Here is a 135,351-nt window from a genome sequence, read left to right on the forward strand (position 1 = left end):
ATTTTTTTTGAACTGGAGTGAGGCTCTTCAGGAAAAGAACTGAATGCAGAGAGAAGAGCAGGGAGGGCTACTTGAGTGGGGTGATGTGGGGTGAGTTAAGGAATGCCTCCCTGGAAAGGTGAGACAGGAAGTACACAAAGGAGCTAAGGAGGTCAACATTAGAAAGAATGCAAAGGAAGGACTGTGGGAAGGCGCACCTGAGGGAACAAAAGGACAGAGGTACCCAAGAGAAGATGAAAGAAATAGATAGGAATGCGTTTTTCCAAGTCTTGTAGTCCTGAGATAGGTGTTGCGATTTTATGCTAAGTGCAGTAGAAAGCTTGGAAGCATTTTGGAAAGAAAATGACATGATCTAATTTACACTCTGAAAGAGTAGTTCTGGCCGCTATATAATAGAGGGAACAAGAACAGATGCAGGGAGAACATTCTGGAGATTACAAAGTGCCCTTGTAAGTGCTATTTGAATGACTGTAACTATTCCCACAGCATTCTATAAATAATTGCTGTCCCACATGAACCATTTTTTGAAACCCAGAACTGTATCAGTAGGTTAAGAGAGTGGGTGCTGAAATTTCCTCACAAATCAGCTTAAATCCTCAGACTGATGCCCGGGATTCACAAAACTGAGAGACTACAATAGCGTGGTCAGGCATAAGTGATGAGAACTCTGAAAATGAGAAGAAAGAACAATCCAGAGACAGATGAAATTACAGCACTTTCTCATGACAGGAGACAAGAAGTTATTATGAAATCTAATTTTTTTTAAAGATTTTATTTGACAGAGAGAGACACACAGCAAGAGAGGGAACCCAGGCAAAGGGAGTAGAAGAGGGATAAGCAGGCTTCCCACTGAGAAGGGACCCCAGAGCAGGGAGCACTGAGCAGGGAGCCCAATGTGGGGCTCAATCCCAGGACCCGGGGATCATGACCTGAGTCGAGGCAGACACCTAAAGACTGAGCCACCCAGCTGCCCCCATGAAATCCAATTCTCAAAGGGGGATGTGACTCAGACCCAAGAGCACACAGCTGCTCAACAGCATGTGTCCATTTGGAGTTCTGTATCATACTTTCCTCGTCTAAAAGATAGACTTGGGACACCTGGGTAGCTCAGTGGGTTAAAGCCTCTGCCTTCAACTCAGGTCATGATCTCAGGATCCTGGGACGGAGCTCACATCCAGCTCTCTGCTCAGCAGGAAGCCTGCTCCCCATCCCCCCTGCCCCTGCCTACTTGTGATCTCTGTCAAATAAATAAATAAAATCTTAAAAAAAAAAATGGGCATAAACTAGGGTTTCCTGATCATGGTGGAAAGGTGAGGATTCAACAGCTTAGCAAATATGAGTACTTGGAACAGTGCCTCAAAAACCGTAACTGGTTCATAACCCATACAAATTTTAAGTACATTTAAATAAAGTCTCAGATATCCCCCATGTTTTGTTCTGACTTCAAATAATAGCAATTCCATATGGCCATCTGGGAAAATTTAAGATTTGCAAGGTCATTTTAATATAAATTTTATTGACTTACATGATTTAACTGCCCCATTTTATTAACTTTTTTTTTTTTCTTAGTTATTTTACATACACCCAGTACCTCCTTTAGAAATCTTGCTTATCCATTATGTGTCTCCCTCTTGAGTTTAATAAGATATTTACTCTTAATAATGTAATAATTCTAGGTAAAACAGTATTGCATGGTTTGAAATTTATTTTCTGACTCAATAAAATATTTAAGTCTCTAGATAGATCAAGGCTCTATCTTACAAGGCTAGCTAGGATCAACCTAGAAAATAATCACCTTCAAGATGATGAGTAAAGGTCTTAAGACATTAGACAAAACAGAGAGGCATGCTTTTACTTCGAAACATTTTTGGGAAAGGTTAAAAAAGCAAGTATTTTTATTTGAAGGATGATTCATATTGCTCTTTCAGTGATTACAGATCAGTAGAAAGTGTTTCATTACATTTCAATACCTAACTTGTAAATCAAATAGCTGTTGGGGTCATAAGTATTTACAATGTATAATAAATTTTTCAGTTACAAGTGCTAATATGAATCAACATTAACATTTTATTCTTTTCCTTCACAAAGGGATTAAGGAATTGAAATCCCTTTAATTGTGACTAAATCCTATTCCGAATTTGAATGTGCTCTTATGGAAATTTTAAAGCCCTAGAAGTTTGAACCCAGTCTCCTTTTAAAATAAATGTCACTTATTTCTTGCAACTTTCTTTTAATAATTGTTTAAGTTATTTAAATGCATGACTTCTTACTGAGTGCTGAAAGTAGGTACCAGCACTAAGGGTAAAATTAAATGACTCATTTCCTTTACGATCAAGGCAGCAAACCTTTTCTTGTTATTATGTTGTGAATTCCAGCAAGTAACTCCACAGCCATATATTGAATTTTTTCTTCTTTCAGACATTCACATTCCAAGCTCTTGTATAATAAGTGAACTGGTAACATTTTTCAATAAACCTCAAAATTTCATTTGGAATGCCCTGCAGCAAAGACAATACTAGCTATTTCCTAACAGAGGGGTGAGCCAGTTTAGCCTTTCTAAAGTTTGACATTTAAAAGAAGTCCAGAAACATAAATTAAGAACATCTTAAATTAATGCTGTAGGTTAAGACTGGGCCAAGAACACATTTGCCATTAACTATTTTTTTAAAAACTCTCCTGCTTGAAAGAATTTACCTTCTTTCCCAAAAAAGGTACCCTCTTGTGAGTAAGCTGGAAATGTAATTTCCAAAACCACAAAGCACATTTGCTCTTTTTCTACAAATACAACAACTCTGATACCTCTACTTATATCATGACCCATCATTCTATTGAAAAAGGAAAAGATAGGGCACCTGCATGGTTCAGTCCATTAAGCATCTGCCTTCAGCTCAGGTAGTAGTCCTGAGATTGAGCCCCAAATCAGGCTTCCTGCTAGGGGAGCCTGCTTCTCTTCCCTCTCCCCATCCTCTGCTGGTGCTCTCTCTGACTCTCTCTCTCTCTTTCTCAAATAAATGAATAAAATCTTAAAAACAAACAAACAGAAGCTCTACAATGGTAAAATCTGGCAGCTAAATGGTGATTTTCAGAGTCAGGAACTGAACATCACTAATGAGCTCTACGAGTCCTGGTAATCATTCAAGAATTTTTTGAAAGCTTAATAGGACGACATGATGGTCATTCATTACAGTGAACTTTTGCATCTCCTTTAAAATCAACTTCCTTGCTCCTTTAAAATCCTACCCAAGATCAGTTTGGTTTTAGATGGAAAAATATTTTAACCCATTGATCACTAATAAAAACACGATCTTTATATGTTTGGTGCGTTGCATTTCTGGTTTCTGGTGCAGATAAAGAAGACAGCAAGATATCAATCTGTTGATAGGACATCCCAAAGGATGTCATATTTAAGTGTCATATTTATGAGATGAATTAAGGCAATGCTATGTGTAATACCAACTATTAAAAATGATACCCAGTCGCAGTATAATTTTTGAAGGTATCTTTCACTCTCTCCCTTTATCTTCTACATTCAATCTGTCACCAGGCACCACCATTCTTCTTCATCATCTACCTGCCTTCACTGTTCTTTCTTCTCCTTCCCCAGATTCTCATCATCGTACTCCTGAATAATGATAATATTCTCTTAGCTCAGTGAATCTCAGACATCAGTCTGAGGAGACAGGCAGGCCAGGGACAAAGTTTTAGAGGTACAAGAGAAAATGAGAAAATAAGAACAATGCAGTAAGTCTTTAATAATACCAAGTGGATTCATTTTAAAGTTCTGTCCTTGGCTCTGGGCAAGTGTCCTTTCTACTAATTTAATGTTAAAATTTGATTCCTTTATGAAATTTTGGAGATAGCATGTGGCCATTTACTTTTTATTCTTTTAGTTTTGTTTTTGTTTTTTCAGTTTTTTTCCTTAACATCGCTCCTTAGCAAAACAAATATTTGACAACTACACATTAGTTCTCAAGAATAATTTTTGGAAAAAAAAAAGAATTTTTTAAGGAACTTTACTAAAGGATGAAATTCAAAATTCTGTAAACAGTAGTAGCTGATCACCCTGAGTCAGGTTACCTCCTTCAACATCCACACCCCAGGATCAGGCCAAACAGATGTAAAGAATAGCATGATGATGATAGTTAATTTGAAAGTTGTTAAGAGAGTAGATCTTAAAAGTTCTCCTTGCAAGGAAAAAGTATGTAACTATGTGAGATGATGGATATTAACTTATTTTATTGTAGTGATCATTTTATATTTACATATATAAATGCATCAACATATATCAAATACCAGGATATCCATCATACCATAGTACCATTATGTGGTAGGATGACCTTACACTTACACAATGTTGTGTGTCAGTTACACCTAAATAAAATTGGGGGGAAAAAGAAACTTCAACAGCAATTTGCTGCATTCAACATGCATTTCCACACCCACAGCAGCCTCTGTAACTGGCCTTACTGTACCTACCCACACACTAGTGAGCCAGGCAGCCTCACCATCTCACACACACACTAGTTTCCCAGCTCCAGATTTGATTATGCGCTTAATTTCTGGGAAAACAAACAGAACAAAACAAACCACCTCATTCTTTCCCCAGTTTGGATATGCCTGACACTAAAAAATTCTTTTTATTTCTATAAGGGGTTGCTCATCCTGGTTACCTGTTCTAGTTCCCTTCTAGAACCAAATTCTCTGAATTCCTATTCTTCCTATTCTACCAATTAATCTTAATCTTATTGTCTCGACCATTTCCAGGAGTCTGTGCCTATTCTCAAGGAGGCTGACTTTGAGAAGGATTTTACTAATATAAATTTGAACTGGGAAAGGCAAAGCCAGACTTCTGAATCCAACTGTTCACGTATCTGGTACTTTAACGTTTACAAGTATCCAGAAAGCCTACATTTTCATTTATCGGCTATATATCAGCCTTACAGATGGTGTCCCGTAGACTCACAGACACAGATAAATGAGCCAGGGTGCCCCCAAATTTTGTTATGAATATTTCAGGATGCACTGAAACTTAAATCAACAGCCTGGGACTTAAGATAACAATCGTATCCAATTGCTCTTCTCACCATTTCTACGCAAACTTCTTTAACCTCCTCTCATTGCCAAAGACAATTAAACAGTCATCTCTATGTTAGGGATAACGTAAACGTATCTTTTCGGAACAGAGAGGTGAAAGGGTATCTATTAGAGTGTAGGATGGTTCCTAATTGCCAGCCTATGCCCATTTAATATCTGAACGCATTCAATAACAGTTTGATAAGGCATCCACATAACTCTAAGTTGTGGAAAATGCGTGGTCCTGTAATGTTTTAACAAAAATGTTAGTTTAAGAAATAGATTTACTTTGAAGAGTCACTGTACCTCTGTTGTTCCATGTGTACATGTGCTGCACTCATTGTAGAAACACCTCTAAATCATGATCAGAAAGGCTAGAGTTGAGCAAACACATACTCACAACCTGTGGCAATGTGAATGTGGCCATTTATCTTTTACTCTGAGTTTCAGTTTCTTCATTTGTAAATGGGGGGGGGGGGGTAAATACCTTTCAAAAAGTTGTTTGAGGATTAAATGAGGAGATGTCTGTGAAAAATCTCTGTCATATTATTGCATCAATATAGGGAAGTCTCAAATTGAACAAGCCTTCATTATATTTGTGTTCAAATATTTGTGTAAGTCAAAAGGGAAAAAAAAATAAATAAAAGGTACGTTGCCTGCCATCAAAGTCCCCACCAAAATAAACAAGGACAGGAAAACACTTTGCCCACCTTCCTAACTTGCAACCAATGGTAATACTTCAAGTGACACAAAACATTTTTATTGTACAACTTTCTGTTTACTGCTAACAAAAATATATTATTTCTTATTCAGTGCAGTTTGACTGACAGGTTCAATTTTCTCTTTGGCTAATACAAAATGAACTACTCAGCAAATAATCGTGCATTGTGTCAAAATATAAAATTAAAGAGATTCATGCAGGAAGTAAAACAGAAAAAACTAATTATATGTGGTTTTCATGAAAAATCTCCTTGGCATGAGCCATTTCAGTAGACTTATGAGGTCAAACATCAGTTTGCTGTGGGCTGAAGAGGTAAAGAAGTGCAAATTGAAATTACCTGCCTCTGTTTTAAGAAGTCCCACTGAGAGGGGTGCCTGGGTGGCTCAGTGGGTTAAGCCTCTGCCTTCAGCTCAGGTCATGATCTCAGGGTCCTGGGATCGAGCCCCACATTGGGCTCTCTGCTCAGCGGGGAGCCTGCTTCTTCCTCTCTCTCTCCCTGCCTGCCTCTTGGCCTACTTTGATCTCTGTCTGTCAAATAAATAAATAAAATCTTCAAAAAAAAAAGAAGAAGAAGAAGAAGAAGTTCCACTGAGAAAGGATGGAGGAAGCTGTGATCAAATCTCAAGGAAGCCTTACGGAGGCCGCAAGGAGGGGACGAAGGAAAGAGTACGGAGGTACAGAAGTTCAAAATGAGCAGGGAAAGGGGAAGGGACAAAAACTGATGGGATCAATGCCAGTTGCTGATGTTTGTGAATTAAATGAGAAGCAAGGAAATGTGAGAGCAAAAGCCTCCCTTACTTCTACTACAGCCCAGACCTGTCATTTTTCTTCAACTGCTAACCATGCCAAAGGGACTGTTTTCTTCATATCGTGTAACTTACTAAAATTACAACTGACCTCCTAAATGCCAAATGAACACTTTTCAGTCTCTGTCTTGCAATGAATACTTGCTGTCTTTGTCCTCTTGAAACCTCCATCCATTCTCTTTTCATCTCCCTGAAAGTCTCCTTCCCTTAAAGCCCTCGAGGTATCAGCAGGATCCAGGAGGTTATTGTGCGGTACAAGGAGTTGGGTGGCGTATCCCCAAAAGAGTGTATTCCTTACTTACGTGGCAAGTCTCGGGCAGGTCGTGAGAGCCTTGGCTATTGATAATCACTCAGGGAGACAGGGGGACAGAGGCTGCATCTCAACACATTTCATAATCATCACGGCAAGAAGAAGGGAGCCAGCTGACTCATACGTTGCCTCCTAAAGCTTCTGCAGGCCAGTGACATGCATCACTTCTGCTCATATTCCAGTAACCTGAGCTAGTCGCATGGCCATAATCTCACAAAGGCCAGAGACGTGAAATACTTCTCTATGCCCAGAAAGAAAAGAATGGGAATATTTGCCAACAGTCCCTATAGCTACACCCTCTCCCTCCCTCTGTAAATAGTGCACAAAATTAGATTAACTTCCTTTTTCCACTGTGTACATTCTTCCTGAGTGACCTCATTCACTTACTTATGAGAGTAACACCAAATTTACATATATTGCCCAGAAATCTCTTATAAACTCAAGACCCATTTATCTCTCCGTGGATATCCCAAAAGAACCTTTAATTTAACGTGTAATTGTAAACTAATCACTGCTCTCACTACCCTAGCCTGTCTCCTATTAACCATTTGCTGACTTTCCCTCCTATTAAACTATGATTTCCTTTAAACTGTGTTTTAGTTATGCTTGCATACCCAGAGCAACACATGAGTTCTGGGAGGATACAAACATTCAGTCCACACCTGCTATTAAAGAATTTGGATTTTACCCTGAGGGAAATGGGGAGCCATTGAACTGCTGTGGCTTGCTATTTTAAGAGCAATTTAAAGGAGGATATATTAGTTATCTATTTCTACATGAATTTCCAAAACACATAGCAACTTAAAACAACAAGCATTTACAGTTTCTCAGTCTCTATAGGTCAATAATTTAGAAGCAGCTAAGTTAAGTCATCCTAGCTCAGGGTCTCTCATGAAGTTATCGTCATGAGATGTCAGTAGAGGCTATAGCTCCAAGCTCAAATGAGGTCAGATGATTCATTTCCAAGATGGCTGACCCATATAGTTGCTGCCAAAAGGTGTCAGTTCCCTGTTGGCTGTTGGTAAGATATTTTTTTCAGTTCCCTGCCATGGGGATTCTTCGTAGGGTTGCTTAAGTGTACTCATGGCATGCCCACTGATTTTCCGCAGAGTACGTGATCCAGGAGAAAGAGGATAACACCACAATGTCTTCAATGACCCTGCTCTCAGAAGATGCACACTGTCCCTCATGCCTTATTCTATTCATTAGAAGCAAGACTTTAAATCCAGCCCATACTGAAGGAGAAGGGAATTAGGCTCTACCTTTTGAAGACTCAGAGTTGGAGAATATACTTTAAACCTCCACAGAGGGCAAGGGTAGAAACAGGGGATAAGGCAGGAGGCTAGAACAGGGAAAGGTAATATAAGGTAGAACAGAGTTGTAGCAACAGAGATATTAAGAACTGACTGGATAGTTGCCAGAGGCAAGGGGTGAGAAGCTGGGCAAAAAGGGTGAAGGGGAGAGGGAGATACAGACCTCCAGTTATGGAATGAGTAAGTCTGGGAATAAAAGGCACAGCATGAGGAATACAGTCAATGACATTGTAATAGCGATATCATGGAACAGATGGTAGCTATACTTGTGGTGAACATAATGTAACCAAATCACTAAGTGGTACCACTGAAACTAATGTAACATTTTGCATCGACTGTACTCAAAAAGAAGAAGAAAAACAACAACAACTTATTGGATTCTTGATACATTCTGAAAATAGAGCTAGCAGGATTTACTGAGGGATAAGCAAGATGAGGAGTATAAGAGAATGAGAGAAGTCAAGAAGCGGCTACAAGTTGCTTGGCCTGAACAACCACAAGGATAGAGTTATCACAAAGTGAGATAAAACCAACGAAGTAGCAACTTCTGGGGTTAGTATCAGCATTCCATTTTGGACATTTGAAGTGAGACCAAGAGGGAGTAACTGATAAGACTGGAAGAAAACAAAGTCTGCTGTCCTAGTAGAAACACATATGTGTATCAAGGGGAAGGCAGCAATTGAGGGTCAAGGAAGACAGGACTAGAACTGACCAGGGAATTAGGAAAGTGCAGGACAAGGAACCTCATCTGATGCCATTTCAGTGGAGAGAGAAGCTGAAAGGAGTGAGCTCAGAGAAAATGGAAAAGGAAGAACAATCTACCATTAACAGTTAAAGAGCCTAGGCACAAGTGCAAATGGAGGCTAACATACATTCTCATCTTTTAACCAGTAATTACATCTTTATTTAGTGAAGAATATGATGTTTCAGGAATTTCATGTGACCTATCCAAGCTGAGGGTTTGATGAGAAAAATTTTCTTGCTCGTTTTCCTTATTTTGATCAATAGTTAAGTCATCATTAGTTTATTAAATTTATTAATTCATCATGTCCTATTCATGATTTTTATGTGAGTCATACTCAAAAGAATGTTTCCTTTGTTTCTAGCTTTTAAAAATGTAAGCAGACTGCCTCTTTGTAAGTTTTCTATTCCTTTTCTTTTTCTTTTTCTTTTTTTGCCCCTCTAATTTTCTTCTTTCTTGGGCCTCACTTTTGAGGGAAGTGCTTTAAAAAGTAAGACTCTATTTTTTCCTATTTTTATTCTATTTTTATCACCATGTTGACATATTCATCCCCAATAACTTAAAGAATTAAAAAGTAAATAGGGGTGCCTAGGTGGCTCAGTAAGTTAAGTGTCTATCTTCAGCTCAGGTCATGACTTCAGGGTCCTGGGATGAAGCCGGCATTTGGCTCTCTGCTCAGTAGGGAGCCTGCTTCTCCCTCTCCCTCTGCCAGCTGCTCCCCCTGCTTGTGCACTCTTTCTCTCAGATAAATAAGTAAATTTTTTTAAAAATTAAGAAGTAATTGTAATATTTTTCAAAGTGTTCAAATGTATATATATTTGTATCAAAAACATGAGTTAAAGTGAATGTTAAAAACTGAAATATTATTACTGACATATTTTCAAATAGTTTTTCTCTTAAAATACTCAAAACTGTCTCTTAAAATTAAGTGAAAACTACTAATAGAGTCAATTTTAAAATCAGAACTATTTAAAGTCAGTAGTTTATTTTTAAATTTAATTAATAACCATAATTAATTACAGTTATTGATATTAATCAATATTATTCAGTACTTTGGAAAAGTAAAACCATTCCCAGTTCTAACCCTAAATAGCCATCTAGTTGTCAGTGTGGTGTCATAATTAATGTATAGTATATCTAAATGTAAATACCCAGTAATTGTGTTTACGAATAAAACAAATTGTTTATCACTCTAGACATTCCGCAGCAACCATGTGTAACCATCAAGAATACTTCACTAGCTCATGCATGCCTCCAAACCACACATGAAGGGAGACAAGAAAATGACACCAGGCACTATGGGACCCAGCATTCACGTGGACAGGAAGGCTTTGGTAAGTTCACTTGTCTTTCCTCTCACTCACTGTTTCCTCTGGTCACATTCTCCCCATTCCCTGAAGCTGTGGTCTTTCCAATGTGAACACCACAACACACCACTGTCACAGCATCTAGCGTTAAAGACTTTGGGACAAGAGAAGTAGGGAATTTTTCCCTGTGCCTGAACAGTGGGAGTCCTGAGCATAAATGCTTTGTAACTGCATCTTGACCACAGGTATTCTCTCTCTCTCTCTCTCTCTTTCCCTCTTACTCACCCCCAGACCCGAGAGAAGAGAAAGGGTCATAAATGCCCCATTTTGTTTCAGTAGTAACCCAGTACCCTCTACAAACTGTTAGATGAAAATGACACAGTCAATACTGAGTGAACTAAGAGGTTGGGCATGCACAACTTTTTGGAGAGTTGAAGACTCTCACCTTCATTCAGGTAGAGGACTGAGAGCAGTGTGATTAAAATCTGAATATTATTGGGACACTTGCATTCATTAGAGAACAAGGGGCAGGAAGAAGTCTTTGAATGATCTTTCTTAGCCTCCTAAAATTTCCATTTTATTGCTATTTCAAAAATCAAAGTAAAGTCTAGCCTAAAATGGAAAGTCATCTCTACTTTTGACAGACAACTGTTTTCTAGTTAAAGGTCTTTAAAGAAATAAAAATAAAGAGGAAGATGTGGCAGAGAGAGAATCCCAGGCAGGCTCCACACCCAGTGTATAACCTGACTTGGGGCTTAACCTCATGACCCTAAGATCATGACCTGATCTGAAATCAAGAGCCAGATGCTTAATCCACTGAGCCACTCAGGCACCCATACTTAAATAAGATCTCTTCATTTTATTTTCAAACTGTCTGTCCTATCTCCTTTAGTCTTAATTTCCTTCAGTTCCTATAGACAGGTTAAGTTATATAATTACAACATATCTTCCATAAGTAGCTGTTCATAGGGAGAAATTCTATAGTTTTGCATATATTCTAATTTTTGGATTAAATCATACAGAATTTTTTAAACAGTTGAGATTCAAAATTTAGCTTTTCTGGGAAAAAAAAATCTCTTCTGAGAAGGTGGTATACTTTTTTTTTTTAATAGCCACTGTGTTCCATACTTAATTTTATGAAAGGTTTAGTCCTCCATTGAGCACATGATAAAACTGATCCCAGATGCAGTTTTTATTTCACTAAATGCAATCTGAAAATGAACATGCTCTTTCATTTGGGAACAAAATTCAATTATAAAGAAACAGAAAAATGCGATCTGAGATCAATAGCCTATTACAGTGCCAGCATGAAGGATAATTTCAGTTCAGTTTAATCTACTGAAATATGTGGCTATATACTGTTTATTGTTTGTGCATTCCTACATGAGAAGTGACATACATTTAGTTTAGTTTTATGGGAATACAAAGGATATATGTAGAATTGAATAGTGTTCACAAACGTAATAGAAAATTCAAAACCAACAAGCTAACAACCAATAGCAAAAAAAAAAGCCTCAGCAAAATATATAGATCCTATTTTTAAAAAACAATAGAATTTTTATATCCAATAGCCTCATTTTAATGAAATTTATAGATTTTAGAAGTTGATTGTCAATGGAAATGCTCTGTCTCTGAACTGAAAATTAATTTTAAAGATGCATATTTCAATTTCATAGATTTGTTTTAAAGGTATGAGATTTAAACAGATTATATAATCCACTTCTGTGCTTTCTTGGATGAACAAACAGAGGTCCAGAGAGGACACTGAGTGACTTGTTAGGGTCAATCAGTTAGTTGGTTAGGGTAAGAAGTATGCTTTCTTGGCTGGTTAGATGGGATAGGAAGCCTCCATATTAAAAATGTCTCTGACAGGGCTCAGGACATGCTACCCCATGTACAGAAACTTGGCATGTTAAATATTTTTAAGCTGAAGAAATCTGAGGAACGGTGTGTTAAAATAAATGTCCAGGCACAGGACTTAGATAATCGCCAAAACTTAGATAATTTTCAGGTATCCAAAAATGATCAGCTTGACCAGATATGTAGCCAGTGCCCATTTTCTGAGTTATCCATGTATTTGTTTAAATGTTTTACTTATGAAAGTAATGCATGTTTGTTATAAATAATTCAGACCAAAGAAAAGGCCTAATGCTTTGTTTCACAAATACTCTCCATTATACGGCTATTAAATGGCATAATTCTCTTAAACTACATCATGTCCAACTTCATGGTCTTCTTTAGAAATTTCTCCCTCCATCACAAATATTGATTCTCATCAAGGGCTAATCTTTAGTCAAACACATTCTCTTGGTGTTTGTGAAAAACTTCGTCTCTTGCTAGGATTTAATCACAGTGATTTTATAAACACTAATACAGGAAGTGAAGTCCAGGTACCTGACATTGCTAATGTCCTCAGCTATTAAGTTTCCTCATCTCCTTAAAAAAAAAAAAAATTTTTTTTAAATAATCACCATGCAACATGGGGGCTTAAGTGGGTAGGAGAAGAATCAATGAAACAAGATGGGATTGGGAAGGAGACAAACCATAAGTGACTCTTAATCTCACAAAACAAACTGAGGGTTGCTGGGGGGAGGGGGGTTAGGAGAAGGGGGTGGGATTATGGACATTGGGGAGGGTATGTGCTTTGGGGAGTGCTGTGAAGTGTGTAAACCTGGCGATTCACAGACCTGTACCCCTGGGGATAAAAAATATATTATATGTTTATAAAAAATTAAAAATTAAAAAAAAATCACCAACATAAAGAAGAAATAAGAATGTCATCTGGATCCCTAAATCCTCCTGTGTTCTACAAAAACATAAAATTCTCTACATATTCCTTTCTGATTTCTTCTGTCAATGTAAGGTACTATTACACTAATAATCAATGGGGTGATGCTTCACAAAGGAAGCCAGATGGACCACCTATGTCAGAATCACCTCAGCAGCTGGTTAAAACTGCAGATCACAAACCTCACCCTCAAACTTTTTGATTCAGAGTGCTTGATGGTAGAGCCAGGAAATGTGCATTTTTTTTAAATAAATAGGGATTTTTTTTTGGAAATTTTTAACAAGCTTCTCCAACCCTACAGCTGGTTTCAGGTGATTCTTATCCACAATAATTTTCAAGAACCATTTGGTAAGTCTTAGCATCAGTCCTCACTGTCTCACAAAACCTGGTCTAGATAGAGTATAGTATCACTAATAAAATGGAACATAGGCTTCTTTGGGACTCTCCTCTCTCTCCTAGAAGAGCACAATAAACTAAAATTTGTAGTAAATACAAATTTAATTAACCTAGAAAGAATGAAGACAACATAAGTTTCTGCATAAGGTCTCTCACTTTTTGTCTTACCTCTATAAAAACCAACGGTATTCCTTAGATGCCCTGGAGATTCTCCTCTAAAAACTGCCCACAAAAGAAATTTTATATGTCTTCATACTGTCCCAGATAACAGAGTTCCTTTTAAATGTACTCAATCCTAGGGGCGCCTGGGTGGCTCAGTGGGTTAAATGTACTCAATCCTGCCCTTGTTTAGCTGTGAACTGAATATTCTATCTTTAGCAAATTACAGTCAACCTCTACTTCTTAGATACATTCACACAACATTAAAGTACACTGCATTAAAAATAAAATAAATAGGGATGCCTGGGTGGCTCGGTGGGTTGAGCATCTAGGTCATGATCTTAAGGTCAAGAGATTGAGCCCTAAGTGGGGCTCCACACTCAACATAGAGTCAGCTTGTTTTGTTCCTCTCATCCTGCTTCTCCCCCCACCCATGCTCTCTTTCTCTCTCTCAAATAAATAAATTTTAAAAATAAAAATAAAATTTTAAAAATAAAAATAAGATAAAAAACTTTCTTAAGATACTAGAAAGTCACAAAACCTATGGAGAGTAACAAAGCCAGAGAAAGGCTAAAGAATGCCAGATTAGGGAGTAGAGACTATAATTTTAAATAAGGTAGTTAGAGAAGGCCCCACTGAGAATGTAACATTTGAAAAATGAAAACAAATATGGTAAGAGACTGGGGCATGCAGATATTAAAGGTAGAGCTTTCCATACAGGAGGAACAGAAGATGCAAAATCCCTGAGTTCAGAATGTACCTAGTATTTTGGAGAAACAGGAGACCAGTGTAGCTAAACAGGGTAAGCAAGGAAGACAATAGTAGGTGAGGTAAAGAGGTCAGGAGGAAAAGACAGGAATACAAGATAGGAGCTTGTGAACCAGAGTTAGAACTTTAACTTTTGCTCTGAGGGACACAGGGAACCACCGACTGTTTTGAGCAGAAGAGCATCATGACCTCACATTCAAAAGCATCACTCGGGTTGAGAATAGATTCTAGGGGGACGCCTGGGTGGCTCAGTGGGTTAAGCAGCTGCCTTCAGCTCAGGTCATGATCCCAGGGTCCTGGGATCGAGTCCCGCATGGGCTCCTTGCTCGGCAGGGAGCCTGCTTCTCTCTTTGCCTCTGCCTGCCTCTCTGACTGCTTGTGTACACTCTCTCTCTCTCTCTCTCTCCTTCTGTCTAACAAATAAATAAATGAAATATTAAAAAAAAAAAAAAAAAAAGAATAGACTCTAGGGGCACCTGGGAAGCTCAGTAGGTTAAGCATCTGACTCTTGATTTCAGTTCAGGTCATAATCTGAGTCATGAGATTGAGCTCTGTGTTGAGCTCCATGCTCAGCAAAGAGTCTGCTGGAGATGCTCTCTCTTTCTCTCTCTAAAATGAATAAATACATAAATATTTTTAAAAAATAGACTCTAGGGACACAATGGTGGAACTAGTGACGGCAGTGGTGGTAGTAGTGAGAAAGAGCAGGATTCTCAGATTTGCTGGTGGGGTTGGTCTAGATTGTGAGAAAAAAGGAGAAGTCAAGGACGACTCTATGGCTCTTCAGCCTGAACAACCACAGGATGGAGTTATCATCAACTGAGGAGGAGGCTTCATTTGAACATGTTAAGTCTACGTGTAAATTAGACATTCCGGTGGAGTTGATGAATAGGCAATTTAGTATAGGAGTTAGGACTTCAGAAGATAGCTTCATACTGGATAAAAGGATTCGGAAATGTCAGCATAGGAATGATATTAAAAATCATGAGTCTGGCCATGATCACAAGAAGAGTAAGTATAGCTAGAAAAGAGAATGCAAGGCTGAGCCTTTACCACGCACCACATTGGGAAGTTGGAAAGATGAGGAGGTGCCAACAGAAGAGACTGAGAAAGGGCAGCCAGTGAAGTAAGAAAAAGAGGAGAGGCGATCAGTAGTGCTGAATGCTGTTGACGAGTCAAAGAGGACGAAGATGGAGAATTAGCTACTGCATTTAGCAACATGGAGGTTGTTGGTTACCTTCAGAAGAACAGTTTCAGCAGAAGATTCTGGGTGAAAACACATGGCAGTGGGTTTAAGAAGAATGGGAAGAAAGAAACTGGAGGCATTTGAGAAGTTTTGCTAGAAACTACTCTGAGAGCTCGCTCTGTCTCCCGCTGGTCTCTGTCATGTGAAGACCAAGCAAGAAGATGGCCTTCTGCAAGCCAGGAAGTGGGCTCTCATCAGACACCATATCTGCCAGCACCTAAACCTTGGACTTCCCAGCCTCCAGAACTGTGAGAAATAAATGTTTGCTTTATAAGCCATCCAGACTCTGGTAATTTTCTATAATCTGAGGCAGGACAGAAAGAACACCTTGTTATTTTATGATGGAATAATTCACAGCAGGGGCAGAACCGATGACTCAAAAGAGAAGTGAGAAATGCTGTAGTAGGCCTGAAGAGACAGGATCTAGTGCCCTAGCAGGAGTGTTTGCCTTTGGATGGAAGATCAGACAATTCCTCTATAGGTACAGAAGTGAAAATAGAGCAGAGAGTCACAGAAGTTTGTAGGTGAGAAAACGTGGTGATGGAAACATGTGAAAGTTTCCTTCAGAGTCCTTACATTTTCTTAGTGGGAAAGAAAGCCAGGATAGCAGGTGAAGAGTGGGGTTAGGGGGCAGGCAGTAGGGAGGGTTACAGCAGATTCACCAGCAAATTCTCAAACGTCTACTACTCCCGAAATGAGCAAAGAAAAGAATATCTCCTTAATTTTCTATAACTCATTTAATGTTTTTTTATAACTTATTTACTATTTCCTCCCATTTGGAGGAAATTGAGAGGACAGAGATTTATCTCAAAACTGCCAATAAACAGTTTCAATTTATAGAGACTCTATGATATATAAAAAAAAAAAAAATTCAATCAACTCAAAGTTTAACTCCCTATCAAAGCTGTTCTTCTCATCCTCCTTTTCCCAAGCTGGCACTGGAGTATAGGAAAGCTTACCGAATTCAGGGGATTATCCTGTATAAGTAGCCTGCCATCCTTGTGCTGATCTCTACTGCAGGATGGTTGGTGTGACCCTCGAGGATACCAAATTGTGTGACTGAGGAATACAAGGTCTGTTTTCTTTGCTCAGTCATAGCCTGATGAGACTCCACCCTCCACCTCACTCAACTGGCAGTGACTGAACCCACAATCCGGCCTTGCTTGCTGAGCACATGTCCTCATAGGGTCTGGGGATAGGTCCCATAAGTGTCTAACCTCACCCACCACTGCAGCAAGTTCCCAGCAAGATCCCTTCCAGACAACAGCTGGACTGTGGGCGGCCAAGAATGCTGCCTCAGACTCCTCTCTCTAGCCACCTCCATCACCCATTCCCACACTACTACCTCCCATGGGGACACACAAGCCACCCTAAATGGCAGCCTCATACCAACATTCCAAAAGAGAAAGGGAAAAAAAGCTAGTCTATTTTTGGCTGTCTTGTGAACTTATCAGCCAGAAGAAGGACACCTGTGTCTGACTACCTCTTTCCTTCATATTCTGAGACCATTAAAAACAGACTTTCTCCCTTCCTTCAGGCAGAGTCTTCCAGAGCACAAATTCCTCCTTTTGCTTTCAGTCTGAACTTTCAGTCAGAACTTTACTTCTCAGTCTGAATGGTAGAAGAACTGTTATAGGAGAAAATATGTGATCAGAGTCCTCTTGGCATGGTTCTAAATAATGGAAGCCCCAGGTGAACTTAGACCTGGGGATTACTAAGATGGAAAATGTATTGGTTGAGTAGCCTTGCAGTATTACCCTGTCATCCCAACAACTGCTTTCTACTTGCTCTGTGTAATTTGGAACCATTAAAAATCCCTGACTCTCCTCAATAGTTGTCATTAAAAGGGTGATTTTTTCAAAGCATTTTTCATTCCATGATTGTTTTAGTTGTTCATGTTTGTTGTCATCACTGTAAATTTTGCCTTATTTCTACACTGAGGTGATTTCTCAAAAGGCACAATTTTTAAAAACCAAATCAATAAATAAATATGCTTTATTGCCATCTAAACTGTAAACCCAAAATATTATAGCAAGTGATTATGTTGAGATTATTTATGCATTCCCCTTTAAAGGTCACTCCTCTAAATTGAAGGCTTTCTATCAAACTGACATTGCCTGTGTTTTGCTCATCATTGTTTAACCTGTAACAACCTATTTTTCCTCTTGGGAGAAGAAAACCTCATTAATTCACATTAATACACACAGGTTTGACAGCCAGTGCTGCTGGGAATTCAGTGCTTATTAATACTTATGTACCACAACCTCACTGAGAACTTATCTTTTTCCAAACACACTGAAAATATGGAAGCATCTCTTCACCAAAGAGGCTTTCTTGAAAGTTAACACTGTACCTAATGGATCAAAAATATTTAATCCATTGATTGTTCCTCTTCAGTTCAACATTTAATAGGCGAATTCATTAATCATATAGAGTTGTTTTGTGAAGAAGGAAATCAATTTATTTGCGCTGAATGTATTTTTGTGATGTGAGAATATGGGCTCTTTGGGGCTCATCTACAAATATACTGGAGGTTAGGTAGAATGGTAAGGTGGTTGTGTAGAAGTCTTATAACAGAAAAGCAAATATAAATTTTTTAAGTTTTAAATTTTATAGTAGGAGAAATTTAATCATGTTGTGTCTATAACATCCCAAAATCTTATATTTTATTATAGTTTTTATGTTATATTTTATTAGGAGAATGTTTCTATTAAGATTTTGTGCTTTTTAAAAAATATTTTTATTGATTTATTTTTGAGAGAGAGAGTGAGAGTGAGAGCATGAGCAGGGGGGAGAGGCAGAAGGAGAGAGAGAAGTAGACTTAGGTTGAGCAGGAAGCCTGATATGGGGTTCAATCCCAGGACCATGAGACCAGAGCTGAAGGCAGATGCTTAATCCACTAAGCCACCCAGGTGCCCCTCTGCTTTTTTATTTCACATTGAGCAAAGAAAGATTTTAGAAAATATTTTCTAATCTAATGACAAAACTATTTATATTTATGAAGTTTACACCTTCTTACAAATGCCCTAATGAACTTTAAAAATAACCGATGGGGGGCATCTGGGTGGCTCAGTGGGTTAAAGCCTCTGCCTTCAGCTCGGGTCATGATCCCAGGGTCCTGGGATCGAGCCCAGCATCTGGCTCTCTGCACAGCAGGGAGCCTGCTTCCTCCTCTCTCTCTCTGCCTGCTTCTCTGCCTACTTGTGATCGCCCTCTGTCAAATAAATAAATAAAATCTTTTAAAAAAAAATAATAAAATAAATAAATAAAATAAAAATAACCGATGGTTCTTGCCCTAAGATAATCTCCATTTCTAACTTTCTGGGATGAGGGGCTCCTACTCAATGAAAGCACACTTTTCAATATCCTGTGTTCTATTTAACTGAGCAGACATTTAGTGAACACCTACTAAATAAATGCAAATGTTTTTATATTAGTTAATGAATGGGAAACGTTTTTTAAAAATTGTTTTCAGGGCATCTGGGTGGTTCAGTCAGTTAAGGAACTGCCTTCAGCTCAGGTCATGGTCCTAGAGTCCCAGGATTGAACCTCACATTGGGCTCCCTGCTCAGAAGGGAGTCTGCTTCTCCCTCTGACCCTATCCCTCTCATGTTCTCTCTCAAATAAATAAAAAAATAAATATTGCTTTCAGTTCTCTAGGGGCTTATAATCTAGCTTCTAAGAAGCCAACACATGTTTAACAATTAAATAATGACCTCATGTGCTCCATTTGAGGACCCTAACTGTCCTTGTGGAGATTGTACAGTGGACTTCCAAAACGTGTAAGCTAAGCCCCTGCATGTCCCTGCAGGCAAATGTGAGTGTATAAACACATAAAAACAGATATGTTGCATTTCAGCTGCTACATCAGAGCATCCTGCCCAGTCAACACAAAAACCACTGCTGGGAGAAGTATGGGCTTTAGAGTGAGTCCTGCGTGTGAATCAAACCACTCCTACTACTCCTGTGGCCTAGGCAAGCTGTTTCACTGTACTCAGTTCTCAATGCCCTTGCCTGGAAAATGGGAACAATTATAGCTATGTTACTTTATGGATAGTGACAGAATTTTATGAAGTGCCAGACAGATGGCAGGTGCTCAGTAAAACGTAGTTTTAAAAGATTCCATTAAAAAGGAGGGCTTGGGACACCTGAGTGGCTCAGTTAGTTAAGCGACTGCCTTGGGCTCAGGTCATGATCCTGGAGTCCTGGGATGGAGTCCCCCATTGGGCTCCCTGCTCAGTGGGGAGTCTGCTTCTCCATCTGACCCTCCCACTTCTCATGCTATCTCTCTCATTCTCTCTCTCTCAAATAAACAAATAAAATTTAAAAACAATAAAAAAAATAAAAAGGAGGGCTTGAGGGAGGCCTGGGTGACTTAGTGGGTTAAGCTCTGCCCTCCCCTTCGGCCATGATATCAGGGTGTTGGGATGAGTCCCACATTGGGCTCTCTGCTCAGCAGAGAGCTGCTTCCCCCTTTCTCTCTGCCTGCCTCGCTGCCTATTTGTGATCTCGCTGTCTGTTAAATAAATAAATAAATAAAATCTGGATGCAGAGGAAACACAAGGCGTTCCGAAGGAATGAGGCATTCTGAGACTGAAGTCTCAGAGGCGAACTGAGCATGGTGCATCCAGAGTGTTGTAAACAGAAAGCTTTATTAGGACTCGTGGGAAATAAGCTACAGCACGCAAGGTTGGGCCATATTCAAAAGGGGTTTAAAGATTTATTTCTTTATTTCAGAGAGTGAGAGAGAGCACAAGCCAGAGGAGGAGAGGGAGAACAAGAGAAAGAATCTCAAGCAGATCCCGAGCTGAATGGAGAGCCCTCAGCTGGGTTTGGTCTCATGACCCTGAGATCAGGACCTGAGTGGAAACCAAAAGGTGGACTTTCAACCAACTGCACCGTCAGGTGCCCCTTTAACTGAAAGGGTTTTGAATATCTGAAAGGCTGAATATTATCCTTTCCGATAGTTCTCAAATATTAGCGCACAGCAGAATGATCTGCATTGCTTTCTAAAAATGCCGATTCCCAGGACCCACGTCCAGAGATTTGATTCCATGGAGGTAGGATGTGCACAGCAAACTGTACCTTTAGCAAACACCGCAGGGAACTCTGGAGCTGAAGGCCAGGCATCATGCAACTACCCTTTGAAAAGCAAAGAGCTTTTCAAAGTTTTATTTCTTGGGTGAGTAGCATAAGGGAAAAAAAAAAGAAGTCCCAATTTAAGATCAGTGTTCCAGCATTCAGTCTAGAATGAATGGAAAATACATATAAAAAATTAAAACATATTAATCTATTAATGAAATTATCAAGGACTAGCTAAGAGCAGTCGAAGTGAGACCAGACTATAATTGGTGGATATTAAGGGAATTTCTAGACAAGAGTCAAAAGGACCCTGATTAACTGAATTTTGAAAATAAAGGCACTGGAATAATACCAAAAATAACATCAAAGTGTCAGACCTAGAAGAATGGGGGAATGGAAGGAAAGAAATTGGTAAGACTCACTGATTTGCAAATAAAGATGATACAGCTGCATTTCCAATGTGTAGTTTAGGGTAACGGTGGGGACTCCTGGTAGAAATAAATGTTCAGCAGGAGGACTGGAATTTGAGTGAGTACTAAACCAAAAATACAGGAATTAAAATCAACCGTGGGGAGGAAGTGTTTGAATCCCTAAGAATGGGTCATTTCTTCATGGAGAAAAGTTCAAAGTGAGGAAAAGCAGAGGGTCAAGGAACAGGAAAATCAGGTAAGGAGACAATCAAGCAATTTAAAGACTATACATGAAATGTACTGTTCAAATTGACTAGTTTTATATTTATTCTCTCCAAAACCCTGAGAAGAATATTAAATAATTTCAGAGAACAAATTTTGTTATGTGTTGAAATACTAAGAGGCAAGTGATTCTCTGATGATCTCTCTGAAATCAGAAATAACTCCCATTCATTCATTCATTCATTCAACACCTACTCTATGCTATGTACTCTATGTGGAACTGAAGATACTGAGTTAAATAAAAGTCCCTGACCCAAAAAACGCTAATTTGAATGCTGTTAAGAAGGCTACATTAACCTAAATACAGGTGGCCTTCCAGAAATCTTATTTCAGCTTATCAACCAAAAAAATAAAAAATAAATAAAAAAGAAAAAAACAAAAAAGAAAAAAAGCATTGCCAGATGCCTTGAAAAACCGCATATTTACCACTGCTTTCCTGAAAGGGGTAGTACAGGTGAGTGTTAAGTAGCGTATCACACAGAAAGTTGCCTAAAATTCCTCTTGACAGTTCTCTCTCCTCCCAGTGCATGGCCATTAGTAAACTTACTCCACAGCCCCTGTACATTTTCAAATTACAAACCTTCTTTCCAACCCCTTAGGATAAGGGTTTATGCTCCAAGATGATCACTTTTCGTGAGAGACCCGTCCACCAAGATTTCTGCCAAATAAAATTCTTTGCCTATCTCCAAATGAAGGTTAATTAATCCAACATCCCAGTTGGTATAAGGCTTCAGCTCTGTGCTTTGCCTCTGTCCTCAAGACGGACTCACTCAGGTGCCCTGGGCCCTTCTGCACCTCATTAGTCTGTAATGCTTACATCCTTGCAAATCATGAGTTAGAGTAGATGTTCCTAAATCAGAGATACTGTATGATATCTGAGCCATTACAGTTACCACTGGAGTCTGTTTGTGTATGTTTTCCTAGGCTTGATTTCTTCAAGTGTACTCCTATGAACCCTAGACTGAATTTCACCATCTACAAAATCCTTCCTTCCAAGATGGACTTTCACTTCTTCAGAAACTAACATTAAACAGATTAGGAAGCAACCACTTCAAAATCTCCTTTCCTATGAATTTGTCATTTACTTTTGATGTCTTAGCTGTGAGCCCATTTAGATACTCACTTTTAAATTTTCTAAGATAGTGTTTACTGTGGAAAATTTTATACTTTTTATTGAAAGAAAAAAATAAAATCTTTTTGAGACTCAACTCTCATTAAGTAAATGCCTTTTTTGCCTCTGTTACTAAGCAGTATGAGATTAATCATAGTTTCTGTCCAGCATCGCCCCAAGGAAGCTTTGTATTTGGAAGACATGACCAAGCACTGTAACTAGCAATATGCATCCTTCTGTAAGAGATCACAGAATTCCCCCAACCCTTTGCCCTGATTTAATTCACTCCCAAAGACTAATAAGTGGATTGAAGCTAACTGGAAATTACATAAGTAAATAGATGGATACATAGATAATATAATATCTATATTGATATCTATAGATCCATATGACTTTTTAGTCCTGAAAATTCTGCTTTCTTAAATAGTTCAACCTCCAAATGGGTCAGCTGCCACTTACCACCATTAGTATCTAGTGTCCTTATTATGAAACGGATGATACTAGCTTTCACATAACACCTGACTTTCTACTCTATGCAACTAATTCTCAGGCAGAAAAAAACAAAAAAAGGGGACACATAAAGGAAGAAATGATTTCCTGTCTATGTTCCTCAAATGATGTTCCCTTTAAATGATTTTCATCCTATTATACTGCATATATTTTTAGAAGCTACTTCAAATGCTTTTTGAAAACGCAGAGTACAAATATAGACACACACTTACATAATATAGTTCTATTTTCTTCTGACGCTTCCCATTCTAATCCCTGTTAGAATATTTTTCCCCATTCTGGAAAAATATCTCCATTACCCAGATTTTTTTTTTCTTAAAGGTTAACACAGTATCTGTCAAACTTAACATAAATATAACTATTTTAAGAGCCTCAAAAATCACTATCTGTAGCAAGATATAAAGGACCTTACAGCTGATTGGTAAGATAATTAGCATTATGCCCAGCAAAGAGCCAAAGGTAAAATTTTAAGGATTGTTTTTATTTTTTGATCATTTAATTTCATTCTATTTTATTTCATCATGATAAGTGTACAAGAATGTTTTTAAAGCTGTATGGGTTCATATTTCTTGTGTACAGTCACAGAATTGCCAACTTCAGACTTCTCTAGTTCTAAAACCACTAAAGGAAGTTGTTTTAGGTCATTTAACAGAACGTACATTTGCTCCTTGAACAGATCTATGAGAGCTATTCCTTATCTCCTGCCTGCTCGCCACTCTCTACCAGCAAGTCTAAGCAGCATTTTGAGTGCAGAGATTAGAAAAGGAATAAAATATTTCAAGAAATTAAGATTTCTCCAACTCACTAATGAAATTATTTCCTTTTTTCTTTTTTAAGATTTTATTTATTTATTTGACAGAAAGAGATCACAAGTAGGCAGAGAGAGAGAGGAGGAAGAAGGCTCCCTACCAAGCAGAGAGCCCGATGCGGGGCTCGATCCCAGGACCCTGAGATCATGACCTGAGCTGAAGGCAGAGGCTTTAACCCACTGAGCCACCCAGGTGCCCTGAAATTATTTCTTGAAGACTACCTCTTTATAATTTTTTTAAAGGACATAAGCGTTGTAATTTCCCACCAACAGGAAATCTGCACTTAATACTAAGAGCTTGCTGAAGATTGACTTCTATAATATTTAGTACTTATCAGGTATTATCTTAAGCACTTTATATACATTAATTCATTAAATTCTTTCAACAGTCACATATGATAAACATTAATATCATCTCCCAAGATTGTACAGCTGGTGAGTGGAAGAATCTACCCCCAAAGCCCAGACTCTGAATTATTAAGCAATCTTTGTCTCTGTTGGGGAGACATATATTATTTTTAGAAGCATTACTGAATAGGATATCTTTTTTATTAAGGTAGGTGATCAAAGGTGATAAGGGAGAGATGTGCCTTTGAGGGGAAAATGATGTTTTGTTACCACAAAATTTGTGATACCTTGAATTAAATTACCAAAGTCTTTGTTAAGATTCCTGGGTGGCTTAGTTGGTTAGTCCTCTGCCTTCAGCTCAGATCCCAGGGTCCTGGGATTGAGGCCCACATTGGACACCATGCTCAGCGGAGAGCTTGCTTCTCTCTCTCCTTCTGCGGGCCTATAGCTCCCCCTGCTTGTGCTTTCCTCCTCTCACTATCTGTCTCTCTATGTCAAATAAATAAATAAAATCTTTGAAAAACGGGGGGTAAAGTCCTTGTAAGTCTTCTTTTTAGTGTCTACATATGTTTCCATGTAAACATACTTTGAGTAACCAAATTGAGGGTTGGTGTACTATCAATGATCAATTGTCACAATAATGGTGCTTAATAAGCTATCCAAAAACATAAAATCTTAAAATAACAACTATTTATTGTTTCTCCTAAGTCTATCAGTCAGCTAGGCAGTTCTGGTCTCAGCTAGTCTCATAACTCTGCAGTCAGCTGTGGGTCAGGCAGGAGGTCCTGCTGATCTGGGCCAGGCTTGAGTTGATTCGAAATACCTGGGATAACTTGGCTTTGTTCTACCTTCTCTGTCTTCCTCCATTAGGCTCACTCAGACTTGCTTTTATGGTGATGGCAGGGTTGCAAGAGAGTGAGAAGAGTGCAAGCATTTTAAGGACTAAACTTGGGACTTTTACACTCTCATTTCCATTTATTTCATTGTCCAAGGCAACTCGCTAAGCCACCCCAGATTAAGGGCATAGAGAAAGAGACCCCACTGTATAATGCAAGGAACTGTCAAGTCACATTGCAAGGAATATGGACATAAAGTAAAGAATTGGGCATTTTTCACAGGAACTTCTTTCAAGACATGTCTCCAAAGGCAAGGGAAACAAAAGCAAAAATGAACTTTTGGGACTTCATCAAGATCAAAAGCTTCTGAACAGCAAAGGAAACAGTCAACAAAACAAAGAGGCAACCCATGGAATAGGAGAAGATATTTGCAAATGACAGTACAGACAAAGGGCTGATATCCAAGATCTATAAAGAACTCCTCAAACTCAACACCCAAAAAAACAGATAAGTCAGAAAATGGGCAGAAGGCATGAACAGATACTTCTCCAATGAAAACATACAAATGGCTAAGAGACACATGAAAAAATGTTCATCATCTTTAGCTATCAGGGAAATTGAAATCAAAACCACATTGAGATACCACCTTACACCAGTAAGAATGGCAAAAATTAGCAAGGGAAGAAACAACAAATGTTGGAGGAAAGGAAAGGGGAACCCTCTTACACTGTTGGTAGGAATGCAAGCTGGTACAGCCACTTTGGAAAACAGTGTGAAGGTTCCTCAAAAAAATTAAAAATAGAGCTACCCTATGATCCTGCAATTGCACTACTGGGTATTTACCCCCAAAATACAGATGTAGTGAAAAGAGGGGCCATATGCATCCCAAGGTTCATAGCAGCAATGTCTGCAATAGCCAAACTGTGGAAAGAGCCAGGATACCCTTCAACAGACAAGTCGATAAAGAAGATATGGTCCATATATGCAATGGAATATTACTCAACCATCAGAAATGATGAATACCCAACTTTCCATCAACATAGATGGGTCTGGAGGAGATTATGCTAAGTAAAATAAGTCAAACAGAGAAAGTCAGTTATCATATGGTTTCACTTACTTGTGGAACATAAGGATTAGCATGGAAGACATTAGGAGAAGTAAGGAAAAAATGAAGGGGGAGATATTGGAGGGGGAGACAAGCCATGAGAGACTGGACTTCGAGAAACAAATTGAGGGTTTTAGAAGGAGGGGTTGGGGGGAGTGGTTGAGCCTGGTGATGGGTATTAAGGAGGGCACATATTGCATAGAGCACTGGGTGTTATAAGTAAACAATGACTCTTGGAACACTACATCAAAAACTAATAACATACAGTATGGTGACTAACACAACATAATAAAAAATAATTTAAAAAAGAATTGGGCATTTTTGTGATCTATCTACCATTTTACATGCCATTTCTAAGGCCAATTCCCAATTACTGTATACTTCTGTATATAGCATATATAGCACTTGCAATAAGATAGACCATATTCAAGGCAATAAAACAAACCTCATCAAATTTAAAACAATAGAAATCACAAAAGTACATTTTCAGGCCATAGCAGAACTAACTAGAAATCATAATAGAAAGTTATCTGAAAAATCCTCAAGTACATGAAAAGTAAACAACACATGTCTAACTCATAGGCCAAAGAGAAAGTCCCAAGAGAAATTTTAAGATATTTTAAACTAAATAAAAATTAAAATACAATATTTCAAAATTTATGTAATACAATTAAAGCAGTGCTTACAGAAAAATGTATGGCATTAAGTGCCAATTATATTTAAAAAAGAATAAAGATTTAAAAATCAATAACTTAAGTTCTACCTTAAGAAACTAGAAAAAGAGGGGTGCCTGGCTGGTTTTGTCGGTGGTGCATGTGACTCTTGATCTCAGGGTTGTGAGTTTGAACCCCACACTGGATTTTAAGTAGAGATTACTTAAAAATAAAATATTTTGAAAAGGAAACCACAAAAAGAACAAATTAAAACTAAAGCAAACAAAAATATAATAAAAATGACAGAAATCCGTGAAATTAAAAATACAGAAAGAATTGAGAAAAACCTATAAAACCAGAGATTGCTCACACTAAATGAATTTGAAATGAGAACTTGCTTGAGATATTATAAGGCATTGGTTCCCACACTTTTTAGTCTCAAGACCTCTTTATACTCTTAGAAATTACTGGGAACATCTCCCTAAAACAATTTAAACACAAGAATACACAATCATATATTCCAAAGCCATCAAAGAGATATTATCATCACATGTCGTGTAGCCTCTGAAAAACTCCTCTGCACATTCATTTAAGAATGGAAAAGACGGGGCACCTGGGTGGCTCAGTGGGTTAAAGCCTCTGCCTTCGGCTCGGGTCATGATCTCAGGGTCCTGGGATCCAGCCCCGCATCGGGCTCTCTGCTCAGCGGAAAGGCAGCTTCTCCTCTCTCTCTCTCTCTCTCTCTCTGCCTACTTGTGATCTCTGTCTGTCAAATAAATAAATAAAATCTTTTAAAAAAAAAAAAAAAGAATGGAAAAGATGATGTCTTAGCATTAGGAAAAAAAATCTTTGAACTCATGAATCCCCAGAAAGTCTCTCAGCAACTCCCATTGGTCCCAGACAATACTTTTATGAATTGGAAGAGGAAGATATCCAAGGCGGAGGTAGACTGGAATGCCAGAGTGAATTTATCACATAAAACTAGTCCATCTGCCCCCTAACCATATCATTTCCGAGGGTCTAGAGGACACTCTTTTCACGAAGGCTGTGCAATATACATTCATAAGGGGAGTCCCAGCATCCTCGAAGCTCCATGGTGGCTGTTTTCTGTAAATCAGGAAAGACAGGGGAAGCTCCAGCCATGGAACCGGGCCCTTGAATGCAATAAAGCACAGTGATAGGGCCAAGTTTATTGAGAAAAACAAAGGGGAGATGGTCATCATATGCATAGTAAAGCCAAAGCAGTAATCAGAATAGCTTGACATAGATTATCTTTGACACAGGTAAATCATGGTGCCCCTAACAGTGAATCAGATGGGCACCCTACTGAAGTCTTTTTTTTTTTTTAATTCCATTTAGTGAACATACAGTATTATATTAGTTTCAAGTGTATGAAGTTTAATTTGAAGAAGTAGAATAGGACTGACTTGAATCACAAGAAAAAAGAGTGGGTCGCCCAACAAATAAATTTCCAGGGTGAAGCTTCTAAACTCATGATGAATAAGTTTACATTATATGTTATAAGCCCTCTGTCTGCCTAGTTTTCAGCATTTCATAGTACCAACTTTTCTTTCCTAAATTAATCATAATAGTCGTCATTAGTATTTCAAAACTTATGGTACTAATTTTCTTTCCTAAATTGATCATAATATTCATCATTAATATTTTAAAAGTTTTAACTTAAATCTGACAAAGTTACATTGGGTGGGGATTTCAGTGGAAATAGGAACTTGTTGCTTTGAGAATCTGCATTATGCTAAAGTGAACAGGCTTTATGGATACTTACAGAACCAATTGCCTTAATGTGTGGTACAATTTACAATGCATAAGTGAATTTAATCTTAGGTAAAGTAACTTCATCTTTTTGTTTAGAAAGAAGTGTCAAAGCAGCATATACATCGTGCCCAGCATTTTACTTTAAAAAGAAAGAGAAAAAGAAAAAAGAAAAAAGAAAGAGAGAGAGAGAAGAATTACACTCTTGTATCTCTGGGGACATGGGAATTTCTCCCTAAGAATACTCATCTATCACTTAAGTTATTTTTTAAAGCTAGTGGCTTCCAGTGCACAGTTGGTAAATTTATTTTGAAACACAGAAGCACAACAGAGGATTAGCTTCCATCAACATCCATACTATACTAAATACAGATAACTTTGAGGAAACCTCTTTTAGGAACGTTCTATTAGTAACTGCTAAGTCCCATTTTTGGCCTTCCTGTGTGTAGGCCCAGAGGTCCTCCTAGAGCTACAACTTCTTATCCATAGCTGATTGGAGAAGCTCTTTGGTCCCACACTATAGTGTGTTGCCTCGAATGGAAATAGGTTGTACTGAGCTACTGTTCAGTACTAACCGAGAACACAAAGAGTTATTTACTGAGGATTGATTCATTAAACTTCTGGGCTGTTTCTGCTTGAGACAACAAAATGGAATGCTGTAGAAAATATATCGAAATGTTAAGAGACATTGAAAACAGAAGTTTAAAGACAATCTTAGTATCTTTTATCCTTCACTTAATTTTTAGTACTTTGTTTCTTTTTTTTTTTTTTTTAATTTATTTATTTGACAGACAGATCACAAGTGGGCAGAGAGGCAGGCAGAGACAGAGAGAGGGGGAAGCAGGCTCCCCGCTGAGCAGAGAGCCCGATCCAGGGCTCAATCCGGGACTCGATCCGGGGCTCCATCCGGGGCTCGATCTGGGGCTCAATCCCAGAACCCTGGGATCATGACCCGAGCTGAAGGCAGAGGCTTTAACCCACTGAGCCACCCAGGCGCCCCTTTAGTACTGGATTTCCTGGGGCGGGGGGATATATATTAATGCTGAAAGTAGGAAAGTATAAAAGCCTTTTCAAACTACCAAAGTTATGTCACGGATATAAATTACTGGGCTTTCAACAACCAAAAGTGAAAGGTAATTACCCTTAGTGAGAGACTGATTGTAAAAACCACTTATGTTGTGAAGAAACCACAGAAATCTACATAATTAGTAAAAAGGGCACAAACTGTATCATGATACTTCTGTACTAAAAAGTATCCAATCCCTTCCTGTTTCACTCAGAGTGTTTAGATTTTTATTACTGCTAAATCAAATTATCACAAATTTAGTGGCTTAAACAAGGCAAAATGTATTATCTTACAGTTCCCACAGGTCTGAAGTCTGGAGGCTGGGAGGAGTCTCTGCTTAGAATCTCATGAGGCAAAATCAAGAAGTCAACAAGCATGTGCTTCCTTTTGGAGGCTCTTGGAGAGAATTTCCTTGCTCATTGAGGTTGCTGCCAGAATTGAGTTTCTTGCAAGGCTGGAGGACTGATGTCTCCATTTCCCAACTGGCTGTCAGCTGAGGACTCTATCAATTCAAGGGACTCTGGTTTAGGTGGAGGCAGGCCTCCTCTGAGTTTAAGGGCTAATACGATTAGATAGGGCCCACCTGAATAATCAGAGATAATCTTCCCACCTTTAACTCATACCCTTTTGATGTTTGCTTGTTTTGTTTTAAATTGAGGTACAATTAATATACAGGTTTCACGTATACAACATGATTCAATATTTGAATGTATTATGAAATGATCACCACAGTCACAAATTTTTTTTTAATTCTATTTATTCATTTAATGGAGAGAGAGCACACTCTCAAGTGTGCACAAGCAGGCAAAACGGCAGGCAGAGGGAGAGGCAGGATCCCCGCCAAGCAAGGAGCCTGATGTGGGACTCGATCCCAGGACCCTGGGGATCATGACCTGAGCTGAAGGCAGCCAGTTAACCAACTATGCCACCCAGATACACACACCCCCAATTTTTTTCTTTTTAAATACTTGTTTAGAGAGAGAAAGAGCAGATTCGAGCAAGAGGAGGGTCAGAGAGAGAGGGAGAGACTCTAAGCAGACTCCGCACTGAGTGTAGAGCCCCTCGTGGGGCTCCATCCCATGACAGTGAGATCTTGACCTGAGCTGAAATCAAGAGTCTGATGTTCAACCAATTTAGCCACCAAGGCACCCCTGAATTTTTTTCTTCTGATGAGAACTTTTAAGACCTACTCTCAGCAACTTTCAAATATATATTATTAACTATAGGCACCATGTTGTACATTATATCCCATGACTTACAACTGGAAGTTTGTACCTTTTGACCCCCCTCACCCATTTTGCCACCCCACCCACACCTCTCCCTTCTGACAACCACCAATGTCTTCTCTGTTATCTATGAGCATGGTTTTGTTGTTGTTCTTCTCCTGTTGGTATTTGTTTGCTTAGATTCTATGTATAAAATGATATCATACGGTATTTGTCTTTCTCTGTGTGACTTCTTTCACTCAGCATAATGCCCTCAAGGCTATCCATGTATTTGCAAATGACAAGATTTCATTCTACGATGGCAGAGTGATACTCTATCATGTATATATACTACATTTTCTTGATCCATTCATCCACTGGTGGACATTTACGTTGTTTCCGAATCTTGTTTTTGTAAATTATGCTGCAATGAACATGGGAGTGCATATATCTCTTTGAGTTAGTGTTTGTGTTTCCTTTGGGTAAATACCCAGAAGTAGAATTACTGGATCATGAGATAGTTCTATTTTTAATTTTTTTAAGGGAATTCATTCTATCTTCCATGGTGGCTGCATCCATTCATGTTCCCATCAATAGTACGTTAGAGTTCCCTTTTCTCCATGTCCTCACCAACACTTGTTATTTCTTGTGTTTTTGATAATAGTTATTATTCTAACAGGTGTGAGGTGATATCTTATTGTGGTTTTGATTTGCATTTTTCTGATGATTAGTGATGGTAAGCATCCTTTCATGTACCTGTTGTCAAGGGCCATATCTTTAATCATTACCTGCATAGTTACTCTTACCACATAACATATTCACATGTTCTGGGGATTGGGACACAGACACCTTTTGGGGTCATTATTCTGACTACTACAAAAAATAAGTCAAAATCTTTTTTAAGGTCTAGAAGATCCAGTGCAATCTGAGCTCTCATTACCTTTCATCTATTTCCCTAATACTCTCCCCCCTTGGTCACTCAACTCTAGCTTCCTCTATGCTTTTAACACACTAGGCAAAACTCCTGCCTTCTTGCTCTTCCCTCTGCCTGGAATGTTCTTCCCTAAGTTCCACGCTAACAACCTCATCCCCTTCAAATCTGCTCCAATCTCACCTTATCAACGAGGTCTCCTCTCCCATGAGTTCTGTCTAACACTCCAGTATTTCTGACCATTTTTTCCCCATAGCACCTATTACCCTTTTACTTACTCTATGACTTATTTACTATGATTATTTCGTTCTTTCTTTCTGCTGGGATGTTAGTTCTGCTGCCTTTATTCCTCCAGTATAAGCCAAGGCTCTAGAACATATTAAGAGCTCAACTATTATTTGACTTGGTTGTTGAAAAGTTTTCCAAATATTGATTGGTAGGATTACAGGTACTACATACTTTTGGCAGGTCATATAAACTGTAGTACAGCTGCTAGAAATACTGAGTTAAATTTCCTTGATACTAATTCTTCTTTTTTTTTAAGATTTTACTTATTTATTTATTTGACAGACAGAGATCATAGGTAGGCAGAGAGGCAGGCAGAGAGAGAGAGAGAAGGAAGCAGGCTCCCCGCTAAGCAGAGAGCCCGATATGGGGCTCGATACCCTGAGACCATGACCTGAGCCAAAGGCAGAGGCTTTAACCCACTGAGTCACCCAGGCACCCCTAATTTTTCCTTTTTAAATCAATGAAATAACTTGGCGTCTATTTCAGTTCAATATTCCTTTTATTTTGGCTCAAAAGAAACTTTGAAAAATGATCTATTGGGGCGCCTGGGTGGCTCAGTGGGTTAAGCTGCTGCCTTCAGCTCAGGTCATGATCTCAGAGTGTTGGGATCGAGCCCCTGTGTCAGGTTCTCTGCTCAGCAGGAAGCCTGCTTCCTCCTCTCTCTCTCTGACTGCCTCTCTGCCTGCTTGTGATCTCTGTCAAATAAATAATCTTTAATGATCTATTTATACATGCTCATTCCCTCCAAAAATATTTTTGATCTTCATGATAAAAGTAAATATGTGCAGTAAGACTAACACCAAGGCTCAAAAAAAAGTCATAAAGGAACGAAGATGTAAAGAAGTTGTCAATATTCCCAAAAGCTTAAATTTAGCAATTGCTTTTCATTGAATCTTCCAGCTTTTTCTCTAAAAAATTTCACCTTGGACACTTCTGACAGTCACCACAAGATGGAGGTACATCTGTAGTTTGAGTTAAATGTTTCTGAAGTACTTGGAATACAAACATTATTTTCAACAAGAGAAAATCTATTTAAATTCCACTTCAAAAACTGTTTGAGTAAGAATTAGCAGTTACTTATAAGAAACAACCAGAAAGTTGTTCCACAGATTCATCAAGAAATAACGTGGTAATTTGTGACCCGAAGGCTCTAAAGAAACCTATTTCACTGACCCATCTTAGAAAAAAAGTCCCAAGTCCTTCTCCAGTGTCCATGTCTGACTCCAGCACATAATACTGAGATTTCTCCCAGTTTGCAGAAACGTGGAGACTTTTTTTTGCCAAGAATTCCCCTATGCTAATGCCCAGATAAGGGCTAGCCAGCACAAACATAATATATGAAGAACTCAGAAAACATTGATGTTTAAATATTCACATTAACAATTGTGTGCAGTGATTTGAGATACTTTGTTCATTGTAAATTTTTAGTAACTTTGTATGTCCAAAAATAATTCACTCATTTGGTTTTATATTGTTTTTAATACTTTCTTTTCAAATATTCTTTTACATGGTAGTTGATTCTAGAGCTGCGGTTGTAACCCAGGAGATTGATTAAAAACTTCTCCAGTGCATCTTAAATTTAAATGACTTAAAAACAAATAACCTAAATATAAAAGAAAATAAACTGTAATTCAACATTGCATTCTATAGAATCTGGGTTTCTGTCCTATTCCTATCAGTATATATTTATGCAATCTTAGGTGAGACTTTTCTAAAGATTTATTTGAGAGTGCCAGTGCACACACACTAGAGAGGGAGCGGCAGAAAGGGAGAGACAATCTCCAGCGGACTCCCTGCTGAGTGCTGAGCCCTACCACAACCACTTGGGACTATTCCCTTGACCATGAGATCAGGACCTGGGCTGAAACCGAGTTTGGTGAGCCACCCGGGTGCCCCTTAGGTGAGATATTTATGTGTTCTGTGTTCTCACCTTCTGTTTCAGTTGCTGTAAGACCTATCTCCCTAAAATTTAGTTAAACAACCATTTCATATCTCACAATCTCGTGAATCAGGAATTCAAGCAAGGCTTGGCTAGATAAATCTTCTGCTCCATGGGATGTGAATGGGCTCTCAGTGACATGACCTGGCAGTTGGGCAGTTGGGCATATTTGATGCCTTGGGCAACTGGAAGGTTGGACTTATCTGGGTCCCTCTCCACTCCACTGGTCTTCTCCATCTCTGTCCTGCAGGGTAAGGTGTCTTCTTATGGCGGTAAATGAGGACTTCAAGAGACCAAGGTAGAAGCTGATGGTCGTCTTATAGGCTAGTTGGCTATAGTTGTGGAACTATAGACTAGTTGTGAAACTGGCATAACATCACTTTCCCTGTACAATATTGGTTTTTTTATATTGAAAACAAAACACAAAACCTACACAGGAGAGGAGAAATAGATCCTGCCTCTCAGCGGGGAGGAATGTCAAAAATTTAAAGGCATCTTTAATCCAACACATAATTTTAAGATTTTATTTATTTGACAGACAAAGATCACAAGTAGGCAGAGAGGCAGGCAGAGAGAGGGGGGAAGCAGGCTCCCTGCTGGGCAGAGCGCCCGATGTGGGGCTGGATCCCAAGACTCTGGGATCATGACCTGAGCCGAAGGCAGAGGCTTTAACCCACTGAGCCATCCAGGCACCCCCACCACATAACTTTTTTAAAAAAAAATGAGGCTAATTAGCAAGCATAGTAACTTATCTTGCTAACTACTTCATGATGGTTAATGTTTAATGGGTTCTTAGTACACGCCAGGCACTGTTCTAAACGACTTACTTGTATTTATTCATTTAATCCTAACAACCCTATGAAGAAGACACTATCACTATTACCATTTTACTGATGATGAAGCTGAGGCACAAAAATGTTATTTGTCCAAGATCATGTAGCTAGTAGACACGATTAAGTTTTACTCCAAAATCCATGCTTCTAATCATTGTAGGATGCAAATTCTAAAATTCCAGTAACTTTAACCACTAGTTTTTAATTAACCAATTGTACTATTGTAATCTGAACTGTACATATTATCAGAACGTTTACTAAAATTAATGTAAGGACCTTGAGTCAAGAAAATAAGTATATAAATTGAAAATTATGTCAAATAGATTATTTTTACTTCAAAGCATGACCGACTTAAATTCTAAGTTAAAATAATATTGATTCAAGTTATTTACTAACATGAGGTAATTTCAGAAACCGAATCTCTGAGTTACAGCACCCACGCTTACAATCTCTGAAGAATTTTAACTTCTATCAGCTTCCTACATCATGTAGAAATCCCAACTCTTTTAAAGCCTACCCTGGATCTCCAAAAAATATAATTACAGTAGTATTTAATTTTGTGGGTAAGGAGAGAAGTTGAAATGGGGCATATGGAAACTGCAGGTAAAATTGTATTTCTTCATGCATGGTAGTTACATGTTTACCACCTTAAAATTTATTAAGCTGTATTTTAATTTTCTGTATTTATATCTTATTTGGCAATTACAATGCTTTTTAAAAAGGGAAAGGAAACCAAGAGGTTTCATACAATTTAAAAAGATCAATTTAAATTGATCTTTTTTACATACAATTTAAAAAGATCAAAAGATGATAAGCAGAACTGATGTCAGCAGCCCTACATCCCCGTTTCTAGATGTGAGTCAATTCTTAGGCCCATATGAAATGGGAGACAAGTTGCAACTGAGGAAGGAATTGTCAATGCCATAGCAAGTATATACACTAGCAATTCTCCCAAATCTTCCACATTTTTCAAAGTGCACCGATGGGAAATATCCAGATATTTTAAGGACTAGTAGATACAAGGTTATAGATAATGCTGATGAGCCCAAATGCTCTCAGGGTTCCTGTTAGAATGGGGCCATAAAATGACACTGATGAACCCACAAATAAATGGAACCCTGGCCCATATCAGTGGGCAAATAATATATAGTCAGAGAACTCAATCATTCAAATATTGTGCATTGACGGCATCTTGTTCATTAAACCTGCAAGAAGTAAGTGCAAATACTCAGACACCCTGGAAAGGCAAATAAATATATGCCAGAGGGTGGAAGGTAAAGCACAAAAATTCAGTTTTACCACATTGGTGCAGGTATGAAGTTCTACCACTGAGACATGCCAAGACAGCTCTTTCTAAAGGATGAATTATTGTACCTTCCTTCTCCCACCACTAAAAGACAAAAAAGAGCACCTGGACTGAGACAACACAAAATAGATGGGGAAAATGCTTCAAACTATTCCTTAGGTGACTTGAATATTTTAGTGGGGCCCAGTGAGATTAGGCACCACAAGTGACTTTGTAACTAAGCATCAATTACATAGTGAACCAACCAGGTGACCAGAGCAGCCCATCGTAAGATCAGTATCAGATTCACCAGCCACCAGCCTAGCCAACATGACAGCAGTTCATGGGACACTCAGGAAGGGGGCCAAGCAGGACCACAGGCAGCCAAGTGTCATGAAAAGGTGGCCCAGAAACCCACATCACTTACCTCCAAGATATTAACACCTCTCCTCAATTCACAATCTACAACTTAGAGTTCACTACCATCAGTTAACAGGAAAGGAAAAATACAGGTTTTATTCACAGATGGATCAGACACCTATATGCCAAACACTGACTGCTGCCATGTTAGACACAGAGTAGACACGAAAGACAATAATGGAAAGTCCACCCAGTGGGTTGAACTTCAAGCAATGAACCTAGTCAGCAGACTGGTGGCGATGTCATGTCATATTTAATGTTGACTTTGCGTCAACATCCTCCTAGTTATTTAGTTCATCTGAGGACATTCTCTGGTTCATTTCCCCGGAAGTGCTCAAGGAAAACACATCTCCTGAATTCCTGCAAATTGATGTCTGAGAAGTAATCTTTATACTTCAAAATCAGTTTTGTTAGAAATAAAATATTTTGTTCACAGTTTTTTCCAACAAGTATCTTAAATGTATTATTTTCTCCTGGTGTAGTGGTGCTTCTAAGCCACTTGCTGTTTTTATCTAGATAGCCAATTCCAAAGTTTTACATAAGAGAACACTGGCAGGTAGGCAGGGTGTTCTTTAAATAAATATGTAGCCCCGAGTATTTTTTTTTTTTTTGAGGAAAGTATTCCTCATATAATTTATTCTGTATATATGTTCTTTTTTTAATCTCTAAAATTTGTCACTTTCCCATGAATCCTTTTTATAAAACCATTCTACTTTTTGACATTCTATTTCCCATATTATCTGCTGTTTGCCTGCTTTTGTGTTTATCCTAGTTTAGTCTTCACCTCCAAATTATTTTTCCTTTTATTTCTAGTACTTTCCCAAGTTTTGAAATTCTAATTTTTGGTATTCTTTCATATTTTGTATCACTTTCAAAACATCTTAGAAGCCATTTTTAAATATTTTAATATTCAAATTAATTTTAAGTATTTTAAATAAGTCATAGTTCTGACCTATTATGGGCATGCTGGTATTCAGTGTCTTTAGGATGCTTTGTTCCTTACAAACCATTTTTTATAACAACTTTACATCACTATAGTTTCATGTTACTTTTTTTTTTTAAACAGAAAATCTTTTTTTTTAAGATTCTTTTTAGTTACTTATTTGACAGAGAGAGACACAGTGAGAGAGGGAACACAAGCAGGGGGAGTGGGAGAGGGAGAAGCAGGCTTCCCGCTGAGCAGGGAGCTCAATGCGGGGCTCGATCCCAGGACCCTCGGATCATGACCTGAGCCAAAGGCAGATGCTCAACGACTGAGCCACCCAAGTGCCCCCATGTTACCTATTTTTGTATGAAATCAGCTTTTCTGAATGTTGAGGAAGAGGCCTGGTTCAGGGTAACTTTTCTAGCTTTCTCAGTATCCACTTCTGTTGTGTTTTGTAGTACTGAAAAATATGGCAGTTTGCTTTCTGATATTTTCTTGGCCCTTTTCTGTTTGTTTTGGTTTTGTTGTTTTTATCATTTTTTAAAATTGAGATCTAATGGACATATAACTTGATACATTTATATCTTCTCTAGCTCTTTTTAAGTAAACGATGAAATGGACACAAAGACAAGTAATACAATATTGGGCTTACACAAAATCAATATAGCAAACAAGTACTTTGAGTCAGAAAGCAAACTTCATGCTCCATGAAGGTCTACAGAAATAAAATGCCCTCTCAAAACAAAACAACAAACTATAATCTTTTTACAAAAATGCGTAAAACACAAATACAAGTGCAAGAGTTTAATGGGCTTTAGCACCCAGTTCCACCTTGAAAAACTGGGTTCTGTATGTAAGATATAAAATATAATCCTATTTTAAGTTGGAAAAGAAAGACTTCAATGTTACATATCAGAAGAAAAATACTCTATAAATATAACAGTAAATGGATTTTTACCATGCCAGTATATCTCTTAGTATCACACTTCACCTCACAGAACTATACAAATCTTCAATGGTAGTTTCTTGTGATTTTATTTAAAAAGCACATCAATACCTTCCCATACAATGTGCTATTTTATTCTTTGTAAAGATGTATTAAAGTTAAAGAAAGATGCGTATTACTCTTAGATACCTGTACTATGATCAAATATTATTTCAACTAAAAACCTCCTTTTCACTCAAGAGCCAGCTTGATGAGGTTCTACTGGCCAAGCGTGATAATTTGAATAAAAGAATAATGACTACAAGTGATAAAAAGAGTGAATTAAAAAAAAAAAAAAAAAAGGCTGTGTGTAGTGACACTAAAGGGAAAAACATTTAACTCACTGGACACCAACTAGAGTTACCAGTACCAAAAATTACTCTGAAAAATGGTAAGAGGAAAAGATGAAATATTTATCCTGCCATTCTGGTATGAATACATTCCATGTAACCAAACAGCCCTAATGGTTGGAGCAAGGTTTTTAGATATAAAAGAATTCCATCTAATAATACAACAGAACAATAATACAACAGAAGTAATAGATTTGAAAAATCTTCCTTTTGCAAACCTTAATGAAATAAATGACTCAGGCAAATACCATTAATGCATATTTTCAAAAACATAATGCAAAAAAGTTATGGGGACTTTTCCAACAAAGGTGTCAGGCTTTTGCCTATGTACCCAATGGCCAATTTGAGCCTTAGTAAAAAGTGAGACAACCAGAATTAAATACCTCTGATTAAATATAAGGAGCACCATTCCATTATTATCATACTATCAAGTATTATTACTCAAAAGAAAGAAAAAAGAAAAGACAAAGAAGAGAAATCAGAATCTAATTAATCCTCTCTAGATCCAACTTTTAGGATATGGGATAAATGACAGAACAAGTTAAACACAATAGCAATCGACCAAATTGAGTCTATGAAACTCTATAGGCAACTTCCACAGTTCCTTCAAGAAGTCATGGTGTGGGGGCACCTGGGTGGCTCAGTAGGTTAAAGCCTCTGCATTCGGCTTGGGTCATGATCCCAGGGTCCTGGGATCAAGCCCTGCATCGGGCTCTCTGGTCCATGGAGAGCCTGCTTCCTCCTCTCTCTCTGCCTACTTGTGATTTCTGTCTGTCAAATAAGTAAATAAAATCTTTAAAAAAAAAAAAAAAAAAAGAAGTAGTAGTCATGGTGTGAAAAGAGCAAGAACTAATTTAGATTTCAAGATACTTTAAAAACAAAACCACCAGGAATGCCTGGGTAACTCAGTTGGTTGAGCATCTGACTTGACTTGATTTCAGCTCAGGTCATGATCTCAGGGTCCTGGGACTGAGCCCCCCATCAGGATCCCCACTCAGCAGGGAGTTAGCTTGTCTTCCTCTCCTTCAGCTTCTCCCTCTGCTCTGTCTCTCTCAAATAAATAAACCTTAAACACACACACGCACACACACAAAACAAATATACCATATACGTCTACTCTTGACATTGATTTGAACCAACCAACCATAAATACATTTTGGAGATAACTGTGATTTTTTTTTTAAGATTTTATTTATTTGAGAGAGAGAGCGCGGGACACAAACTGGTAAAGGGGCAAAGGGACAAGTGGACTCCCTGCTGGGTGGCCCAATGCAGGGCTCAATCCCAGGACCCTGAGATAATGACCTGACCTGAAGTCAAAAGTTAACCGACTGAACCACCTAGGTGCCCTGATAACTGGGAAATTTTTAAATGGACTAGACATTAGATACTAAGAAACTATTACTAATTCTGTTAGGTATGGTACTGATACTATAGTTTTAAGTGGGATCGTTCTTTTTTGATATCTCCTCAAGTATTTAGATTAAAATGACATTGTATCTGAGACAGGCTTTAAACAAAAGGGGGAGAGAAGAAACAAATGCCAAAATATTAATGGTTACATCACTATTAAAGCTAGATTACAAGTATGTGGAGACTCATAACATATTTCCTCTATTTCAGCAAACACTTCAAATTTTTTTAAATAAATCACTTACAAAAAAGGTTCAATATGTATAATTGACAAAGTTTATTATCAAGAAACTTTAGTAAGTTTTTAAAAAGACTGTTTTGGTTTTAGAATACTGAAGGATGACAATCTACGACAGGACATACATAAACAAGGATAATTAAAATATTAAATACTATCTAAATTAAAAGACCATAATTCAAATTATTTATTATAATCTTTGTGTCTTGTCCGAAGGAGCTGTACCAGTTACCCTTCATGAAATTCACCCCACCAACTCATGAAGACTACAAGGCTTCACCACAAATTCAATTAGATAATTTACGATAATCAATGCTGAGTTTTTGTGCTTAAGCATGCACTGTCACAGAAAGCACAAAATCCTGCTTACAGGGATTTTTTTGTTTCTTTAAAACGTATCTCAAGCATCTTTTAAAGTGCGAGCTACAAATATGCTGTATCCTTAAAGAAAAAGGCTTCTAAAGAAAGTACGAGATAGCTACCCAGTACTGCCTTGAGTGGTTATACAACTAACCAAAGGGAAGCCAGCAGTACTCTGCTGTTTTAGTGCAGCAGCCTCCTCCACGGTAGGTGAGCTCTTAGCTTGTACTATGCTACCAGCCGAACATGTACTCCATTGCTTTGGATACCAGACTTTCATCTTTTTTTGGCGTTTGTCTGTCAGAAATAACCTATCAAAAAAACACACATAATTGTTAAATTTTCCTCAGTATCATAGTCAATTCTAGATTAATAGCTAATTTAAAAGAGCCAAACAGTTAAATGCATTTGTAGTACTGAAATGTATATTTAAAGACTAATATATGGATTTAGTTAGAACATCCTTATGCTTTAAAGGACTAAATCTTATTCCTTTGGCAAGATAAATTACATCTACTCCTTGTATCAGAAAACTGAATAAACAACATTAAAGCTACAAGAGATTTTTTTTTTTTTTAAGTAGGCTACACTCCCAGCATAGAGCCCAACATAAGGCTTGAACTCATGACCCTGAGATCAAGACCTGAGTTGAGATCGAAAGTCGGATGCTTAACTGACTGAGCCATCCAGACACCCCCAGGAAATAAGGATTTTAAAATACTGGTTTAGGCGCACTTAGGCTGGCTCAGTGGGCAGAACATGTGATTCTTAATCTCAGGGGTTGTAAGTTTAAGCCCAACACTGGGTATGGAGTCTACTTAAAAAAAAAAAAATTAATTAAAAATAAAATACTGTTGAGGACGCCTGGGTGGCTCAGTCATTAAGTGGCTGCCTTCGGCTCACGTCATGATCCCAGGGACCTGGGATTGAGCCTTGCATTGGACTCCCTGCTCGGAAGGAAGTGGCTTCTCCCTCTCCTGCTCCACCTGCTTGTATTCCCACTCTGCCACTCTGCTTCTCTCTCTCTCTCTCTCTCTGTCAAATAAATAAATAAATAATCTTAAAAAAAAAAAATGCTGTTGAAAAGAAAAAACTTAAGGAAAAAAAACAGTTCTAAGTCTCTAAATTTCAAGGGAAATCAAAAGACTAAATTTGCCACTGCTTGTCATTTTAAGCATGAAGTGTTTTACTTGCTGTTTCAGGACCAATGTCTGTGGTTAGGCAAGTTCAGAACCCGGTTAATTTGGTAGGGGACAATAACAACATACTGAATGAGAGTCATACTTTCATCATTCTTCAATGAATGCAATGAACTTTTCCTTTAAACTTTTTGAAATGAGAAATTTTGAAACGGGAGCTGGTCAGTGGTTTCTCTGATAACCACAGCTACTCCAACCTGAGGTTCTTCTTTTGTGATACCATTAGATTTAGTTTTCAGTTTAAAAGGGTCTTAAAGATTTCCTCATGCCAGAGATGTTCACAAGAGAAACTTTTAACGTATGCAAATACAACTTAGAGAAAACTAAAACTCTCAAAATGCTTTAAATAATGGCGAAGTAACTTTTTACAAAATTTAATGTAAGTTTTCAACTGGCCAAAATTCTAATTTTTAAAATAGGAAATTTAAGAATGCAAAGTTTATAGGTATTTCTTCAAGGCAATCACTTCAGTAAGAAATATTAAATGGCATACAAATCAATCCAATGAGAAGGTTAAACATGCTAGGCACTTCACCCTTTAAGGTATATTGTTTAATAAATAAATATATAAATGAAGTATATCTTTTTTATTCAATTGTTAAAATACCTGATAGTCACTAGTAGAAGCTTTGTATGCTGTAGCAAGAGGTCTCATGGTAGAAATCCTAGGAGTACTTCCAGGTTGGGTTGGTGTACCTAAGGTTTTGATTGGTGGTGTAAAGGCTAGAGATGGAGATGATAAAGCACACCTGTCATTGTTTTCCATAACACTCTGGAGAAATAAAGATAAAGAACTTCTCTGTTTATAAATGTAGTATGTTATCACTATTACATCCTAATTAAAAAGAAAACTTTATTAAAAAGAGCATAAATTCTTTGATGTAATTAATCTTTCAATTTTAGCCTTGATAAAACAGTATGTGCTTCTTAGCTAGTATTTGAGATACAATACTCAGCCAAAGTTCACTTCAATGACCTCAAACATGATTAGGACAACTAGACACTCACAGGAGTAAAAATCTTCTAAAAAATACTATGAGAAAAAAAAAATACACAAGGAAGAAAATCTTGAGGAAATCCTGGGGTGGGTGGAGGACTAAAGTCCAGTGTTACTTAGTAGCCAGGAATCCCAGATTCTCCTCTAGCCTCTACAAACACCTGTTACAGCATAATATAGTAATTACATAACTACATGGCCACCACAGATTGTAAGAACATGAGCCATGCCCGCTTTTGTGCATTAATGTGTGTATACAAACACCAAGCACAATGCCTGGTACATAGTAGAGAAGTTTATGTGTAATTATTTAAGAATGATCATGATTTTATAAGCCACAAAGGAAAGCATAAATTGTGCTAAGTATTACTTTATAGGTATATAAATACATGTTTTAAAATATTTTAAAATAAAAATGACTAATAAAAAGCTTCAGCCATTTAATAATTAATTTTGTTAACCATTCCTGTAAAATCTTTTGTTATGAAACAGCAGCCCTTAAAGAATTTAAAGACTCTGATGTTGCTTTGCACAGGAGAATGAGACCTAAAATCTAGGTCTCACCTTTAGCCACTCTGTAAGTTACTTAGGAACCCTTGGCCTCTTTATCTGTAAAATGAGGGGGTTGGTGAGGATTATCTCTAAATCCTAAAATCTTGTGACTACATCTTTGGCTTCACATGAAAACAGTACTATAACATCATCACATTTCGCAAGAAAAAGGGGCACAGTGAAGCAAAGAGGCATAACCGTCAATGTCAGTGCCTAGACTCGTGCTCCTCATAGAGATTAAGTTTATATTCCTTACATCAGTAATAACTTACTTTATCTATACATGGCTTTACACCAATCATAATGGACTCTCCAAAAATCCTCCCATCTTTGCTTAAGGCTTTCCGGGCCTGCAGTTTAGATTGATAACGAATATGCATCCAATTTCCTGTGTTAGACATCTGCAAAGAATGAAGTTGCCTCTTAAAACAAAAAATATATAAAACCTAAAAAACGAATCCTATTAAAAGATACAAATATATGAAAATATAGGGGCACCTGGGTAGCTCATCAGTTAAGCATCTGCCTTTGGTTGGGTGATGATCCCAGGCTCCTGGGATCTAGCCCCACTTTGGGCTCCCTGCTCAGCAGGGAGTCTGCTTCTCCCTCTCACTCTCCCTCTGTAATCTCCCTCTCTCTGTGAATAAATAAAATCTTTTTAAAAAAAAAAGATGTCCCATAATAAGCTGTATGCTAAGATTCAACAAAAACCCTATTAATTTTTTTTAAGATTTTGAGAGTGAGTGAAAAAGAGAGAGCATGAGCTGGATGGAGGAGCAGGGGTAGAGAGAGAAGCAGACTCCCTGCTGAGCAGGGAGCCTGACACAGAGCTTGATCCCAGGACCCCAGAATCATGACCCAAGCCTAAGGCAAATGCTTAACAAAATAAGCCACCCAGGCACCCGCCCCCACCAATTAAACAATTTCAGTAATTTCTACCTAGCTCCCAATTCTCTACTATAAAGAATATGTGGCAAATATTGGGGCACCCGGGACCCTCAGTTAGTTCTGCATCCAACTCTTGGTTTTTGCCTCTGGTCATGACCTTAGGGTCCTAGAATGAAGTCCCATGTGGGCCTCGATAGAATCTTAAAAAAAAAGAAAAGGGGTATGTTGCACATATCTCCAAAAGTAAGGTTAATTCTCAAAAGATAACTGTTGCTTACAAATAGGGCTTATTAACACTCACTATCAAGTTTTTAAAAATTGTATTCATCAATCTTATTTTCTGTAGGAATTGAAATAAGTCAATCCCTGGTAACAGAAGAAAGATTTGTTATTTATAACTTGTTATACACAAGATAAAGCAAGCTAGATTCTTTTTCAAAAAAGTTCTCTAGAAGCTAAAAAAGCCCTAAGAACTCTGTAAATCAGGAACTTCTCTCTTTTCTTTTATCTCCAATAAAACAAGCTCATACTGGAAGAAAGTAATGTAATATTTGGCATAATTTTTGTTAAGAAACTGTGAACTATTAAAAAAAAAAACAGCGGGGGGAGGGGGGTAGAGCCTGAAATTCTCACTCTCCTGCTTATCTTCTCTCTTTATCCCTTTTTATCAACTACTATGCAACTTCTAGCCTTCTAGACTTCAACACATGTATTCAATGAAAACTTAAAAAAAAAGAAAAAAAAGAGAAAGTTTGGAAAAAGCAGACAATATTCAGCAGCAGTTTCCCTCAATTCACAGCTTATATTTCTTCAGACTAAATCTTGAACTGAAAAGAAGTAAGCCTTACCACATGTTTTAAGATATTCCCATACTGTGCAAACTGTAATAATATATAGGAAGCAGATGCTTGAGGAAACCTGAAAAAGAATTGTCCAAAGAGTCAACTTCCATAATAAATACAAATGGAAATTACCATACTTATAAGTTGTTTCAAGGTAAGTTCCCCTAACAGACTAGAATATTAATAGGAAATCCCTGATCACTGTTTCCCCTCTACAGTTAAATCTGTTATTGCTTATCACCCAAAAGCAAGTATGTTAAAATTAGTTTTGATTCAGCCCTTCTCCATCCTCAGATTCCATCTATGAAATCTCTAAAATTCCATTCCCACTGCCATTACCACCCCACACAGAAAAGAACTATAATGTTGCAGTTCTTATATATTTTACAAGGGTGTGTGAGCATGTGTGTGTGTGAAACACTGAGGTATACTACAGTTATTAAAAGAAAAAGAATTTTAAATTATATAATTATATACTGAGCACCAACTAAGAATTCAGAAATTTAGTTCTGAAACAAAAATGAAAGTCAGTACCAGTATCAATGGTACAGAAACATTTAAAAGGATGGTTGCCAAGGTTTTAATAGCCAAAAATCTGAGAAAACTGTGATTTTTATTTTCTTCTTTATAAAGTTTTATATGGTTTAAATATTTTATCAGACATTACTTTTATAGTCCAAACAATAAAGCTATTTTAAATTGAAAACCTGGAGTTTCCTTAACCAGTTGCTTTAGTTATTGAGACCTTGGATAAGAACCCAAGGAAAACAAATCTGAGTCACAAAAATAGATGAGAAATTCCACATTTTATAATGTATGTGAGTAAAATACTGCATTCAGGACTGAAATTTTATTTTATGTTATATATGTTTGGATATAAGATTTCTTTCCTCAAAGAAAAGCAACAAATAAGGCTAAGTGCCTACAAAGCAGAGCTAAGAAAATAAAAATGAAAGAAAAATAATGGTTGCAAGTGAGGGAGGTACTTGAAAAATAAAATGTAATTCTAGGGCGCCTGGGTGGCTCAGTGGGTTAAGCCGCTGCCTTCGGCTCAGGTCATGATCTCAGGGTCCTGGGATCGAGTCCCGCATCGGGCTCTCTGCTCAGCAGGGAGCCTGCTTCCCTCTCTCTCTGCCTGCCTCTCCATCTACTTGTGATTTCTCTCTGTCAAATAAATAAATAAAATCTTTTAAAAAAAAAAATGTAATTCTAAGACTCTAGGACCACTTTGAATGGAAATATTCCAATAACCTACAAAAACACCACCTAAAACAATGAATGATATTTCATGATAACTCTGAGTCAACAGGAAAAAAGTTAAATTATCAAAGAAAGAACATACATATTTTAGATGTACTACCCTATAAATGATCAAAATATTTTATCCCTTAGAAGAAAACGTTTTAGTTATTGCAATCCAACTCATATAGAGGTTTACTAAAACATAAAACAAACAGAAGATTCATAGGCAGGAAAGTGTTTATCTTAAAAATTAAAAAAAAAAAAAAAAAAAAAGACTAGCAGAAGAGCTTCAAGTAATTTATCCAAATACTGAAGAATCTTAAAAGTGACACCATTACTATTGAGTCTCAAAAACTTGGGAGTGGACATTCAAGCTCAAAAACATAGCCACATCATGAGAGAATATGAGCTAAGCATGGGCTTTCTGGAGAATGAGACGATCCCAATTTTTTACATAACAGGATCAATAACACATAGAATCTCTCTGGAAGGTTACACAACAAACAGGTGGTAGATATTGCCTTAAAGGGGAGAAAAACTGTAGCTGGGTAAAAAAGTAGGAAAGAAAAGTTTTCATTGTAGATTCTTACACATTCCTTTGAATTTTTAAATTAAAAAAAAAAACTGAATATATAACACTAACATTTACTAAGCACTGTTCTTCAAGAAGCTCATGTGTTATTTTTCTACTTTTTAACCCCAAAACTAAATACAGTAAAACTCAATATCAGTATGACATTTCACACTTTCAGAAACAAACCTTACATAATATGTTATGAACAATAACAGCTTAAAAATCAAAGGACCTAAGGTTTTTTGCTGACACTTTACTAATAACTAGATGTAAACCTCTGAATAAATCACTTAATCTGAATAAATCACTTAATCAGTTTTCTCATCTATAGATGATGCAGTATGATCTCCAAATGCCTAAAAGTACTCTTTCTTAATCTAAAATCCTATACCTTTCCTCTCTAAAAAAAAAAAAAAAAAATTAAAATTAAAATTAAAATAATAGTAATAATACACATTCTGAATGCATCCAGGGCTGTCATGTACAACTTCTATTAATACTCAGTATCCTGTAACTATAAAGTACCAATCTTGTGACATAGTATGTACATATACAAATGAAATTCAATTTGATAATTCCAAACTGGTTAAGTCCAATATAAGCAGAGAAAGGAGCTTCCTAAGTCTAAAGAGGCAATCTTGTTCCATTACCCAGCAAATATGCTTAAACGAAAAGAGTAAGAGAAGTGGCAAACAAATAATTAAAAAGAACTATACACAAATACTGAACACTAGTTAATAATGTGCATGCCGGGGGCACCTGCGAGACTCAGTCAGTTAAGTGTCTGACTCCTGATTTCAGCTCAGGTCATGATCTCAGGGTTGTGAGATGGAGCCCCGAATCAGGCTCGGCAGTGAGAATGGAGCTCACTTAAGATACTCTCTCTCCCTCTCTCCCTCTGTCCCTCCCCCTTCCTCTCTAAAAAAAATAAATTAAAATTAAAATTAAAAAAATAATAGTAATAATACACACTCTGAAGTGTCAGGGTGATTATTTTCTAGTGAAGTATGCAACTGATTCTGAAATGTACCAACAAAAAGAGATGATTAATGAAAGATAAAATGAATTTAAGTAAAATATTAACAACTGTAGAAGTCAGGTGGTAAGTATATGAGCATTTGCTGTGCAATCCCCCCGCCCTTTTTTTTTTTTTGTATGTTTATTATAAATGCTGGAGACAGGTTTTTTTTTTTGGTTCTTTTGTTTTGGAAAGGTAAATGATACTGAAACCTTACCCAAACACAGTCACCCAAGTGTCATCGAGGTGATCTTCAGAAGTCAGAGAATCTCCTTGAGTATAAAAAGGATCCAACTGTGCAGGAGATAATGTTGTCTTTCGTGGTTGACCAATGTTTGCTGGACTAAACACACTTTGTCCTATATTAGTATATTTAGTAAGTTAGTTACCAATATAAACTTCTCAACTTATTTTAAATCAAAGCTCTCAGTTTTAAATGAAAAAAGTACATTAAAAACTGGCAATTGCATATATAGTTCAAAATATACAACTGTAACCATATGAAAATTTTATATTACCATACAATGTCAAAGCTCACTAATAATTGAGCCTAATTTATGATTTTACAGAAGTTTTATTATAAATTTGCTAATGTTTTAATTTCCAGTTAAGCCCACACAAGAAGGATCTCAAATCAACCTCAAGGACTTCTACTTGCATTCATCTTCCAAACCTACCACTTTCATCACAGCACCAGTTCCTTAAAAATATGCAATAACTTGTTACTTACAGAAAAATCCAAATGCCTTGGCCTCCAAAATATAATTTCAACCTATTTTTTCAATGTTCCCCTAAAAAGTATCTACCCTAGCTCCTGAAATGTAAATGCAGTTTTCTTTTATATTCAGGTCATTTCTATCTGAAATGTCTAGTTCTGTTCTTTGCTTGTCCTTCAATAATAGCTACCAATTAATGATTACTGCTACATGTCCAAAATGTCAAGCCAAATGCTTTACATGTTCATTTTATTTCAAAGGTATTGTCTCACTGAGACCACACATTTCTGAGAAGCAGAGATTATTCTTTCATCTTTGGAGTAGTAATGATTCACTCAAACAAAAAAAATTTTTTTCAGAAAAACCGGGTGGCTCAATCAGTTAAGCATCTGACTTTTGTTTTCAGCTCAGGTCATGATTTCAGTGTGGTGAGATCAAGCCCCATGATGGGCTCCATGGTGGTCACAGAGCCTGCTTGGAATTCTCTTTCCCTATTCCTCAGTCCCTCCCCATCCTAGCTCTTGCTCTCTTAACCCAAAAAAAAAAAAAAAGAAAAGAAGTGAACATGTTAGTCAATGCTCCCCCAGCCCAAAAAAAACCCCACCTATCTCTAACAGAACTTAAATTCTAGTGGAAGAGAGAAAAACAAATAAATAAAGTATGTTAGAAAACAGAAATAGAGCAGAGAAGGGAGACAGGAAGTATATATATTATCACGCATGGAAGAATTAAATGAAAAAAAGATTTCACTGAGATGCCATTAAACCAAACCCCGATAGAAATGGAGGATGAGAAACATGCCAGTACCTGAAGAAGTAAATGTTACTGGAGATAATATCATGTATAAAAGCCCTGAGAAAGGATATGACTGGTGTTTGATGAACAGTAAGAAAACCAGTACTTGCACAGTGAGGAGGGGCATCTGAGGTCAAAACAAGTGTATGAACACAGAGAGCTAACAAGTCAGATGATTGAAAAAAAAAAAACTTTGTAACCCACTATAAATAAAGCTTCTGAATTTCACCTCAAATGAGTTGGGAAGTCAATGGAAAATTGTGAACAGAAGTGATGTAACAGGAAAAAAATCTTGAAATAAATAAACAGCATTTTATTAAGAGTATTTATATCATTTTTCACATGTACAATTTTATTTGATTCTAACAATAAGATGGGTCCTATTATAACTCCACTTAACAATTTTAGGAAACAGGGGATGTTAAATAATGTCCAGGATGGCAGCTGGAATTCCAATCTAAGCCATCCAAATTTGAAGTATGAGCTCTTAGGACACAATCTAGTTAACACTTATTTATTATAGGAGCAGTTCTACAGAGTGCACTGGAGACCCAGAGCTCCCGATGACCCCTCTCATAAAACCAGCCAAGTCAAAATGTTTTTCATAGTCATTTAAGGTTTCATTTGCCTTTATATCCTCACTCTCTCACGAGTATATAGTGGACTAGTGGACCCTTCCCTAGAGGATACTTAATGCGATTCAATCAATGGAGACTAAATATACAGAAGCAGACAGGAGAATTCAGCTTTATCTCATTTTTTTTCAATTTAAGGAATTTTTTAAAATTTTATTTTGTTTTTTCAGTGTTCTAAGATTCATTGCTTATGTACCACACCCAGTGCTTCATGCGATATGTGCTCTCCTTAATACCCGCTACCAGGCTGACCCATCCCTCCACCTCCCTCCCTTCTAAAACCCTCAATTTATTTCTCAGAGTCCACAGTCTCCCATGCTTTGTCTCCCCCTCCAATTTCCCCCCAATTCACTTTTTCCTTTCCTTTTCCTAATGTCCTCCATGTTATTATTAGGTAATTCCACAATTATTAAGTAATTCCACAATTATTAAGTAATTCCACAATTAAGTGAAATTTTGAATTCAGCTATTTCTTAATCCAGACATTAAAATTTAAAAAGCACAAAGCAATGTCACTATTCTCATGAGAATCTTTTCTTTTTTTTTTTTTTTAAGATTTTATTTATTTATCAGAGAGAGAGAGGGGGAGAGAGCGAGCACAGGCAGACAGAATGGCAGGCAGAGGCAGAGGGAGAAGCATGCTCCCCGCTGAGCAAGGAGCCCGATGTGGGACTCGATCCCAGGACGCTGGGATCATGACCTGAGCCGAAGGCAGCTGCTCAACCAACTGAGCCACCCAGGTGTCCCATGAGAATCTTTTCTTATAGAAAGTTATTTTTACTTTAAAAAAAAGGTTATTTATGTTTATTGGAAACAAATTATTTTTAAATGAATAATACTATAAAACAGTTTTAATTTCTGATACGGTAAATATAAATAGCTATAATCCAAAAGCTCTGGGCTTCAATTTTTAAGAATGTATTAAGGACCCAAGGGGCACCTAAGTGGCTCAGTCAGTTGAGAATCTGACTCTTGATTTCAGCTCAGGTCAAGATGTCAGGGTGGTGAAATGAAGCCCTGAGTCAGGAGCTGGGCTCAACAAGGAATCTGCTTGAGGATTCTTTCTCTCCCTCTGCCCCACTCCCTACACGCTCTCTCTCTAAAGTAACAAATAAATCTTTTTCTTCTTTTTTTTTTTTTAAGAGTATTAAGGACCCTGAAACTAAAAAATCTAAGAACAACTACAGGGCGTTGTGCATGATTCACAATCCACGTTTAGTGATTTTTGGAGGCTCTCTGCTCAATACATTCTAGTATCTGCTGCCTAGTCATTTGTCCTGAATTCCCAATTGAGTTGAAAAATCAACCTAAATCATTTCAAAGTGTTTGTAGTCGAATGGAGCTCTGAAAGCACACTCTTGAAAAAACAAAAAAGGGGGGATATAAAGCTACTGTGTTAAGTTTTATAAAAGGCCATATACTATATTATCCTGATGGGATATTTACAATTCACGTAAAAAACTCTGAAGGATTACTGAATAAAGAAATATTTTTAACTTTATTCAATCCCAAATCTCCTATAATGACCACATTTTACCTTCATATTTTGGTAAATGCTGATCCTGGGTTGAGTATATCCTATATACCTTAAAAATGCTTGATTAATGAGAGGTAATAAAGTTATTCACATCCAAAGCTGAGATTTAAAAAGGGCAACTGAGTTTTCCTATTCATTGATTTCCTATTTATGAATACAGAATGATTTTCTCAGAAGCATACAAAAAGAATTTCTCTTATCAAACAAACATATTCAATGACAAGTCACAGTGACACACTGTTAATCCACAACAAAGTAGTATTGGAGAGTCAAGTTACTCTCCAGATACACCACTCAAAAGTTCAAACTAAATTTTTAAAAGCAAAAAAAACCTAAGCAACCCCTCAAATTTTATTTTGGTATATTATTATTTTATTTTATTTTTTAAATTTAAATTTATTTTTATGTGTGTGTGTTCCAAAATTCATTGCTTACGCACCTCACCCAGTGCTCCACGCAATACATGATCTCCTTAATACCTACCACCAGGCTCACCCAACCCCCACCTCCATCCCCTCCAAAACCCTCAGTTTGTTTCTCAGAGTCCACAATCTCTCATGGTTTGTCTTCCAATTTCCCCCAACTCACTTCTCCTCTCCATCTCCCAATGTCCTCTGTGTTATTATTTTATTTTAGATTCTCATGTTCCAACTGCTAGTGAATTACAGAAATACATAAAAGTATCTTTTATGTATGGGGGAGGAGGAGTATAACATCTTGCTTTTTTGAAAAGCAACAGGAGATTGCATTAGGAGCCAGGAAGAGGACTGGACTGGACGGCAGAAGGCTAGTGTTGCTAGCCCTGAACTAATCATTCACCTTGATAGCATTATGGGAAAATGAGAGGGAAGATAACAAATGGGTTTGTAGTTAGTTCACATGTAGTTCTATTACTGTCACAACTAGAACATGTAACTGAACCTCACTTCCCAAATATTACAACAAAAATAAAAACAATAACAATATCAATGATAATTGCTAACAAGTACTGAGCACTTATACTACATTCAAGGTGCTCGTACATGTTCTTTACATGTATTCATATTTAATACTAAAAGCAATTCTATGAGATATAACCTACCTTCTGCATTCTATATCTGAGGAACACAAACATATATATATATATATATATAAAACACCTATCCAACATAATTTAAATAACTGAAAGAGCATGTTTAAGAGGTTCAATAAATGTTAATTTCCATTTTATAAGGCCAGGCATTTTTCTCACACAAAAGCCAGATTAAGATCAGATGATCATCAGCAGATGCAAAAAAAACTACTGACAAAAATACATCCTCTCATGATAAAAATGCTGAACACCTGGGTATAGGAGGATAATTTTAAAAGACCATATTATGTCTAGTCCACATTTGACATCATACTCAATGGTGAAAGGTGGAAAATTTTTCCTCTAAAATCAGGAAGAAGGGTGCCCACCTGCCACTCCTTCTGACATATTACTGAAGTCCTATGCAGAGCAACCAAGCAAGAAAAAAATAAAATAAAATAAAATAAAATAAAAGGCATCCAAATTGGAAAGAAAGCTGCTAAACTGTTTTTGCACATAAAATGATCTCAAACATGGAAAAATCTTAAAGACTCCACCAAAAAACTTTTATAACTAATTAATGGATTCGATAAAGTTGTAGGATACAAAATCATTCAGAAATCAGCTGCATTTCTATAGCCTAACAACAAAATAACTAAAAAAGAAATAAATAAGACAATCCCCTTTTAAAAAACCATCAAGAACAATACAAAACACAGGAATAAAATCAACCAAGGAGGTGTAAGATTTTATACTGAAAACCACAAGACTTTGATAAAAGAAACTAAAGACAAACAAATGGAAAGATATCCCATGTTCACAGATAGGAAGAACTAATATTGTTAAAGTCCATACTTATCAAAGCCATCTATAAAATCATCAACAAGATGAAAAGGCAACATACAGAATGGAAGAAAATTTTTGTAAACCATGTATCTGATAGGGGTTACTCTCCAAAACATATAAGGAACTCATACAACTCAAACAGCACACAAAAAAAATAATAGTAATTTGTTAAAAAGAAAAAAAAATCAGCAGAGGAACTGAGTAACATTTTTCCAAAGAAGAGACATATAGCCAACAGGTACCAAAAATAGTGCTCAAAATCATTAATCATCAGGGAAATGGAAATCAAAACCACACTGAGATGTCACCTCACACCTTTTAGAAAGGCTATCATGAGAAAGCAGGTATTAAGTGCTGTCAAGGATTTGAAGAAAAGGAAATCCTTATACACTGCTGGTGGGAATATAAATTGGTACAGCCACTATGGAAAACTGTATGGAGGTGCCTCAAAAATTAAAAATAGCACTACCATATGATCCAGCAATCCCACTTCTGGGTACATCTCCAAAGTAAATGGAAATAAATCCCAAAATGGTTTCTGCACTCCCATGTTTCTTGCAGCATTACTCACAATAGCCAAGATACAGCAACAATCAAAGTGTCCTTCAGTGGATGAATGGATAAAGAAGGGGTGGTACATATATGCCACAGATGTTTTTCGGCCATGAGAAGAGGGAAATCCTGCCATCTGCAAAACAAGGATAGACCCCGAGGATGATGTGCATGATGTTAAGTGAAGAAAGTCAGACAAAGAAAAGACAAATACTGTATGATCTCACTTTTATGTGCAATGTAAAAAAGTCCTCACTTTATGTGGAATGTAAAAAGAAGCTCAGAGTAAGAGAGTAGTGGTTACTGTGGCCCGGGGGCTGCACAACATGAGCAGATGTTAGTCAAAGGGTACAAACTTCCAGTCACAGTATGAATAAGTTCTGAGGAGGTAAAGAACACCATGGTGATTATTGTTAATAATATCATATTATATACTTGAAAGCTTACACCGTAGTCATTCTGTAATATATGTAGGTCAGATAAATACACCATATATCTTAAACTTACACGTTTTATGTCAACTGTATCTCAAACTTGTAATAAAGATTTCCCTTAGTTATTATATCCGTAAGACTTAACTGTTACTCCAATACCAAACATAACAGTGGTAGATAAGAACTCACAAAAGTTAACTGTTTTAACAATAAAGAACTTCAATATAAAAGATGTACTTGGTACAACCATTCTTCTACATTAAAGTCACAACTATATTCAGAGTCAAATCTAAGACTTCCAGGAATGATGTCCAACTCTCTACTCCAGATGGTACCAAATCAAAACTATACCCTCAACAGGATCAAAAGTTAAAGATATCAATTAAGTAAAAACTATAATGCAATCACGTGATTCTAACTAAAAAGAAAAAAAAAATAAAGTCACCTAAAGATTCGAAAATTCTTCACTCTTTATTAGGCCATACAACTTGAATCCATATACTTCATTTGGACTCAAATTTAGAAAACCATAATTAATCTAATTTAACCTAGTAACGTAGCCTTTCATAAAAAAATAGATTTCAATCACCCTAGATCTAAAGGCATTATTAAAGCATCTACTTAATTCAGAACACTGTTTTAGGCAACACTAGAAAACAAGGAAAGATGCTCAAGACTAACTGCTTACGTTCAGTCATCAAGTAACCAGGTTAACAAAAAACAGCTCAGTAGCCAGAAAGCTTGAAAAATGAATACTCAAATATTTTTTATAAAAGCAATCAGCAAGTGAAGATATGTAATCATTATTAACTCTAGAGAAAACAAAAAGGTATACAAGAAGGAAATGGAATCTCAGCATATTACACTGGTCAGTCTTACAGATTTATCTAACCAAATTCATGTTTAAGAAACAAACTGCAATTTATTGAAAAAAATCAAACTACATACATTATATGATACATTTAACAATTATTCTTTTTCCTCATCAGCTCAGACGCACAACGTATTTTTTTTTTAAAGATTTTATTTATTTGACAGAGAGAGATCACAAGTAGGCAGAGAGGCAAGCAGAGAGACAGAGAGGAGGAAGCAGGCTCCCCGCCGAGCAGAGAGCCCGATGTGGGACTCGATCCCAGGACCCTGAGATCATGACCTGAGCCGAAGGCAGCGGCCTAACCCACTGAGCCACCTAGGTGCCCCTGCACAACGTATTTTTAAAATGAGGACAATTTAGGGGCGCCTGGGTGGCTCAGTGGGTTAAGCAGCTGCCTTCGGCTCAGGTCATGATCTCAGGGTCCTGGGATCGAGTCCCACATCGGGCTCTTTGCTCAGCAGGGAGCCTGCTTCCCTCTCTCTCTCTCTGCCTGCCTCTCTACCTACTTGTGATCTCTCTCTGTCAAATAAATAAGTAAAATCTTTAAAAAAATAAAATAAAATAAAATGAGGCCAATTTAAAATGGAACACACTACTTTGACAACTGTCTGCCTATCAACTAACTTAACTATCCCTTTAGGAAATAAGCAAAAGCACACGAAAGATACTCTTAAATAAATTTAGTTCCTACTACAAAGACATGCCTCTAACATATAAAAGATAATAAAAGGCATTTTAATATAAAATCTAAAGCCAATTCCAATTTTTTATGTTGTGTATTACCATTAAAAATGTTAAATTTAGTAATGCTACATCATGTAATAACCTTCAAGCAAGAAATTAAATGAAAGCTCAAAATGAGACAACCATTATGACCTTTAAAAATAAAACAAATCAAAATTAAGTCTCAAACGAATAAGCAATCCAATTTTTGCCCTGTCAACTACTCTGAAAAATGTAATTACTTATACATAATCTAAAACTATTTACATAACTTTAGCATAATTGCCCCCCACCTTGTTAATGTTTAATTGCGCCACTGATTTTACTTCCTTTCAATCAGACTTCTGGTACCCACATGCTAAGCTTTATAAGATGAAAATAAAGTGCACCTATCAAACCACATCAAATTGGGACTATAACGTGTCTCCCTTGGTAAATCACTATTCAAACACCCTCCATAAAGATCAAATTGAAGTAGAGGGCAAAAGACCTTATTAGCCTTTATGAAATGTCTTCAATTAAAGAATACATTCAATTATTTCAAAATAGGTCACTAACATAAATGAAAACAAGGGATAAAAAGAGTGGTAAATCTTAAACAGATACATGGCATATAAAACTTGGGAAAAAGATTCCTTGTAAAAAAAAGATTCCTTTTTACCATGAAACAAAGTAGCACAATGTGTACTAAAGAATTTGGCCACAGACCAAAGAGAGTTCTGGCCTTTGTTCAGTTTCTGGAGGTAACCTCTAAATCCTGGGAATTTTCCCAGAGACAGGAGTGTTTCTGTTATTCACCCACACCTCTCAAGAGCACTTGATAATTTATGCTAACAAGGTGGCTCAGGCTGGGGACAGATCACACCATAAAGACCAACCATGTGATTCTGGTTGGAGCTTTGAGCCACATGCTATCATCCCACCTGTAGGCAGAGGAGGGGAATGGAGACTGATTTTAGCTACTTGATCAATGACTCAATCGTGTTTATGTTTATAATCATGTTTATGAAACTCCAACAAAAGCCCTGGACATGAAGGCTTCAGTGATCTTGCCTAGCTAGCAATATTGCATGTATAAGCACCACATAATAATGTTAGGAGAGTAACACATCATGGAAGCTTCATGTTTCAAACTCTCCTAGACTTCACCCTATGCATCTTTCTTTGGCTCTAATTTATACTGTTTTGCTATAATAAAACTGTAACCTTAAGCATATAGCACTTTCAGTGGGATCTGAGTCTTTCTAGTGAATTATCAAACCTTAAGAGGTTTGAGAAATCCCTACATTTATAGCCAACTGGTCTGAACTGAGGGCAGTCTTGGGGACCTCCAAATTTGCAACTGGCATGTGAAGTACAGGCAATCTGGGGAGAATGTTTCCTCAGACTTTTTAGATAACAAACTCATTGTACCCAAGAGTGTATTAAACAATGGATAAAACAACACCAATCAAACACCGTGAAATGAACACTTGCATTCATCCCTAAGCCCTGTCAGACACCCAATGACAGTCCTTCTAGAAAGTCTCAGGTTTTGAGAACACAGGAACGTGGAAGGTGTGAAAGAGAATGCTGGCTAAAATCAAGGAAAACCTGTTTCAAGTGTATATAAAAGGAATGATATGGCAGGCCCCTCCTCATCTTAGGCAGCCAGATGACTACCTTTCAACCACTTCATTCCCAAGAGACCTAGAATTTAGTATCTGAAGAAAGGAAACCTAACTGGCTCAGGACCCAGTGAGTCCAATCACATAGAGAACAACTGTATGGAAATTAAGTAAGTGAAGTCTGCATATTAAAAAGGGGACTTCTTCCCTTTCTATATTCAGAATACCTGCTTAGACATAAAGACTGAATGTAAGGAACTCTTTGGGAAAATTTAAATTCAAAGGAAAAAAAAGACCTACATATGCTGAAATCAGAGACTTTCCCAACAAAAAATCTAGTTGACTGTTCATTCCTCTTACAGTAAAACCCAGTAAGAGACAAAATAGAGCCACCAATTCTATTTTCCAGACAATGTTGATACACATACACGCACAGATTCCAAGTACCTTTTCAGTGTCTCATTAAATTAAATACACCCCCCTCAAGAAAGAAAGAATACTGAAAAAAAAAAAGAAAAAAAATATATATGAACTAGAAAGAAAAAGGCAAAATGAGCAGGAATTTTAAAAAAACAAAATAAATCTCACTGCTAAGATATTTTACCCATAAAACAAAAAAAGGATACTATGTTTCTAAGTACATTCAGAGAAATGAAACAACAACAATGTTCTTTGAAATTTAAAATGGCAAAATAAAAAATTATTACAGAAGTTGGAAACTGGTATTAAAGACATGTCCCAGAAACTAGAATATATACATAAAAGACAATGCAAGGGAGAAAAAGTAAAATTAGAAATTTCTGCAGAGCTCACAAGCAAAAGGAATTCAAGAAACAGAAAAAACAAAAAAACAGAAGAGTAATTACCAAACACAGGGAAATTTCCCAGAACTACAGGTAAGTGTCATGATTTAAAGGCTCTATCAATTAATTTCGCAGGAAAACATATGAAAAAGCCCCACACCAAGGCACAGCTGTGAAACTGAGAACACTAACCATAGAAAGATCTTACATTTTTCGAAACCAGGCCACATACAAAGTCTAAGAAATCATCACCACATGTGACTTCCACAAAACACCAGAAGCTTAAAAAAACATGGAATGATGCCTCTAAAATTCTAAAACTAAAATACTATATTCAGCCAAACTAGCAATCCAGTGTGAAGACAGGAAGAAAAAAAAAAAAAGCATTTCGGATACAAAGTCTTAAATTTCATTTCTCTCACAAGCTTTCTTAGAAAGCTACTCAAATATGTTCCTCACCAACATGAGGAAATAACTGAGAAAGAAGAAAGCGTATCACCTAGGGAAAAATCTCCACTCTAGAAATTTACTAAGACAAGTCCTAGGATGATAGTTGTATACCATGCTGAAACAGGAAACATCCAAAAGAGAGGTTAAGAGAGAGAAGTTCTCAGTTTAAAGCAAAACAAAAAAATATTTGAAACTACCTTTGAGCAATTTTAAAAAGACAGACATGTATCTTAGCAACAACATGTGCTTAAAATAAAGGGAGCAGATGGCACAGAAAAAATCAGACGAACGGGAAAAAAATTATTAACTTAAAGAGAAATAAAAATTTTAGAGAAAGAATAAATTATACTATTTGGTTCAGCATAAAAGTGTCTATATAGTCACAAACACTGACAATGGAATAAAGTCTGATATAACTATATTCAGTAATGTGTGGGAAAAAAGATCGATTATCTCCAATTACCTTAAAATAAATACACCAATACTGGAAACTGAAAATCAATTAGCAACATAATCATACATGGTTGACTGAGTAATGGACCTCCAACATGACTACATCCTAATACTTGGAACCTGTGAATATTGACCTTATATGGCAAAAGGAACTGTGAAGATGTGATTAACAATCTTGAAATGGCAAGATTATCCAAGATCATTTAGATGACTTGGGTCCCCAATATATTCACTAGTGACCTTACTAAAGGAAAGAGAGAGAAATTTTAATTATAGAGAGGTGATATGATGATAGAAACAGACTGGAGAGATACACTTGAAGATAAAAGGTGCCACAAACCAAAGAATACAGGTAAATGCTAGAAGCTGGAAGGAAAAAAAAAAAAAAATGAATTCTCCCCAGAACCTCTGGAATAAAGTGGTCCTATCAACACTTGGACTTTAGCCAGTGATTCTGAATTTCTAACTTCTAGAACTAAAAGAGAATAAATCTGAGTTATTTTAAGCCACTAAATTTGTGGTAATTTGTTTAAGTACCAACAGGAAACTAATACCTCTCATTTAGATAAATAGAGGTAAATTCCTAAAGAATAGCTCAAAGATCTGGACTGGTTGGTTCTGGAGGAATAAAGAATGCTGCACCTTATTGTAAGTATTTAAGTACTGTTTGATTTTTAAAAACTATTTGCTTTTAAATTGTTTTGACTAAAATATAAAATATCATCTGCACCACAACTAAACGCCACCCAATGGTACTATTTAGTCTGGCATGAAAGTAAATAAATTTTGGTGAGTAATTTTTTGAAAGTCAGTATGGTAGGCAGAAAACAGTCTCCCAGAGATGCTCACATCCTAATATCCAGTAACTGTGAGTATATTACATTACATGGTAAAAAGAAATAAGGGATGTAGATAGCATTAAGACTGCTCTGGCAATTCACAGACCTGTACCCCTGGGGCTAATAATACATTGTATGTTAATTAAAAATTAAAAATTTAAAAAAAAGACTGCTTATCACCTGATCTTAAATGAGAAGATTATCCTAGATTAACCTAGTAGGTCCATAGTGATATCCAAGAGTGATATAAAAAAGGTCCAACTGGCTAGTATAGGCTTCAAAGATGGTAGGGAACTCTGCCCCAAGTAATATGGACAACTCTAGGAGCTGGAAAAGAGAAAAGAGATTCACCCCAAGAACCTCCAGAAAAGAATACAGGAAAGAAAAAGAACCTACCAGGGCGCCTGGGTGGCTCAGTTGGTTAAGCCACTGCCTTTGGCTCGGGTCATGATCCGGGAGTCCCAGGATCAAGTCCATATCCCACTCCCTGCTCTGCTCTGCTTCTCCCTCTGACCGCCCCCGTTCTCATTCTCTCTCTCTCTCTTGCAAATAAATAAATGAAATCTTTAAAAAAAAAAAAAATACCAATGCCCTGATGTTAGCACACCAAAAAAACATTTTTGAACTTCTGACCTCCAGAATTTTAGTATAATAAATCTGAGTTGTTTTAAGCCAAAAATCTGCGATAATTTGTTTCAGTAGCATCTGAAATTAATGTACTCTGGAATAAGATTACTGTTTATTCTAATTTTTTATATATGTATGTATATATATATATATATATACAAATATGTATATATATATTTTTTTTTACAATTTTTATTTTTTTATTTATTTGACAGAGAGAGTGAGAACAGCAGAGAGAACAACAGAGGGAGAGGGAGAAATAGGCTCCCCGCTAAGCAGGGAGCCTGACGTGGGGCTTGACCCCAGGTTTGTGGGATCATGACCTGAGCCAAAGGCAGACGCTTAACTGACTGAACCACCCAGGCACCCCTAATTATATTTTTAAAAACTATGTCAAGCCAAGTTGCACAGAGATATTCCAATCCTCCTTTTGGTATTGGGATGTCACTGCCTCCAAACATTATCTACATATATATTGGTTTCCTGTGTCTCCTATAACTAATTACCACATACTGCGTGACTTAAGACCATAGAAATTTATTCTCTCACAGTTCTGAAAGCCAGAAGTCCAAGACAGAACAAATTTTCAGCAGGGTCAAATGTATTCCAAAGGCATTTAGAGAAAACCCATTGCTTGCCTCTCCTAGCTTCTGGTTACTACTGCTGGCATGTTTTGTTGTTCACTGGCTTGTTCTGACAACACTCTTATCTTTGCCATTTTCACATTACCTTATTCTCTGTCTCTCAGGTCTGTATCAAATCTCTGTCCCGTTCAGGACACTAGTAACTGGACTTAGGGACTACCTAGGAAATTACCAGGATTACATTCTCCCCACTCTTCTCTCTCCTTAACTCCCCAGCTTTCCTTGGGAGTTTCTCCTCTCAAGACTTTAACCATTTGTTTTAACCACAGAGGTTCTGGGGATTAGGACATGAACATTTCATTTCGCAGCCACTACCCAACTGACTACAACTTACATTCATCAATCTATTCAGTTAACAAATACTTACTGAGGTCCCTTTATAACCAGCTCCGTGATGTGTACATAATGAAAAAAACAGAAGGAATATCTGTCCTGAAGGAGTTCATAAACTAGTAATGCAGAAAGACAGGAGCTAAGCAGAGGGAGCTGTACAGGAGCACATACAATGAGTCTCCAACCCAGATCAGAAGAAGAATTGTCGTGAAAAGGTCCCTCACAGAAAAATTAGTTCTCTTCCTTCCTTTCTGAGAACACTAGCAGAACTCTGAGCTCCTAGCATCAACAAAACCAGTCAGAAAGAGCTATCATCTGAATATCACACTTAATCTGTTAACAATGTGCTAAAATAAGGACTCTAATTCAGTAGATAAAATTGGCATACCATCTGAGAAGACAACTGATAAATACAGGAAAGAATTTCTCAAAAAAAATTAAGAAAAATTTAAAAGAGTGTAAAAAGCAGATGAATACTTAAATAGTAGCAGAAGAAAACTAAGGGGAGAGGAAAGGGAAATAGGGCAAACAGGCCATGGTTGAAAAGAGTTTCTGATTCTCTAATCTAGAGTTACCACTCTGTCATAGGACCAAGGTTTCCCTGCAACAGAAATAAGATTTTTAAAAAGATTTTAACATCAGCTACAAAATTAAAACAAACTCTTTACTGGACAAACACCTAAGCATAAAATAAGTCACGTCATTAAATCCCATGACATCTCTTTATAAAAGCTGCCAATCTCAGAAAGTTAAAATTTACAAATTACATAAGAAATTTTCATTTGGTTAACACTGTAGGAGCTTGTTAAAAAAAAAAAAAAAAAGCTCTAAAAAGTCTATGTTTTTCCTTCAATTTTCTTAACTCCTTTTCCCAATTCTTGCTTACTACTGACAATATATGATAGATCTTCATGCCCACCATATCCTTTCAAAAAATATTCTTTTTCACTTATGCCCCTTAAGACTTTCTATAAACTCTTCAACCTCAAAGTAGAAGCAGCAGTGGCTCCCAGTGGCCAATTTATGATACATATATTTTCCTACTGTGGTTCTTTTATTTTCACATATAATTTCTAAAAATATAGGAATCTCAAAGAAGTTACACTATTAGAAAAAATAAGATAACAAAAGGATGTTTAATTAACTTTAATCATGTCCTCTTCCACTTGACAACAGTACTATAATGTATGCTCTTCAAACAACAAAGAGATCCTTTAAAACACAACATACATTACTTAACATTGTATGTTTTTGCATTTTTCAATGTCCCTGGGATCATTTGTTGACTCAGTTAAATAAATGAATAGTCACTACTGTAGCAAGTAGTCCGTTAACAGCACTGTCATCTACCTATTTGTATGACCAGATTACAACTGCTAAAACCTGGACTAATTCCCCAGAACATTCCACCTCACATATGTAACTGAAACTGATGTAACAAACCTAGATTTTCACTATGATATAGGTGGCAGAGAAATCTAAAGATATCCCCTCAAAGTTTCTGTCCCCTGGTTCCACTGGTAATTCAAACACTAATTCAGGTACTACCAAGAAGGGTCCTTGTAGATAGAATGAAAGTTATTAATTAGTTAGATCTTAAAATAAGGAATTACCTTGGACTATCCCAATGGGCCCAGGGTAATCAAAAGAACCCTTAATAGCAGCCGATGACAGAAAAGTTAGAGATACAACCTAAGAGTGAGGTCAGAGAGACTGAAATATAAAAAAGATCTTGATCTGCCACAGCTGTCTTTGAAGATGGAAAGGGAGCCAGAGGGCAAAGAATAATGGCAGCCTCTAGAAGCTGAGAAATACCTCCAAGCAACAGCAACAGCTAGGAGAAAAAACAGGGACCTCAGTCCTACTTTCACATGGATGTAAATTTAGCCAACAACCTGAATGAGTGTGGAAGAGCATTCATCCCCAGAACATCAAGAAGAGAACACAGCTCTACTTACACCTGAGTTCTAAAGCAAAGAAACAATCTGTGCTCAGACATCTACTTACAGAAACTGTAAGATAATAAATTTGTATTGTTTTAAAATCTCAAAAAAGGAGGGGAAGGGGAGCACCTGGGTGGCTCAGTTGGGAGAGCATGAGACTCTTGATGTCGCAGTTTTAGGTTTGAGACCCACATGGGGTATAGAGATTACTTAAAAATAAATCTTAAAAAAATAGTAAGTTTGTATTGTTTTAAGCTACTAAATCCATGATAAAGCAGCAAAGTAAAACTAACAGAGAGTCTGATACAAGGGGGGGGTGCTGCTGTAACAAATGCCTAAAAACATGGAAGTGGCTTTGAAACCAGTCAGTGGGTGGATCCTAGAAGAAATCTGAGGTACTTAACAGAAAAAGCCTACACAGCTTTAATCAAACTGATAGTAGAAATCTACTGACAAGTGACTATAAGGACACTGCCACCAATGAAGATTTAGACTGCTAGAAAAAACCTGAATTTAGAAGATTAAGATCTAACTTGTCACTGGATTTTGCTTTTGCTATCCATTCTGATGACATTTCCCTTTTGCTGGAGTGTTCACTACATTTTGCTTTTTAACAACTGTAGATTTGGTTTATTTTAGATCTACCATCATGCTATTGTTTCTTCTGTTCCATCTTTACTGTTGTTCCTTTTTTTCTCCTTTCCCACCTTGCTTTGTACCTCATTTGGAGTAATGCAGTAATAGCTTCTTAACCCGTCTCCTTGCTTCTACCCTGCCTCTCACCCCAAAGTCTGTAATCACTACGGCAGCAGTTTCATCCTATTTGTTTTCCACCTTTCCTGGGTAAAGTTGAGTTGATACATACAAAGCCCTGTACTATGGATCCCCCATTATCTTCCTGATCTCATTTCTTACTACTCGACCCTTCACTCCATTTCACACTAGCATCCTTGAACACCCCAGACACACACCCACCTCAGTGACTCTATACCTGCTATCTCCTCTTTCTAGAACATTGTCTCTACCTCCCTTACTTAGTTCAGGTTTCTGAGCAAATGTTACTTTTCCTCTACCTTTCAACAGGAAGCAGAGTAATAGCCTCCAAAGATGTCCCTGTTCTTATCCCTGGAACCTGGGAATAAGCAATGTTACACGTGCAAAGGGGAATTAAGATTGCAGATGGAATTAAGGCCGCTAATCAGCTGACCTTATTAAAAATAAGGAGATTATCCTGGATTATCCAAAAGGGTCCAATGTACTCACAAAGGTATTTAAAAGAAGGGTGAGAGCAGAGGAATGACCAGAGACATGCAAAGTTTTGCTAGCTTTGAAGAAGTAGAAGGGAATCACAAGCAAAGAAATAATATGGGTAACCTCTAGAAGATGGAAAAGGCAAAAAAGAACAGATTGTCCCCCAGAGTCTCCATAAACTAAATACAGCCCTGCCGATGCCTTGATTTCAGCCCACTGAGACCCATTTCAGACTTCTCACCTCTAGAACTATTGTTTAAGTCACTTTTAAGTTTGTAATAATTTGTTATGGCAGCAAAACTAATATACTACTTTATTTAAGTCTATAAGCTCTGACACCCCTTTTTCTGCTTAATTTTCCCCCATAAAATGCATCACCTTCTAACAAACTTTACAATCCATTTTATCTATAAATGTAAATTATCTAAATAAATGCAAGCTCCAACGACAAGGGTTATCTATTTTGTTCAGTTTTCCTGGTCCCATGAATGTATATATTCATATACTTGCTGAGTGAACATTTGACAGATTATATGAATATGTAAGAAGGGTGTGCTAATGATGTTGATGGTGTTAAAAATAGCATTAATCTTAAAGAAAAGCTACACATAATCAGTAGCTGTTTGCAGTTAATGACATTTAGATTTAGAGGTATGCATTAACAGCTTTCAAAACACCTTTATTCCTCAGTCTCTGTATTCCTTTTCTTCCCAATTGCAGTATCTCTTTCCTAAATTACAGCTTTTAGTAATACAGGAGACACTATTAAGTATGTATTTGGGGTGGGGGGGGCACCTGGGTGGCTGACTCTTGACTTCAGCTCAGGTCATGATCTCAGGGTCATGGAATCAAGCTCCACAATAGGTTCCATGCATGCAGTCTACGTGAGATTCTCTCTCTCCCTCTCCCACTGTTTCTTCCCCTACTCTTGTGTGCACTCTCTCTAAATAAATAAAAATCTTAAAAAGAAAAAATGTACTTTTCTAAAAACTCTCTTAATATTTTGAGAATATCACATCCTATCTATAAATTCAGAAAAAGAATTTTAAAAAACCCAATATACAAAGTATTTCCCTCTGAATGAAGTTACTAACATTTGAGAAAGTCTTCTAACTTGAAATATAAAAGAAAAAATTTTGGCAATTATCAACAAAGTCTTCTATTATCTCAAAGAGAAGAGTCTTTGATGTTATACAGCATTATTTACCTGTTCCAGGAGTAGGAGTAGTTGTCATAACTCCAACAAGAGGACTCTGCATTACTGAAATATTTGGCTACAAGAAAACAGAATGAAGTGTTAAAGTAAAAGCACAAAGTTCTAAACATAACCATAACACAGTAATTGCTGAAAGGTCTCATTCAAAAGACAACGGCATGTCTATCAAGTACTACAGATGCCTCTAATTAGTTCACAATCTAAGAGTACTCCAACTTTTTTCCTTTTTAAGTTGACCAGTATTAATCTAAAATATGCTAGATCCTTTAGCACATTCTTTGTTTAAAATAAGCTACATCAGATAAAGACACTATTTTTAGTAGAAAGTAACTTTGCTATTTGTTTTTAGTTCCTAAGGTATAGTATTTGAAATAACTGAGAGCATGGTGAATCTTCAAATCACCAAGCTCATACAGAAAAACAGAAAGAGGGCAGAATCTTATTTTTAAACAGACATTTAAAAACCATGAGATAATATGGATTCAAATCAGTCCACATAATAAAGACAGCATCTCTGTCTATACTAGTAGAAAGTAACAAAGCAGGAAAACTATCAGTACTAATTCCTCTGAAGGTGAGAAAATTAAAAATTAAACAATTAAAAGTCCTTCTATAAACAAAAACAATAATATCTAATCAAGACTAAGAAGAGGCTCTTTCTCTAGAAGTAAATATACAAATATAGATTCTTTTGTAGAAAACTGACTAAACGAAGGAAATCTAAAATCTGGCTATTATCTAACAACCAGAACCAAATGTTGAAATAATGTTAAGAGACACAAACTATATTATTGTTCAATTCTTTTTTTTTTTTTTTAAAGATTTTATTTATTTATTTGTCAGAGAGAGAGTGAGCGAGAGCGAGCATAGGCAGACAGAGTGGAAGGCAGAGTCAGAGGGAGAAGCAGGCTCCCTGCGGAGGGCAAGTAGCCCGAGGTGGGACTCGATCCCAGGACGCTGGGATCATGACCTGAGCCGAAGGCAGCTGCTTAACCAACTGAGCCACCCAGGCGCCCCTATTGTTCAATTCTTAATGCCAGTTTATTTCATGATTAGAAAGAGGCTGAGCAAAGCCTCGGCGGGGGCGGGGGAGGGGACAAAACTAATTTGGGCTTTAATAATAATATTCCTACCATCCTTTAAGTCAAACACATTCTCTACAAATTATGGCACAAGTTTTTAAATATTTTGAACATAGCAATAACTGTAAACTACATTTGTTTTCATTGGTCATCAAAGAAGTAATGAAAACCAGCATGAATTTATAAGCCAGTGGTTCTCTGATCAAATTAAACTTCAGATTTACTTGACAACCTTTAGAAAACTATCCCAGGCCAGAATATTCTGATTTAGTTAGAATACCACTGCCCAAATATAACACAAGCAATATAAGTAATTTTAAATATTATAGTACACATTAAGTAAAAACAAGTACAGTTTATTTAATCTAGTACGTCCAAATTATTATAACTTTCAATATGTAATTAACATTAAAAAGTAAGTGAAGTAGTTCATTCTTTCTAAGTCTTCAAAATGGTGTGTATTTTACACTTAAGTATATCTCAATTAAGTACAGGACTGGCCACATTTTAAGTGTTAACAGCCACACTTGGCCAGTGGCTACTGTGTTGGGACAGCAGAGCAGTTTTAAAAGTGTTGTAAAGAGAAGGTAATGTGTTTAACACAATGAATTAATTTTGCTTTGCTTAACAAGTAGGCCTAGTATGCTAGGCATAGCAAGCCTGTAAATAGTCAAAATGTACAGAAAGATGTTTCCTACCGTTCTTAAACCTTCCAGTAACTATGCTATATTTGGTTTAGGGAAAGACAAAACATTTCTTCAAACCAAACAGCAGAAATGTCTTTATTCAAATAACTTATCAGTTTAACTGACACACTGTTTTAAGTCCTGCTAAGCACAATAGTGAAAGAACACTTGAGACTACACACGCCACTAAAATTCATACTTAAAAGAAAAATCCATACTACCTTTCAACTAATAATCAAGAGTTAATCACAGTATGTTAGCACAGCATGGCTGTTCCAACACTGGCTCTAGACTGAAGACTGCCTGGGTTTAAAGCCTGGCTCCACTAGAGTAGTTGACAAATTACTTAAGCTTTCTATGTCCTAGTTTCCTCAATGATTAAATGAACCTCATTAATAGCTACTTCACAAATTCACCTTAAGGATCAACTAAAATAGTAAGATCAGAACCTGTAAGATCAGAACTATAGAATTACTGACATGAGAAAATAATCTGGTGTTCCATTATATTTTTAAGTATATTTCACAGTAAACACAATTTAAGTAGATTCCATGATAAATGTCCCTAATGCTTATTCTCTGCCACACAGTTACACTAAAGCAGACCTCAGAAAAACATTTTAAATTACTGATCCTCACCGTGCATCCACATAAAAACATCAAATTATTATGGATCATAAACAGGGGTATATTTGTCACCTGTCTTCTTGAAGTTAAAGGTGTTGATCCAAGTCCTGGGCTGGAAATATCATCATAGATACTTCTAACTGGTGGAGCTCCACTTTTATCTTTATGAGCTGGTACAACTGGTTGTGGTGGTGACCCACCTACAATGTACAAAAAAAAACAACACAAACCTCAAGTGAGAAAAAACCTTCCACCTTTCTGGTAAGATTCTTTTTCATTTATATTTTAAAAATATTGACTTGAACTCTGGTTTCATAGGGCTTCTCAAACTTTAATACACTGAGAATCACCTGGGAATCCTATTAAAATTCAGATTCTGATTCAAAACACGTGAAGTGCAGTCTGGGATTATGAATTTCTAACAAGGTCCCAATTATGCCAATGCTAGTGACTGAAAAACTGCACATGAATAAAAGGTTTCAGAAAAAAAAAATCTTAGTTTTTAGTAAATACATACAGCTTTCGCTTATTCAACAAAATCCTTAACATTTCAACATAAAACTTGATCTTATTTCTCACTTGAAAGCAGGTAAACAGTTCCAGCTTGTATACACTTGAATAATTATAATGCCCTAATGTGGAATTTGACTGCCAAAATTAAATAGATCCCATTCATGTTTCTCACAATAGAAGTATATTTAAGTACATAATAAATATGTAGGAAAAGGATCAACTTTGGGGGACATAAAGATGTCTTTATAAGTCAGAGAATCAGCAATGCAAAACAGTGAAACAATCCAGATTCTGTCATAACTTAATGTCTGAGCTTAAATAGTATAGTATAAGTTATTTAGAGTAGAGGCTATAAAACAAGTCTGACCTAGATTTTAACATCCTGCTCTGTCACTTACTAATAGGCTTAAGCAAGTTCTTTATTGCATTTGCCTTAGTTTCCTATTTTGAAAATCAGGGATACTACTATCTATCCTTTAAGACTGACAAAAAGAATGATAGTAACATAAAATGCTTGGCATACTGCCTGGCTCATAAGTACTCAATATATAGTAGCTACAATAAAAATACATTTTTTTAAGATATTATTTATTTTATTTGACAGAGAGAAACAGTAAGAAAGGGAACACAAGCAGGAGAATGGGAGAGGGAGAAGCAGGCTTCCTGCTGAGCAAGAAGCCCGATGCAGGGCTTGATTCCAGAACACTGAGATCATGACTTGAGCAGAAGGCAGACGCTTAGCCGACTAAGCCACCCAGGTGCCCCCAAAATACATTTAAAATATACATTTGGCCCTTGAATAACATAAGTTTGAACTGTACAGGTCCACCTATACACAGATTTTTTATAGTACAGTACTACGAATGTATTTTCTCTTCCTTATGGTTTTTTTTTAAAAGACTTATTTATTTTAGAGATAGAAAGGGAAAAAGTGTGTAAGCACGGGGGAGGGGCAGACGGAGAGGGAGAGAGAATCCTCAAGCAGACTCCCCACTCAGCATACACCCCAACAAGGGGCTTAATTCCAGAATTGTGAGATCATGACCTGAGCAAAAATCAAGAGTCAGACAGCCAACTGACTGAGCCACACAGGAACCCCATCTTCCTTATGATTTTCCTAATATCCTTTTTTTTCTTTAGCTTACTTGATTGGATGGATAGTTTATAATACATATAACACACAAAATATGTGTTAATCGGCTATTTATGTTATTGGAAAGGCTTCCAGCCAATAGTAGGCTATTAGTAGTTAAGTTTTGGAGGAGACAAAATTATGCGAGAATTTTCAAGTGTTCAGGGGGTCAGTTTTCCTAACCCCTGCATTGTTTGAAGGCCAACTGTGTAAAAAACAAAAACCTACCCAGAAAAAGGTTAAGTCAATTACTTCAAATATAATTTATCCCTAATCAATCTTAAAATAATAATAAGCCACTTTAAACCACACAATACCTGAAGGACAATCAAAGTAAGACACCCATTTAAACATCCATTAAAAGGATCTGGGCTCACATTTGGAATTCAACCATTTCTGTAGCTAATTCTCACTACTCATAGTCAAAACTTCAGTTTTCTTTTAAATTCTTTCTTTGCTAAAGGAGTTATATAAGATACATGCTGCATTTAGGTAATAATATTTTGTGCTAATAATTGCAAATTCTGTGTAAAGAACTTCCCCATAGCTTGTAGAATAAATCCTTTAACTAAATAAGGTAAGAATCTTAATCACTATGACTAGATGTAGAATTCATATCTACAAATCACAAATTACACTTCTTATTGTCACAAATGGCTACGTCTCATTCTTTTTTTATAGCTGAGTAATATTCCATTGTGTACATATACCACATCTTCTTTATCCATTTATCTCTCAAGGTCCTAGAGGGTACTGTGCTAAGTGAAATAAGTTAGAGAAAGAGAAATACCATGATTTCACATATACATGGAAGCTAAAATAAAACAACCAAACAAATAAAACAAACCAGACTCTTGAATACAAACAACTGGTGGTTGCCGGAGGGAAGGTGAGTGAGAGGATGGGCAAAATAAAAGGGATTAAGAGGAACAAACTTCCAGTTATAAAATAAGCAAGCCATAGAGATGAAAAATACAGCATAAGGAATATAGTCAATAATATTGTAATAACGTTGTATGGTGGACAGATGGTGACTACCCTAGCTGTGCGCACTAATACGTAGAACTGTCAATTCAATATATTGTACCATAAAACTAATACAGCAAACTAATATGCTGATTATCCTTCAATACAAAAAACAAATTACAGTTCTTTTGACAAAATATTTGCTATTATCGTATTTAAGATAAATCATTTAAATGCATTAAATTATTCAGTTAAAGTTAAATGACCATATTTCTTCCCCAGCCCTCTATACTTTAACATCTTTGATATGGATAATTTACAAAAAATGGTATCTTGGCATTGTATCATATTTGGTGTTTTTCTTAGTGGTACTTTAAATAATAGTGAGTTTTACAATCAAGGGCATCTTAAATTGGATGAAATGTAATACACATAGTTTTAAGGAGTAGTTCCTGGAATTACAGTAGCTTATACTACTTATACCTCTAATCCAACAATCTAAAAATTTAAAATAGAGACATTGTTTAATCTTTTTAATTAATAAATGTGTTAATAAGGTTGAATGTTGTATCATTACTTTTTAAAATTCTAATACATGTATTAATAGTACCATAAAATTATTTTAAACAATTTACCTACCTGCAAGTAAAGGTGATCTCATTTCCATTACTCCTACTGAAGGGCCACTGATTGATCGAGGTTGTGGAGTTACTGGAGCTGGCAAATCCCCCATTAAAAATCCAGGTAAGAACTGGGCATTAACCCCTGGCTTTGGAGATGTTGGTGAACCTAGCATCATTGGTTCAGATCCTAAATGAAGAAAAAAAAAAAAAAGGACCTTAAAGTTACATTATCTAACAAAAAGATGCAAGAATCTGGCATAAATAATTTTGAGAATTTAATCAAACCTTACATATTACAGAACCATAGTTGGATTTATTATTTTAAAAACTAATAAAAATTATTCCTATAAAAATGTAAAAGTATTTTTATTAACAATATTAATTTGTCAGTTTTTCTTGTTTACATTATTTCACAGGTTTAAGAATCAACAGTTATTTTTAAATGGAAAAATTTTGGATTATCTTAAAAAAATTCTTACTACATACAGAATAACTTCTTTCCACTTCTGGGACAGCTTCTTCCATGCAACCACCAAAAACAAGAGCAGGGTGCACTAGTTACTTACACAGACTCTTAGCAAATCAAACAAAATGGGTTTAGCTTGCTATATGTCCCATTTTTTCTTCCAACAAACAAAAACTGTAAATCATTTTTGTAATAAAAGTAAAAGCATGCACACATTATAGCACATAGGAAATAATAGTAATGACTAGCATCCCAACCAAGAAACATTGAAAAATTTAGAAAGTTTACTTTTTGGATCATTCTTTAAAATAATTTTAAAGTTAAGAATAATCAACAAAAGTCTCCCCAACATAAAACCAATTTAAAGAGAGCTGATATTTCACAATCATCAATTCAAAATTAATTTCACAATTTAGAGGGTAGGTATTATTATTCTCACCATGAAGAGAAGGAGGCTATAACCTACTCTAATAGAGTAAAATAGCACAGTAAGGAAAACATGGGTCCTGGAGTCAGAGACCTGGACTCAAGTCTCTTGGCAAAAATGGCAGTTTAGCACTCAGTCACAGAGCTTTGTTTAGAATTAGAGCAAATACAGCACTTGACCCAGTACCTAATATTCAGTAAGTGCTCAACATTAGTTATCATTATTATTCTAAGAGTATCTTAGAATAGCAAAAACTAAGTGACTAAAATGTAAATGCAGTTTGCGATTTTTGCTTACGAAAACTTAAGTTTTCAACTGTGTGACAAGCCTGAATGTGATTCATGTCACTCAGAAAGGTCAAACATTTGATGTATTATTTATTACAATGGTTGATTTCTAAGCAGCCTCAAAAATTTGTTTCTTGTTATCCAAATGCAATTATTTATCCTTCCTCATGATGTAGCCCTAGATGTTAACAATGCCAATGCAAGTGTATAAAAGAGGAAAAAGGCAAAGTAGTTCATGAAAAAATAAAGCAAATTATGAAATAAGTTGTGAAGAACTGTAACTACATTGTAATTACTTTAAAGTGCTATGTTACTATGTTACTATTACATATTTCCAAAGAACATAAACACCAAGAGTTTAAACAAAAGCATATTCTGAACAGATCTTTAGAAATCTATAGTAGTAAATACAAAGTTCTAGGTACCACCAACTACCTCATTCTCTCATCACTCGAAAGAAAAAAAACATATAGGGCAATTTTAAGAAGAATTAAGTCAAGAAAAGTTCTGATATATATACTGTGATACACTTAGAAAACACCCGAGTGAGGAGGAGGTCTTAATCCCCTGTTACTAACCACCCCTCAGTCTAAATTTCACTTGGAGAACTAGAACAATGGATCCTGCAAGTCTTAAATTCCATTTCATGGTCTGTACATCTAAAATGATAAGCCCTAGGTCTAACTAAGGTAGCACCGTTTGCTGAAGTAACCCTTAATTATAACATTAGGAGCTGGAAAAACTATTCACCTGCAATACCTGCACTATGTGGACTTGAACAACTAATACCAGCAAATGTCAGATATGGACAAGTTTATTCACATTTGTAGCCCCAAGAACTATGCACTCCAAAATGTTTTGTTGAGTAGAAAACTTTGTAACTGGAAATGAATGATCTCCTGTTCTCTAAAAATAACACAAAACATAAATACCTAGACCAACATCTGTACATAACTTTAAAGGTAGCAGGGCGTCTGCGCTGACATTATGCATTTAGTTTTTTATGACTAATACTACAACAGTTCAAGTTATTCCAGTCTCAAGACACATTTTGCACAATGCATGACAAGCACTAAATATCCTTCAAACCTTAAAAAACAAAACCCAAACACTCATTCTACAAACATGTATACCGCGCTTGCTCTTTTCCAAGCTCAGAATGTTGTTGCCTAATTTTCAAATGCGTCTCGACGATAGCAGACAATATTCTTCTCTAAAATTGTTGACGGTTCCCACAAGTGCCAAGAGTCAGCAAAGAAAAAGGAAATCGACATCCCGCTCATCAAAACATCCCGTTTTTTTTTCACCCCAACACTTTCAGCAAGGCTCTCCGTTAACAATGCGAAGTTTTTAAAAAGTTCATTCAGTGACCGATTAGAGGAAAAGACCTCCTACAAAGTCACTTCCCCAAGATAAAGGCGGGAAAATGGTACGAACTGTGGAGATACTAGCCAGTATCTCCACAGCTATCATCAACGGGTTAAATGTCGCACGATTCAAGTTTCTATTAATAACAGATTGCTTTTACAAGGCCCAGGACGAGGAAGGAATCAAACAGGAACTAAAAGCCCAGGTGACCAAAGAACGGTAAACTGTAACCACATTCCAGGGCACCGCCCACCCACGTGTACGCCGGTCAGTTCCTTCCGACCGAAGCCTCCCCGGATCTGGGAAGCCAGCATCGCGTCCCCAGCACCCGGAGGGACTCAGGTATGGGCAGGTCGAGCGCGACCCGCGTGTGGGGTAACAAAACGGCGTAGTAACCACTCGACAGTCATTTCCACACCCTACGCAGAGCCCGCAGCTTCCCGGAGCCGCCTCGCTGGCTGCAGCGTGGCGACGCCCTGAGCAAAGGGACAACTAGAAACTTGGGGGGTGAACTAGGCGCTCGTCCCCGCGACTGAAACTGGCAAAGAGGCTGATGACTACTGGCTTTTAGTCTTGCTTGCTCCCAGATCTACAGCGTGGATCTCAGCCACCAGCGAGAAAAACAGTTTTTCACTCACCCAACGTGGGCGCCTGGGGTTCCACAGCAAAGGCTGCCATCGCAGCAGTAACTACACTTGGCCCCAGACCTTCTCGATTTTCAAAAATGGCGGAAACTCCCCACGGGTAAGGGCGCGCTGCCTTAAGAGGTTGCGTAACTTCCGGACTTGCGCAGTCCGTGTATTGTGGACGCCGCAGCCGTCATTTTGGAATGGGGCGAGTGTCTGCGCGCACTGTGCGTTTCCAACAAGATTTTAGCGGGGAGCGTGATGTAGCACGGTGGTAACGATGGTTCTGGGAATGCTTTTGCGGGCGCTGTGCGCCTCCTGAAGTGGTGCTTGACTTTCATGGAAGCACAAGTTCTTTTACTCATGGTTTTATAATCAGCGTGAATTTACCCAGTGCCGTGTCATCTGTCAGCTTTTCCAAGTTACACCTGGAAGAATTACCTTAATGAAGCAGGTGGTGCCGCTCTTCAGTACTGATTTCTGGCTTAGTAACCATAAACGTTGTTATAGAGGCACAATTTAAGCATAATGCATATGCTGTTTTATTACATTTTAATACATAGAAAAGATTTTTAAAAATGTAGGCTGATAATGAACACACGTGAACCTACCACACTATGTGCTCCTTCTGTCTTCCCACCACTTTGCTGCTTTTCTTTAGAGGGTCTTCAAATATACGTCAAACACACTCACATTCTAGATCTGTATGTGCAAAAATATATTTAGTTTTGTTAACTTTATGAAAATGATATGCTATATGTATGTATTTTAAGATGCTCTGTGCTCCATAACAAACTCATTGTCCTCTAAATATCCACCCATCCTCCCTCCCTGTTTTCCTCTGGGATTTCCTGAAATCGCACATCCAGCAAGAATATTGTAATTGAGTGAGGCAATAAAAATTCCAGCTTCACTTAATTTCTGGCAAGTTCCCAGAAACCAAACTTAAAACCAATTTACTTTTTTTTTTTTTAACAGGTGTGTGGGTTGAATTGTGTCCCTCAATAAGGTATGTTCAATGTCTAACCTTCAGTACTTATTTATGTGGCCTTATTTGTAAATAAGGACTTTGTAGATGTTACTAAGTTCAGTTGAGGGCATACCACATTAGGACAAATTTGGCGGCTTAAACCAATAAAAATGTACTTTTATAGTTCTGAGGCCACAAATTTGAAATGAGTCTTATGGGGGCATAACCAAGGTGTCAGCAAGATTGGTTTCTTCTGCAGGCTCCAGGGGAAAATCTTTTTCCTTGGGCTGGTAGCTCCTTCTTCCCCCTTCAAAGCCAGTGGCATAGCATCTTCTCTCCCTGACACTGCTTCTCTCTGCTTCAGGTGTCACATGCACTTCTTCCGTAGTAAACTATCCCTGTCCCTTCCTCTTGTAAGGACATTTGTGATTATATTTAGGTTCCACTGAGATAATCCAGGATAATCTCCTAACTTCAATATCCAGTTATACTGGAGCAAGTCGATAGTCATATCTGCAAAGCACTTTTGCCATGTAAGGTAACATTCATAGGTTCCAGAGATTAGAGTGAAGATACCTTCAGGGGCTATCATTCAGCCCAACACACCCACCAGTTCCCTTTTTAGAATGAAGGTACCGGGTGCCTGGGTGGCTCAGTGGGTTAAGCCGCTGCCTTCGGCTCAGGTCATGATCTCAGGGTCCTGGGATCGAGTCCCGCATCGGGCTCTTTGCTCAGCGGAGAGCCTGCTTCCTCCTCTCTCTCTCTCTCTCTGCCTGCCTCTCTGCCTACTTGTGATCTCTCTCTGTCAAATAAATAAATAAAATCTTTAAAAAAAAAAAAAAAAAAGAATGAAGGTACCAAGAAGGGTTCATAAATGAAGGAATTTCTGTATAAATTGTAATCTAGCCAAACCAAAGAACATTATGTTAAAAAGTATAAGATGTATTCGATGAGTGTGTGTATTGACCGAGAAAAATCTACATAATTGATATTCTGAAAGAAGGGATATGAAATCGTTTTACCTTATTTCTTTAAAAGAATATCTGGGTACATATGCAAAGGTGTGGGAGAATGCTTACTTAAATAAAGGAAAAGGTTGGAAAACATTTGTACGAACCTGTTAACAGGGAAGATGCAGTAGGAGAGGGGGTTGTAGATTGGAGTGCTTAAGAATGGCCTTTAACTTATTCTATATAACTTTTTAGCGGTTGATTATAGGTGTTATTTATTATTCCAATTAAAAACTTGGGTTTTTTTGTATTTTGTTTTTTAAGAAAAATTCATTTTCCCTTCTTCACTTGCATTTCAATCTTCTACCCTTTCATCTGGCTCTTTCCTTATCAAGTTATAAAGATGCCCAGTTTGCCCTATCAAAAAACCTTCTCTAGACTTTGTTCCTCCTTCTAGATACCATGCACTAATTTCACTCACATTCTTTTTTTTTTTTTTTTAAGATTTCAAAAGAAAGGTCTACAGACTTTAGTAGATGATCTTTTTCCCTAATGTCGCCATCTTGGTTGTTAATTCATTACACACTGGCCCCTGTGTAAATAGTCTTTTGAAACCACTGACCCCAACTCTTTCTCCATTTCTTTGACATCTGCAGTATTTAAAAGCTTTGACAATATTTCCCTCAACACAAGTGTTTTTTCCTATTTTAGTGATGCTACACTTCCTATTTCTCCTTAAAACTTTCTCCTTTTTCCCTAACTTTTCTGTACCTGATTCCATTTCATTCTAACCTGGAATTATTATTGTTAGTCAAAACTTGGTCCTGCCTCTCTTCTCATCTGGCAGTTAATGCCCCACCACTCTCTAAGGCCAAATGCTACTTTTCTTTGCTTTTTTTTTAAAGAGTTTATTTATTTATTTGACAGAGAGAGCACAAGGAGGGGAAGCCGCTAGACCCTGGGATCATGACCTGAGCCGAAGGCAGACACTTAACGACTGAACCACCCAGGTGCCCCTTTTCTAGATGCTTCTGAAAAATCTACCAGCATATCAAACCTCAAAAACGAACTCATCTTACCCCTAAAACCAGCCCCATTCCACCTGTCCCTTTTTTTTTTTTTTTTTTAGTTTTTTAAAAACCCAAAATTAAAATTGTAACATGTTGAAGCAGAATTTAAGGTCAAACAGACTTGAATTCAGAGCCCAACTTGCTCACTTAAATCCTATATTATTACTTGGATTTGTATTGAATATCTCCGGATTTTATTTTCTGTAAAATAGAAACAATACTTAAAAAGGTGGTTATGCTTAATAAGGTGCCTGGTCCACTTTGCTTTTTTCTGGTTTCCACTTTCCCTGCCATCAAATATTCACTCTTATTTTTTCTGCCTCCTCAATTCTTAGGCAATTGTAGTCAACACTTAACATTTCCTTACCTTCAGTTCTCTCCCACCAAATCTAACATACCACTACCCAATACTCTCTTCTTTGTACATTTCACCCAGATCTTCAAAAGCTCTGACTTCTTATTCCCTACAGTAGCCTCCTTATCCTCAAATCCATAAGCTTCACATGTGCAACACATACCAACCAATACATACATTCTCACCTGGGCAAAAAAGAAAAGGGAAAACCAGGATCTCAGAGTGTAAGATACTATAGACTGAAAGTTTTTCTCCCCGCCAAATTCAAATGTTGAAATCCTAACCCTCAACCTGATGGTTTTTTGGAAGTGAACCATTGAGAAGTGATCAGGTCATGGGATGGAGCCCTCATAGATAAGACTCCTTGTCTTATAAGAAGAACCCCATAGAGCTCCCCATGCCCACCACCTCTGCCTTGTGAGGATATAGTGAACAAACTGTGGTCTGTGAACCATGAAGCAGCTCCTCACCAGACACCAAATCTGCTAGTGCCTTGATTGCAGACTTCCCAGCCTCCACAACTATGAGAAATAAATGTCTGTTCTATAAGTCACCCAGTCTATGGTATTCTCTCATAACAGACAAAGCAGCCTGAGACAGGAGGGTAGGAGCATCTCTTTTAGAGGTTGCAATAGGCACCCTTAAAGGGAATACATATTGTAATCCTAATTTCACCTCAAGGTGATTGAGAACTCTGGCTTCAAAAATCAGGTCCTTATACTCTAAACTTCTTAAGTCAATTCTCCCTTGGCAAAACTTCAAACTCTTGTGAAAGATATTTGCACTTTATTCCTTGATCACAGAAGTCTCTCTTTACTTTCCATCCCAATTTACGAAATCCTGTTCTTTATGCAAGTAGCAGCCCAAGCCTCTCTTACACCATGAAGCTTGCCACAGCCGTGCCAGCCCTCAGTCATCATTCCTTTTCAGAATGTCCAATACATTATTTCTCCAACTCATTTTCTATAAGATACTTGTTTCGTAAGTTTTCTTTTCAGCCCCACCCAATAGATGGATTTTTTCGAAGATAGGGATCACAACTTTTTCTTTTCTGTATTTCCATCAATTTTCAGTAAATATATATTAGAAAAGTTAAATGAGAAATATATTAAAAGAGTAAATGATGAATGAGTTCTAAATAAATAAACATTAAATAAAGGTTAATCATCTGACATTTTGATACAATTTTGTAAGATTTCAGATTTTTAAATCATAATTTTGCACCTTAAGTCTATTAAATATGCTTATTATTTATATTATAAAATGAAGTTTATAGTTTGAATTAACCTTTTTTGATAAATTGAAATTATCATAACTTGGATTATCTTAAATGACTGGTGTGGCATGATTTTACTTTTTTATATTTCTTATTAAACTATAATCATTAACAATATTGCATGTGTCACTATATTCTTCTATACATGAATATTGCTATCTTAATTCCAATACTTGTTTTCTTGCTTTCCTTTCTAAACATACTAAATAAAATTTCACAGAACGTGGATTTATGGTTCTACTTCTATTCTGGATTCATGGTTCCCTGAGGTCTGCCCTCTGATGACATAAGACTTCATCAAAGTACTATTTTTGTAGACTACTGATATTCAAATTGGTATGAGGAACCCTTTCTTTAAACGAAGTATTGTGCAGATACTTACTACATACAACAGAACTGCTCTGGTGGGGAAAAAAATGGGAAGAATATGAGATCCACTAACTCAGACTCTTGTACCCTAAACTGTCTACGGACTGCCACACCTCCTGGTGACCCCTGAAACCCTTGGGTGGGGAACTGGGGCATTATGTGTATTTCAACTTTCTTCTAAAGTCAAAACAAATTTTTTAGAAGTAAATATGGGAAATCTCAAAATTTATGTTCAATATATTTGATACTTTCACAGCCAAACTGCTTTTGTATACATCATATCTACTCAGTCCTCAGTACCTACTCATGTTTATCAATATGCAGAATTTATATGTAAGCATAAGGTCATTCTCCTAAAAGCCCCACACTCGGTCTATTCTGTATAAGTACCACACACTAACCTATTGCGCCAATGGAGCTCCACACTCGGTCTATTCTAAAAATAAAGACAAACAACTGTTTTAAATTAAAATGAAGAAAAAAAGATATCCACCCTTGGGAAAACTTTAAGAATAGGACAGTTTATCACCTTTAGAAAGAAAGCAAGGAGAGGAAGCATCTTATCACTCATGTTTTCATCTCAGCCTTTGGTGGCTGGTGTAGCATGGTCTGCCGATCACTTAGATTGTGATGTCACATAAAGCACACAGAGGAACCATGACTTCATAGGGCCCAAGGACAAGTGATCTCCAAGAGACTTTTGTGATGTTTAAGATGTAGGGAACATGTCTAGAAAGATACAAATCTATTAGTTACTATTTGCATTATCTGATTTCTATAAATAACCACTAAAGTCATGTCTTTATAAATTAGAAATAAACTATTAAATTTCGGAATGTATGGGTTTTGTCTTATCATTTCATTACAGTAAACAACTGGCAGAAAGGAAGTAGTCAAATGTCAGAAAACATCAGTTTAGCTGGTTCATCTGTTGTTTTTAAATCAATTAAATGGTTCCTTGCATCTGTTGGAAGTGCAAGAGTAATATCAAAATTTACATAACGTTGAGATAGAGGGATGAATAAGTGCAACACAGAGGACTTTGAGGGCAGTGAAGCTACCCTGGATAATACATAATAGTGGATACATGTCATTACAAATTTATTTCAAGCTATAGAATATACAACAGGAAGAGTGAACCCTAATATAAATGATGGATTTTAGGTGATAATGATGTACCACTGAAGGTTCACCAGTCATAACAAATATACTGTTCTGGTGGGAGAGGTGGGGAGGGCAAAACGGGCAGAGGGCATGTGGGAAATTTGCTGTGAAAAATAAGGTGTATTTTTCAAAAACTCATGTAAACTTTCAGTTGCAGTTTTATTCCCTGCTTTTATGTTTGAACTATCATGTAGATTTAATCAGATATTTGAAAGCCCTGTGTAAGTTTATAGCAGGCAACTTTGTCTGGCAGTGAGGGCAAGAGCAGGGAAGGAGCGTAATGGCTAAAGGTATCCTTTAAACAAGAAAAGCCGTGGGATGATAATTACGGATGGGTAATTGATTATGCTACTCTCTACAATGTTGTGTGTTTGACATTTTCCCTAATTAAATTCTTTTTTTAATTCAATAAGCCTAAATTGTAAGATGTTTGAAGGTCATACATTTTGCCCCAGTTTATGTAAAAAAAAAAAAAAAAAAAAAAAAAAAAAAACTGTGAGCAAAAAAGTATCAATGGAAAAATAAATCTTTTCTTACTTGACAGTGTCTTCAATTAGAGAACCAGCATTTCGTTAAGGACAGGAGCAAATCTTGATTTTAAATAATAGTATGTGATATTAAAATCTCTAAAAGTTACCTCTCTTATCTGAATAGTGGAAATAATAGTAACTACCTCATATGTAATAACTAATGATATATATTCAATAACTGAAATTTATCCTAATGTTCTTATTACACAGATTTTAATACACTAATTAGGCTTCTTTCCCCATTAGCCCACTAAACAGCTCTTGCCAGGGTCACCAAAGAACTCCATGAAACTGAACCCAAGACATTTTCAGTCCTCATCTTAAATAAATCTCAACAACATTACTTCACGTTAAATACTCTTTGAAATTCTCCTTAGTTTCTTTCATATTATACTCTCTTGGCTTTCCTCCTACCTCTCAGAGCATGTGGCTAAGTTGCTTTTCTTGACTCATCCTTCTCGATCCAGCCTTTAAATGTTTTTGTTCCCCAAGTTTCAATCTTGTAGTCTGATTTTTTTTTAATATTTTATTTATTTGCTTGAGAAGAGAGAAAGCAGGAATAGGGGAAGGAGCAGAGGCAGATTCCTCGCAGAGCAGGGAGCCTGATCCCAGGGGGCTTGATCCCAGAACCCAGGATCATGACCTGAGCTGAAGGCAGACACTTAACCAACTGAGCCACCCAGTGTCCCCTTGTGGTCTGGCCTTACTCAAAACTCCTTCCCTGTGTGATGTCACCTGTCTGTGCCCATTCCCTCAGCAACTTTCAATTCATACCATCAACCCAGATCATTTTCTGAGGTCCAAATTTATATATCTAATTGCCTCTATGACATCTGCACCTAGGTATTTCAAAGGCACCCCAAAATCAAATATAAAAACCCGAACTCAAGATCTTTTCTGTAAAACATGAATATTTATCTCAGAGAAAGACACCACCAGCTATCTTGCTGGAAAAGCGTGAAACCTTGGAATGGTCTTGACAACCTCTTTCCAACGCCAATCCAGTGTCAGGGCGTATGAATTTTGCCTTTCAAATATATCCACTTCTTTTTTTTTTTAAGATTTTATTTATTTATTGACAGATCACAAGTAAGCAGAGAGGCAGGCAGAGAGAGAAGGGGGAAGCAGACTCCCCGCTGAGCAGAGAGCCTGATGTGGGGCTTGATCCCAGGACTCTGGGATCATGACCTGAACAGAAGGCAGAGGCTTAACCCACTGAGCCACCCAGGTGCCCCCACTTCTTTCAGTTTTTACTGCTGTAACCAAATCCCAGCTTTATCATCTGATACTGGACTTAGCTTCCCGACTGCTCTTGCTTTTCTTCCCTAATCCATTCTCCACAATGCATTGAGAGTAGCCTTTTTTTAAATTTTTTATCTCTTTTCAGCGTAACACTATTCATTGTTTTTGCACCACACCCAGTGCTCCATGCAATTCGTGCCCTCTCTAATACCCACCACCTGGTTCCCCCAACCTCCCACCCCCCCGCCCCTTCAAAACCTTCAGGTGGTTTTTCAGGGTCCATAGTCTCTCATGGTTCACCTCCCCTTCCAATTTCCCTCAGCTCCCTTCTCCTCTCCATCTCCCCTTGTTCTCCATGCTATTTGTTATGCTCCACAGAAAAGTGAAACCATATGATAATTGACTCTCTCTGCTTGACTTATTTCACTCAGCATAATCTCTTCCAGTCCCGTCCATGCCTTTTTAAAACAACATTCTGAGCAAGTTGCTCTCCTGCTTAAAGACTTTCAGGTGTTTCCACTGCTCCAAAAGACCAAAATCTGAAAGGTGCTTGCTTACAAGCTTCTACTTAACTGGCCTAATGGCTCAGCTTCATCAGACACTATCTCATCTCGTCTTGTGCACTGCTCTGGCCACTCAGCCTCCTTTCCATTAATGTACCATGCTTCTTCCCCTTCCTGGGTCTTTACATGTGTTCTTCCTTTGGTTTTGGAAAATCTCCAACAACTCACTCCCTCTCAGTAAGTTAACACCTACTTACCTTTTACATCTGATCTCAAAAAAGTTAGGAGAGCTTTCCTGTAAAACTAGACAAGATCACACTTCATGTTTGAAATAATATTTATTCCCCAGCTAGATTGTACACTCCATGAAATCAGGTACTCTGGCTTTTTGTTAATGTTCTTTAAATGAAATTTTTAATTTTGAAATATTTGCAGATTTACAGGAAGTTGTAAAAAGTAATGCAGAGAGTTCCCATATATGTTGTACCCAGTTTACCCCAATGGTAACATTTGCCAAACTATAGTACAATGTCACAACCAGGATATTGAACATTTATGCATCAAGACACAAGATAATTCCAGTTCCAGGAGAAACTATTATGTTGCCCTTTTATAAGCACAGCCACTTCCCTCTGCTGCCAACTTCTTTATCTCTGCCAGCCACTAATCTGTTCTGTTTCTATCATTTTGTCATTTTGAGAATGTTATATCAATGAATGCAGTGAGCAACATGTGAGGATTGGCTTTTCACTCAGCATAACCCTCAGGAAGTTCCCCCAGGTTGTCTTGGGTGTCAGCCGTTCATTTCGTTTTATTGCTTCATAGTGTTCCATGGTATGGAAGCACTACCCCCATGGTATGATAGTTCACCATTTGTTCACTGAAGAACATCTAGGTTGTTTCCAGTTTGGGCTATTACAAGTAAAGCTGCACTAAACATTCATGTACAGGTTTTTGTGCTAACCAACATTGTCTTTCTCGAGGAAAATGACCAGGATTATAGTTTCGAGATCTTGCAGTAGTTGCATGTTTAGCTTTTTGAGAAACTGCCAGTGTTTTCCAGAGTGGCTGGACCATATTACAGTTCCACCAGCAACATGTAAGTGATCCAGTTTCTTCACATCCCTGCCAGAATTTATGTGGTCACTTTTTTATTGTAACCATTCCGAAAGGGTTGTAATGATATTTCACTGTGGTTCTAACTTGTACTTCCCTGATGGCTAATGATGTTGAACATCTTATTGTGTGATTATTTACCGTATGTATATCCTCTTCAGTAAATTGTCTCTTTATATCTTTTGCCCATTTTCTAATTTCATGGATTTTTTTCTACTGACTTTTAAGAGTTCTTTATATATTCTGTATACTAGTTTTTTGTTGGGTATATGGTTTGCAAATATTTACTTCTACTCTATAGCTTACCTTTTCAACATTTTTTTTTTCCTTTTCAACTTTTTAATAAGGTCTTTCACAGAGTAAAATTTTGAATCTTGATTACATCCAGTTTATAAATTTTTCCTTTTATGAATCTTAAGTTTGGTGTCAAGTCTAAGAACATTTCGCCTAGCTCTAGGTCCCAAAGATTCTCTTCTATTCTAGAATTTCTAGAATTTTTATAGTTAACATTTAAGTTTGTGCTCCATTTTGAATTGATTTTGTTGAAGGTATTACACTACATCAAAGATCATTTTTTAAACTATGGAAATCCAGATATCTAATTGCTCCAGCACAATTTGTTGAAATAGGCTATCTTTCTTTGTTTAAAGTACTTTGTTAAAAGTCAATTAAGTGTTGGGATGCCTGGGTGGCTCAGTTGGTTGAGCAGCTGCCTTCGGCTCAGGTCATAATCCCAGGGTCCTGGGATCGAGTCCTGCATCGGGCTCCTTGCTCGGCGGGGAGCCTGCTTCTCCCTCTGCCTCTGCCTGCCTCTTTGTCTGCCTGTGCTCACTCCCTCTCTCTCCCACTGTCTCTGGCAAATAAATAAATAAAATCTTTAAAAAAAAAAAAGTCAATTAAGTGTGTTTATGTAGGTCTATTTCCAGGGTTCTCTGTTCTTTTTTGTTCCATTGATCAATGTGTCTAACTCTCTGCCAATACCACACAATCTTGATTACTGTTCTATAGTTGTAAGTCTTATGGCTATATGATAAGTACTGCTATCACTATAAAATAAGCATACATTATTCTCTTTCAGAATTGTTGTAGCTATTCTTGTTCTTTGCCTTTCCATATACATTTTAGAGTAATCTTATTTATATCTATAAATATGCTTGCTAAGATTCTGATAAGAATTACACGAAACCTGCATATCAACCTGGGGAAAATTGACATCTTTACTATGGTGAATCTTCCAATCAATGAACGTAGTATATTTCTCCATTTATTTAGATATTCAATTTCTTTCATCTGCATTCTGAGATTTTGAGCATAGATGTCCTATACATATTTTTTACATTTATGTCTAAGTATCTCTGTCTCTGTCTGTCTGTCTGTCTCTCTCTCTCTCTCTTTTTTTTTTTTTTTTTGAGTGATTATAAATGGTATTGCCTTTTAAATTTTGGTAACCAAAATTTGGTAACCAAAATTTGGTAACTAGTTCATTGCTAGTATGTAGAAATACAGTTAATTTTATATATTTATCTGGTATGCTACAACCTTGCTGAACTTTAACTTATTCTAGTATTTTTGTAGATTCTTTGGAATTTTTTATGTAGACAGCAGTACTATCTGCAAAATGAAGACTTATTTCTTCTCTATTCTCTGATCTGTAAACATTTTATTTCCTTTTCTTGATTTATTGCACTGTGTAGAAATTGAAGCAATATATTGAAGAAGGGTGGTGAGAATGCACATCCTTGCCTTGTTGCCAATTTTTTAAAAAAGAAGCAGCAGCAGCATGCGGACTTTCACATTAAGTATGTTAGCTATAGATTTTTTGTAGTTCCTCTTTATCAAGTGGAGAAGATCCTCCTTTTTTTTTTTTTTCTGGGAGGATGCTGAGTCGGTGTTGAAGTTTGTCAAATACTTTTTCTGCACTGACTGACATGATCATGTGATTTTTCTTCTTTGCCTGGTAATCTGGTGGAATATACTGATTGACTCTCAAATGTTCAACCAGGTTTGCATACCTGAAATAAACCCTACTCCATCATGGTATATAATTCATTTTTTATATAGCTGAATTCTATTTGCTAATATTTTGTCAAGGATTTTTGGATTTATATTTCAGGAGTGATATTGGCTGTAGTTTTCTTTCTTTTTTGTCCACTGTCCTTATCTGGTTTTGGTATGGGACTAATACTAGCTCCATAAGATGAATTGGGAAGTTTTCTCTCCTCTTCTATTTTCTGGAGGAAATTGTGTAGAGTTATTGTTATTCCTTTTTAAACACTCAGTAGAATTCTCCAGTGAAGTTTTATAAGAAAATCTGATCTTGGTAGGGGGGCATCTGGGTGGCTCAATTGGTTAAGCATCCGCCTTTGGCTCAGGTCATGATCCCAGAGTCCTGGGATCAAGTCTGGAAGAGTCTTGCATCAGGCTCAATGCTTCTTCCTCAGCTCAGGGAATCTGCTTCTCCCTCAACCCTTCCCCTGTCTTGCACTTTTTCTCTCACACACTCTCTTTCTCTCTCACAAAAATAAATTTTAAAATCTTAAAAAAAAAAAAAAAGAAAAAGAAAAGAAAGAAAATCTGGTCTGAGAGACTTCTCTTTTCAACAGCTTTTAAATTGCTAATTCAATTTCCCAAATGGTTTATAGACTTACTCAAATGATCTAGTCATATTGGGAGAGTTGTGGTAGTTTGTGCTTTTCAAGGAGGTGGTCGATTTTGTCTAAGTTGCCAAGTTTATATGTGTAGAGTTGTTCATAGTATCTCTTGTCCTTTTGGTGTCTGCAGTTTGATATTCCATTTAACTCCTGATATTGGTAATTTGTATCTTCTCTCTTTTTTCTTTGTCTTTATAAGTGGTTTGTTAATTTTACCGGTCTTTTAAATTATTGATTTTCTCTATTATTTTTCCGTTTTCAATTTCATTGATTTCTTTTCTTTCATCCTTCTGTTACTTGCACTTATTCTGCTTTTCTTTTTCTAGGTTCTTGAAGTAAGGGCTTAGATTATTGATTTGAGGCTTTTCCTTTTCTCTAACATATGTACTTCATTTCTCCTATAAATTTCCCTTTCAGCACTGTTTTAGTTATGTCTCACACGTTTTTCTATAGTATTAAATTTTTGTTGTCATTGTATGAACTCTGTTCTTTTTTTTTTTTAACTTATTTTCTCTGTGTTCAGAGTAAGTGATTTTTATCATTCTGTCTTCCAGCACACTGATTCTTCTATTTCCTCCGTTATACGGTTGAGCCCATCTCCTGAGATTTTTATTGTACATGTCTCTCAGTTCTAAAATTTACATTTAGTTATTATTTACACCTTCTATTTTTCTGATGACACTTTCTATTTCTTTGCGGAGGCATTCTAAGTTTTTTCATTTGTTTCAGTTATGTTTATAACTGCTCTCTGAAACACTATTATCATGACTGCTTTAAAATTTATGTCAAATGTTCCATAAATAGTAGTTAATATTATCTTCCTGATCATAACTTAATTATTGATAAATTTTAGAAGAGAACCTCAAAATTTTCTCCCATTATATAGATTTTCCTAATTACAGCTTTTCAGCTTCTTTTTTTTTATTATTTTTTATTTTTTTAAAGATTTTTATTTATTTATTTGACAGAGAGAAATCACAAGTAGTCGGAGAGGCAGGCAGAGAGAGAGAGAGGGAAGCAGGCTCTCTGCTGAGCAGAGAGCCCTATGCGGGACTCGATCCCAGGACCCTGAGATCATGACCTGAGCCGAAGGCAGCGGCTTAACCCACTGAGCCACCCAGGCGCCCCAGCTTTTCAGCTTCTTGCACCCTGCACCTTCACTGGAACATACGGTAACTTTGCTCTTCTTGAGTGGCTTCTATTGTCTGTCACCTGTCATTCTGACTTAATTCCTAAACCTGTCTCTTATCCAGCAACTTCCCAACAGCTTCTAGGTCTTTTCATTATTTTCATATATTGCCTACAGTTATACTGAAATCTTACCCCCACAAAATGCACTTACAAACATGAGAAGTGTCTTTAGACATGTTCTGAGCTTTGAACAGTATTTATATATGTAGTACTAAGCATACCCCAGGAGTACTAAGAAACCAATACTTATTAAGAGCATTTGTTGAGAGCATTATTTCTATGCTTACATTAGGTTACAATATATAAGGTTCTTTTTTTTTTTTAAGGTTTTATTTATTTAGAGAGAGAGAGTGAAAGGGCAAGTGCAGAGGAGGGACAGAGAGAGAGGGACAGAGGGAATCTTAAGCAGATTCTGCACTGAATGCAGAACGCTATGGGGGGGCTTGATCTCATGGCACAGATCATAACCTGAGCCAAAATCAAGAGTCAGATGCTTAACCAACTGAGCCCATCAGGTGCCCCAATGAAGTTTTGTAAAGAGAAAATCAAGTTCTAACATTAATAACAAGAAACTTTTTTTGTTTGAATATCTGTGTGTTCATTTAACTAATGAATTATGTTGTGCAATTAACATTTTCTCATTTATAGTAAAAATAATTCAAGCGACTATCGTATAGATGGGGGAAGACTGGAATACCTCATGCTATTGACTGGGAGAGGACTGGTATATTCTGTGCTATGGACTAGGGAAGGACTAGTTTACTCTGTGTTACAGAATAAGGGAAAGCTAGTACACTCTGTGTTAGAAGCACATCAGATTGTGTTATCCTGTGATGTGAACATATATTTCACAAAAGCAGAAAACAAGTAAAGTTTCTTTAAAAAGTCCAAAATGACTAAAAGGTTTCTCCTGACCAATTCAGAGTAAGAAAATAATAATATTAGTATAGTACTTTATAACTTAAATATAGTTTTTCATACAATTTAAGTATAGAGCCATTGATTAGGAGAGATGATTATCTAATTAACATATAACAAAAGAGAATGACTTGATGCCTAATTTGTTCTGACCAAAGTATTGCAAAAGGTAGACAGTCCTCGGCTGGTATGAGTGGAGTTGAGCCTCAACTGAACCAAGAGTCTGCAATGTCAAGAAGCTATACACTTGTGGCATGTGGTCAGTTTGGGGTATTATTTATGAACAAGGTCCATAGCTGTCCATCCTTGCTAAATAAGAAAAGACTAAAAACTTGAATTCTAGTAATTTCCCATTTTCTTAACTCTGCTGAAATGGCAATTTACTTCTTAAGTAAAAGTTTTATGAATGATTCTTTTGTCTATAAGAGATAAGAATTGTAGGGTATATTAGTACTTAAAAAAAAAAAGAGTCTTCTTGACATCTAAGTAAGTGCTTAGCCTATTCTAAGGAGATGGACTGTATAGTGAGAATTTTCACTCCTAGGCTACTAATCATATGAAAATCTAATTTTTTTTATTTGAGTGCCTACTGTTAAGCTGAATCCTATTGTAATAATATTGCAACATCTTTCAACCAAGAAACAAAAGGTTAACATTCAGTTGTTAATTCTCTCAACTTTCTTGCGAGGACAGTTAATAAACAGTCATCCAAGGGATCCATTCCTTCATGGAATAGAAAATATCAGAACTGTTTTTCTTTAAATATTGGGCTTCATTAATATTTTTAATTAATATTTTAAAGGAATAAGGTTCTTTTTGAAAACCATAATAAAATAAGCTGCACATTGGGGAAGGAAGTTTAAAAGCTATGATTTTTGCAGCAACCTCTTTGACATCAGACATAGCAACTTCTTACTAGACACATCTCCAAAGGCAAGGGAAACAAAAGCAAAAATGAATTTTGGGGACTTTTTCAAAATAAAAAGCTTCTGTACAGTGAAGGAAGCTATCAACAAAACTAAAAGGCAACCTTCAGAATGGGAGAAGATATTTACAAATGACATATCTGTTAAAGGGTTAGTATCCAAGATCTGTAAAGAACTTACCAAACTCAAGACCCAAAGAACAATCCAGTTAAGAAATGGGCAGAAGACATGAACAGGCATTTTTTTCCAGAGAAGACATAGAGATCACTAACAGCACTAACAGATACATGAAAAGATGCTCAGCATCACTCATCACCAGGAAAATACAAATCAAAACCACAATGAGATATCATCTCGCCCCTGGCAGAATGGCTAAAATTAATGAAACAGGAAACAATAGGTGTTGTCAAGGATGTGGAGAAAGGGGAACCCTCTTGCACTGTTGGTGGGAATGCAAAGTGGTGCAGCCCCTCTGGGTATGGAGGTTCTGCAGAAAGTTAAAAATAGAACTACCCTACAATCCAGCAATTGCACTACTAGGTATTTACCCAAAGGATAAAAAAGTACTGACTCAAAGGGACATATGCACCCTGATGTTTATAGCAGCATTATCAATGGTCAAATTATGGAAAGACAAATGTCCATTGACTGATGAATAGATGAAGATGTGGTACACACACACACACACACACCCCACACACACAATGGAATATTACTCAGCCATAAAAAGAAATGAAATCTTGCCATTTGCAGTGACATGGATGGGGTTAGAGTCTATTACACTAAGCAAGGTAAGTCAGAGAAAGACAAATACTATATGATTTCACCCATATGTGGAATTTAAGAAATAAAACAGATGAACACAGGGGAAAAAAGAGAGGCAAACTATAAAACAGACTCTTGACTGTAGAGAACAAACTGAGGGGTGCTGGAGGGGAGGTGAGTGTGGGATGGGCTAGATGGGCAATGGGGATTAAGGAGGGCACTTGTCGTGATGAGCACCGGGTGTTATATGTAAGTGATGAATCACTAAATTCTACTCCTGAAACTAATATTACACTCAATGTTAACTAATTAGAATTTAAATTAAAACTTGAAACAAACAAAACTATGACTTTTAGGGACCTTTTCTTACAATGAAAAGAATACACAATTGGTGCCTGTAGACAAAATTTTTCCTGGTGATGATTTCCAGGAAATTGCTTTCTTTAAACTTTTTCATTATTAATTGGTATTGCCATTGTAAGAAGATGCTGGTAAGGAGGAGTTTTTTAATACGTCTTCTTAAGGCTGCTGTTTACTTTAATAGGACCAGGAGTAATTGTGTTCTCAGATCCTTAGAAAATCCTGCCCTTTCAGGCCAAGACTTTTGACAATTTGTCTACTTCTAAGAAAAAGGGCTCCATGGTTCAGGCATTTTAAAATAGTAAACAACCTTACCAGCAGAAGGCTAAGAGATCAATGTGGATACTATCTGATTATTACTTAATGATATTACTTTGATTGCAAGCTCCACAGTGGCAGGAATTTTTGTGTTTTGCTCACTATTGTATCCCCAGTGCCTTGAGCAGTGTCTGATGTGTGACAGATGACCAATAAATATTTGTTCCATGAGAAAATAGAGTCTACAGGGGAGCCCCTAATATGAAATGAGTTCTTTTTACATGTTGAAAAAGTACTGAGAAAAACTGCTAATGATGTCCCCAAAGTCAGATCGGTCTTATTTGAGGCATGCTGTGAGAGTGCCATACAGCTGAAGATAGTCAATTATTATCTCAGTTTACTTATTTATTTATTTAGTTAGTTAATTGGTTAGTTTAGATGAGGGGGGTGGAGGAGGGCAAAGGAAGAAGAGGGAGAATACCAAGCAGACACCCGCTGAGTCTGGAGCCTGACTCAGGACTCTATCTCAAGACCCTGAGATCACAACGTGAGCTGAAACCAAGACTTGGAGGCTTCACTGCACCAGCCAGGCACCTCTATCATACCAGGGTTTTTTTAAAAGTTAAAGGAGAATGTTGTAAATTATACATAAAAAGCTATTATTATGTGAAATCATACATTTTTGAATCCCGGGAAAAATTTATAAATCTTTTTACTCTGAGCACTTATTAAAAGGATACAGCAGAGAAAGCTTTCGTTTACGAAATCATGGCTGATAAAGAGCTAGTTCTTTCAGTGATGGAATTATCAGGTTGTTGGATGGAGAAACATTAGGCATCAGAGAAAAAAACAAACATACTAGCCTTGTACACCATACAAAAGAATTTACTTAGGGGATGGATTACAGTTGTTTAAATGATTAACTTAAAAAGAAAATTCAACTGAGAGAGCTATGTCTAATGATAGGTGGTAATATGAATAATTGCTCTATCCTAGGCAATCAACCCTTTTTGTAAATAACCTGAATAAAGACAGACATGGCATTCTTCCCAAGTTCACAGATTTTATGAAACCAAAAATAACAATGTGGTGGGTGGCAGAATCAGGATCCCAAATGATTTGCAGTGTTTAGTATGCTAGATATTCTCTCTTGGATCCTACAGATTTTTTATGTTTTTCTGTTCTGTACCTCAGAAGATTTATATATAAAGACTGTGCCATCTTGGGTTCCAGGGACTTCCTGCTTCCAGCTGAGGCTGGCCAACTGAAGTCACAGGGAAGGGATCGGAGGAGGGGAGGAAAGAGAAGTACAGTATGCATTTCCAGGGCTCCCTCCCCATCAGGCCATTTTGACAATGGCTGTGCACCTCCACCTAAGGCCACTGCTCCCTTCTATTCAGCAGTAACTCTCCATGGCTACAAGTTTTCCAATGTTCTGGTAACTTCTCTTAACCACTCCACTTTCTGTCCAAGAGGTTGCAATGGCTGTCTACTATTGCTAGATTCAAGGTGCTTTTCCATCTCCTGAATGTTCCCTCTGTCTACACCTTTGTAAATTGACCCTTTATTAAATTATCTTTAATTCCTTTTTGAGTAAGCCATCTCCCCCCAACCCCGCAAGTTTTCAATTCTACTTGGGGTGGGCGGGGGCAAAAACATGCAAGATGGAGATGTGAAAAAAAAGCAGGATCAAAAAAATTATAATTACAGGTGCAATATGAGACTCCAAGTAATGTGATGTGGCTCCTGAAAAGCATTTAACTTAGAGTTATCCTAGTGCATCTATCGGTGACCAAAACAAGAAAAGTCATACTCACATATACCTGGTTCTGCTGTTCTGTACTCTACTCTGCCACTGATCTATTTGTCTTTTTTTGTGTGAAAATCACACTATCGAATGATGTTAATTACTACAGGGGGGCATTTGGAGTTTGTTTTTAATGATAGGGATAGAGGAAATGCTCCTATATTCTCAGTAGCTATCTGCTTCACCAGGCAAAGCACTTATATCCCTGTTTTAACTAGTGGCTAAAGGCCTCCACTGCTATTCTTCAGCAAAAGTAGGGATGGCCGGGGCGCCTGGGTGGCTCAGTGGGTTAAAGCCTCTGCCTTCGGCTCAGGTCATGATCTCAGGGTCCTGGGATCGAGTCCCACATCGGGCTCCCTGCTCAATGGGGAGTCTGCTTCCTCCTCTCTCTCTCTCTCTCTCTCTCTCTCTGCCTGCCTGCTTGTGATCTCTCTCTGTCAAATAAATACATTTTTAAAAAAAGAAGAAAAAAAAGTAGGGATGGCCAAATGCCAAATGCCCAACTCACCTCCCAGCCCATACCAACACACTCTCCCCAGAAAATACCATTCATAGTCCCAGCTTGGAGCAGTTCTGGAATGATTCCATCTCCATAGAAGACCTAAGTATACATGATTTGTGGCTCCTTTTATCCTTACTCAGAAATTACTCAAAATTTCTACTCCACTGGTGATAGTGTTTCTTGTTTTCCTGTGCTCTTGAAAACTTATGTATTTATCTTTCTAGTCAATTCTAAGGAAGTAGGTTTATCAGATGAAGCTGCCACCTGGATCCAACCCCAGTAACTATTACACTTTTACTACTTTAATAATAGTAACTAATACTTATTGAGAACAATGTGCCAGGTACTGTGCTAAAAGATTAGCTTATATTATCTCCATCTTTGAAACAACTTAATGAAGAGGACTGGAGATGTTAACTTACCCATGTAAGCAATGGAGTAGAAATTCAAATTAAGACAATCTGACTTCAGAGCTCCGGCTCTTATTTCAGAAAAAAATACATTTGCTTTTATAGAAAGTATATATACACAAATCCCTAGTGGCAAGACATTATGTTTTCATTTACCCCTCAGAGTTCATGAAGTTGCACAGCAGTAATTACAATGATTATTAAGTAATTCACAAATTTATGAGAATTGAACTACTGAAAGAGAATGGGAGCTTGGAGAGTGCAAGCAATGGGACACATTTCTTGCCCTGCTGACATGCAAGTGGAAGAGTGGGTTAAAAAAAAAACAGGAATAAAAGAAGATTCTATTATTTATGGTTTTTTAAATATTTTATTTATCTATTTGACAGACAGAGATCACAAGTAGGCAGAGAGAGAGAGAGAAGAGGAAGCAGGCTCCCCACTGAGCAGAGAGCCCAATGCAGGGCTCAATACCAGGACCCTGGGATCATGCCCTGAGCCTAAGGCAGAGGCTTTTACCCACTGAGCCACCCAGGTGCCCTTATGTACTTTTTTAACCAAAGAATTCATCATTCTGTAGATAATAAGCATTAACAAAATCAGGCTATATATTCTTACATTGGACACCATTTATATTGATAGAATTAAACCCTCAAAAATATTCCAACATTAATTACAATCTGAGCTGTTATTATGATAATCTGTATGATTGTAACATAACCTGAACTGCTGTTAAAATACTTCACAAGAACCATTACTAAAATAATTGACTGCACACTATAGGCTGAATCAGCCTGGATCCAATCAGTAGAGATAAACCACACACTAATTTCAACAGGGAAAGTTTAATAAAGGTTTATTAACTAAAACAGGATTAGAGTAATTATGGATTGTTTAGAAAGTCTACACAACATAGGAATAGCAGATATAAAGAGCAGTAACCACCCCTGGGGCTGAGAGTTCAAGGAAGAACACTCCTCAGGGTTGCAGTCTGAATCTTGTTGCAGAGTGAAGCCATAGCTCATTGGATGGCGGAGATAGTGCTGTGATATTGACTGGTACAACTTGCTGGGAGGTCACCCTCTAGGATGCCAGGTAAAGCTGTTGACAGGGAGATGTCTCACCACATGCACTACTACAAAACCACCACAGTGAGTTATATGGGAAGGCTCCTGGTCACCGGGTGTTACAGGAGCCAACCGCACAATACCAGATGGAGAAACTTCGAGCACCGTAGGAGTCTCCCTGTACTCCCAGAGAATGGTCTGGAATGCAAGAGGCTACCCTGGGAGCAGACCAGACCTTCCTCCTGAAAGGTCTCTCTAACACAGTGCCTTCCACTGACAAAATTCAGCATCATACCAGTGGTCAAAGGAAAAAAAAATCCTTCGGTGGTCCATTCTCCTTTTTGCAGAAGCAATGAAGGGTGGGTTTAGAGCTGAGAGACAGTAGATTGATAACTGGCACTTAAACCACTGTTTCCGTATCATGAGTGAATGCAAAATACCATATATTGAATACGCTTGCTAATGACCTGATTTCTAAATCATTTTGGGAAAAGACTTTACCCTAGGTAAAAGGCATTCACATTTGCTGCTGCTCAGAGTCCCATGTGGATCATGTTTCAGACCTATCATTCCAAACTGTCATCCTCAAGCACTATCAGATGTTGCTACTGATGTACGGTGTGGCCCATTTGCCAGACCTTGACTCGAAACCTGCAGTGGCTAGTATTAAACTACCACAACAACATGCATTACATGAAAGTCTACACAACATAGGAATATGTCCTTCCTCCCGCCCTTTCTTCTAACAAGCAATTTTTGAAAGACTACAGTGGAATACACACTGGTATAAACAACATAGTAAAAATCTCTGCCCTGTTCAGGAGCCCAAGTTTTGATGGGAAAAACAACAAATTAAAATATATATAGAATGTTGGTAATAATTAGGGCATGCAGTAAATAAAACAGGAAAGGGAGATAAAATATTAAGAATGGGGCAATTTCATCTGTACCCCAATGTTTATAGCAGCAATGGCCACAGTCGCCAAACTGTGGAAAGAACCAAGATGCCCTTCAACCGACGAATGGATAAGATGTGGTCCATATACACTATGGAGTATTATGCCTCCATCAGAAAGGATGAATACCCAACTTTTATATCAACATGGACGGGACTGCAAGAGATTATGCTGAGTGAAATAAGTCAAGCAGAGAGAGTCAATTATCATATGGTTTAACTTATTTGTGGAGCAAAACAAATAGCATGGAGGACAAGGGGAGTTAGAGAGGAGAAGGGAGTTGAGGGAAATTGGAAGGGGAGGTGAACCATGAGAGACTATGGACTCTGAAAAACAACCTGAGGGTTTTGAAGGGGCAGGGGTGGGGGAGGTTGGGGGAACCAGGTGGTGGGTATTAGGGAGGGCACGTATTGCATGGAGCACTGGGTGTGCTGCAAAAACAACGAATACTGTTACGCTGAAAAGAAATTTAAAAAAAAAAAAAAGGAAGGGGGTTAATTTTGAGTAAGATGGTCAGAGAAGGCTTAGTAAGAGTTAACACAAGCACAGATCTGATGTTTCTGGGCAGAAAAGTATTATAGGTAGAGGGAAATGCTGGTAATGTTGTGGAGTCTTGATTATGCATTTTCTAGCAACAGCAGAGGCTGGTGTGGTTGAAGCAGTTACGGAGAAAGCAGCAGCAATGAGGTCAGAGAATAATGGGTGAACATGGGAAGTAGGAGCCAGACTGTGTCCAAATAATCTCAATGCTGTCTAGAATATTCAGTAGTTTGAGTAATTTAGCATATTCTCTTGATTTAAAATACTAGAATGTTTTATTGAATTCTGTCATTTCATCCACAGTAATGTCAATTATAAAATCTTACTTTACTTTTTCAATTCTTGAAGCAACTGCCACAACAAATCTCCACAGGCCTTTAACTAACTTATATTCCAAAATGTATGATTTTGTGTCCTGCCAACAGGTTTAACCCAGAATTTGACAACAAATAGGTAGTAAATCTTTTAAAATAACCTCAAAGAAATACATATATTAATAGCAGAAAATAGTAAATATATTATTTTTTATTAAAGTATATCAATACCTAGAAACAATAAAGGGTACATACATTATAAATACAGATACAAAATAAGTAGGTCAAAGAGTCACTTGAAATAGAAAACTTTTTAAGTTATTCTTAAAAGTATATCAATGGAAAAAAACATAAATTTGTTAACTTTAAATGCCCCTATATGTACTGTAAGAATATATAACTTTAAGATCTTCTTGTTTAAATTCTTAAATAACTAGAGTGACTAAATATGTTCAGGATCCTTTGGGCACAAAAATTATTTAGACTCACCTAACAAACCAAATACAGTTGACCTTTGAAAAAAATGAGTTTCGACTACATGGGCCCTTTTACATGCAGACTTTTTTGCAGTCCAGTACCATAAATTTATTTTCTCTTCACTATAATTTTAATATTTTTTCTCTAGATTACTTTATTAGAATACAGTACATAATGTATCACCTGTTTACCTTATTGGTAATACAGCTTCCGGTCGACTGTAGGCTATCAGTAGTTAAGTTTTGGGGGAGACAAAAGTTATACATTGATTTTGGGGAGAGTTTGGGGGAGTCAAAAGTTAGACGTGAAAAAAAAAAGTTATACATGGATTTTGGGGGGAGTCTGGAGGAGTCAAAAGTTATACATGGAGTTTTGACTATGTGGAGATTTGATGCCCCTAACCTGTAATTCATTATGCTGTATTTCTGTTCTTTTACAATTTTGCTCATAAAGGTGTTAATTCATTAATTCAGAGTAATACTGTAAAACAATACTGTGACTTGTATTTGCTACATTTTGAATATTTGGAGAAGTTACTTTTGAGGGGGACTTTATATATTTGAACCATTTGAGTTACTAATAATCACACTGACAAATTCAGAAAATTTCCCCACCACCACTGAAATTATCCATCAGAATCACAGTAAGTTCCCTATGTCACATGCAAAAATACCTTCCAAGTTCTATATCCATATATTTCAATCAGGTTCAAAAGGGAAGAAGGGATGCAAAAGTAAAACTATAATAACAATTTTAAATACCATACTCCATTTTCCCTGAAATTTTTGTCTTTGAGTTAGTATAATGGTCTAAATTTTGCCCCCCCCCCCCCAAAAAACTAAGAAAAATATTTCTTCGGTCTTCCAAAAATTTAAATACTTCTTGGATTTTCAACTCAAATTATATGTAATCACAAACCTATAATAAAGCACAAGGTTAGCAAAACATTAAAAAAAATATTAACCTCAAATAAATATAATTTTATCTTATGTTATAGTACCTTTATTCTACTCACTTTTTTTAGCTTGCTAAGAAGACTCGAGATTTCTTTTCAATGTTTAAAAGCAACTGATATTTTCATTTCCTCTTCCCTTTAAAAATGGTAGAAAAATCTATTTTAAAATAGAGGCAAAAGCTCCTTGAAACATTTTTCCTCGCCTCAAAACAGACCTATATTTGGTATATATATATTTTTTACATTTTTAAAAAAATATTTTTTATTTGTTTATTTTGAGAGAGAGAGAGAGATAGAGTGAGAGAGAGGATGAGAGGGGAGGTCAGAGGGAGAAGCAGACTCCCCATGGAGCTGGGAGCCCAATGTGGGACTCAATCCCAGGGCTCTGGGACGATGACCTGAGCCAAACGCAGTTGCCCAACCAACTGAGCCACCCAGGCGCCCTTTTTTTACATTTTTAAAATGAAAGAGGATCAAAATTAAAAAATTTTCTTTTTATAACTAGGTCTGACAGAGTGACATATCCATGGGACACACAAGAAAAATACTGTGTGTGTAATTTTTATACGTATATATATACATATGTGTGTATATATATATGAGACACACCATTGCCTTATATAGTACCCCTAATTTAAAAGACTGCATTAAATTCACTTATCTATTTATCTATTTTAGATAAGCAATTACTGTCATTTAAGATAAAACAATACTGATGTTCAAAGTACTTCTGTAGATGATACGGAAGATAAGTGTTTGCCCCATAACCAGATAACTACAGGCAACAACTAAGCACACAAACCAGAAACATAAATAATATACTATTCATTATGAACAAGCTCTAGTCAGGCTTCATATCATATTTAATGGCTAAAAACTAAAAAGCACCTAGCAGAAGAAATAAATGCTTTCATGTGAATAAAAAAGGTTCACTTAGCAAACCCTCAGCAATACTAACCATAAAGACAACATTACACATCAGCCTCTTAAGATTCTTAAGATTCTATCTCCTTGGTCTGCTTCAAAGAGCTCACTATAGGTTGATTACATACATTTATGCTACTTCTCAAGAGAAGCAAAGTTCATAGCTTTGCATGTGATGGCATCCTTGACAGGATGACAGGATGTCTCAAATACATAGAGGTACTCAATGTGCACCTTCCAACTTACACATAGGAATATGCTTGCTTTCTATAATGTGTATTTAAGAAGAGCTCAAGACTTTCTTAATAAAATCTAGATGGCAATGAAATTTTCTAAGTCATGAAAGACTATCTGAAAGCTATTAAATAAATTCTATCTTAATTACTGTAATTTTAAGTACACCTTATTCTGAAGAATTCAAATAATATCTTTAAGCAAATTTATAATGTACAGAGTTTAGCCTTGCCAATATGGAAACTTAATTTAAAAAAGAGAGAAAGAAAAGAAAACTATTCAAAGCCTCTAGCCAGAGATAAAATTGTAAATCATTTTAGGCTTTCTAACAAAGTATTTAAATTTTCATACAAAACCATAACTCTTCTTTCCTTAAAAATATATTCTCTAGTAGAATACCAAACTAGAAAAGAGAGCTGAATAAATCATACCTAAAGCATGATCTTTCAGTGTAAAATATTTTCCCACAGATCCAAGGAGACCAAAAACTATGACATATAACCCAAAAACAGAAGCCTAGGGACCCAGGATATGAAAAACATAAGAGGGGCGCCTGGGTGGCTCAGTGGGTTGAGCCGCCTTCGGCTCAGGTCATAGGGTCCTGGGATCGAGTCCCGCATCAGGCTCTCTGCTCAGCAGGGAGCCTGCTTCCCTCTCTCTCTCTGCCTGCCTCTCTATCTACCTGTGATCTCTCTCTGTCGAATAAATAAATAAAATCTTTAAAAAAAAAAAAAACATAAGAGACCACCAGATCACCAAAAGAAGCATAAGCTCACATCACATAAGACAGAACATCTATACAAAAGTTGTAAAAATAAAAAATAAATACAGGCCATAGAATTAAGTTAAAAGTGAAAAGTCAGTACATTTTCATGAAAGGATATAAAAACTTTGTGAATACTGTAACCACTATGTAAATACAGGCCTATACCAGAGATACTGTGGGTTCAGTTCCAGACCACTACAATAAAGCAAATATTGCAACAGTAAGTCAAATGAATTTTGTGGCTTCCCAGTACATGTAAAAATTACATTTATACTACACAGTAGTCTATTAAGTGTGCAATAGCATATTTTAAAGAAACAATGTCTATATCTCAACTTAAAAATATTTAAATTAATTAAAAAAATTTTTATTGCTAAAAAATGCTAACCATCATCCGAGCTTTCAGAAAGCCTTAATTTTTTTGCTGGTGGAGGGTCTTGCCTTGATGTTGATGGTTGCTGACTGATCAAGGTGGTGGTTGCTGAAGGTTGCGGTGGTTGTGGCCATTTCTTAAAATAAGACAATAATGAAATTTGCCTCACTGATGAACTCTTCCTTTCACGAACAATGTCTCTGTAACATGAGATACTGTTTGACAGCATTTTACACACAGAAGAACTTCTTTCAAAATTAGCGTCAATCCTCTCAAAGCCTGCTGCTGCTTTATCAACTAAGTTTATGTAGTATTCTAAATCCTTTGTTGTCATTTCAACAATCTTTACATCATCTTCACCAGGAGTAGATTCCATTTCAAGAAACCACTTTCTCTGCTCACCCATGGGAAGCAATTCCTCATCCATTATAGTTTTATCATGAGATTGCAGCAATTCAGTCACATCTTCAGGCTCCACATCCAATTCTAATTCTTTTGCTATGTTTACCACATCTGCAGTTACTTCCTCCACTGAAGTCTTGAACCCCTCAAAGTCAACCATGAGGGCTGGAATCAAATTCTTCCAAACTCCAGTTAATGTTGACATTTTGACCTCTTCCCATGAATCACGAATGCTCTTAATGGCATCCAGAATAGTGAATCTTTTCCAGAAGGCTTTCAGTTTACTTTGCCCAGATCCATCAGAGGAATCACTATCTACGGCAGCTATAGCCTTACGAAATGTATTTCTTAAATAATAAGACTTGAAGGTTGAAATGACTCCTTGGTCCATGGGTTGCAGAGCAGGTATGAAAACAACATTAATCTCACTGTACATCTCCATCAGAGCTCTTGGGTGACCAGGGGCATTGTCAATGAGCAGTAATATTTTGAAAGCAATTTTTTTTTCTGAGCAGTAGGTCTCAACTGTGGGCTTAAAATATTCAGTAAACCATGTTGTAAACAGATGTGCTGTCATGCAGGCTCTGTTATTCCATTTATAGAGTACAGGCAGAGTAGATTTAGCATAATTCTTAAGAGCCCTAGGATTTTCAGAATGGTAAATGAGCATTGGCTTCAACTTAAAGTCACCAGCTGCATTAGCTCCTAACAAGAGAGTCAGCCTGTCCTTTGAAGCTTTGAAGCCAGGCATTGACCTCTCCTCTCTAGCTATGAAAGTCCTAGATGGCATCTTTTTCCAATATAAGGCTGTTTCATCTACATTGAAAATCTGTTGCTTAGTGTAGCCACCTTCATTAATTATCCTAGCTAGATCTTCTGGATAACTTGCTGCAGCTTCTACATTAGCACTTGCTACTTCACCCTGCACTTTCATGTTATAGAGACGGCTTCTTTCCTTAAACCTCATGAACCAACCTCTGCTAGCTTCAAACTTTTCTTCTGCAGCCTCCTCACCCCTCTCAGCCTTCATAGAATTGAAGAGAGTTAGGGCCTTGCTCTGGATTAGGCTTTGGCTCAAGGGAATGTTGTGGCTGGTTTGATCTTCTATCCAAACCACTAAAACTTTCTCCATATCAGCAATAAGGCTGTTTCGCTTTCTTATCATTCTTGTGTTCACTGGAGTACCACTTTTAATTTCCTTCAAGAACTTATCCTTTGCATTTACAACTTGGCTGACTGTTTGACGCAAGAGGCCTAGCTTCCGACCTATCTCTGCTTTTGACATACCTTCCTCACTAAGCTTAATCATTTCTAGCTTTTGATTTAAAGTGAGAGACATGCGACTCTTCCTTTCACTTGCACACTTAGAGGCCATTGTAGGATTATTAATTGGCCTAATTTCAATATTGTTGTGTCTCAGGGAGTAGAGAGGCCCGAGGAGAGGGAGGGATGGAGGATGGGCCAACTGGTAGAACAGTCACAACACATGTAGTATTTATCAATTAAGTTCACTGTTACTGGGTCTGGTTCGTGGCACCCCAAAATAATTACAATAGTAACATCAAAGATCACTGATCACAGATCACCATAACAAATACAACTATAATGAACAAGTTTAAAAGACTGAAAATTATCAAAATGTGACACAGAGACACTAAGTGAGCAAATGCTCTCATTAAAAATGGTGCCGACAGACTTCTTTGATGCAGAAGTACCACTTTTGATTTGTAAAACACACATCTGCGAAGCACAATGAAGTAAAGTTCAATAAAACAAGGTATACTATATCTGTATAGTATACCTATACTGTATTAACCTGCAGATTTGGGTTATCTCTTTTGGGAGGTTTAAGGTATTAATTTTTAATCTCAAATTCTTTACAAAGAAATTTACCTCCCTCTGAAATAGTAAGTCAGGTAGTACTTCAAATTTCTTCCTTCATGGAAACAGTTACTGCAATAGAAAAATCTTTTCATGCTCTAATAAAGATTTTGAATGTAAATCTTTTTTTTCTACAGAAATCAATTATTGGTAATATATCTTCTTCTCTTAGCAAATTAAAGAACTGTTGAATCACATATTTAATACCAAAGAAAACATGATATAATTTAAAAATGTGTTTATACACCAGCTCAAGACACTCAATTAACATCCATTTCCACTTGAAAAACACAAGACAAAAGGAAGTTTTTCTGTCTACTCTTCAAAAAAGGGGACAGGTGGCTATAGGGGCTAATTCAGCAATTAGAATTGTCCTTTATCTGCCGGAGTTTAACTTATGAACTGTCACCCCTTTCTAATTCCTGTATGTTATCACACTTATTGCTTTCTTTGCCCTCTTGGTATGTACGAAGCTGCTCCATGAAGCCAGCATTTGGACATATGGAAGGCCTTGCATTTTTCACCAAAGAGAAAGCACTTGTAAATGAAATTTCTTCAGAATTCATCAGGAAACCTATTACAATTGCAGCAGCCCTGGAAACTCCTGCATTACAATGAACAAGAAGCACTCCATCCTGCAATAAAACCAATCAAAAATCCCCATTATTCACTTAGAAAGGTTATTAAATCACTTGTGCATTCTTATGCTACTTGAAATTATTAAAAATACTCATTTTATCAATTTGTTTGATTCAATGTATTCAATGACCAAAACACAATTCTTTATAAGCAATGAATGGAAAAAATCAATTAATCCATCAAAAAACTTTTCTTCCTACGCCCCAGGGATTGAAATGCTTTGATAATGTATTTGGAATTTTGAAAAAGGTATCTTTTATCAAACTGAAGTAATCTAGTAAAGTATATGTAAAAGCCTGTGTTAGGAGATACACATCCATAAATAAAAGTCACAGGTAATATACGTATAGAAATAAATAAAACCATAGTCATAACATTAAACAGAAAGACCCAAACATCATAGGCACACAGTGTTCCTACAAAGAAACAGTGTCACTGGCTTGGCAATCTATGTAAAATGACCAGAAAGGAAAAACTTTTCTACCCTCGGATATACTTTATTCTGGAAGGGAGTAACTTAAAAAAAAGTTAAATTTATGAGGTAGTAAAATGATGACACAAACAGCTCATGACAATGTGAAGTAGAAAAGGCAATTAGATACTTTAGCATCGGGTCAATAAATGAAAAATGTCTCGGATAACTTGCAAATGATACTTTACATGTGAAAAGGGACATGGTGCAAGACCAATGCTGATGGGTAATACTGCATTAATAATGAAATGATGGAGCTGATGGAAAAGCACTCATCAGGCTGTCTTGTCTCAGGCTTTTAAAAAGTTAATTATCTAAGCAAAATGAAGTGAACTGGAAGCACACCTTACAGAATTAGAAATTTTAGTTACTTCATTTCCTGATTCTTCTTTTGGTACAACACAAAAGAAAGATTGGAACAGGGTAGGGAGAAAAAATAAAACCTAAACTAAGTCTCTACCCAAAGCATATATTAACAATACCGTATTTATGACTCATAGGATCATTTCACTTTTGCAAGGTAGTTTTCTCACAATTGAACATCTGTTGAAAATTCCTTTCCTAATCTATTGCAATAAATTTACAAATGCTTCTCATTTCAAGAAAACCAAATGATTCACAATAAAATTAGTTAATCTTTTGAAAATCCTCATATCAAAAAGACAATTTCAATTGTTTTCTTATATATATGATTATTTCCAAATTTTAACTGTTTCTGTACAGGATGGGCTAACACCAATAGTCGCTATACATACATGCAACTTTCTTACTTTGTATAATAGCTCATTTTTATGAGATTAAAGGCATTTAAAAATCATATTACAGTAAATTATGAAAACTAGCAAGGAACTTCTTTTATCTCAAAACAAATCAGATGTTCAAAAGAAACCTAAAATTGTAAGCGAAATAAGAGATATCATTCAATGTCATTTTTAATATTTCCTGACTACATACTAGTCATTCAGTTTTGAGTCACAATATGTCTTTGCAAATGAAACAAGCTTTATTTTCAGCCTTACATACTATGTATCCATGGTCGGCTCATGTTTAATAATGTTAAGTATTCCTGGGTGGCTCAGTGGGTTAAGTATCTGACCTAAGTATTCTCAGGAAAGTTACTGGCTTTTGATCCCCCTTCAAAATAGTAATAATTTAAAAATTTATAAAGAAACTTTTTCTTTTACACCAGTTATTGTCCTCTGCCTAGAAGGCCTCTGCTCTACTTCTTGGTCTAGCTAATAGTGGGTTCTATTCTAAGCAGTCTGTCTCTTTCTGAGTGAGATGGGGTCAGGGGAATACCTTAGCCATCTTTGTATGCTGTGTCCTTAGTGCAGTTTTAGGCACATAATAGATATTCCATAAATGTTTGCCAAGCAAATAAATTAATTTTGTTTTTCATTTCCAAAAAGAAAGTGTTCTCTTAAAAATTTGAATCATCATTTTGCTCTGGGCAGGTAGAAATCATGTAAAAGTATTTCTAGTTTATCAAGCATTCTTTGTTCTCATGCTGTTGTAAATAACTTTTCAACTAGACTGCAAGCTCTGTGAGGGCAGTAGTATGTATGTTTCCCTCATATCTTCTCAGAATAAGTAATTAATATTTATTGACAGATAAACCAAGCCAAGTTTAGGTCTTTTTTAAATGAGTCTTTTGATATCAAATGTTAAAATATATATATATATATATATATATATATATATATATTTAACCAGTAGTTACGTCTACACGGTGTAAGGACAGTAAACTTTTAATTATCTGTATTTTTAAATTTTTCTACAATGACATTGTTTACTTACATCCTGTTTTTAAAATCACATCACATAAAATGAATAATAGAGTAAACATGGAATATCAAATACACCTTTTCATATTAACAAAACCTTCTGCACATAAAAATAGGGAGTCAAGTAAATTTTCATAAAAGAACTCTTAAGGCCACAAAGGTTACTCTACTACTTTCCTCTCATGTGTATTTCTGTCTCTTAATGCAAAAACCTAACAAATAATGCGTGAGGCAGAGATAGAGGAAAGGCAGAGAAACCAAACAATAGGGTTTTACAAGTACAGAAAACAATGAGAAAAGACATGGGAAAAGAGAAGAGAATCCTTTTGGCAGCTGAATGTGGAAAGATAAAACAAGTAAGTATAGGGCCTAGAAAGGTAGTTTTAAGACATTTAATTCACTGAGTAATCACATTTAATAAAATCTGTACATACAACAGAGAAAGTTGTGAAAGGATCTCTTCTAGAAAAAAATGAAAAAATTCAAGAATTCTATTGCTAAAACTAAGTATGTATTACTCTGAACAGCAGAGTTTTCAGGGCAAGGAAATATAGGCTGAGTTTAGGACTGCAGTATAAAACATAATGCTTGAGAAAATTAGAACAGATTATGGAATTCTAATACATTTTATAGCAGAAACATTTTAGGTACCTCCTCAGATTCTCTTGGTACCATCACGTCATGGACCCTAAGCTTCTCCACCTCTGCCTCCACTTCTTGGCCAACTGCTCCCCTTAGGCCTGATGAGTTTTGCTTGCCTAAGAAGGCCTGGCTCTTCCCCTGTGGTGGTCTCTGCATAAACAAGTAGGCCCTGAGTTCTGGACTCTCCTGCTGCTTCTGAATGTGGATGAAAAGTCAGACCACAGACTACTGAGTTTGGCTTCAAGGCAGCTGCTAAAGGAGTGGATTGTTGTAACTTGGAATTGTGGTATTAGTTACCTCCTCGTGGGCAAAGTTTGATCGTGTAGAACAGGAGCTGACAGAGAGCCAGATGAATTCTCTCTTCTCTCCCTCCCAAAGTCTGTACAGTGGTGCAGTTTCTTTGTCCTCCCTGCCGGAATGACTTCAGGAGCAAAGGAGGTACACCTCCTGAGCACCCAACTCTTTCACCGGCAGCTCCCTGTGCAGTCGTGCTGAGCAAGGAAAATGCATCATCCTTTCGCAGCTTCCCAACCTTTCCTGAGTCACCTCCCTTTCTTCCCACTCTCACTGCCCATGGATTCCCTCTTTCAAATGAAGCACCAGCTCTTAATCTTTTTCTCGGGTTCTGTTTTTTTAGGAAACCCAAGAAAAGGAAACTTTTAATTGATTATTACCCTTTCCACAATTTACTTGCAACATGTACATGTCTTCAAATATGAATATGCATATGGATGATGCCTACATTTTTCTTTTACCATTTAAGGCATATTCCACATCTCCTTAGAGAAGCAGCTAATAGAGAAACATGATCATGTTTATTTTTAACACTATCACAACTGACACACTGGAATGTTATAATCTAGACTTCATAGAGGTTTTCATAAGAGAAAACACTGGCCAATATTAGGCCTTGAATTAGAAACCTTCCTCCTCTTCTTTTATCTAAATATCCGCTATTAAATAAAGCTGAATGACAGAGTTGAATAGATTTATATTTTCCAGATAATCTAAAGGAAAGCACCTAGAACAGTGCTGGACATGTAAAGCATTCAGTAAATTTTACTAAATATAAAGAAGGAGGGGCAAAGGAAGAAAAAAAGGAAAGGAGAAAAGGTAGAAGGGAAATCATTACCCAGATTCAACTAAGCTGGATTCTGATGTTAAGTGTCATTAATTGTTAGGTACCCCAGGACAGTTAACTTTTCTCTGTAAATGCTTCTACATTCCCATCTACTTATGTCACATAAAGTTTGTAAGAATTATATACTAACTAAAAGTGACCTCATTTCAAGGTATAATTACTAGTAACAGCCAACCTAGAAGCCCAGTGTTAACTTGGATCTATTACCAAAGCTGAAGTAGGAGATTATCTGTTGGTCTTTTAAAATCAGAGAACCAATGGACAGCTTCTGATCAGCATTTTCATACAATCTCAATAGAGCAATACACATTTAGTCTTTAGGGCACCCTATAATTTTCTATTGTTAAAAATGCATAAATTCAATATCCCTACCACACCCATAAAAATGCAAATTAATCTTCATAAATACATTGAAAGGACTACAGCAGCGTCCATCCCATACTCCATCTGATTATCTTGCAAAGTGGTCAGAGAGCAGGTAGTTATAAACCATCGAAGGAAATCTAAGTACATATAAACACAGGAAAATTCAGTAAGTGGAGAATTTCATCTCCTACCATTTCTCAGGAAGCTATAGGAAGATGAGAAATTAATGTTAAAAGTAAGTATCTCTGAGTGCCTGGGTGGCTCAGTGGGTAAAAGCATCTGCTTTCAGCTCAGGTCATGATCCCAGGATCCTGCATCCGGCTCTCTGCTCGGCAGGGAGGCTGCTTCCCTTCCTCTCTCTCTGCCTGCCTCTCTGCCTACTTGTGATCTCTCTGTGTCAAATAAATAAATAAAATCTTAAAAAAAAAAAAAAAAAAGATTGTTGGGGGAAATTTCATAGTGATTCTCTATGTATTCATTATAAAGATTGAATAATGGACTTGTCTTTTAAAATTTTTGCCTTTGAAGAACTGTGGACCAAAACAAAACTTACCTTCATTTTCACTTGTTCAATAAATTCAAAACATTCTGGAAAATAAGACAGGATATTGGTTTCAGGCAGATCCAGTATAGAAATGTTCTTATATATGAAGTCACCAAGGAAAGCATTTTCAACTCCATATGCAACATTGAGAATATGAGTCACCTTAAAGAGAAAAAAAAAGATGATTTTTAAAAACTTAGCTATGAATTAATATTAGGCAAGAGAATGGGATGTTGAGATTTGTAACAAGGATAAACAATTTAAGTGTAATTCACTTGAATAATATGTGCAGGAAGCCACCTCTGATACCTCCCTCACCAGAAGTGCTAATTCTCTGTATTCCCATAGCACCCTCTACCCACCCTAATTATAACTCTCCCCGCTTTGAGATTATTTGTCTCCCTGATGGCACTAGAAACTCCAAGAGGTTAGGGACCATGTTTGGTTTACTCACTGTTATAGAGGTAAGCACTGTGAGGGGCACCTGGGTGGCTCAGTGGGTTGAGCCTCTGCCTTTGGCTCAGGTCATGATTCCAGGGTCCTGGGATGGAGCCCTGCACTGGGCTCCCTGCTCGTCGGGGAGCCTGCTTCCCCCTCTCTCTCTGCCTGACTCTCTGCCTACTTGTGATCTCTCTCTGTCTCTGAGTCAAAAAAAAAAAAAAAAAAAAAGTAAGCTCTGTGAGTGAGCAGTGACCTTAGCACAGAAAGCACCTAAAATATTTGTTGGGAAAATCAATGAATAGCCATATAAAAAACTTGAATAAGGGAAGTATATCAATAACACAATTCCCTTTCAGTAACTAAGTCCCAATTTCCCTTCACATTCATTAAAAATACGATGGTTCTCAAGAGTGGCCGCACCGGAAAACAATATGGAGGTTCCTCAAAAAGTTGAAAATAGAGCTACCCTAAGACCCAGCAATTGCACTACTGGGTATTTATCTGAAGGGGCGTGTGCACCTGAATGTTTATAGTAGCAATGTCCACAGTAGCCAAACCATGGAAAAAACCTAGATGTCCATCAACATATGACTAGATAAAGAAGATATGGTATATACAGACAATGGAATACTATGCAGCCATCAAAAGAAATGAAATCTTGCCATTTGCAATGATGTGGATGGAACTAGAGGGTATTATGCTAAGTGAAATAAGTTAATCAGAGAAATATAATTGTCATGTGATCTCTCTGATATGAGGAATTTGAGAGGCAGGGTGGGGAGTAGTGGGGTAGGGAAAGAAAAAATGAAATAAGATGGGATCAGGAGGGAGACAAACCATAAGAGACTCTTAATCTCAAGAAACAAACTGAGAGTTGCTGAGGGGTGGGAGGGTAGGGATAGGGTGACTGGGTTTTGGACATTGGAGAGGATCTGTGCTACGGTGATTGCTATGAAACCTGATGATTCACATACCTGCACCCCTGAGAAAAATAATACATTATATGTTAATTAAAAAAAAAAAAAAGAGTGGCTACACATTTGAATCACTCAGTGAGGTTTTAAAAGATGTCAATGCCATAGGGCCTCAAACCCAGAGCTTCCAGTGAATGAGTCTGGTTGAAAGGATGGTCATGAAAGATTTTCTTTCCAATGGTACACAAAAGCAAACTTCTACTCCATCTGTGCATTTGAGTTCCTTTCCTACAGCCTACCAAGCATATGGAAGGAGCCATGTGGAAAGTCAGTTAAAAGATTCCAAAAGTAAAATGGATCAGGAAAATAAGGCACTGTTTCTTGTTATGACATGCTTCACTGTGCTTATTCTCTCTCTCAACATGGGTGTTAGGTTTTGCCTGATCTCCGTATTTTCATGTACTTCACACATATTTTAGACTATGTGTCCAGCTCTACCTCTCTTGCCCCTACTATTCTCATAGATATGGTTCTGACAGTGCCATACTCCTCCCCCTAGTACAGTTGACTGCATTCAGGCAGACACCCAACTTAAACAAGACTAACCAAATTATTTGATCCCCAAACTTGATAGCTATAAGATAACCACTTTCTTTTAAGTGCTCAAAGAAGCTGCAAATTTTCTGCTCCCAAATAATAAAGAGTAGATTTGCAGAGAGGGACCATGATGCCTGTGGGAGAGAAGCACCATCTTGCATGGCGTTCTATTCTCCAGTATAGCTACTTTCCGCCCTCAGATTCCAGAGATCCCCCTAAAGCATTATACACGTTCTCTTTCCTTACTCGGGTTTCTGTGCTTCCCAACCCAGGATTTAGGCCTTATGAAAACAGGCCATAGGCCATTTACTGACCTAACTGCCTTGTGGAAGAAAAACAGAAAACATCTCATATGTCTACTCAAGAAAGACTCTTAAATAAGGAGACAGGAGAAACTAGAAAGAAAGGTAAAAATATTTTTAGAAGATAAAGTCTGAAATGTCCTTCTGTTTTCCCCAGTGAAGTCCTATCTATGTCAAGTCACTCACAGCCAGTATACTTCTGACCAGCATTATGATTCTGCCCTTATTATGTAACAGCTTCCAATGTTTTACATTATCGATGTGTTGGCCTTGTCTTTACAATTGTATTGTACATTCCCAAAAAACCAGGAATGAGGAATTTTATATATGGATGTATTCATGTGCATATATATATATGCACAAGCGCAAACACATACACCTCTCACTATCTATAGATCTTCACAGGATTATGGAGAAAAACAAATGACAATCTTGGGAAAACCTGCTGAAAAGTAAAAGTGCTTTACAAATATTGTGGATTACCAATGCCTGGGGAGTTTGGGAAACTGCTGGGAAATGCAGTTTACATGTGTATTGATTAGTTCTGATTAAAAAGAATGGTACTAGGTCACAGGTGGTGGTGGTAATAGGCATCCAGTCTAAAACCCTTTCTAAGCATACTTCCAAAATGTAGTTATGGAGGTCCTAACAATGATTGCTCTTGGGAAGCCTTCTGCAACAGGGATAGTAGTAGCCCCTTATCGAGAACCTAGTATGTGCCAGGATATAAGTTATCACACTTAATCCTCACAGTTAGGCATTCTTATTTCCAATTTTAATAAATCTTGTATTTTGAAAATGGTTAAAAAATCAGAACATTATAAAAAAGAAACATAAAGAAATCTTGCTCTCACCATGTCCCTATCTACTCCATTATCTCCCACCTTAATGGTAACCACCTTTTTGGTTTTTTGTATATCTTTTAGAGCATCTTTAGACAAATAATTTATTCCCTTTCTGACACAAAGGCAACACCTTGGGTTCCCCTCTCTCTTAAATTTATCCTGGGGATTTTTTCATATCAGTATTTACTGATGTTCTTTTATATAACTATACTGTATTCTAAGTACACTAAGTACACTATTGTTTATTTAAACAGTTCACTATCAATGAACAAGTAGGTTGTTTCCAATGATTTGCTATTATGAACAATGCAGCAATAAGTAACTTGGAACATTTTATGTTATACTCAACCTTCCATCTTTCACAGTGCTTTATAGGGCACACACCAGGCACTTGGATACCTTACCAATAAAACAACTACTATTACTATACCCAAACATTAAAATGAAATTCCTATTGAAATTTCTGAAATGATCCTCCGCAAGAGAATTTCTATTAATTATAGCACTTTACTTAAGTTCTAGAATATCCCTTCGAAATGTGCCATCCATTTAAGTGAATAATCTAGTTTTGCCAAATCACTAAATTTTTCAATAAACCCTCTACTTAGCTGCTCAGTTTACCTTTGCTTCTTTTAGGCCTCTAATAGGGCCACATGTACAGAGACAGAGGGGTCTTTTATTTAATTTTTTAAATCATTATTTATTTATTTGTTTGACAGAGAGATAGACAGCACAAGCAGACAGAGCAGCAAACAGAGGGAAATGGAGAACCAGGCTCTCTGCTGAGCAGGGAGCCCAACATGGGGCTCAATTCCAGGACTTCGGGATCACAGCCTAAGCTGAAGGCAGCCACTTAACCAAGTGAGCCAACAGAGGGAATCAACCAACAGGCGCCCTCAGAGGGATCTTTTAAACAGCTGCTTGATTCACATCACCTGGGTGAAAGCAAATTTGAATTGGTGTACCCTAAGAGGGGATAGATCATGAAACACTTGCCAATGAATGAATTTATCAGTTTTTTAATTTTTCATTTTTTCCTTGAGAAATATTAACTTACTAAACAAGACTTTGAAACTTATTCTACTTATGTTAATCCATCTAAGATGGATTCTATTAGGAGATACAGTAATTCTCATAACCATATGCAATTCCAGGCCATTATCTCTACTGTCAGGCAGTTATAACGGTTACTGCAACTGCCCCCTTAGTTTCTCCACACTAGTTTGTGCAACACTCCAATTTATTTTCCACAATGCCTCTGACAAGAACCTTTCAAATTGCAAATTTGATCCTATTACTCCCCTGGGTAAAGAATTTCAAAGACTTCTGGAAAAGTCCAAAGCGTTTACTCTGGTTTACATGGACTTTAATGATCTTACTCTTGCTTACATGTCTGGCCTTGTTTCTTGGTCTCCTTCTTTCTCACTCTCTAATTCCTGGGTTACTGAAATTTTCTTTTTTTTTGTAATTTTTTTTTTTAAGATTTTATTTATTTGACAGAAAGAGAGCGAGATAGGGAGAGAGGCAACACAAGCAGGGGGGTGAGAGAGAGAGGAAGGCTTCCCGCTGAGCAGGGAGCCTGATATGGGGCTCGATCCCAGGACCCTAGGATCATGACCTGAGCCAAAGGCAGACGCTTAACGACTGAGCCACCCAGGTGCCCCTGAACTTTTTTTTTTCCATCTCTGAAAGCACTGACCTTTCTCTTCTGGGCCTCCAAACAAAGCATTTCTCCTAACTGAACACTTTTCTGTCTGCTCCCTCCCCATGCCGTTCTGAGCAAACTTCAGTTATCATTCCCTCCAGGAAGATTTCCCTGATCTTACAATCCCCAACCCAACCCAAACAAACATGGACAAAGGGCATCATCTCATATGCTCTGCAATAGCACCTGCATTTCCCCATCAAAGCACAAAATACACTGGACTAAAGCTGCTTATTTGTCTTTCTTCCCTCTATGCCTCTCAAATCATAAGCTTCATGTGACTAAAAACCTCTTGCATTCTACAAATCACAGCAACTCCATGATGCTGAAATACTGTTTGACAAAATAGATGGCTGAAATTTTTTTAGTAAATTCTGAAATAAGTAATAAATCACATAGTTGAGGGTAGGAAAAGATAGCATTGGGGAAGAAGAAGTGATTATGTGAGTTGGGACTCGGGCATGGGTAGGTCTTGGACAAGAAAAGAAGAGGAAAGTCTATCCTACACAAAGGAACTACACAAACAGAGTTAAGAAAACATGCTTCGAAATCTGGTTCATAAGAATACATGAAGGGAGGGCACCTGGGTGGCTCAGTTGGTTGGACGACTGCCTTTAGCTCAGGTCATGATCCTGGAGTCCCAGGATCGAGTCCCACATCGGGCTCCCAGCTCCATGGGGAGTCTGCTTCTCCCTCTGACCTCCTCGCTCATGTTCTCTCTCACTGTCTCTCTCTCAAATAAATAAATAAATAATCTTTAAAAAAAAAAAAAAAAAAGAATACATGAAGGGAGACAGAGAGAATATAAAATTGGAAAGACAGATTATAAATCCACACATTTTAATTAGGTACAATAATTGTTGCAACTTTATTAAAATGACAGCCAAAAATGTTATCAATTAAACTCTGAAGTGGGGGCCCCTGGGTGGTGCAGTCGATGAAGCATCCAACTCCTGAGTTTTAGCTCAGGTCACAATCTCAGGGTCGTGAGATCAAGCCCCACATCAAACTCAGTGAGTAGTCTACCGAAGTTTCTCTCCCTCTCCCTCTGCCCCTCCCTGTGCTCTCTCTCTCTAAAACTAAATAAATAGATTTTAAAAAACCCCAAGTCTGATATGGACTAATAGTTTCCTAAATAAATGTAAAAATTAAAATACTTCCTATCCATTGTGCCAGATCTGAAGCATTTTTTTTTTACCTTGTACTTTTTCAGGGTATCCAGATCATGAGCAGCATCTTGTGACCCTATAAGAAATAAATCATATCATCTTGAACATAAAATAATCATTCTAACTTTTTAAACTAATTTTTGCAGCAATTCTATTAGTTATTTATTTTAAAAATGCAACTTGGAAGGACCTCAATCCAACCTCTAAAAGGCAATTTAGAAATATTCACTCAAAAATGTTCATCTTGTGGGGCACCTGGATGGCTCAGTTGGTTAAGTGTCTGCCTTCATCTCAGGTAATGATCCTGGGATCCTGGGATAGAGCCCCACATCATCTAGCTTCTTGTTCAGCGGGGAGCCTGCTTCTCTCTCTCCCTCTGCCACTCCTCCTGCTTGTGACTGATCTCTCTCTCTGTGAAATAAATAAAATCTTAAAAAAAAAAAGAAGAAGAAATAAAAAATGAGGATGCACAGGCACCTGGCTGGCTCAGTGGGTAGAGCATGTTACTCTTGATCTGAGTCATGGGTTTAAGCCCCACATTGGGGGTAGAGTTTACTTAAAAAAAACAAAAACAAACAAACAAACAAAAAAAAAAAAACAAGGAAAATGCAGAAGAGTATCTATGGCATGGAAATACATTCTCAATATATTAGGTGGTGATACCATTAGGTTACAAAATCTATTTTTATAAAAACAAACAATATGTAAATGCCTAAAAATGGACAGGAAGTATAGAACAACATAGAACAAATGTTTACAGTGGGATTACAGGTGATTTTTTTTCTGTATGTTAATTTATATTTTTTTACAATAAATATTTCTTTCTTTTGTAACTTAAAAAAGGGTATTTAAAAAGCCATCCACAAAAAAACTTAATGCCCTTTGGTTTGGGAATACCCAATAGCTTAGAGCAAACACTGTTGGTCTATGAATTCTAGCCACATTCCGAGTACCAATAGGGCTACCCCCTTTTACCATTTCTTCCTGTCAAAGTTGGCTCTCCAGATCTACCAAACCTGGAAAAGGACTCTAACTAATAAGCAAGTCCAAATAGGAGATAACCAGTTAAAGTGAGTTAAACAATTTGAAACTGAAAAAATTGGACATTTACTATTTAAAGATTTTAAGAATTTCTTTCCTAAGTTAGGATCCATTTCTACGCACAATATTTTTCTTACCTTACCGAAGGAATCTGCCAGCTTCTATTAAGTGATTTTGGGTAGCTGAAAAGCCAGTAATCTCCTTGTAACCTGAAACTCAGTTTCCTTACTGAGCCTACATTTAACTTTATTCCTAAATGTTAGCCTATGAAAATATTAACATCTGTTAAAAGCTGGATGCTGAATACATAGTTGTTTGTCATATTATTGTCTTTAACTGTCTATACCTTTGAAATACTTCATAATTAAAAAATAATTTTGGGGGGCACCTGGGTGGCTCAGTGGGTTAAGCCTCTGCCTGCGGCTCAGGTCATGATCTCAGGATCCTGGGATCGAGCCCTGTCAGGCTCTCTGCACAGGGGTGGGGGGGGGTACTGCTTCCCCCTCTCTCTCTCTCTCTCTGCCTCTCTGCCTAATTGTGATCTCTGTCAAATAAATAAATAAAAATATTTTAAATAAAAAATTTTTAAAAATAATTTTTCAATTTTATGCAGGAAGTTCTAACCATCTCCAGGGGGAAAATGGCTTCAAATAAATTAAATGTAAATAATCTCTTAAATAACAATTAATTCTACTCTGCCTGTCTCTTTAAAGAGAAAAAAAAAAGGAAGCATGCATGAATGAAATTCTTTAACAATAGATTGCCATTATTATATTTATCACAGCTGGATACTTCGATCATTTCCATTAAACACACACCCCAAACACAACAGGTTGATTACATTTCAGAATTGGCTGCTACATTTTGAAACTCACTTCCAGAATATGAACTCTATTGAAACAGAATTAGTATCCTTGAGGCCAAATAAATGCAACTTGTATGCTCTGCCTTTTCAAACAATAAGAAAATTATGAGTGTTAATAGGTGGGGAAACAATTTTAGTCAGCATAAATGGATTTCAGATCATTGGTTTGTATGTTACATTTATTACTTGGTAGTATTACAGTTCAAGTTAATTCTCTCTAAATTCTAGATATAAACATCAGCTTTTCTCCAATTTTAAGTGACTGGTTTGTGTTAGAGTCCTGTGTTAAAGTTTTATTGGAAAGACACATTAAAAAATAAATACTATAAATCATATATCATGACAATTGTTTTTTGTTATTTTTGTTTGTTTGTTTTTTAAAAGATTTTATTTATTTATTTAACAGAGGGAACACAAGCACAAGCAGGGGGAACAGCAGAGGGAGAGGGAGAAGCAGACTCCCCACACAGCAGGGAGCCTGATGTGGGGCTCAATCCCAGGACCCAGGGATCATGACCTGTGCCAATGGCAGATGCTTAAACAACTAAGCCACTCAGGTGTCCTGACAATGTGTTATTTTTGTGTGTGTTCCTTTTTTTCCTGAAAAAGTAAAATGTTATTCTTTTATAAACTACCTTGAGATTGAAAAATAAGTATCAATTTTAAGAATTTTACCGTTTTAACAGTGCTACATTAATCATAATTGTGTTAAAACTCATAAAACTAAATACCAAGTACTTTACTGTATGAATAGTTTTGAAAATAATTAAAAAGTTGATGTATAAGGAAAGAATTAAACAAAGAGGGCTAATAATAACAATTTACAGGGTTGGTTTTTTTTTTTACATTGATACTTCAAGCCACTAATATTCATTATTTGGCCAAGGATTCTTATGGAAATATAAAGAGGTATTTATAGTATTTTGCCGTCATAATATACATATCATCTGTTTCTGTTTAAGAGATTCTTTTTATGGGGGCACCTGGGTGGCTCAGTCGGTTAAGCCTCTGCCTTCAGCTCAGGTCATGATCCCAGAGTCCTGGGATCGAGCCCCACATCAGACTCCCTGCTCAGTGGAGAGCCTGCTTCTCCTTCTCCCTCTGCCTGCCAGCTCTGTCTACTTGTGCTATCTCTCTGTCAAATAAATAAAATATTTTTTTTAAAAAGAGATTCTTTTTATGAAAGTACTAATTATTGTATAAATTCTGATATAGTATGTCTTAATTTATAAATCACTATTTTCTTTCTTTTTTTTTTTATAAATCACTATTGCCATCATCACAAAAACAAACCATTATTGCAATGGAAAAGAAATGATATCCAAAAAAGAAATGTTTTATTTGAGAAAATTTGTAGGAGTGAGCATTCATAAATGAATAAACACAGGAGCATAAATTACTATAAGGATAAAGTAAAAGAATATTTGCGGAAGAACTGCACAAAATAAAAGAGCTAAACAAATTTAATTTATTATCACCTCCCAAGAATACGGGGCTTCCTAGATATCAAAAATTCTCCATACCCTTATAAAAGATTCTAAGATTTTCACTTAGAATTGAAGAGAGGACCTCAAATATCACCAGTTGGGACTTCTTAACAGAATATATATATGACAAATAATACATGTACTTTTCAACTACCCAAGAGAAATGAAATTTTCTACTTTTACAAAGTAAGTTGGTTTTAAGAAAAGTCCTAGTTATTTTGTTGTAGAAATATAATCTTAAAAGCCTAGGACAAAAATGCTATAATCTTTTTGTCAACTTGTTGGATAGTTCAAGGGCCTAGATAAGATTTTTGAAATGCAGAAGCTGGTCTGAATTTATGAGATAACTGAAAAAGGTTAGTTTTACGGCTTCACTTTCTTTATTCCCTGCAGAAAACAAAAATTAATTTTATATAGTCCTAGGTGGAAGTTGTGCTGCTTTGAAGAGATAAAGGAAGCTCTTTGAAGTAACCTAGAAACAATCCCCCCATCTCCAGAGAGAAACTCAGTCTGGTCAGAAAAAACCCCTGTATCATTCATGTGGAAGAACTTAAGATGTAATCATTCATGCGTCCCTCAAGAATAAGGCACTTGTAACTAGGCAGAAAAGGGTCCATCTACCTCTCACAGGAAAGGAGGGTGTACCTAATAAATATCCCATTTCCTGGTCCAGAGAGGAGACCATATAGGGTCTAGTTTCAGAAATCTCTCCCAGAACTCTCCCAGGATTCTGGGAAGGGTTCCAATACCAATATGAGAATACTACCTTGATCAACTCACTTTGGATTAAGTCTAGATTAAAAAATCATAAACAGGGTGCGTGGGTGGCTCAGTGGGTTAAGCCGCTGCCTTCGGCTCAGGTCATGATCTCAGGGTCCTGGGATCGAGTCCCGCATCGGGCTCTCTGCTCGGCAGGGAGCCTGCTTCCTCCTCTCTCTCTCTCTGTCTGCCTCTCTGCCTACTTGTGATCTCTCTCTGTCAAGTAAATAAATTAAAAAATCTTTAAAAAAAAAATCATAAACAAAGTTCATGAGAGTGAAACGGTATTTTAAAATTCTACAATAGAATTTTAAATCATTATTACTACAATGGAAGCCATATAACTGAAAAATGTGCCTGGGCGTATTTTCTTACCTAGAAATGGTGTGCAAGTCCTGGATGAAACTTTAGACTAATTAAATGATCCCTTGATTTTCATGGGGCTTCAGAAACTTGTTGGAAATATTTATTTAAAATGAAAGATATCTCATGTAGCAATTCATGTAATACATAATACAATAAAAACTCATATGTATACTTGCAATTAATTTGTTTCAGAAACTTTTCACAACCTCAGGATAAACCTAAGAGAGAAACAGACACCTTTACTTTAGTTTTACAGGTGGTTTCTTGGAGGACCAGAAAGAACAAATGACTTGTGCTAGTTTATTTACCAAGAGATAGAGCAGGACTGAAAACCTGGACTCCCTGAGGAAGTCTAAACGACAATGCAGAGCAGGAGTGGATCAGACTTGAGCTTGAGGTCCATCCAGCTCTGTTATTTACTAGGTGTGTTACCTTGTGCAAATTATTTGACTATTGTTAAATTCAGGTCCCATCTGTGAAATGGAGCTGATAATCCCTACTTCCGAGAGTTTTTTTAAAAGATGCTACTGTGCACTTCACAACAGGACCTGGCTATTTCTGACTCCCAGTTCAGTGTTCTTTCTACTCAAGAATGGCTTGACTGCATAAATACTGGCAAATCATTAATCTTTCCAAGTCTTAATTTCTCTATTCACAAATGAAAAATAATTCAAATCCTCTTGAACACACTAATTTTTTTTAAAAGAATGCCATGCCACATTCTTGCCAAGCTAACAAGTTTGAGCTTTTCATAACTGTTTCATTTACTATTTGCCAACCGTGCTTTATGTAGGGAAGCAATATTCTTCCTAATACAAGAAATTCACTATCAAACTATCAAATTCATAGCTATGAAATGAAAACACAATTTCTCCTTAACACTCCAAAAACAGGTACTTCGATAGAGGTGGCTATCGGAGGCATGCATTCCATGATTTGTAACAGCAGAGGCAGCAAACAAACATTCCGCAATTTCAAGTACTAACTTTTCTATACCCTTAACCCTTACTATTTACAGCTTTGCCTAATAAAAGCATTCTTTCTAATTTGATTATTTTAAAGGCTATATCCATTTATAATCCAAGAACATACAACATTAACATGCCATCCTCCAGAGACGAAAACAAAACAAAAAAAAAGGGTAAGTTCTAAAATCCATATGCCAGGTGCCATGTGGTACTAGAATCCATGCTTCTTATGGATATATTGTGGGGCAGAAACATCACCAGCCAGCTAATGGAAGTTCCCAATCTAAAAAAGGAAACATTTCAGCTTTTCAGCAGAATAGCTGATAGAACAGAATATTACACATTTGGGGGAAAAACAAACAAACAAACAAAAAAAAACCGATAAAGTAATGTCGCTAAAAGGAATCAATGAGTTAATGCCAAATCGATATACTCACCCAGGAGCAACCATGGCTTAATAACACCAATATGCAGGTCCAAGCTAAGATCCTGCACAAAACCACAACTACCCCCACTGCTCGGCTCTACTTCTTCCACAACATGAATTCTGGCATCTTTCCATGTTTCTATAATTTTCTTTCCAGTTAGCGTTGTCACCCTGGTACATTGCTTCCTGAGATTATCCCGGGAGAACGCTTTAATTTCCTGGTTAAGGGAGTGCATTACATGAGCAGTGGCTAAAAACAAAATACAAGCAAATCCAGCCAAGACTGGAAAAGGCCGGAACCTCTTGTCCCTTCACCGTCAAATTAAAAAAAAAAACAACAACAGAGCCTCAGGTGTTCAATCCCCTCCAAGGGATGGCGGCCGCACACCGGAGACAAAGACTTCCAGGTCCGCTTCCCTTCAGCACGACCGAGTAAGGCGAAGTTTAATTGGCCATTGAGAAACGAGCCCCGATTGGTTGCTGTTTCTTCTTCCGGTCAGCCGAAAATCTGCATTCTTTCCACCGACTCCAACAATCTGCTTGAGTTTGTTATTGTTGCTGCTTAAATCTAGCTTTATTATTCATGCAGGGGAAAATAGAAGACGTAATTGGAGAGACGACGGGTATTTCTTCGCTCTCAAATGCAGTCATTTTCTGGCTGTGTTGTTGGATTGGCGTCACTTGTGACCATAACCAAACGGGTTGAAGGAAGTACAGCAGCTGCTTTTAGTGGAAGGACAAGTGTTAGCGTAAATCGGATTAATTTGCGGGGCTCTTTTCGGTTTGTTGCTTATAGAATTTCTGCGGGGTTGCTGTAGATTTCGAAAGTAGTCTTAGGAGTTTTTTTGCTACCATTTCTAGGAAGAGCGTTTGTTGTGTAAATGCTTGTTGTATGAGTTTGTGAGATAAACCCACGAAAGTGCATTTTAATTTTTTCTTTTGGCCTGTTTTCGCAGCCGGTGGAGTCCTTTGTGAAGTGAACATACGACCGTTGTAAGTCTTCCATATATAGTTTCAGAGAAACGGGTACGCAGACATAAACATTTATAAAACAGATCAGTTAGGGAATGATAATTCTGCTTAGAAAAGAACGGTTTGTTTTGCAAAAGAAATCACAAGATTAAATGCGAATTTTCCTTACCTCACTTGAAATGCAATTTAAATGGTCTTACACATAATGTATGTTTACACATGTATGAAGTGAAGAAGTTGCACTACATTTCAAAATTTTTGTTGTTTTGAAGTTTTCTGATGTAGGATTAAACCAAACTCCAGGCGCCTGGGTAACAAAGTTGGTCAATCAACTGCCTCTGACTCAGGTCATGAGCCTGGAGTTCCAGGTTCAAGTCCCACATCCGGGTCGCTGCACAGCAGGGAGTCTGCTTCTCCCTCTTACCTATCCTCTGTCAGGCTCGCTCGCGCTCTCTCTTGCTCAAATAAATAAATAAAATCTTTTAAAAAAAATAATAAACCATATTTCTCCCTGTTGAACAGTGAAATATAAGCCCAGGCTATCTACAAGGTGCTCTAAAAAGAAGAACGGAAGAAATTATTTGCACCATTTAAACAATCATAGGTTCATCAAAATCAATTCAACCACACAGTACTCCATATGTTTATCATACAACAATAAAAACTATCAACTATTGAGCTCTTCCTACTTGCCAGGAACTGTGCTTGCAGGCAGTTTTTAGATTCTCATTGCTATCCATCAGGTGCTTAATGATGCTTTACACATTATCCCGTTTGATCTCACAACAAGTCTATTACAAATACAGTATTATAATCATCTACATTTTACAACTGAGCAAATTCAGATGCAGAGAAAGCAAATAATATATCTGATACTTCACAGCTCCTAAGTTTGTAACTACAAATAAAACCTAGATTTGTTTTACTCCAATGCCTTAGCTCTTACTTTCTTTGAAATAGTGCCTCAACTCCCCAAAACTTAGAGCTAATGAATATTTGTTAAGTATCTGCTTTGTACCAGTCACTATCATAGTCACTGGGGATATAGCACTGAGTAAAAAAATAAAAGTCTCCTCTTTTATAGAGCTTGTATCCAAGTGGAGGGAGCAGATGGACAGACAATAAATAAATATATAACCATGTTAGGTCATGATTTAAGTGCTAAAAAGAAAAACTGAGTGAAATAAGGGAACAAAGTGAAAGGACAGTATGCTATTTGCTATGGGCCAGTAAGAGAAGGCCCCTCTGATAAAGTGAAATTTGAGCAGAGATTTGAATAAAGTTCAAGCGCCAGACCCTCTCAGCCATCTGGGAGAAGAACCTTGCAGATGGAAGAAATGGCAAGTGCTGAAACAGAATTGTACTGGTGGGAGGAAAGAGATGGAGATACACAAGAAGCTTAACAGGTGGCTAATGTGACTTCTAGGGGTGAGTAAAGGGAAGAGAGGGAAAAAATGAAGTCAAGAGAAAAATGATAAAGACTTTGGTTTTATCCCAAGTAACATGGGAAGCCCCTGGGGAAACGGGTAGAGAAGAGGTGGACCCTGTGTTGTGCTGCCTGGATGCCCCTTCAGTGAATGCCTGTTGTCTGGGAGCACTTTTGATAGTCCACCGCAGAGGGCTGCCTTGCCTTCGGTTGTGCCTTTCGCAGGATAGACCATATCTGTGACTGATGAGGAAGCATCAAGGTCTGGCCATCTTTGCCCAATTTGAAACAACTCTGAAGGGCACTGTAGTTCTAAAGTCCAACATACAGTTGGCCAAGCCCGTCACTGGTCATGCATAACCTCTTGACTTCTTTGTCTGCCCAATCCTGATCCTTCCCTTCATTACCACAAACGTCGATACCGAAGACAATCCTTAAATAAGTCCTGCATGCCAGAACCCTACCTCAGTCCGCTTCCAGGGAAACCCAATCGGTGACAAATGACATGAAATTATGCTTAGGCTGCAGAAGGATCTTTCTGGCTGCTTCTGAGGAGAGGGGATAAAATGGAGGCAGGGAGATTTGTTAGGGGGTTACGTGGGAGTAAACAGTTGCTTGGGCTAGAGTGGCAGCAGAAGGAGAAGTATCAGTAGTCATATCCTAGATATATATATGAGAAACAAGCCAAGAGGTTTTATTAGCAGGTTAATGTGCAGGAGCTTAAAATAATTACAAGGATTTTTGGCCTGAACAACTAATGAGATTTGCCATTTAGCACATATGGGGTGATGTGGAGATGAAAAGTTCAGTCTGGGACATGTTAATATGTCTATTAATCAACTAAATAGGTATGTCAAGTGCCCAGCTGCACATATGAATCTGGACTTCATAGAAAGAATCTCTGCCAGAGGTGTCAATTTTGGAGTAATCAGTCTAAAGATGCCTTTTAAGCTATGAGACTAAATGTGATGATCTAGTAGTGAAAACTGCTAAAGAAGCCTGATGTATGCCCTCATTCAGGGGTGAGGAAGATGAGGAAGATCCAGCAAAGGAGACCAAGAAGGAGCAGTCCAGAAGATAGGAGGGAAAAAGGAGGGAGAAGTCAGAGAGTACAAATGAAAAATGTGTTTCAAGGAGGACAGTGTGATCAACTGTCACATGCTGCTGGTAGTGTTGATTAAGATGAAGACTGAGCAATGTTACTGGCTTTAAAGACCTCCTTAGCAGGAACAGATGCTATGTCCCAGCACTGTATGAATAATACCTGATTCAATCCTCATGACAACCCAATGAGGTAGATAATATCTAGTACATTTTTAAAGAAAGTTACAATTAATTTGGAACTTCAGGACCCAGCCTTCGGTCACAGAGTTAGGGTTTGTTTGTAAGATTCTAATAGCAAGGCTAAATACAATTCCACCTTTACACTAAAGCCCATGCTCTTGCACCACATCATTCTACAGAGGATAGGCAGAATTCTTGGTTATTCATTGATAGCTCCAGTCCCTGCTGATTATACTATAATACTAACATGCCTGCAGTAGCACTGGACACTTAAGCATTGATTCTATTCACTGACTCTACCCAACTCAGCCCTTCTTTCTACAGAACAACAACCAAGGTCCAGAGAAGTAAACTGATCTTTCTAATGGCACAGTGCTTGTGATCCCAGGTCTCTTGATTTAATAGTTAATGCTTGTTCCACTTCACTACATGGTTTTTCAAAAAGTCCTTTAAAGGCAAATCTCATACTTAAGGTCTCACATAGTTAGCCTGGATGCAGAGGAATTGAGAGAAACACCAGTTTTTCAGGACTAGACTGTTGGTAGAAGACACAGAAGAGGCAAAAAGTTATGAGACTGAGGCCAGAGGGAGAACTCAGCAGCATTTCATCCATGGAGAAAGCATTGTCTTTGCAGGGACATGACTGATAAAGAATTATCCTGAAAGAGGGGGCACATCCTTACAGGGACTAAGGGGCCCTGGGCTGGACAAAAAGGGAAGATGTGATGTGAATACACCGTGGAATATGTTCCTGTGCCCCCTGTATAATTTCTCCTTCTAACAGATTAACAGATTTAGAGTATTTATACCAGGCGCTGTACTAGGCATTTTCCAAGTATTATCTCCTGTCTTCACAAAAATCCCATTTTTAGATAAAGTAATTGAAATGCAAAGAACTGGTCAGCAATGGATCTAGTATTCAATCTCAGATCTGTTGGATCCCAATGCCCATGTTCATCCCACTACATAACACATTCAGGCATTTTATATAATAAAATCATCATGAAATATGCAATCTTAAGTAATTCAGATATGACTTACATGAGCAAAAACATCGATAAATAATAAAAAAGCTACTTTGCATTACAGTGTGGGGCTTGAGTTAATTATCTCAATTCTGCACTTTGCTGAGAATGTGCAGACGTAAGCTGAAATAAATACAGAGAAAATCCAAACTTCTCTCGTGATTATGGCACTGTTCCCTGTGCAAGCTTTTAAAGATATTTTTAAAAAATCAGTTCAACTGAAACAAGTTTGAATGCAAATTTTCTTTACTGATACAATGCCTATTGTATGAATTTGTTACTGGAGCATTTTGATTACAGAAGATGTTTTGTTTATATATGCATAGCTATAGAGCTAATATAATAGTTAAGGATCTCACAGGGTCCAAAACAAGTGAGATCTTTTCAAAGCCTGGAGAAAGAGAGTTTAGGATATAATTTAGAAATTTAGAGTTCAATTCTTTGTAATACACATTTTTTCTATCATCTTAAATTTATTTTTGCACATTTGTAATTGGTAATGACACAGATAGAAAGAATATCACATTTTCTGTACACTTTTATAAATGTCTTTTCAGTACTTGAACTCTTCCTACATTATGCAGAAATAATCTGTCACTAATTTAATAACTTCTTTTTTAACTTAAATTCAATTAATTAACATATAGTGTATTCTTTGTTTCAGTAGGACAGGTCTGTGATTCATCAATTTCTTTTCTCCCCTCAAAAAATATGGTTTTGTTGTAATTTTTGAAATCAGTAACATGGCAGGATGTGGATTCTCATTATTGTACCACTTTTGTGGTTCAAAACCATATTATTAGAAAACAAATCAACCAACAAGTATTTATGGCATATCTGCAATGAGTCTAATATTACTGTATTAGAGCTGTAAAAGTAAAAACATATAAGTAAATAAAAATAATAAAATAAGAATAAGAAAGGGAATAAAGGTTATATTAGATCTTTTGCTGATCTCAGTTTTGGATTTTGTTAATTTTTCAAATGAAGAATATACCCCAGCTCTAAAACTACATGATTCCTCAGTTTGAAAAGAATAGCAAATAGTAAGACACTCTACATGACCATTTTTTATGGAAAGACTGTAAAAGATGATGCACTTTTCCGTAGTTGTACCATACAACTTTTGCGTGCTCTTTTAGCAAGTATAGAGTATTTATCTACTAATTGAATATGTCAAAATTGCTCTCTTGGGGGAAAAAGCAAAAATACATTTTGTTTTGTTTATTTAATGTGTATTTCTTATGTTTCTATAAAACAAATCAAGGTTCATTTCTTCCTTTAAGTACATATACACTAATTAGACTAAGAAATTTAACTATGCTGCATTTGAAAAGATTCTTTTTACCCAAGAAAGCATCCAGGAGTACCTAGGTGACTCAGTTGGTTAGGCGTCTCTCTGCCTTCGGCTCAGGTTGTGATCTCAGCGTCCTGAAATAAAGCCCCACATTGGGCTCCCTGTTCAGTGGGGATCCTGCTTCTCCCTCTCTGCCCCCTCTTCCTTGCTTGTGCTCTCTCCCATGCTTTCTTTCTTTTCCTGTTCAATAAATAAATAAAATCTTTACCAAAAAAAAAAAAAAAAAAAGAGTCCAGCAGTGCTTCAAAGCTAAATGTGGCTAAATCATCAGTGTATTCAATGTTTGAATGTTCAAGGAAGACTTATTATTCTAGTTCTAATCATTCTTACTTACACTACCAAATTTAGGGTCTCATATTGTACCCTATTCACAAAGAGACCTTTGAAGTTTCCAAGAAAAGCTGAAAAATCAAATTATGGAGGATGATGTTTTCTTGTTGGCTAATGGAACTGATTTGAAATGATGGAGGAAGGTAGGTTATAAATAAAACAGAATTATCTGTGGTCAGTAAGTACCGAAGCTAGGTGTTGGTTATGTGCGAGAGAGGTTAATTTCACTATCCTTTCTCCTGTTATTTGAAAAATAGAAAATATCCATTATTGAAAAGTAAACAAATAAATAAATAAATAAAAACAAGTTAACTTCAATCAAAATATATACCTTTGTGGGGAGCTTGTGTGGCTTAATCAGTTAAGTTTCTGAGTCTTGATTTTGACTGAGGTCATGATCTTGGGGTTGTGAGATTGAGCCCCATGTCAGATTCCACAGTGGGCATGGAGACTGCTTTAGATTTTGTCCCTCCCTCTCCCTTTGCCCCTCCCCCACTTTCTCCTTTAAAAATAAATAAATCTATATAATATATAATAAATATCATATATAATAACATATATACTTTATAGTTTATATAATGTATTATTATAATAAAATTATATAACCATACACTACATAATTATATAAAATATATAATATGTAATATATTTACCATATAAAATGTATTTATATTTTATATATAATACAGAATATCTTTATTATATATAAAATATACTATACATATAATATTAACTATTATGTAATCTATATATGGTTATATAATTATATATGAATAGATATATGATTACATAATTATTATATACCATATGATCATATAATTATTATTTATTATTTAGACATTATATATCTCTAATAATTATATCTAATATCTAAATAATAAATAATAAATGTATTACTTAATATTTATTTATATAATATAATGTTATATTATCATATACAACAATATAGTATTATATATTAATATATTATATATTATATATTATAACATTGTATTATAGCATAATAATTATTATTTTAATATTTATTATTTAATATAAATAAATATGTTATTTAATAAATAATAAATAAATATTTATTTATAATTATATATGTTTTATATATATATACCTTTGTGATCTCCAAAAGGAGAAGGAAACAAATGAAAAAAAAAAGAAAGAGAGGCAGAGAAAGACTAGCCAGAAAACTCTGCCCTAATATTATCATTATTATTAATAACTGTCATTAATATTGACAATATATTAATAAATTATTAATATAAAATGCTTTGGGACAATAGCTTTAATAAATTTTTAATAAGATACTCTGGGTTTCTTTTACTTTCTTATTTAAAAAAAAATATATATATATATATTTTAAGTAAGCTCTACGTCCAATGTGGGGCTTGAATTCATGACCCCAAGAGTCATGTGCTCTACTTTTTGAGGCAGCTAGTCACCCCATTGTACTTCCTTATTCTTGCATTTCTACTTTAAAGAGGAGTGGTATTTGGATGTATGGCCTCACTATTTGTTTTATATGTTAAGTATGTTATTAATCTTTATGCTTGATTCAGGTTATTGTTACAGTGTTTTTAAAAAGTGCTTTTGTGTCTTTATACAGCACAACATTTTAAAATGTCTAGAGTTTGCAGGTCCTTTCACCATCAGAGATCAGCACTGCATGGAGTTTTATTATTATTTTACAAAAAGAGAAACAGTATGACTTCATGGTGCATGTGTGCATTGGCTGGTGTGCATGTATGTGTGTGTATGGCTATTTATGTCTTAGTAGCATAGATGACTTGTAACTCACAAGCTGTAGAGTCATACAACGTGTGCTCATCTCCATGGTAACCATTTCTAAGATAAATGCACTTCTGAACAATGATCCCAAAATAGTCTATTACCCATTTTTGTAGATTTCCATTGTAACAGCAAAAAAATAATTTTGAAAAATTTTGATCCATTCCTTAACCAACAAAAATAGAGAAAACATATATATATTCAAATCTTTGGAGAAACTGTGGTTAAGTGCAATGACAATTTCTATAATAAATTCAAGATTTTGTTCAGTCTCATTTTCATTTTATGAACTATCTATACTTACTGCTTCTCCTGCAACTTTTTGACTTCTTATATTTTAGTCATATATTCTTTTTGATATATGGATATCCTTTTTGGGTATATGGATATACTGTCTTGGCTATAAAATGAAGAGGAAGAAATGATCAATCTTGCAGGTCTCTCTCAGCTCTAAGATTTTATGATTTCTCTACTCAACTTGAGACATTATGAGAACATCAGCTTGGAAAATAAAAACAATTGAAACCCAAGTCAGGCAATTTTTTCTCCTTCCTAGGTTAGATAAAGAAGAGGGTTTTTTGTTTTGTTTTGTTTTTTAAGAGTGTTCTTTATTAGCAATGCACCTTTTCATACTTTTTTTTTTAAGTAGGTTCCACACCCAACATGGGGCTTGAACTCATGACCCTGAGATCAAGAGCTGTATGCTCTACTGACTGAGCCAGCCAGGAACCCCTCTAAAGGAGAGTTTTAAAACTATTTACTATAAGGGTGCCTGGGTGACTCAGTGGATTAAGACTCTGCCTTCAGTTCAGGTCATGATCTCAGGGTCCTGGGATTGAGCCCTGCATTAGTCTCTCTGCTCAGTGGGGAGCCAGCTTCCCTCTCTCTCTCTGACTGCCTTTCTGCCTACTTGTGTGATCTCTCTCTCTCTCTCTCTCTCTCAAATAAATAAAATCTTTAAAAGAAAAAAACTAGTCACCATAATGACTGGATTGCTGCTCCTATAAATTCCAAAATTTTAGTCTTTTTTTCCTATGTAAGTTGTCTACATTTTCTTAACCATTATTAGAATATCTTAATTTTCTAAAATGTAGTCAAGCTGATGAAGTTCTTACGTTGGGGAAAATCCTTTCTATAGTTTTAAAGATGCTTATTTCACACATACGCCTTCCCATTTTCTCTGTTGGCATTTCAATATCTGAGTCCTCTGAGGGACTGGGAAAGTCTCTGTGACCCTCTCAGATGGGCTGGGTCAGAATATAAGTCAATGGAGAGAATGGTGAAAAGAAGGGCTGATTCCAATACACTTTCAGTTCTTGGGAAATAGAGGGCTAATTCCTCGGGTTTTAGTTTCTCTACCACTCCTCCTCCCTTACCCCAACAACTCCCAGGGCCCATACATTCTCTGTCTTCTAAGATTTGTACGGATATGGAAGAGGGAATTTCCCTAAACTTTCTCTCAGAGCACCCTGGGGCAGAATTTTAACACCATACTTCAGTGAGAGAAAACTTCCTCCTTCTCTTACCAGGGCAGACTCCTTGCTCTGTGGGGACCTGTTTCTCCCTGTCTCCCACTCTCCCTGCTTGTTCTCTCTCTTCCTCTCTGACAAATAAATAAATAAAATCTTAAAAAAAAAAAAAAGAAATTTCTTGGTATGAATATGCTATAATTCCTGTAACTGTAAGGATTTAGGCTGTATCTAATCTATGTAGTTATAAATAGTATCCTCACACACAAAATTTTTTTTTTTATTTTGGATTTTTTTTCTTAGGGAATATTTCCAAGAGTCAAATATTCAATTTGTGAATATATATGTCTATATATATAGACATAGATGTAGACATAGATATAGATACATATAGATATAGATATGTCTATATATATCTGTATTTAAAAGTCTTGGATATTTTAAACGATTCTCACACATATGTCCAAACTGATCTCCAAAAGGGTTATAGCACTGTATAAAAGTAGTCTTTTTACCTCAAAACCAACTTACTTTTAAACTTAATTTTTCTTTTTTTCCAAAGTATGAAGTCTTGCTGCACTAAATTTTGGAGATTTCCTTTTTTCCCATATTGTAAATTCTTAAAGAAAATGCAGTTTGGATTTTTTGTGTTATAGAGAGGAAAAGGCATTTGATATCATCAATAACATGAAATTATAAAGATTAATATTTCTCTATTTTGTTATAGGTCTTTTTCTTACAATGAATCTTAGGCTTAACTTAAAATTTACTGAACAAAAAAATAAATGAGGAGTATATTTATCAAGCTTGTCAATATAATAAGTTAAACTTCCTAAAGCTACAGCCAATATTGCCAGCAAAATTGGTATTCCATCATTTTTTTGGAGACGAAAAAAGGAGAAACTGTTCTTAGACTGAATCAGTCAAAATGATTTTGTAATCTTCATGTCAATTAGTGTAAATACCCAGCAAATGTTTAATACTAACCTGAAAAAGGTTTTGATTAACAAAAAACTTTGCTATGATTCTGAATATTATCTGATTACAAAAATTTTTTCTTTTACTTTCACCTACGTACCAGCCAGAGAGCTTTTTACATAACCAAATTCTCATAATCAAAGTTGCCTGAGATCAAAATTTGAGAACAAGTCCTGGGTGAGTATTGTTGTAGACAGGACAGATTAACACAAGACCTGGAGGCTTTAGAGCCTCCAGCCTCTCTGCTGGTCCTCAGAGACTTGTAAATCACTTAGAAGAAAAATATGTCATTGTTCCGTAGGTGGTTTATCTTTCTTCCATCCCAGTGACTCAGCACAACGAACGTATTCGGTGCATTTATTATTTGCTTTTCTGATCAAACCAAGATTTAGGGAGCACTACTCAGAGAGCTGTGATAGCACATGCTGTTAGTTTAGCTTCAGTTTGATAAAGAGATACGAGTTTAACTGATCTTAGCTAAGTTTTGCCCCTTGGTTCGGTTATTGCTAGACATGCCACTTTGATACTCATCTTCACACTCTTCTCTTTTAAAAATCTGTCTAAACATTACCACTAAAAAACATGAAAATCAAATTAACCCCATTTTGAGAATACTGTTTATATTCAGGTACTTCCTGAGGAAAAATAATTATTTGTCTTTTTTTTTTTTTTTTAAGATTTTATGGGCCCAGCATGCTTCCGCTGCACCACTCTGCTTAAAGATTTTATTATTGGGGCGCCTGGGTGGCTCAGTGGGTTAAGCCGCTGCCTTGGGCTCAGGTCATGATCCCAGGGTCCTGGGATCGAGCCCCGCATCGGGCTCTCTGCTCAGCGGGGAGCTTGCTTCCTCCTCTCTCTCTGCCTGCCTCTCTGCCCGCTTGTCATCTCTCTCTGTCAAATAAATAAATAAAAAATCTTAAAAAAAAAAAAGATTTTATTATTAAGTAATCTCTACACCCAACCTGGCCTTAAACTCACAACCCCAAGATCAGCATCATATACTCCACCACCTGAGCCAGCCAGATGCCCCTAAATAGTTAGTTTTTAAAAATAATTATAATTATTTTATAATTATATCTATATCTACATAGATATATATCTATATCTGTATCTATATCTATAAAAAATAAAAAATAAAAAAGTGTGGCGATCAAGTCACTGGGTGATGGGCATTAAAGAGGGCATTTGATAGAACGAGCGCTGGGTGTTGTATGCAATTTACGAATCATTAAATTCTACCTCTGAAACTAAAAATGCACTATATGTTAATTAAATTGAATTAAAATTTTTAAAAAAGAAAAGAAATAATTCAAAGTGATCTCCGAAGAGTTCCTAGTTACTTATTATTTATATTATAATCACTTATTATTTATCATAAATCAAAAAATTCTGGTTTAGATTATAGACAAATTAAAACTCTTCACGTTTAAGTTTTGGAAAATATTGTGTCAAACCTGGGTAATGGATACATGGGAGGTTATTATACCTTCTCTACTCTTTTTATGTTTGCAAACATTTGTAATAAGTTAAAATTTTAAAAACCTTCCCTTTGAATAAGTACCTCTTGAAATATCTCCTGAATTAAAAGAGACATAAAAGAAAAATAAATCGAATTAAATTAATCTGTTCCTCATGGAGGGAAAGGGGAAAAAGTCCCTTAATCCTAATATTTGGTTATATATTTACATGACATCAAAGAGTTTGAGGCACCTTACCTAACTCCGATAATTGTAGTCAAGTTCATTGCTTTATGTCAAACTGTTATTTAATGTTAAATGATGCTGGTAGTAGTGGCGGTTGCATTTACTTATATTTACATTTTGCTTACTTGGAAAAGCATTAGCAGCATGAAACATAGGGCCAATTATAAGCTGGTAGATTGGGAATTTGCCACCTGGCATAGAATTCAAGAGAGGGATTATTTCATGCAAAGTCATGTTAATGTCTAGGTATTTGAAAACCAACCAATACTGGATTTTCTTGGAATTCATTGTTTCTTCCATTTTTGTGAGCCTTTCATGTATCCTATGTCCCTTTCTTTCTTAAGTGAGGTTTGTGAAGTCTTATTCTTATGAATAGAGTATGAATAGGGTGTATCAGCAACAGATTTCCAAATGTGCCACTTTATACAGAGCAGCTTTGAAAACTGAAAAGCTGGCTGAGTCCGCTTTAAGCAGCGGGTTTCTGAGACTAAATTTACGATTTTTCTGCAATCATTCCGAGGCCGACTAACTATGGTTTATGTAATGTGCAGAAGCCACAGGATCTCTTTAAAGCACTGCACATTTCATTAAGGAGGCAGCCAACCCTGTACTACATATAACAATAGGAGAAAGGGATATGTAGGCAAATGATAACTTGCATACAATTCAAAGATTTACTGCTAAACACCAGTTTCCATCTTTTTCTTGCACTAAACTGTTTAGTCAAGGTATTCAACTGAAAGAAAAACAAAATAACTTGAGTCTCCTGGTTTCAGTTCTCCTTCCCTCCTGCTGTTGGAGATGCCAACATTCCGGCCACCAGAGGAGGCAGATAAAGAGAGAACCTGAGTCAACCATCTGCAGTGGGATATTTAGTCCTGATATTAGCCCATAAGATTACGAAGGCTACACTATGAGGTCTGTGGAAAGATTATCATGGAGTTGGTCAAGATGCATTGAATTGATAAGGAAAAATACTTTTTAGGGGTGCTTGGGTGGCTCAGGAGGTTGGGTGTCCGACTCTTGATCTCTGCTCAGGTCTTGATCTCTGGGTGGTGAGTTTGAGCTCTGCATTGGGCTCTGCATTGGGCTCCCTAATGAGCATGGAGACTAGTTAAAAAAAAAAAAAAAAAGAAAAAGGAAAAATACTTTTTATTCCTTTGGATGATGGTCTAAAAAACACTTATGCCAAGTTAAACCTAGACACTTAGCCACATGATTATTTGGATATACAGTTGTTCCTGTTGTGCCTCTTCAGGTGGACTCATAATCCAGAATGTTTCTGACTCTTGGGTCTATGAAGCTGTATAGAGCCTTTAATGAGACCATGCACTCTTTAAAATTGTGCTAAAAATTTGTATATTTTTCTGGATAGGATGCATAGCTTCATTAGATTTACAAAGGGATCTAAGATCCAAAGTTAATTAGGAACTTAAGTTAGAAACAAGAATTAATCTGGTCCAGTTAGAATGGCCAAAATTAGCAAGACAGGAAACAACATGTGTTGGAGAGGATGTGGAGAAAGGGCAATCCTCTTACACTGTCAGTGGGAATGCAAGATGGTGCAGCCAATTTGGAGAACAGTGTGGAGATTCCTCAAGAAATTAAAAATAGAGCTTCTCTATGACCCTGAAATTGCACTACCGTGTATTTACCCCAAAGATACAGATGTAGTGAAAAGAAGGGCCATCTGTACCCCAATGTTTATAGCAGCAATGGCCATGGTTGCCAAACTGTAGAAAGAACCAAGATGCCCTTCAATGGACGAATGGATAAGAAAGATGTGGTCCATATACACTCTGGAGTATTATGCCTCCATCAGAAAGGATGAATACCCAACTTTTATAGCAACATGGATGGGACTGGAAGAGATTATGCTGAGTGAAATAAGTCAAGCAGAGAGAGTCAATTACTATATGATTTCACTTACTTGTGGAGCATAAGGAATAACATGGAGGACAAGGGGAGATGGAGAGAAGGGAGTTGAGAAAAATTGGAAGGGGAGGTGAACCATGAGAGACTATGGACTCTGAAAAACAATCTGAGGGTTTTGAAGGGGCAGGGGGGTGGGAGGTTAGGGGAACCAGGTGGTGGGTATTGG

General features: G+C 36.8%; 3 protein-coding genes and 1 long non-coding RNA gene across 8 annotated transcripts; 1 reads left to right on the top strand and 3 right to left on the bottom strand.

Moving 5' to 3' along the window:
• Nucleotides 1-40,440: 40,440 nt before the first annotated feature.
• NUP35 (nucleoporin 35) lies at nt 40,441-80,839 on the bottom strand. Of its 4 annotated transcripts, none has more exons than XM_004768931.3 (10): nt 80,748-80,839; nt 75,840-75,930; nt 72,071-72,241; nt 68,893-69,020; nt 66,418-66,484; nt 48,315-48,456; nt 45,270-45,339; nt 43,806-43,934; nt 42,592-42,756; nt 40,441-41,096 (listed from the first exon to the last, which is right to left on the bottom strand). In XM_004768931.3, exons 3-10 carry the CDS (start codon nt 72,228-72,230, stop codon nt 41,019-41,021), a joined length of 939 nt encoding a protein of 312 aa, XP_004768988.1. In that variant the 5' UTR covers nt 72,231-72,241; nt 75,840-75,930; nt 80,748-80,839; the 3' UTR covers nt 40,441-41,018. The 4 variants fall into 4 exon arrangements, with proteins under 4 accessions (XP_004768988.1, XP_044922380.1, XP_004768987.1 ...); XM_045066445.1 differs by lacking the exon at nt 80,748-80,839 and adding an exon at nt 80,620-80,636; XM_004768930.3 differs by lacking the exons at nt 75,840-75,930; nt 80,748-80,839 and adding an exon at nt 75,241-75,353.
• LOC123387898 lies at nt 74,770-104,192 on the top strand. Its single transcript, XR_006602397.1, has 3 exons — nt 74,770-74,944; nt 76,207-76,237; nt 103,924-104,192. It is a non-coding gene; the product is annotated as an uncharacterized LOC123387898 (long non-coding RNA).
• LOC106007461 (tigger transposable element-derived protein 1) lies at nt 97,381-103,533 on the bottom strand. Of its 2 annotated transcripts, XR_006602396.1 has the most exons (3): nt 101,183-103,533; nt 98,931-99,006; nt 97,381-98,833 (listed from the first exon to the last, which is right to left on the bottom strand). XR_006602396.1 is itself a non-coding variant. In XM_045066444.1 (2 exons), the coding sequence occupies exons 1-2, from the start codon at nt 102,942-102,944 to the stop codon at nt 98,993-98,995; spliced, it is 1,776 nt and encodes a 591-aa protein (XP_044922379.1). In that variant the 5' UTR covers nt 102,945-103,533; the 3' UTR covers nt 97,381-98,992. The 2 variants fall into 2 exon arrangements, 1 of the variants encoding a protein (XP_044922379.1); XM_045066444.1 differs by having other exon boundaries at nt 97,381-99,006.
• DUSP19 (dual specificity phosphatase 19) lies at nt 103,674-121,369 on the bottom strand. Its single transcript, XM_004768934.3, has 4 exons — nt 120,935-121,369; nt 115,041-115,087; nt 109,048-109,200; nt 103,674-104,085 (listed from the first exon to the last, which is right to left on the bottom strand). Exons 1-4 carry the CDS (start codon nt 121,158-121,160, stop codon nt 103,846-103,848), a joined length of 666 nt encoding a protein of 221 aa, XP_004768991.1. The 5' UTR covers nt 121,161-121,369; the 3' UTR covers nt 103,674-103,845.
• Nucleotides 121,370-135,351: the final 13,982 nt, after the last annotated feature.

The sequence above is a fragment of the Mustela putorius genome, unplaced genomic scaffold, assembly GCF_011764305.1.
Source record: "Mustela putorius furo isolate JIRA1106 unplaced genomic scaffold, ASM1176430v1.1 tig00003867_pilon_pilon_pilon, whole genome shotgun sequence".
Taxonomy (NCBI): Eukaryota; Metazoa; Chordata; class Mammalia; order Carnivora; family Mustelidae; genus Mustela; species Mustela putorius.

Excerpts from the sequence above, each read along its gene's own strand:
- NUP35 (XM_004768930.3), bottom strand. The coding sequence starts at position 75,280 with ATGGCAGCCTTTGCTGTGGAACCCCAGGCGCCCACGTTGG. Across the intron at positions 43,935-45,269 it reads GGAATATCTTAAAACATGTG|ATGTCTAACACAGGAAATTG; the intron begins GTAAGGCTTACT and ends CATTCTTTGCAG. Across the intron at positions 42,757-43,805 it reads TAAAGCCATGTATAGATAAA|AGTGTTATGGAAAACAATGA; the intron begins GTAAGTTATTAC and ends TTATTTCTCCAG.
- LOC106007461 (XM_045066444.1), bottom strand. The coding sequence starts at position 102,944 with ATGGCCTCTAAGTGTGCAAGTGAAAGGAAGAGTCGCATGTCTCTCACT.
- DUSP19 (XM_004768934.3), bottom strand. The coding sequence starts at position 121,160 with ATGCACTCCCTTAACCAGGAAATTAAAGCGTTCTCCCGGGATAATCTC. Across the intron at positions 109,201-115,040 it reads ATACCCTGAAAAAGTACAAG|GTGACTCATATTCTCAATGT; the intron begins GTAAAAAAAAAA and ends TTTCTCTTTAAG. Across the intron at positions 104,086-109,047 it reads TTGAACAAGTGAAAATGAAG|GATGGAGTGCTTCTTGTTCA; the intron begins GTAAGTTTTGTT and ends GTTTTATTGCAG.